A 123,244-nucleotide genomic window follows, 5' to 3' on the forward strand; every position below is an offset into this window, starting at 1 on the left:
CAGTGGCTCTCAACCCAGTGTCATGACCAAATGTTACCACATTTGAAAACTCTGTTATCATGGATCCTTAGACATTTTCATACTCTATATTACATCTAAATGGAAATACTACTTTATGGATCACATCCCTTCTCATCTGTGCTTTCATAAATCAAGCTCCCTCATATTCATAATCCTGACTCATATCCATCACCATTTAGGAGCAAGTGTATCTCTTTCTAGGGCTTCATAATTCCATCTGTCCCGCCTGAGATTTCCTGAAGTACAGATAAATTCCACTGACTAATACTTTTCCTTGGAAGAAAAAAAAAAAATAATATATATATCTCCCTGGATGCAATATGTGGAATATATACATTTAGAGCAGCATATGGAAAAGCAATATTAAAAAGTATGTCTTCTGTATTAAAAATATGCATGTGATTTAAGAACAAAACCAAAAAAAGCCACCAAGAAGGAAGAAAACATCACTATTAGACTACAATCTGCCAGCAGAAAATAAGAAATCCACAGTGAAAGTTTAGGATTCAGATATAGACCTAGTTGAGTAGAACAGTCTGCATCAACTTATTCCTCCAAGCGTTACATCCAAAGTACAAGGGGCCATCTGTACAAGAAAACATGTATGGGATATACTAAAACAAACCAACCCACTCCCTACATCCCCCTCCAGTTGGTCACTACAGTTCTTTTCCACACAATGAAGAATGCATTGGCAAGTAACACAGTATCCCTAGCTTGATGTCAGGCAGCTGATACACAAAGAACTCAGTAGGATGAGCAGAAACTTTTCTTTACTGATTACTGTGCACTCCTCCTGCCTGCACTACAAGCAAATCTAGCATTTAATTCTTAGTGTGGACAAACAGTCTTACAGCACAGTCCATTATTGGTTATTCTGTGATGTTTGCAGAGCTACCCTTATAACCTTCAGTTCCAATCATCCTTAGTTAATTTTTGTCCTCTGTAAATGAACTTAGCTTTGCTCTCCCATCCTAATTTGACAGGAGAAGATAAATACATCTGTTACATTGTTCAGGGTTTTTTTAAGTGTCTTTTCTAAAATTTTTTCCATTTACCGCATGAACAATGCATCTGATTGATTGTAGTTTGTGGAAATACTGAAGAGGACTTTCTCCCAAACAGTCTTACATAAAGTATGAGGTTTTTTAATCAATTTCCAATTTAAAAAAACCACACACTTCTCAGTCATATTTTTTTGCCTGGATTTTTCTAAACAGTACAATGAGAAAGCCTGATCAATAAACACTCTCTGACAAGAACTTGTAAAAGTTTTCCCAAGTTCATACTCACATCTCTCAAAGTACATAGTACTTCATAGGCAGTAGGGAAAAGATACACTAAGAAATAATGAAGTTAAAAAAACCCAACAAAAACAAAAAAAAACCCACACTAAACACCCCCCAAAAAAACCCTGACATGCCCCCAAAAACAAAAAATCCAACACCCATTTATATATTAGAAATCAATCTTGGGGACTACTGCAAAAATCTTTCAATATCTGAAATACAGTAACACCAGCTCCCAGGTAAATGTCCCAATTCTGTCTACTCTGTTTTGATGTCACAAAAAATTTCAAACTTCATATAAACTGCATGTGTCATTTACTCAGCTTCATACTATTTTTTAAGTAGCCAATTTCTTTCTGCTGTTGTGTTTTCTGTGGTAATCCAGTCAGTTAACATTCCAGGTAGCACTGTCTCCAAAGCTATATAAACCTTTACTAGCACAAAGAAATTGCAAAGTAGGAAAAGGTTTAAATTATTGCAGAAATAAACCTAGAATATAAATGGTGCTATAAAACCCTACTTGTTTCAGCACTTTTTTTTTTGTAATGATGCACTGTCACTATCATGTGGCAATCACAAGAAATCTATTCTTCAAAAACAAGATCTTAGCCACTGTTCAAGACCTAAAAATGTTTTTTTTTTTCCCCCAGATGGACTAATGATAATGTCTTTTCACAGATTAGCTGCAAAAGTTGGTTGTCTTGTTCTCTCTTCAGCAAAGTAAAATTCCAGAAATACCACAGTCAAGTTAATCTCAAAGAAAACAGATATAATGAATAAGGAATCAGGGGACTTGTCTAAACTATGACTTTGGTAAATGCTATATTCAGTTCTGCAACTGCTAAACCTTTTCCTGTGAGGTGTTATATAGCTACAGCTTCCACCAAAGTCAGGATTTCTTAGGACTAGGGCCCAGTCTAGACAAACATGCAGAAAAACTCATTGGTGGAACCATCATTTCTGTTAGCTGATAATAAAGTCAGTGTCTTTCCTGAGTCTAGGAAGGGGAACATCACGGGCCTAATTACAGGACAGTAATTCTGGTACCCGCCTCTGACAGTCCCAGCTTCAGCTGTGAGGGCATTTGCCTACAAAACACCCTTTACAGATGGTAGCTATGGGAGTTTACACCAATGAAGGATTGAGCTCTGTTGTGCTCTTAAGCCATTTTTGCCCTTCCCTTGGCAGAGACACTGCATGCCCACATCTTTAAACCAGAGTGCATTCTGGTAACCATTTCTCAAAAAAGGATAATAGAACTAAAAAAGGGCACTGGAGACAAAAAACAAGGATGATCAGAACTATAAAAGTAAAGGTCATAAGTTGCCAGCTTCCAGAAATGGGGAGCACAAATTTGGGAAAATATAACCCTACTTTTGCTCTGTTACTTCCACTCTTTCCCTCCAAATCCTTTGCTGGCCAATGTCACAGAAAGGACAGTGTCGTAGAAGGCTTTTGGCCTGCTGCAGAATAGTTGTTCTTATGATCGTAAATTTGAAGACAGGAGGGAGCACTCATTCCCACTTCAGGAAATTTCTGCTAGCCACACACATCCCAGATCAGTCCATTTAAATTCCCTGAGCAGTGAAATCATATTAGGGAATTTAGATCAAATATTTCTACAGTTGCATAGATGTACAAATAATATAATATACAGGATCTTTACTACTTCAAAATCAGCAAACTAAAGTCAGTGTTTTAAAACTGAAGCATCATACTAAGAACATAAGCCTTTAAAATAACTTCAGAGTTATATATTTTGATAAGCATTTTTAGACATGTCTGTGTCTATAACAAGTGAAGAACAAAAAATAAGACTCAGAGAGCCTTTTAACTTCTATAGAAACAGGACCAGTTTGTCATATTAGCACTGATGAAAAATCTCATTGAATGAGTGTGTAATAAATTACACCTAGAGAAAAACAGAATCAGTTTTTTTAGAGAGGAGTAACACCTACAGCAATAAGCAGAACTCCTCGGTACATCAGTGTTCTAATGCATCTGAAACACAAAACTAAAAATCCATTTTGTAAGCAAAAAGACATTTTTCTTATGTTTCAGAAAGCTTAACACAAAAAACACCCACCTCATTTTCAGTTCCAAGTTTTCACTGCTTTTAACAAAACAATATTTTTACTTGGTTCTCATTCCATCAAATCACTATAGTTATCATAAAGAAACTTAACTATATTTTTACCTGACTTAAAACACATTTATTGCTCAATATTTCAGGTCCAACATAGTAAAGTTATTTAAACTCAGTAAAGAATGCTTAAAAGTAATAGTGAGAATAATTGCTTAGAATACCTAAAAAATAAAAATTAAAAATACACAGCTTGCCATTCTTATTAATTCCTTCTCTTCATATTGTGATACTTTTTGAATGGTCTTTAAAAAAAAAAAAACTATCAGAAGTACCCAATTAGTGAAATAAAAATTTCATTTAATATTTTCAGAAATATTGTCTGTATAGGGTTTAATGAGAATCAATTCCATTCATACAAAATTAAAAAAGCAAGAACAAAAAACAACTTGTATACGTAACGTTTTTTTCCCCTATCCAACCTGCTTATGTACATGCTTGTTTACTTAAGTATGAAATTGCATCACTTTTTTCTTATAATTACAACATTAAGTACACTCTAAATGCCTGGTGCTACACAGGTACTTCGTACATCACATAGGCAGAAGCAGAAGTAGAAATACATTTCAGCTGAAAGATTCCTTCCCCAAAAAACAGTTTCTTTACAAAAAAACCCACTGTATAAATAGGTATTGAATGTACTTGTAATTCATCAATATTTTCTAAAACAAAATGCTAAGACAACATATTATACCAGAGCCTAATCACTGACAGATTGAAACAGTAAAAATTTCCTAGCAAAATTAAGAAAGCACAAAAGATGCTGAAAAAGAACATAGTTCTGCAAAAGCAAAAATCATTTTAGAAGTACTTTGGTCAAAGAAATCTCTCCAGAATAAGAGTGTTGAAACATCTTCTCAGTCAACCTGTGTAATGTACGTGATTGCAGCAGTAGCTCTTCTCCAAAGACAAAGCAGATGCCTCATTTTTAAATTCAGTTTCTTACTTGCAGTGCATCACAAGTTGTCTGGTTTTGCTCTCTCGCCTCTCAGAAATGTTATTTTAACTTCTCATCATAAAAAGATATCATTCCAATGTTTATACTATGAGCTACATTTATCTTTAAGAGCAAGATGTTGAGTTTAGTTCTAATGATGAAAAAAGACTTTAAAAAGGAAAACTCATCACAACACATTATGTACTATAAAGGCCACAATTTAAGGATTCTGTAATTCCAGTGATGATCATTTTAAAGTAGATTTATAGCAGAAAATAGCTAGATCCTTTGACTTCAGTTATAATTTTCCATTTCATAATTTAACACTCCTTTAGTTTATATTTGCACATTAAAAATATAGCATCTAAAAGTCCATCATTAAATACTTTTAATAAGTGCAATAAATAAGTTTTACAGTGTGCATAAATCTAAGAACAAAACACAGTTTAAATTGTTAATCTTACACTTTTTCTCATTAATTGCAATACATAAACATATGTTTTATACAAAGATATTTGCTACAAAATAAGTATAATAAATACAGTTTACCACATGTATTAATCTCAATAGTTACAAGCTGTTAATCTTATATATTAGGTAATAATTTGCAATAAATAATTGTTTATTATCTTGATGTTTGCTTGTCTTGGGTTTTAGCAATATGCAATAAAGAAATGCAATTTTGAATAATTTGATTGTAAGACTGCTGGGAAAATACTGTAAGTTATAATTAGCTGAGGGAGGATTTTGTTCACTAGATGAACTATAGAGATATAGTTCAATAACAAAAACATGCATTATTGCTACCATAAATAATTTAAAAAGTTAACTTCAGTTTCAAGCAATAAGAGTTTTTTAAAACTTAAATGCAAATAAAACTAGTAAAACATTTCACATTCTTTAGTTCTTTTATCAGTCTGTGTTCACTGAAAACAACAACAAAAAATAAGGAAGCATTGCAGCATGTTATAATTCTTTGCACATTAATACAATCCACATATACTTGTATACCTGTCTCCCACCACCAATATTTGCTTGTTCAAAAGTGTGTCATATTTATTTCAGTATCAAACCATCTTCTGTACAGCTCTGGTGTAATGCATGTTTTATCATATTTACTAATCTTAATAGAAAATAGAAATATTTTCTCACCTTGGTATTTGGCAACATGCAATAAAGAAATGCAATTTTGAATAATTCAATTGTAAGACTGCTGGGAAAATGGGGTAAATTCTAATTAGCTGAGAGAGGATTCCATTCACCTCAGGAGGAGACTTCTGCTTACCTTCAGTAACTTTAAAAGTTTGCTTTTAAGAAAGTAAGTGTTATCTCAAATTGAGAAAACAGATACAGTAAAAGCATTTCAAATTTATCACTTCTACAGAAACAAAAGGACAGCTACAAATAAGAAATTAAATATAGGTCCTGAAGTCCCAACGTGCTTGGGTTGTGCATTAAAAACAGGATTAGCTTCAGATAACATCTATCTATGTAGCATTCAACCAGTCAGCATATAGTATGCTTTTTTATGCAAGAGTATCATTTTGTACAGGTTTGGGGTTTGTTTTTTTCTCATATGTCCTAATACAGATAAATACAGAAGTGTGATCTGCCTATAAGAAATACACCAAAAAACAAGGTAAAGCTTTGTGTAAATTTTGCTGTCCACTGGCAAAACTCAGGACTGCAACACCCTTTAATCACCATCATACCAGAGCAGAATAGATTTGTACTTTCTGTACTCTAGATGCAGTATTCAAACAGTAGGTATTCCTGTCTCGCACACAGAGCAAAATCTTCTTTCTGGAGTGAAAAACTTACTACGAAATCAGAATTTGCAGAACACAATCTTAAAATAATTTTGGAATTTAATTCAACTCTGCTTTCAATGCAGTTTCACTCTATTACCCTATTTGTTTTCCCTGTAATCTGGCTCTGTTTCCAAACTGAAATAAAGAGAAACTACATTACAAATGCAAGCAGTACAGTAGAAAAATAAAATCTATCAGAATATCACAGTATTTCATTTATTACGAAAATTTATTACCAAAAGTTATTTACCAGATTTATTACCAAAGTTATCATACACATACCTACAGTACCTCTGAAAATTTTCTGATAAACATTGCTATATATAGCAGTATTTGTAAAGCAATGTCACTTACTGTTAAGAATAAAGTCTAGCATTTATGAATTTTACAAGGATATGTAAATTCCAAACACTATACTATAATACTTTTTGTCTCAGCTATTCACCTTGTACTACTATGTAAACAAATTACTTACATTTTGTTTAACCCTCATCTAAAAATTATCATTATAGTCAGGTTACAAACAAGGAAGCTCACAATACATGAACCACCAGAATTTTCTGACATACAGGAGATAATGAAAGATAAGCTTCTCATTCACTGGTCAGAATCTGGTGTGTGTGTATATATATATTTACTTTAATCTGTAAAGTTGAAACAAATAATTTACCTCTCTAAAAATTTTAAATGAATTAAATTATAGGGCATTCAACACTGTAATGCAATTTTATTAAACTGCCATTGTTAACATATTGTAAAACAGTGGTGAAAGGAGAATTTATTTGTAGGTAGATTTACATAAGTGTACTAACATGTACAAATTTTAAACTAACACAAATCTGAAAAATGGTGCTCAAAAATCAGAAAATATTCCAGGCTAAATCATTACAGAAGTTGAAACACAGGATGAAAACAACTATGTCACAGTGAAAAAAAAATCCACTCAAATTAAAACTCAACTCCCACTTGCCTTACTTACATGAATAATCCCATCGATTTTAATGGGACTATTTGAATAAGTAAAGCATGAAAAAGAACAAGATGAACATAGTGCCAAACCTATGACAGGAATGAATTCAGAAACCCTTTGCATGATACCCAGGAAAGATTTCCATCTAGAACTCAGGAACTAGAATAAGACTAGTTCCAGGTACTTAAGTGAATTTGTACCCAGCATGTAACAGAATTCAGAAATTAGAATCTTCATTTCACTAAGGATAAAAGGAAAATATCCTTAAAACAAAAGTGTTTTTTTTACATCAGATGAAACGCCTTAGTTAAACAAAGAGCTAAAGAAGTCTGCTATTCAAATGAGACACTGTACTACATAAACACATCGAGACAAGCATTATTAGAGGCTTCACAGCAGATGGAAAAGCTACTTTGTTGTAGCCTAAAGATGTAAAATGCAATACCAGTCCCTAAGTGGCACTGGTACAACTGTGGAAATCATACAGCCAGATGAAGCACATAAATTTCCCATATGAACAATTGTTTTCATTTTCCTCCCATGCCACTAGATATTATAAGTGGAAAGTAAAACACAAGTAAATATGTTCATTCCACTCTTGTGATCAGTGATAAATGAAAGGCTATTGAGCCTGACAAAGGTCAACCATGGCCTCATTGCAGTTTGCTGTTGCACCGGTGTGCTGCAGGTGCATGTGCCTATACTCCCACCAGCAGGCCACAAGTGGGATCGCGCCCTGGCTGCTTCCACCCACCACCAGGAGTAGTAGAACACAGAAAGGATTTTTCATGCTGCCGTGTGTAGAAAAAAATGCAATACAGTCAGTGAACAAAGATGAAAAACAGTCCATTTCTGTAGACAAACAACAGCAACGGAGCTGAAGAATACAATGACTTCTAAGGATCACCATCAGCTTAAAAAAAAAGCAAAGCAGCAAGAGCATTTCAGTGTTATTTGTAGAACGGAGGCAAGATTTCACAATACTTAAAATACATATATTTTAAGAAAACTGAAAATATTAATGACGGAAAATAAAAATAGATTAGTATATATGTAATTATCCTAAAAGTTCTCTTTCTTTCTCCTAGGTATTTACACTGCTACATATTTTCCTGAAGTTCTTAGTGTCTCAGCAATAGCTGCCAGCTACAAGTCCATGGCCAAATACTATTCTCTACAAATCTAAACATACAGCAGGACTCCAAGGTAAAATTCTTAGAACTAATAAATTTATTGACTAATTCTCTATCATCTTTGTCCAATATTACTATGTAAATAGAAAATCCTTGGTGTGTTCTGTTAGCCAAATTTTAGACATATTCTGAAATTCTTATTCATGTAACTAATTCCGAATCACTCAATAGTATTGTTAACTATAGTGGCAAAAGGAAGTGGCATTAAAAAAAAAAAACTCATAAAAGGCAGAATTGGGTCATTGTTCGGACAGTTAATTTCACGTTGTGAATCTAATACTATTCATTTTACAGTAACGTATTTGCTACTGTGAAACCCCACGAACTGGGGGGGGGGGGAGGGGGGCGGAAATCCCAAAGTTATCCATTGCCATTACAATTCTTTTGAAAAGGGGGCAAATGCTGCAACAAATTGAAAACTACATTGGGCGGAAAATAAAATATAAGCATGAATTTCAGAAATCTGAACATGTCTCTTAGAACTGCTAGATGTTTTTAATTTTATCCATCCCTCCATTACTTGTATGATAAAATACCTTAAAATTCTCATTCATTATACAGGTAAAAACTTACTAAATAGAAACAAACAGAACACCACACACAAAAGAAACCACCAACCCACACACAAACACACTTAAAAAACAGAAAGCGAGGGATGGAGATATTCCAGAAGCAGCTAAGACCTCAAAAACCATACAAGTCAGATAAAACTTTTGGAAGTGGCTGAGAATAGGCTACGATTAAGTCATAAATATCCTTTTAAATTTTCCAATCACTTATGCAATACGTAAAGTGGCTGCTCCTCTTTATTTACCAATCTCTACATCTGCCTTAAACTAGATTCTCTGTTACTTGGGCAGGGGTTTACATGGTCTTTATTTTCTAGCAAAAAGCACAGGAAAAAGAATAGAGAAACTAATGAAAGGAAATGCTGTTATCTACACATTCTCTATTTGTGGGAAGAAGGAGCAACCGAAGACATTAACTCAAATTTTACTCACTCACTATAAACCCCGTGGCAGCAATGGAAGAGAATGAGAAGAGTGAGTAGAGGCAATTCTGCAGCACAGCTGTATTTCATGGGGATGGCACAACTGCAAAGCTCCAGCTCCAGAGGACTAGCACTTGGAGCAGACCGCTCAAGTGTGCAGGACCTCTACCACAGAAATCCCAGAAAAAAAAAGTAATCAGACCTAGCAGAAGTATCACTATGTCCAACAAAACATACACCCTAGAAGTGATCAAAGGCAAAACAACAGTGAGGTAGCTCCAAGTAATTTAACAGGACATGGATGTCTAATTCTCATTTAGATTCTTAATAACAGCCCATTCGTCGTTCCTTGTGAACAACAGACCAATGCATACATTTTTAGTTCATGTGAATTACACAGACTTCTCAGGTTTGAATAATTGTTCCTGAGTCAACAATAGCAATTTCCCTGTGTCCCCAGAATAACACATTAAGACAATGCTACATATTTACAGGAACATAAATAGCAGTCAGAACACAGCCAGATACTACAATTACTGTGGTATTGTACATTTTCGTTGGTCTGGGTAGCTCATTGCATCATATCCAGGCACATCTCAAAATTCGGCAGAGACATAAAAAAATCCAGATCATATGTATTTCAAAGTTCTCAAACCTGCTTCAGTGACACTCTTTTTAAACTTCAAGCTCACAAAATACATTGGATATTTCTGGCAAGGTAGCCAACAAAAGATGCAAGCAATCTTATGCACTCAAAATTAAAATAGGAACAACTAGAAGAGGAAGGAATACACAGATCCTTGAAAAGTGAAAAAAAGCTCTTCAATTAAGGGTGATATTCCATTAAAAAAAAAGAGAATTACACCACTTTAAATATGTACCACAAGAACCCCACTTTCTATTGCAGCAGAGTGAGTACCTGTGTCCAAATTTCTACTCATCCTGGGTTTGATTAATTTAAACAAAGAAAATAGCTGCAGAAAGCTGTCAGAACTCTTCCTTAATCACTTCATCAAGAAAGGACAAAGCAGAGACAGAATCACACTGCAGTAGCTCCAAGAGTCCTATTCTTTAATACAGATGATCCATTGGAGGCCAAAACTGAACACTGGCCTTTCTACCGCCTTGCTTCCAGATGTGCTGACTTCAGATTATCTCCGTGGCAGACCAAAGATGAGCTAGAGAAGACAATTACTAGAAATCTTTGAAGGACCATATAGAAATGGGATTTTTCTGGCCATCCTTGCAGCTCAAAGCAGACAACAGTGTACATTTCCAGCAGCCTCGCCCTTGCTTTAAGGCCTCCCCTTTCCCCAGCCACTCCCACCAGTCAGGGTGAGTAGTTTTCACAGTATTTAGATGGGAAGTGCAACCCACCAGTGGTCCCCCACAGATATAGCCTGTTCAGGTGCTCAGCTACAGTGCGCAGACTAGGTGGAATTTTTTATGAGATTGGTTCATTTTTGTTCTGTTTACATACTAGCTAACCGCAAAAAATTAACCGGGCTTACATATAGCAATGGTTACAGTAGAGACCAGCTCTATATGTAAAAATCCCATGAGTTCAATTTTAGAAAAATAACTGTTTTAGCTGAGAAGTAACTCATATCGGGTCTCACGTTGCACATTAACATTGAATGAAATGGGTCCTTGGTCCCCAGTTTTCTTTTTGGAATGAACTTCATTATCTCCATTTTCTTCTCCTCCTCATGACCTGCCTCCTTTCCAGCCACCACCTTCCCTCTCCTCCCTCCTATTCACCACGTTGCTTCTTGCTGCTGCCTGATGCTGTCTCCTTGTCTTCTATCCTTTGTTCTTCTGACCCCTGCTGCTACCTCCCTCCTCCCCCAGCTGCCCAATTTGGCAGTGTCAGCACAGGGCCCAGTTTAATAAGCCTGAAAGAGCTTATTAATTTAGGCTTCATGCCATGCCTCAACGCGACTGGTGTATCCCTGGTACCTGGGAACCAAAACATACAGTGAAACTTCAAAACTCTAATGTGAAATTCAAGTATTTCAGAATTAAATACTGAATTGACTATTTCCAAGATGCGTATTCTGTAGGCAGGCAGAATTTGAGTACCAATCTCTGTCTGCATTTCTCTAACACATCTGAAGTTGCAGTAGTTCCCGTTCCCCCAAATCATAGGAATTACAATGCTTTATTATCATACTCATGTTCAAGATGTTTCATCTTCACATTGAGTGTGCCTACAAAAGATTTCTATATGTGTGAAAAGCATCACAATTTCACTGCACAGCATACCTTTCAGGGAAGCCTTGTGATGAAAAAAAATAATTTTTGAAAGAAAGATAATTTTTTTAATGTAGTCCGAACACATAAGAAAATATTTTTTCTAGACCATATTATAAAAGTGCAAACTATGAATAACTTGACACCAGATACTAAGCAGTATATTACATATCAGTTTGTACTGGAAAACCTGATACTGTTTGTATATTTTATATACTCCTTATTTTACCAACATCATGTGCTCTCCATTAACACTTCTTTATTAATTCTTAATATCATTTTTATAACAAAACACCCCACTACTGTCTCTGCAAAAAAGAAATACTAAATACAGTCGCTAATATGATACAACGGAAAACTGCTAAACTAAACTAAATCCAGTAAGATGGATCTCTAAGAAAATTTTATATAGATTTCCTGTAGTTTCCCTGCACTATTTTCAACCCTTCTCACAAGGGATACAGCAAAATGGCAATGAAAAGTGAATTTCCTGCTGTTACAGCTACTTTGGATGCTCATGCTTCGGTTCCTGTGGAGCCAGCTTGGATCAATTTCAAGAAAATAGCCTTTATCTACACTTTCACACAGAAAACACATTTCTATTTTGAGGAGATGCAGTATTTGTCTGTGGTCAGTATTTTAATCTGCAGCATAACAGTGTTGTAACTTGCATATAATTAAAGCATAGCATACTATCAGAGAAAGATTTACAAAGCAGTTGAAGAAAATTATTTTTGCATTTTCCAAATAAGGTAGACAAGTATCTAGTTCAGAATTCTTAATGCCATTTATGCATTGTGCATACACTATTAAATGCACCTAGTACAATTTTATCTGTTAAAGCAGAAACAGAAAATTAACTGAAAATTAGTATCATCACAATATCAGGCCTGAAGATGCTACCATTGTCATTTGTAGATCATCCATGTCTTTTGAACTGATCAGGAATGAGAGACTGTCTGTAGCAGTTAATCCTAATCCAGTTACCAGGTGCGACAGTACTCATTCATTAGGATTATACTGAAGTTTATGGCCCACCCTTGTCACCAGGAGGACAATGAAAAAATTGGCTTACTTCTTTTAGGATACAGACACTCAGGCAAATTAATGCACAAAGCAGCAGCACACAAATTTCCTTACTACTCTTTTATTGAAGAGTTAATAATAACTGATGGGCTGTATCTCACAGCAAAAGAGTGGAAAACACAGTATACATTGAAGACATAGTTAATCTCATCATAGCTTGTATTTAAATATCCTTAAAAAAAATAAAAATCACAGAAACTTCAAGGGCGCAAGACCAGATACTTGGTCAGTTTGAAAAAACACTAAGCAGGGTACCAATTGACTCAGCCAGCCAGCTTTCATTCTATTCAGACATAGTCAACACATGCATTACGTGGCTTTTACCATTTCAAATTTGTTGGTTAAACAGGGAAAAGCATTTTATAAACTGCACACTTTAAATAGACACATCTATTCCGTGATTAAACAAATAACAGCATCTCTGCAAGAAGAAACACTCTAAAAGAATCATCACATCAAAATTTGAGCTCAGACTTTCTTACATGTCTCCAGGACACTTAAGAATTGATCAGCGATAGCCTAGCTAGGCCCTTGTTTCAGTGCAAATGGAAATGTGAGTAGAATATGATGATGCACCAGAACAAATAGACTAATTCCTAAATTATAAGCCAGCATTTCTTTACCTGTTATACATGAATACACTCTACCAAAAGCATTGCTCCCATTTTGAATGCCAGCTCTCTGGAGCACCAAGAATGACTACATTGATGTAAGCATCATTCTCCAGCCTAGAGTACAGAGCAACAGTTGTAACATGGAAACACAGCAAAAGCAGCAAACTTCTTCAGCTTGCTTCATGCAATTTCACACAAATTTCCAGATATTTAAAGGGAAAAATGGTAGAAATTACTTTGATTAGTGTTAAAACTTAGACATGTCTCTCTATTAAGAGATCAAGTACAAAGTACAGTAGGTATACTTTCCTCTCTACACACTCCATAAATCCGCTTCCTCAATATACATTTCAAAAAAGCCCCAAATTGCTATTGCTATCATGATAAACATTGGAAAGTTCTGCTTGACCTTTTATTAACATTTTTCTATACCAATATGGTTCTTTTGCTACAAGCACCCTAAGGAATTATGAAAAATACTTTTTTCTGTAGTTTAGCCCATGTGCACTTAATAGGTTCACAAATATAATACCATTATAAAAAAGAAAAACTGCCAACACTGCTAAAAAAATTGTCATAACACTAAATTATTATATAAATATAAAAGGAGTATGTCTGTAAAATATTCACTCAATGAACATCCCAAGGTGATGATTTTGCTATGTTGTTTTTATTCCTGGGAGATCCATAACACATTTGGATATGCCACATGTCACCACATGAATCAGGCAGTTAATGCATGTGCTTTTTAGAAGCAGAGATGTCTTCCCAATAGAATGTGCTATAAAAAAAAATGTTGAGATTCTGCTGCTTTGTCTGATAGGCATAATTTAATGTCTTGCTTATAATGCTGCATCTTAAGGAAAAACGTGCACTGTCCTATGTAGTTATTTACAATATATTACTAAATCTATGCAAATATATTTCCCTGAGCTTGGTATTATATAACAAAGGTCAACAATGTTTGAAATATTTTGAAACACATTCCAAATATATTTTGTATATAGCACTAATGTCCAATGTACATACATATATCTTAATATATTTTCAGAAATTTCTATTCATTTTATTTGCTGTAGATTATTACAATAAATACGTAGGGGGTTTTGCTTTAAGACTATAGAAATTAGCCTATCAAGCTATGGCTTTTCATTAAGAATGCTAATTCTACATTTGTTAACAATGCCTCATTTACATTACCACATAATATGCCAGCACTATTTAACAAAATAAATTTTAATAGTCAATATCTTTCAATAATAATTTTTCTCAAATAATTATCTAAGAGAAAAAAGTTTTAAAGTTCTGCTTCCTATGTGATTTATTTCATAATTTCTACCATTCACATTTGTTTCTACTAACATTTAAACAGAAGATCCCCAAATACTATTTATCAATCCCGTTTTGGGATAAATATTTCTGTCTTCTGTGAAAACTCTAGACATCTCATTCCATTTAGATATCCTCTTGTCATTTCTACCCTTATGTCCATATTATTGCTAACAATTTTTTTTTTCCTGCAAATGAAATTGTGACAGTGATTAGCAGGTTGTAAAACCTTGTGCATCTCAAAGCAGAAGTAGCAGCTTTAAAGGGAGTACAATTTTTTTCCTTTTTTTTTTAATTTTTTTTTTCCCCCTTTTTTTTAATGCATGTCAGGGACAGTATGCATTTTCTCTGCAGAAATATGGATGCTTTTTTCAAATTCAGGACTTACAAATTAATATATAAAATGTTCCTATATACATAAAATACCACTGAAACGCTGAACAATTTGTATGTTGCCCTGTCAAGTAACTGACATATTTCCAAATTTTACACACGTATGATTGCAAAATAAAAGTTCGGAAAATTAAACATAGCCAAGTTGTACATATTAATAAATTTTTTTACATCTTTCCTAAGTGAAAGCTGTATCACGTCATTTTAGCAGAGCACTGAAAACAAATTTTAATATTCGTTAGTGGTGTTACAGATCCACATGTCTGAAAAAGATCCATAGATTTTCAAGGCTGAAAGGAATCACTACCTAGTCTGACTTACTCTTGCCATAACATTTCACCAAGCAATTCCCAGAGGGTTAATTGCTGGAAGCAGTGAATAAAAACACATTAAAATTAGTCTGTATAACTGCAGAACAGGAGCAGCAAACTTTTTCCTCATGTTTCCATTGCTAATAACTAATTTCTGACAGTCACTTCTCTGGGAGAGGCACGACGACATCCTATGAAGCATGTTGTTGAGTGCAAAGCATATTCTGGGTCAGCAGTACTAGCTGCCTTACATACTTACTCCTAACTTATAGACCACCACTGCTGTACCATTAAATACTAGATATAGCACTTTGCTCAATAAGTACCAAGCAAGATTTAGCTCATTAGAGCTACATTAAACTAGGGGACCCAGAAGCATTTTCAAGCTGTTTCTGTGGCTGTATACCATGGCCGTATCCCAATTCCACCCCTAAAACATAGGCCAGATAGGGGCCAGGATATTGGGGAATGTCATGGCATGACCTCGCACATCTATTTAGACTGTACACTTACCCTTCCTAGTGTATCTGCAGCTAGCAGGCAATACCATTCATGCCTACTGCCAGTCTAACTCCTGGCGCTAAAGCAGCAAGGATTCTCCATCACTTACCCACTGTTCTGGTTGCACACTTGGATTCTAAAGCTCAAGTCACAGGGCCAGACTGACGGGTAGTTTAACTTTGTACCCTGTTTCCAACAATGATTGTAAGCAGAAGGTATGAAGAAAACAGAGCCAGGAAAAGATACTTCCCCCTAATATTCTCCCTGCCTTCAGCTATTCTCAGGTCAGAATTTCCTGTATTTTTCATTTAAACTTCTACCCGAAGCCCTCTACTGCCACTTTGTATCTTTTCAAAGTATTGCTCAGCATCTTATAAAAGACTTTAGACATGTAATGTCATTGCTCTGTTGATGTTTTCATTCTCTCTGTAGTGTTGCTTATTATTAGAGTCATTGTTTTCATTTCTAACATGTTTCAGTCATCTCTGATTGGTTTTTACTCTATTAGTTCACATCAGTTCTTACTCATTTCATTTATTTTAATATTAACCACTTCAACATTAATCACTATTTGAGAAACAAGAATGGGTAATTCATTTCAAAAAAATTAATTGTATAGTTGAATTTTAATTCTAATTCCACCAAACTTTAAGAAATGTCATTCTGGAGTTCTATTCAGGGCTGTATTTTCCACAGAACAGTCATCTGTATGTATAGTAGTATAATCTGCAGGTAATTACTTAATTAAAACTACATACGAAACCACTGTGCCTGGCAACATAATGGAACTTAACCCAGTTTTCAGCACACATATTTCTCACATTGTTGGCAAGTCTTCCTACTTTCCCATTAACATGCCCATGAGTACTTCCCTGTGTCTCTTTCCTTGCTTAGCATGGTCAACATTGCCTGTTGTTCTGCTACATTTTCATTCATCTGAATCAGAAAAATAACACAATTATTTGGAATTGATAACATAGAGATGAAAATGTGTTTAGAACTAGGATGCTCCTGGTCAACCAAACACTGCAATGAACTTTTAAATATACCAAAATTGTACAAGACATTGATAAAGAAAGTTGATGTTCAATACCATGGTCCTACTAAGCAGTATCAATCAAGCATACTAACAGAAGAAAGCTCTCAAAAGCTAACACATACAGTACTTAAAAAAAAAAAAAAAAAAGCAAGACTACAGCAGCAACAAGATATGAATAATGCCTACAACTGGCAGAAATTTATTATGAAACTGTTTCTGGGAAAACACTTTGAATTGTGCCCATGGTGTTTGCCTAGAAGAATAAGATCTTTATTCAAGATTGGAGTTAGTTTCTTAGCATTATCCTTCTCTCATGAGTATATCAACATCACTGCAAAATTTCACAAGGCTCACTATCTCCACTTAACAAAGGCCAATATTCTTTTGATGTCAGAGACCTGCTAACAACACTCTGTATCTCTTAACATTGTTTACCCAATTGTAATAAATATTGGCAGTTCTTCTATTATACTTCACACATCTCCCCCCATGAATACACACACAAGACATGGGAGGAAACCTGGCAATGTTTGATGCATTAAGAAAACCTTCCAGAAGACACCTGTATCCCAAAAGGACTACCCCAAATAAAGATGCTACTCCTTGAGTTTCTCTTTGATGCATGTGATTTCAGAAGCAGTACAAAGGCAGCCATATCTTTGAGGTTTAGGACAACCACTTCCTTTCTCCTTTAATACCAAATACCCTACCTATTTTGACATTTTTACACTGCTTTCTATCTTAAAGAAAAGAAAAGGAGGTATAAAATTTGTGAAGATTCCAGAAATCCTTTCAAATAAAGATATTCAACAACCCTAATTATTAGACTTTTTTGTAGTAAAACAATGTAACCAGCATCACCACAAGCAATAGTTCGCCTTAAGATAAGAAAGTATCATTTTCAGAGTCTTTAAGAATAAATCTGCCAAATATGAACTTTTATGTTGTAACAAATTAGTGAACAGTTAATCACATACATTTGTTGGTGAAGGTATGGTGACCAGAATCTATTGGTATATTTAGTGAGTCACTTTGATATTATACTTCAATAGCAAACTAATTTAGGCAACTAATCTTGTTTATTTCCTAAATATTGTTAGTTTCTATCAGTCAGATGATTTTTCCAGATACTTACATAACAAGCATTAAAAAGATACATTTAGCAGCTACAATTGTTAACATAACAAAGGCTACAGAATCCAGAGGTTATTGCATTCTCCCAAAAGTACTTAAATAATAGCCTAAAATCTGAAGAATTACTTTAATACTTCAATAAAAATAACCCGATTCAAAACATTTTCAAGGAAACAGAGCTCCTTGCTCTAGGCTACCGAATAATGGCTGAAAGAAAGTATATAGCTTGTCACTTCTGATTAGAGAACTGTGCCTCTGTGCTTTGAATGAGAGGCATGTCTGGTAATAGGAAGTGCAGATATTAAATTTAATAAAATAACATGGAATACGATATATATGAAACTTGACCAAGTATAGCACAAAATGTAACATACATTACCCTGCTCAGTCAACTACTGTGGCCTAGCATCTAATGACAGACTTAATTTCTATTTTCCAAGGAGAGTACCACAAAAATATAATTTTCAGATTATACAAATATTTTATCAGACTATACAAAAAATGTAAGCAAAATTGCCTTACATATCTACATGAATACATAACAATAGCAGAAAATTGCTAGACTACAACATGCTCAGCCTTAAAAGTCCACAGAAAGACAATAGGTCTTGTAAATAATTAGTTACAAAGACCCTGATGCTAACACATCACTGCAACATATGACCCACAGCATATTTATTTCTTTCCAAGTTTAAGGATTCATTCATTTTGGGGGTTTATTTGATGAGGGTTTTTTACCAAATTCAGGATACAGCATTTACATATCATTTAGGAAGAAGGAAGTTCTTTATCTCTGTTTACGTCTTGATTCTGGCATTCCAATGCAAATCATAACAGCTTTGTCTTTCAATACATTAACCCTCAGCATGCATTTTCACAATTAAATAACAAGCTCCATATAGTACTTTCTATTCCCTAACACAGAACTATGCTACCTGTGATACGACACATAAGGGATTTTAAAACAATTCCAAGAGCTAATCCCAGTAAACCCAGAATTAAAGTTCTTGTTTTCATATTTCACTTTCAAAATATTTAGAACTTTGACAGATATGACATTATGTTTTCATTAAAACAGCTGATTTCAAAATGCTGCACTGTGCAAAAACACCATAAACAGTTTATGATGAACTGCCACACTCTTAATTAAAACAATAAATCCAGTGCACAATATTTGCGCAGCCTCTGGTTTGACCTTTGCCTCTTGCTATCCACTACCAAAGCTGCTGCCTCATTCTGCGCACCAGATGTAGAAGGTTTTAAACCATGATCTGAAAGGCAGTAAAGATAAAATAAGAGAAAATGTGCCATTACTCTTTGCAGTTATGATTAATTCAGTTCATATTTTACAATCTGGTTATGGAGTAAAACTGCAGACTTTACATCAAGTATTTGCCATTCAATATACCAAATGTATAAAAATGCCTGATACTTTAGGAAATGGCACAAAGCTAATTCACAACCACTATATGAAGGACAGAACCAGGAATAATAAAAAAAAAAAAAAGGACAGTAATTAGCTTCATTATTTTAGATGGATAACTATCTCAGGCACTTGATGGTCAGTCTTGGCAACAACTGCATGTTACAACAAAACAAAAAAATGCCTTCCCTTACCTCTCTACCAGTTGATTTTGGATAAAAATATCCTTTAAAACTATCAAGTCTGCTCCATGAACAGAAACCAAAGGTTATTAACTACTACGGCATGCTGTAATGACCACAGATTTGACGTGTTTTCCTGGAAACAAAGTGGAATGCAGAAACAACTGAAAGACCTAAGTACAGAAAATGAGCTAGGATCCTGGAGTACAAGCTGGTGTAGACACAAATCTTACAGAAAAGAAGATTAATTAGAAAGTCTTCATTCTGCAAATGCTTATACACTTATCAGTTCATTACTTTAATCCACTAGCTTCTTATTCAGTAAAGCCTGCAAGAGTAAACATCACGGTCTGCTTGGTAGATTCATTTGTGACTCTATTCATTGCATACTTAATATTTTCCCTTTCTGTCAAAAGGAATCAGTTTACCAAATGAAGCTAATATAGTTCATGATCACTTTTATGGGAAATTGGCATGAAAAAGATTTTTCCTTAGGATGAAAGAGGGAAAATGTGTCGCCAAACGAACAAATTCAGCATTCAAATGCAAGTCCACTTATGCCCTAAGAAGTTAAGACTTCCTTTCCTGTAAAAATTCACCACACAGAGCTCTAGGGAACGAGAACCTTATTTTGCTAGTTCTTTGATTTGCCCACAGTCAGAAACAAAAAATCTCTCCTCAAGGTTAACTTACAGAGACACGTCATTCTGCAGCTGACAAGACATTAGGTCTTTGAAGAGGTAGGGGGCGATTAGGGGTTTGGTGTTTGTTTGAATTTTTTTTACTCCCCAACTTCAGTTACAAATTAAGAAAAAAAAAAAAAACATAGGAACACACACACATAAAACTTTCCTCAGGTTTGGTTCCTTCCACAGTATTCATTATGCACTCAAAATCAAGGTGCATTGCTGTACAAAGCAATGTATCACTTTTCTACATTATTCACAGACAACACAGAAGTTCAAATTCAATGAATGAGTTCTGCAAGGACACAAAAGGGAAAAACACACGTTATCTAGTTTCCTGCTCACTGAGAAATTGGAAAGCATATTAAAAAAGGCAAGACATACATTAAAAGATCCACAGCACTAAGAACTCTTTTATTTTTGTTAATATTGGTAATTATTCCTTGGATTTCTTTGTAAAAAGAAACACGAATAAATTAGACAATAAACAATAAGAATTAAGCAAGCAGGGTAAAAACCCAAACACACCCAACACATAAGCAATTTTAACTCCTCAAAAATAGCTTCCAAATATTTCTTTAGAAGAAAAATAGGAAATATGCACTTATTGGAGACTTCACTATTTGTGTCTTTCTGTGACTCTCCCCACCTACATTTGGGGAGAAGACTATAAAACAAGTTCACAGTGAATGAGGTCTTTTAAATGAAAAATTGATTAAACTTATGAAAAGTATTTTAGAGCTTCACTTGTTTTACTTGCATTATCACAGGTCCCACAGAAGCAAGTCTAAAAAACTAGTGGAAAATTAATCACATGAATCATGCCAAGAATCTCTGAATTTTAAACCTAACTGTGGCAAATGATTCTTCCAGCGACATTTCCAGACTCTGGGATTTTCCTGCTTTCAATATTTCTCAAAAGATGGTGGGGGAAGCTACCATGCTTGTATAACCTTTGAAGATGTTAGCATTTCTGCAAAGCATTAAACTTTCTTACAGACTAAGTATGCAACAGGGAAAATTTTACAGACGTCCCTTTGTGATACACACAATGCCACACTTCTCTCAAAACTGGTAACCAAGGAGGGAAGTTTTTGTACACTTTCACACTTACCTGAATTCTACTACAAAAATATGAAGTCTTTTTCAAGTGCTGTAAATTCCTCTTCATTTTCTTGGGTTGCTTCATATGAATGTACACCATGTTTTAATCAGGCGTTGCTACCTAAAAATTCCAGATTCCTTCTAGCTCATTGCTTTACAAATACACATATTCTGAATACTGCAGATGCCAAATTTGGTGTGAAGAAGCTTGACTGCTAAAATGCATCCATCATGACATACCACTGTTTAAGTATAATAGAAGATGACCAAATCTGTTCAGAAAACACTACAGTTTTTTACATTGCCAATCATAAAAGTTTTGGTATTTCCTTGAATGCTCAGCTCTTTGCAACAAATTATTATGGATGGCCAAAAAAAGAAAAAAAAAAAAGCACCACAAAAATTCTTTCCTAAGCTTCTTGATTGTAAAAGAGATCTAAAAAAATACAGTGTGTCCTAACAAACCTTGAACTCACAAAGAAAGCAAAGAACAAATATTATCTGCATTATAAAAATCTCAAGGTTTATGCCAGTTTCATGATTACAGTAGGCATTATTCATGATACAAAAATGTTTGGAGTTTGCTTACTGATTAGTCTTCCATAGCTTTCATGGAAACTTTCAAAAATAAGCAAAGGTCTAATTCATCACCAAATAACTACTATTGTTGCAAGCAATCCTTTCTAAATCTCTCACACAAAATGCATTATTTTTACACCACATATACATATTCATAAACTCTACACACATACCTCTTCTGTGGAAAGGACTGGATGTTTTCCTGACCCAGGTAGGAAAACAGGAACACAGTGGATTCACTAGAATTGCTAAAACTGCTGAACTAAGTGAGAAACACCCTTGTTAATGATTTCCTTCAGGTGGTTTGTGACTGCAGCACCAGTTGCACTCACTTAGTCTAACTAGGTTCGGTAGCAAGTATTAGGATTGGGTGGGGAAGGGAGAAATTGTTGGGGAAGGGGGAGTGGATGTAAATGAAGATTTAGACTTTTGTCTTGGTATTAAAAAAAAAAAAAAAAAGTCAAAAACATGACAGAGTCTTTTTACTCCTCCAAATAAGAAGGTAAGAAAGATGCTGTGAGTGTGGTTTGGACCTAGGTTACTCCTAGGTTTCACCTGCAACCTTTCAACTAACCCTTATGACACAGCAGTATCCCATCAATCATCTTGGGGACACAAGTGAAACCCATGTCAGAGTGCCAAAACTCCTGCAATGATTTAGCCAATAAGGAACCTGGAGCCAGAATATTTCACAGTTGGTGAGACAACCTCCAAGCAACTAACTAATTCTTAATGCTTTCACAATACTTAAATTATTCCTACCAGTGTATCAACCATGACATTTCATGAACAGACATTAAAATTGCAGGAGAGCACTTTCAAGATGTAATTACATTCTAATGTAGCTTTTTCCAAAGCAGAACTCTTGACCCTGACTGGATCAAGTTTACCCGCCAAGTTAGAAATTTCCAATGTACACATATAAACAAGTGAAGACTTTTTTTTCTTTTTAATGTGGACATCAAAATGCAAAACTGAAACAAATGTGCCCTCCTGCTATAGATCTATTGCAAAGAAAGTGAACGTTAAAACTTCCAAAAAACAGGTGTAAGACTATTTCAACATTAGCCAATAACACTTTTCCTGTAATCTAGTTCTCAGAAACACCTAAAACATTTCAGATGAAACACGAAATTTTCAGGAACTTGCAAGTTTTAGCCCATAAAAATGGATGACATTTAACAAAGTTTCAAAACACTGAAAACCTTTTTTTTTTTAATTGGAAAGGTTGGGCAAACTTAAATTAAGGGTGATGCATAGGCTGCTATAACAATATTTGCATGCCTACAGCAGAAGAGCTCAACTTTTTAGAAGAAAACATTGTTCTACAGGGTACATCACATAAGGGATAAAATTTAAATAAGCTTTAAATAGGAATTTTGCCTAAAGATCTATTGCACTCCAGCTTCTGGTAGACGTTTTTCTGAAGAATATTTTTTTATTCTGCACAATGATTAATTTGCCCTCTTCTTCCTTCCTGGAGGAAGGAGTTGGTCAATTTTGATAAGATTTCTGGTGTAGGCACCATCACATGAAATGGCTTTGCATAGCCAATTAAAGTGGTGGAGCTCTGATTCAGAAAGAATACTGAATACATAAGAGAGATTAATACTGGCCCATCTACATACAGCATACAGATTAACAAAGGAAAGTAAAAAAGCAGGCAGCAAAATCCTCCCAAGCCCCCCTTTTCAACCATAAAACATCTGCATAGTTATCTCCTGCTGGATCACATTAACAGTGCATATATACGCAAAGAAAAGTTATGCCCAGAAGGACAAAAGAACCAAGCCCAGTCATCAGCAGCCTGGCTGTAGGACAAATCCAGAAGCAACATGATTACTCCAAACTTAAAGCCACAGCCACCTGAAGAGCTGAATGAAGTCAGACAAAGGGTATAAAGTAACATCAGTCCCTACAGGGAATTTCCATTAGGGCAACTGACAGTCAACCAGCTGGAAATTATAATTATAGATTCAGCATGATGCAGAACCACAAGACCACATTCTTGTAACACTTCTAATGATCCTTTAAAAGGAAGAATGAAATGAATGGAGAGAAAAATACAAATTCACCTTCTTCGTCAAAATTACTTATCTTGCTTTTCTCCGTAGTATTATCTTCCTGATAGCACATTACTCCAACACTTCAATGAAGAGAGATTAAATTTCATTCTACAGAGGAAACTACAAAAAACCCCAGACAAACTAAACCTGTAAATAATTCACATCCAACAACGGAACCAGTGAACTGCCCAAAATCTTTAAACTAAACTTTGGATTTGCAGAGCTGCCCATCTCTTCAGGATTTCAACTCACTTCAGTGGATCCTGCAGACGCTTAGAACCCTAAAAGAAACACATTCTTTTCTCCATGTTATATCATAATTAGAAATGTAGTTTGGACTCCATAGTACCTGACTTTGCCTCTAAATCAAGAGATCTTAAAAACAATCACTCATAGATTACTAAATTTAAAATAGTCGTAATACCAACTGGCTGAATAAAACAGTTCACAAATGTTATTTCAGTTCATACATTCAGAAAGACGACATCTGTCTTCAGCAGAGGCACATTCTGTGTTTGAAAAGTGCATACAATATACTATTAAAATTGCCAGAAAAAAAACTATAAACAACAAGAGGTCTATGTTTTCAAAGTTCTCCTGGAAATAAAAAGATTAGGCATTTTTCTTTAAAATAAAAATTAACTTCTGAAAAAAAGTATTAGCAATTATATAAAACTTGTGGACAGATATTAAACGTAGCATAACATTTCTGAATTATGTATTTCCAAAGTTATTCTATCAGCTGAACTTTCATACTTTCTTCTTCATCCTGACTTGAATAGCAAAGATTTAAAGAACTGGAGAAGAGTAGATTAAGAAAAATAAAATATATGCTTGAGTCACAATATTCTTTAACCTTCTATCAGAGACCCTGCAAGAAAACTGGGCATGTGAAGATCAGCATGTGAAAGATAGCATCCATTAAGGTTTATGCTGCAATGGCTTTAGGTTTCATGAATAACAAAAAATGAGCTCAGTCAAGAAAAGTGGTTTAATAAAATTGGGAAGAAATACAGCACCCACACAAGGCCTCAGAAGTCCACCTTCCTATGAATTCAGTTAATGTTGGTTTCCTATTACAAATGGTAAGAAATGACTATTTGTTTAATTTTAAAGCAGATAAGTAAGGAAAAATTAGTAAAAAGGTAGCTTGAGGAAGATCTACATTTTCTAGACTATTATAGTGAGTTAATAAGTCTTTTCTTACCAGGAAATGTATTTGAGGCATGGAATGGAGGAAATAGGAATTAACTAGTGTCTTCAATGAATTTTAGCTCAGTTAAATGCACAAATATCTGTGGAGGTAAGAAATTTGCATTGCAACAAAGGAATAGGAAGGAAGAAAACTGAATTTTTTTACAGCCTATGTAACCAAGTATTTCTTTTACATTCAGTAGATGAACCCCAACGTCTAATCTAAACAGCATAAATGTCCCCTTAAGAGCTGGAAAGTGTTTCCAGTGATAACAAGCTTACCTCCTTTAATAACAGTAATCCAAAATAGTAAGTCTCATATATAGGCAATGAGTAGTATATCCCTTTCTGTGTCCCTGCTCAATTGTCAGCTTTAGGAATACTCTTCAATCAACTAAGATAGATGCTGGGTACATCTGCATACCCATGAAAAATCTTCAGTGGTCCCAAACATCAAATCTACACCTGAACTCATAGAAGTTGGTTAGGTGACTAGTTGGTAGATGTAGGTGACTGATTTAAAAACCTACCTCTGAGGAGACTAGCTGAATGAGAATTAACCTTGTATTACATAGGGTAAGAATCACAAGTCCTTTTAAAAGAAAAGGATATGCCTTTCTGATAACATTATCCAATGATCATCTATCGCATTTATATAATTGTAAATCTTCCTTTTTAAGACTGAGGAAAAGGATTCCTGTTTACTAAGATGACTAAACAAATAATGAATTTATTACTTTTCCAGTGTTCTCATAACTTTTGTTTGAACATATACATTACACAGTGAAGCTATGGCAGTTATAAATAATCTTATAAAGAATCTTGCAGTAAGGTTGCAACTAAAATTCTCCCTGAATGAACAATCAGTATCTTTATGATGCTGACCTAGGAAATCTCAAATATCATGCTTAGAACTACAGAAGACCACTAATAAGTATATTAGCTTTGTAGGTAAAAGGAAACACTTTCTGTACCTCATGTGAAAGGGATTGGTCCCACTCAATATTTATACATGAAACAAGTCATCATAGAGAATCACAATGAAGTAAATAAATTTCACTCTGAATGCTGTTATTTTCTTCCTTAACAGCTCAGTATTTTCAATCTGATTTCAAATTTTTTTGCGTCAACGTGGAAAGTGGAAATGCACAGCTGTTAACCAAAATAACTATACAGAGACTGTCCAAAACAATCGGCTGAAGCAAGGAAACCTGAGGCACTCAAGCATTTCAGTTGTGAGCCTTAATTTGTACTGCATCACACATCAGCAGTGCTGAACATAAACAATTCAATTCAAGTCACACTGAACTTCTGAAAATTTGGAATTTTGAATTCTGTGGACAATATTCAAGAAAAAAATCCAAATTTCATGAGGAATTCTTCTTGAGTTATACCTGAAAAAATCTGTCTTTTTTTAGAATTTAAAACACCATGCCTAGATTAAATATACTGAACAATCAGTGCCACTACACATGGAAAAACACTGTTTAAAACAATCCCACAAAATGAGCTGTGTTTCATCCTTATAAGTATGCCTTCCTAAGTTCCACCATGGGGACAGTGGAAAAAAAGAATAGGGATACAACTCAATCTAATTTTTTACGTATTTCTCAGTGCAATTGTAGGACTAACATATTCTCCCTCTCAACTTTTTTTTTTTTTAATTGTGGTAGCACCACTGGGAGCAGGTGCCTTGAAGTGGGGGCACATACTGAGCCTGACCTCCCTATGAACAGCTCTGAATTCCCTGATCTTGTTATGAATATTTTTTCTTCAGATGCAAAGCTGCAAAATGCATGAAAACTAAAGTAATTCAATTAAGTATCTATTCTGAGCTGGAAAAGACCATTTTGTTAGAACCAGTGGAGCACTAGTTTAACCCTGGTGCTCAGAATTCCCAAGCAAGTCAGCACATTAAGCCAGCTCTTCAACTTAAGAACAATTACTGTCATTTATCAGCCTGAATAGCAATAATGCACAAATCGACAGCTTTCAAGAGGCAAAGAGCGAGCTAGGTGTAATGATATGCAAAGCCACAGCACTCTACATTTTGAACTGTCTTCAGCCCATCAATACATCTCCAAGTACCTACAATTTATCAATACAAATGTGGTACCCGATGAAAGCAGGACCAAAAAGATAAATATGAACAGGGTGGAATAAAAGGTTCAAGAATGTTTGAATTTTATAATGATGAAGTACAGATCACATTCTTACAGCATTTTACACGCAGTGACCTGATCTCATCACATTTTATTCAGCAAGAGGAAACTAGGATAAGAGATAATCTTTCTTTCAGGTAGTTGTAAGCAGCTGCTTTGCTTTTTTTGGTTTCTCCTTTCTTTTCTATTCTTTTTTTTCCCCTGCCATTTCTATTTCAGTCATGCATCTATGCAGTAGATACACACATATGGTTATTTTTATTGAAATATATAATTAACACATCACTATTTTTATCTCAAGAAAGCACAATATATACGGAAGGCATCATTTGAATCTCACTACCTTATAAACCCATTTTAGTAGTAATTGAAGGATTAAAGGAACACTTGAAATTATCTAATATCATATTTACCAAATGGCATTCTGCTGATGAAAGACTCAAGGATGCAGAACCGATTTCCTCTGTACCTGATCTAATTGTCTGGGGTTTTTTCCTTTGGATTTTTTAGCTTTTTTCACACAAACAGCTTCTTTGTGAATGGAACCTTTCAGCAACTAGAGCTATTGCAACGGTCAGGCATTCAGATTCTTTTTCTCATATAGGACCTATGCAGGCAGGTATGGACATTTGGATTAGCAGTTAACATATACAGAGAATAAAGACACTTCTATGTTTTACCATGAGGGGGAAAAAAAAACCCCGACAACAACAACAAAAAAACCCACACAAAAAAACCCAAACACACAACACAGGATTATAATTATTTCACCTGCAAGTCTGACAGTTCTACCCGAAACTGCTAGTTTTAGAATACCTTTTAATATTCTATTCCTTACTTTCCAATTACTACAGCATGTAAACTGTTACATGTAGTCCTATCTTGATTCAAGATTTCAAGGTGTTCACTTGAGTTAAACATCTACTTTGAAATGTATTTTGCACAGGGGATCTCACTATGCAAGCTGTCTTTCCTAGACTACTTCCATCTCCAAAAACTTAACTATGTTACAGAAAGTACTAACATGTCCAGATGGATAAAATGAGGTACGAGCAGAACTGAAAGAAGGCTTTTCCAAAGAGAAAACACAGTCTTGTAGTTAAAGAACAGAGATCAAGAGCTCTGGGGTTTATTCCTAGCTTTGCTACAAACTTCTCATATAATCCTGAACACATCACTAAAACATGTGCTTCCTCAGTTCCCCCAGAGATAGCTCTTTTTCTAAAGAGAGAGAATAGCTTCTTCAGGGGACAGATGACAGTTATTGATCAACGGAAAATAGAACATCATGATCCATGAACATCTGTGTGGTATTCCTCAGCAGAGGTCCGGAACAATATTGTCTTCAGCCTTCAGGAGACGGAATTTGCACAGAGATACAATTCATCATATGATATAGCTCAAAGTTGAGAGGATTTAACAGAAGCTTTCGCATTATTTAAAATACAATTTTAAAAAGAAATACAATTTCCTCCTGTTTTACTGTCTTTCTAGAATTCATTCATCTTCCTCTAACTATTGGGGGAGTGGAGGGAGATGTACATTCCAACGCTCTGAGATTATTTTTCACATCCCTTCTTATTCCCACTGACAACTTCTTTTACCAACTTTTACCATCTTACTAAGTGGGCTCGATACATGTTCCTAAACATGGGTGTCTCCTTCAGACACCCTGTGTTGCCAGCTGCTGAAAAGGGTGCAGAGATCGAGAGGATATCAACCGATTGAGAATGCCTTAGAGACCACCAAGGTATCTCAAATGTCAGAATATGTCAAAGTCTGGGGTGAATTGAGCCTAAGGCATCCTCATCCTGGAGGACTTTCTTATACTGCTGATTACACTTGTTTACCAGTTTAGTACACTCACCAGTTAGTAATATGAATATGCAGTCAAAAGAAGTAACTTACTATCAAGAAGCCCAGTGAACAGGTTACTAAAGAAATAATATGTAGGGGCATCTCATCTCAAGGGAAAAAATGGAAGAGAAACCCACCCTGACTAAGACAGCACAGTTTTGAGAATTTAAGAACTGCTGTTTTGTAACAAAATACTTCTGCATTTGAGCTAATATTCTGCTAGCTCAGCTCAGCTAGCAATGCATATGGAAGAATCCACCATAATGGAAACATAATAGCATAATTTTCCAGGAAGGTGAATGGCAAAATGTCTAAACAGAACACAGTGGATGCCTAGCTTGATTTATATCTGTCTCTTACTTGTTAGTGTGTTGGCAACACTCATGATTTTTCACAAGTCCTCTGTTACTTGGTATTCCTTCTCATCCAACCACTCCTGCAGTTGTATTATTGTATAAAATAATCTCATTTTCTCTTTTTAAATTATGTTTCTAACATTCAGTAATGATGAGAAAACACTGCTAGCTCAAACACAAAAGTTTCAGAATACTAAAAGAAACAAAAAGAACTTGTAATAAATTGTTTTTAAAAACTGTTTTAAACCAATGTCACTTTTTTATTTGAAATGCAGTGGTCATTGGTCTTGAATGTTCCTGTAGGTAATGGCTCTAAAGCTACAGTGATAGTAGAGAACTTTAATCTCTGTAACTTTTCTTTCTGCCACGTTTGTGTCAACCTCCCTACTGTTATCAAGCTCTATTGCTCCTGTCTAATAGCATCATAAATGCAAAGGTACTATAAAAATCCAAGACATAAAACATTACATTGATAAAAAAATAAATAAATTATTCAGAAGAAGAGGAGAAAACTCTCAAATGAATGTGTGACCTGAACAATCTAAATGACATGTTATTTTGTCAAATCCCTTTGTTCATTTCTTATGTCTACACTGACTGAGAGTTTGATCTTGCCTCCTCTGAATTCAAAACAAAACTTCGATCTTTTTCTTTGAAAAAGCACAGAAAGATCTGGAGTAAGAGAGTATCTTCTGTTCAGAAAACTTCAGCTTTACCTATTCCTGGGCTGAAGTAATAAGCAGAAATAAAATAGCAAGAAAAAATTCTAATAGTTACAGTTTCAAACATAATTAACTTTAAAACTACGGTGTACTGGCTGGGTTCTGCTTGGCTTTACAATAAAAGAGTATCACATTTTGGCTAATTATCTAATTAAACACTTGCACTCAGAGAGCCAAACATAGGCTCCTTAATAAAGATTTTCATAGACATGGAGACACAATTCATCACTGCACAGCCCACAGCTATGAGAAATCTGTTATAAAGCCACCAAATATAATTTGCCACAGATACTAGCATACCCATTATATCTATAGATACAGCAAAGTAATGGCAGATCAGCAGCCACTTTGAAAGCTCACTAAAATGATGAAAAAGGTGCAGGTTAGCATCCAATTTGTAATAAAAAAGGGAATGAGCTTTGAGAGCTATTTGAAGATTAGTGGGAATTAGGCATGTGCATACTTTAGAAGATGCCTACCCACACCTTTATACACAAATACATTATTGCCAATCTGGTTCCGACTGTGATTTAGTAGCCACCAACTTAATTAAAATGTGAATTATGGTGAACAATCTCTACCAATTTTTTAGTAAAATTAAATGAAACAGTAATATTAATGATTGGTTAATGATCACAATTCTTTAGATAAATGTATTAAGTACTTAGTACATGACAAGGATAGTAGAAAAGCTCTGGACATGACCAGGTCTGTGCTCTGCCCATTCACACTACAGGGTTGAGTGTACTTAGGGTCACACTAAGGTGTAGTACAGAGCCCTGAAAGGCATCTGGCTCTTTTTTCCCAGAGTTGGGGTTTCTTCTTTGTTTCAAGGTTTTTAAACATCAATAAAGCTACAGAATACTCAAGGGAACTGGAGGAAGAACACCTCTAAATACTAATTCCAGCTCGTCCACATTTTGGTTGCCTAGCAGACAGCACGGAGAAAACCTGAACATCGGCATGGCTTTTTTGAGTTCCTAAAGATGGTTTAAACCTGACAGCTAATTCCAGCATTAGCATACGGGGAACATAAGTCATATCTCAGGAGTATGGCAGAAAGGAGGAATTTTGGCAGCAGCAGTCCAGCCAGTCTCTTACTGAATAATGGCCACAAAGGACACAATCAGCTTGACACAGGTGGATCATTCTTGGAGTTACCTTAATTTATGCTAATACAAAATTGATGCCAGCCTATGGCAGAATTTGTCAAAAGGGGATTGCAGCATCAACTGTTTCAAAGTGCCATAAAGACTGATTTTATTTAATAAAAAAGAGCTCAGCTTACCATTGTCATTTATAATGGGCCTTCTAGAACAAAGCTCTTCATGGAAACGTGGGTATTCTTTTAAAAGGAAGTATTCCTAAATATGGGTATTTAACATAAACTTTCATATTGGCATGTGGATTTAAACTGGCAGGAAAGATGTTACAGCCATTTTATCCTTGTTTCTATTAACTGTATAACAAGCATGAAATATATACAGAAGATGGCATGGAAGAAAAAGCAAACAATAAAATGGGAGTCAAACACTCTCAAACTGAAGAAAACTTCTTGACTCTTGTTATTCTTCTCTTTGAAGTATCCATGCAGTAATTTAGAATAGAGTGAAGACTCACAGACTGAAAAGAATAGAGGGCAAATCAGGGCTATTTCAGGGATTCAGATCGAATGTTGATATATTTAAACACGCTATAACCCAAAGAGGAGGGTTTTCTTCAATGTCATCTTATTACACTGCAAGGGAGGAAAACAGACAGTTCAATCACAAAATCATAATGCTTAAGCAGCATGAAATCATAAAGCTAGCAACAAAACAGGTGAAGCATGCTACATTTATGATTCATATGCTTCCTTTCACCCTAGCACAGTATTGGTTTACTGATAGCCCTAAATGGCCAGTCCCTGCTGGTCTCTCCAGCACGAGAGGAGTGAGCAGTATTATCCTTTTGGGTGTACTTAGTGTACTGCACTCCATCATATAAAAATAATGCACATGAATAGTTAAACTGTTTATCCAACTGTACACATAGGTTACAAGCTACCAGAAATAGGGTTGTTGTTTAGACATGTACATAAAGCTCAATGCATACAAATAATCTTTACTGTCACATTCTAGATCCATTGAAATTGGTATACTGCTACAATATAATTTGGTAATTTTACTTTGCTACGGACATCCCAATTCTCTTAAAAACTGATGTGAACTAAAATAACAAATTATTTGCAAAAGCATATCTATAAAAGAAAGTCTAAATGTGGACTTTGATCATTTTGTTTTCTCTCATTTTTTTTAAAATCTTACATGATTTTGAGATCACCAGTGTTGATATTCTCAAGCATTTGGGGGCCAAGCATATCTTGAAAAAGGGGCCAATCCTTAGGATTTACTTGGGTAAAAATCCAGAGTAAAAACAATCCAGAGAAAACTCTCAACTTTATCTTGTGCCTCCACATGATGAAATAGGCACTCCCAGCTAAGATACTAAACTGAAACTAGAACATCATAAAATGAACTGGGATGTTTCCTTTCTGCACTCAACACAGAGATGAGGAGAGAAAGGAAAGGGAAAGGACAGCTTTGCTTACCTCAGGTAGGCTGAAAGCTTCTTCAGTCTCTGTAGCAACTCATTTGGTTGAGTAAGGAATTAACTTACAGAATTCAATCTATCTTTTATTATCACAGATCTGCCTGATACAAGTCAATTCCTAACAAAAGGATAATATTTTCTGGAGTGACTAAATAATCTAAGAGAAGTGAACTAGGCTTCTAAACGCCTTTTTAAAAATTTTAACCGTCCATCTCATATACTGACACGTGTTCATTACCAGGTAACCAGACCTGCTACACCGCTATCTGGTGTCAATCAGTAATCCATAGTATCAACAAAATTTCTAAATTGCTTTCAAGATAGCATCATTGTTCTCAAAAACTAATTTAAACCAATTCTTCCTATATAACATGAGTGCAATAAAGATTTCTTTTTCAAGAACAGAGTATTTCTTTGCTACTGGTATTTGCATTTCATTTTCTGAATGCTAATTCTGAGAACACCTTTTAGTATTTTCTAACTTTGTCCTCAAGTAGGCCTCAATCAAAAATTATTAAGTTTCTCTTTTCATCCAGATTTTCAGGAGTCGCTATTTCCTTAGAAAGATCATCACTCGTACTACTATCCTGTCTAGTTCCTATACCTATGTCAGCTTCCAACCAGGTAAATTTTAATAACCACATTAAAAGTTGTTACTTATTCAGAATTTTGAGACATTGATCCCGCACAGGACAACACCATTGACATAGCTGAAAGTCTACTTTATCAGCTTATAGCAAATCTTTCTAGAAAATATCAGGGGGTTGGGAGGTGGTTTTTATTAATTCCTTCTATTATTCTAGTTAGTATCTTTCCAATCACAATCTTGGCCTGAAGGTTTTTGACTGAAATTTCCTGCCCTGGATCAGTGAAATTTCCACAGGAATAGAGTTTCACATATAGTTTACTGATCAGTCTTGTTGGGAAGAAGTGATTGCAGCATATTTCATCAGAGAATTGACAATTTTGGACTAGGAGCTTGCTTACTAATGTTATATCTATTGCAAATTAATATCAAAGAGCACATCGCACAAGAAGCAGTGTTAAAAAGAGCAGATAACTAGCCATAGAGAATTTATGGTTACATGTTCTTCACATACAGGTGCACCAAGGAAATGAACATACTCCTACCAAACAACCTGGAGATTAGAAGATCAACATGAGAGCTTACATCAATAGCTCTGGTTATAAGCAAGCCACCAGTTAACAACATATTTACTAGCACTTCCTTAAATGACAGATGAGTAGTAAAAAGCTGGTTCATGAACTACAGATATCGCAAAAAGACAAACTGAAGAGACAAATGCAATAAAGATTACAAGTAGCTGACACTACTGGAGTTCTGCACATACTCACCACAGTGACTGAAAACTTCTGTTTTAAAAGGATTAACACAAAAAGCAATTTATCAACCATACCACTAAGTTTGATTTCCACAACACTGTAAGGAGATTACAGGTATTCTAAAATTAATCATAATTTTAATTTGTATGCACAAGCAAGTATTTTAGCAGTGTGAAATTATTTGACCACACCTGTAGCTGACATAACAGTATTCCCCATCTATCCACTGTTGAATTTGTGCCCTGTCTGGCATCTACAAAATAAAGAAACATAAAACATCAGGGTTACCCTTGCCTTCTGGATTAGCTGCAAAGGTGGAATCCTTTTTTTTTTTCTTTAAAGCATAGAAAGCAAACCATCACCCAGAATTCAAACAAATGTGTCAGTGAGCACTCAGGAATGTTTCACCAGAGATATGAAACCTGTCAATATGAGAAAAATGTTTTGCAATTACTCTGTGAAGTTAGTCTGATCACTTGTAAGTTCCAAACTTACAGAACATGTAAAGGGAAAATTATTACTTTTCATTTCCTCACAGTTTTAATTTAAACACGTCTGCAGAACATTTATGCATAATAAGACACAAATTCCTATAACAGAATACATTGTTCTCTCCATTTTTTCTTAAAAGAACAATACAATAAACTCTTATATACCTAACAAAAATGTATTTGCTCAAGTATCAGGTATTTGTTCATAAAGCTTTCACAGTTGCCTAACAAATGCAAGTTAAATTCACGAAAGATTAATAATTTAACTTCTGAAACTTTGTGTTACTTCCCATAAAAGACATTCATCCACATCTACAGTTCAAAAGGTTTAATCTTTTATTGCAGCATTACCAAGGATCACGATGGTAACTCCAGCGAAGTTAGGAAAACAGCACTGCTATTTATTATTATTATTTACAGTACATAGTAGCAAATTAATTGGGCAATAAAAGGTATTGCTATGATTTATCAGAGTATTAAAAACTCATTCATTGGATTTTTTTCCTACTGAACTACTGCATTCAGTATTACAGCAAGCTTTTTACCTTTTTAATTTAATTAGGTGACATGGTTTTGGAGAAAGTAAAATGGAATTCTTGTGAATGTTAGTGAGAAGAGAGCAGAAGTTATGTTATCATTAAGAAAAACAAAAATTGAGGGTAAATATTTTAAGATTATTTCCTTCTTCTTACATATATGCAGCTGCAGAAAATCCACCAAAAGATTGTTCAGGAAGTCCAACATCTGGGAAACTTAAAGAAAACCTGGGCAAAAGACAAGAAATATGAAGTGCAGCTTTAACAAAAGGAAAACAAGTGGTAATCAGATAGGTTTTTCTCATCACTGTTTTTTATAATTTATGAAAAAGTATTAAATTACAATGACATTGCATTTGAGTGTCAAAAATCAAGCCTATTTCTGCTTCTGGAAGAAAACCACTCTTTTGGATAATTTTTCAGACATAAGCCATCTCTATTAAAGTGGAAAAAAGTAACTAATTATCTGGCAAACCTTTAGGTAGTAACATGCTCATTATTATTGTACCAAAATTAACACACTCTTTTCCATTTCTTATCATTAATACTGTTTTTGAAACTACTACCTTTGTGCTAAAACTGCTAAAGCAGCCAATATGGTACAGAGATGTAAAGACCTGAATTACTGAGCTCAGCACTTTTGCCTGCATGTATGATGCTCAGAAATATATTATGTGTAAGAAAAAGAATGTACTATTGCATAACATTCTTAATTGCATCTCTCCCTGCAGGACTCTCTTGAAACACGGCATGTTGTATCTTTATAAAAAGTATTTTGTAGAAGGAATGTAGAAAAGCAGAGAGCTAGTAAACAGATAGCCATTGCACATATACCTACAATGCATTATGTATTTAATAACCTGGATTTTTCAGTTGACAGTGCAGATTTTCAGTAAACCTAAATGGACATTAACCATACATGCTTTTATGTAGCACAATCTTTACCTGCTCTTATAAAGAAGATAAGTTACTAGCCCGAATGATAGATACTGTTTCCATGCTCACAAATGCTGTAAATACTCCTCAGTTAAAGACATATTTAGCGTTCATTGCTTTCCAGATTTGAAGTTAGCTAACAGTTGGAGAAGAGGAAGGTTTTCTGAACTAGGCTTCCAGGGGAAGTGGGTGAATTTGTTCTCTGAAAGTGCTTCCTGGAGGAGAGGAACAACAGAACCTGGTATGTGGAGGCCGTCTTCCTGAATAGCTTCCCAAGACTGCTGTAGGGGCATCATTTCTCATTCTGATAATTCACCAAAGGTCTATGCTATTTAGAACATGCATGTGTAGAAAGAGGAAAAAAAAAATTTTTTTTAAATCTGACTTCTGCAAATAAAGTGGATCCTTGGGATCTGTGTGCAAAAACACAGAGACACAAACTCTTCTATCCCCTAGTATCTACCAGAAGAACTGTGAAGGTGTCCTTTAATTTCCATGACAGCAACTGGGAACAAGCTCTTGTTCAATGCTTACAGGAGGATTACCTCACAGTTTTCCTGTTATCACTTTCTTCATTACTCTTTAAACAGGCAGGGACAATCCAAACAGCACATCTGCAGTAGTCAAAATGGTGTGCTGTGAATCTATGAGTGCTGTGAAGCAGTTTCTTCAAATGTCATACTGTCAAACACCTTTTAAGTTGGTCTCCCTCTGAAAACTCTAGCTCGGGCAGAAGGGAAAGCAAAGGAGGTGGTGAAGAAGAGACTAGAATGGAGATGCTGATGGTATTGTTCCTCTCAAGGTTTCTACTGACATTGAGTGGAAGCCTTTCCACCACACTGCCTACTTATCCACTATCCTTAACACAAAGTATTATTACACTATATCAGATGGAGAGAGCTTGTAAAAGCATGTGATGTTATCTTGGTGAAAAAAAGTTCTCATTCTCACAGTGCTGATCTAGAAGAAAGTATGTAAGTCCTGTTAGGAATTTTACGGAATCTTAAAAAAAGTCACTTCATGCTCCTAGACAAAAACCATGCTCATTAATACCAGTGGCAGTCTTACACAAATAAAGAAATTAAGAGAAGATTAGAAAAAGCTAAATAGTACACTGTGTTGGGTGTCCGTGTCCAGGTTTTCTCGTGGGTGGCTGCAGGGCTGGACTCTGTGAGGAGAGGCCGGGGCTGCCCCGCCCTGCACAGGGCCGGTTCCAGCCGGTTCTGGGCAGTTCTGCAGCCGCCTCAGCGCAGGGCACGGCTGAGCCCGTCAAGTGAGGCAGGTGGCTGCAGGACTGGACTCTGTGAGGAGAGGCCGGGGCTGCCCCGCCCTGCACAGGGCCGGTTCCAGCCGGTTCTGGGCGGTTCTGCAGCCGCCCCAGTGCAGGGCACAGCTGAGCCCCTCAGCCAGGCGGGTGGCACCTCTGTGGAAACCTGTTTGAGAAAGTGCAAAACGCTGCCCGGCAGCGAGGGGAAAGGATTGTATGTATTAAAAAAAGGAAACTGATGAAATACTTTATAAAAAAACACAGCATTTTCAGGAGATGTATGCTGAATATACATTATGACACCTCCACTGTGCTATACTTTTACACGTATCTTTTCCTGAGATACATTTAGCAACCCTGAAATTTATTATCAATTAGCTTCCATTTGCACTAAATTTCTTCCAGTATCGCACAGTTAACTGCTGGTTACAAGCTCTGCTGATGCTACCTCTAATGCCAGGCCCACCATCTTCTCCAACATATTGAAAAGTGACTTTTTTTTTCCAGACAGCTTCCCTCCTTCTCTACCAATTTCACACTTCCATTTTTCCTTTCCTTAAGTAACCATAAAATTGACCAAGAATGTTCAGTAAACTTCTTGTCCCTCGGTAATGACACTCCTGACTGGCTACTGAAGAGTACCAGTCTTGTTCATACACACTCAATTTGCGTAGCAGTTGTGATATTGATCTAACAGTCCACAAAAACACAGCTTTCAATGGTTACAATTGAGCAAAACATGAGCATTCTGAAATTATTAATACTATCACAGGGAGATTAATTTCCTTTTGATGTTCTTCTATCAGGAACTCTACTTTGATTCATTGATGTCACAGAACAAATTAGTGCAGTACATAGCCAAACAGTATGATATTAAAATCGGACATTATTCTGCCGCTGATATCAAACAATAAAGCAGCAGATGGCTTTTTTTAGAAATGGCTTTCATGTCAGAGTAAAAGACTGCACAAACCAAAATTATTTCTTTTTCTGGAAGTTGTTCTTGTTTGGTTGCATATCTGCATCAAAATCTCCAGTGTATGAAAAGACATTATATGATAAAAGATCAAACATTCAATGGTATACAGAAGATAAGAGATTTCATAACCTTTTATGTTTTGGCTCTTTAGCTTCAAAGTGGCAACAAAACATGACTAAGAAGTTGAAGAAGCAAACACTGACCACCTTGTGTGTACTTTTGGACAAAATATTTGCCAAATATTCCAATTTCAATAACATTGTCTTTTTATATACAAAATTTACTTATAACACATGCTACACTTGCTCGGAAAAGAATTATCCCTTTGTAACTAATTAAAAGCAATGATATTTACGCTGCCATCAACACTGGGTTTGTAAAATCAAGCATTAGTGTTCCAATGTTCTCCATTTCTGCACCAAGCCTGAACTTGCTTCTCAGGTTAAAGACAAACGTTATGATTTTGTCATTTGTTTCAATGGCAGGTAAATGCAATTCAGTGTCTTCCTGTGATACTACCAATGTCTTAAGGACACATTCTACCTCTCTGTTCAGCACAGTTACTCTCTTCAGAAATTAATTCACAGTATTTGAATACCCAGGCTTAGGGACCAGTTAGCTGAAGAACAGACCAACCCATAGCTGACACGTTTCCTCCTACTGACTGCTGGTAAGCACATATACTCTAAGAAGGATTAAAAGACCATGTAACAAAACAATGTTGTCTATGCCTACTTCTAAATGAATGACTTAAACAAAACACAAAGCTCGAAGGTTTGTTTCATGTTACGTTTAACACCCAAAATGACAGGTAACTAAATGCAGGTTTTATGCAGCTGTTCTTGCCCACCAGCAGATGGGCAGAACATCAGATACAGCAGAATCTTTGCATTTCAGTTGCACAGACGAGGACAGTATATGTAACATACTTCCTGTACGTCAAGTGGTCAATTCTATAGCTATAGCTTCTTACAGTACAGTTCCCAGGGGTTTAGCAAAATGAACAAAATAGGGCCACTTTGATCTCAGCCTATGGGAATGGGAAACAAAGAGCAAGCGAACATACATACATATTTATTAAAAACAGAAGAGGCAAAATGTAGAAAACAAAGAAATACATAGAATCTCTAGAAAGGAATAATCTCCACTACTTCACAAAAAAACACCTCAACAGAGAACCATGAGATGCTGCTAAGTGGATTAGCTACAAAACAAATCCTATTGAACAGAACAGGCCTTCTAACAACTTGCAATTTGCATTTCTCTATGGAGGACTGGTCATCAGTTTTGCATTAATTGCAGCAACATGTTAATACTATCCCAGGCAGGCTCCACTGGCAACCAGAATCGCTTTTTTCATTATCAAATCTTATTAGTTGTTGTATGTATTTAATGCTAACATATCAGTCAAATTGAGTTTTCCTGTTATTCTCATTAAAACAGGATCTTTTGAAAGCTTGGACTGCTTATGAAAGAGGTTTGGGGGAGCTGGAGAGGGTTTGCAATAGTTTGTATTATCTGTCTTTGATAAAGTATCTGTACTTGGGGTTTGTCAGTCTTGTGAACTCTGTGCCATGATGTCACCTTTTAAGATTCCCACTTGTCAAAAGGTAGACACTTAAGTTCACTGAGAAGAGTGAAAATATTATGTTTTCATTACATTTCCATTACATTCATTACAAATTCATTAGAATTAACTTACAAAAACTAAATTAATAACACAAATCCCAGATATTTTTAGAGCGTGCTGATTTTCTCTTTTCTGCAAAATGTTTAACAAATTCATATCACTTGAATATATATTCATCTCCAATTTTAGCAAAATCCTTTGAAGAAATAAGTATCCAGACATGCAGACAGGATAAATTTTCAAGTTATTTTTCTGAGTTGCTGTGTCCCTTTCTCTTCCGCCTCACAAAACACTTCAAAAATTGTATTCACCATCATTTTTAACCTAAGTGATGTTTAGAATATACCATGTTGAATATAGTGTAAGCTTTTAATTAGGCTAAATGAACAATGAGATCTCCAGTTTTCAGAATAAAAAGATCATTTTCTTTTCTATCAAATTAAATGAATGACCAGTAAAATTGCAGGCACAGAAAATGCACGCTGTATTCACTGTAATAGTGAAATATTTGGCTTTGCCAGCAACAGACCAAGTACCCTATTTTACGTAGAAAAGGATGTGGTTTGCGAAGTTAGCTCAGAAATAAAGTCAGTGAAAAAGAGTGGAAGCTTTCAAAACACAGAGAAGTACAACTTAGTGCTGTTTTCCCATAAAGCTGCAGAATGCAAGTCCCTTTCAGCTGTTAAAAGATTGAAGAATGACTTGGAGCAGAACAATAATGTCAGAAGATCGGGGAAGTGCACACTAGACAGCCATAAGAACTTCATTTGACTTGTATTGGCAATTGATTTAAATGGAATTGCAACTACCCATCAAGGTCAAGAGTGCTTTCTTGACATTAGGGACCTCTGTGTCAACTGTAAATGTACAATGGTCATCTATTTTTTACAAACATGTTCAAATCATTATAAATCATGTTTTAGAATGATTGTTTTAATGTTCTAGGTAATGTAATTTTACCAAACAGTAGTATTGCTGACTGCACAGTTTGCAATATATTCCTTGCTATACAAATTACTCCACAAAATAATAAAATACCCGTTACCAGATACTACACAGGTTAACCAAAAGAGACCTATCACATCAGGTACCTTCCATTTCAGTATAGCAATGGTACTTTTAAGACAGCAATGTTGTGATTTCAGGACAAGGTCTCACTTAACATAATGCACAAACATTAGACAAATGTTAAACTAACACTTGAATAAATCCTAAAATACTGGTTCCAGGTCAAAATCTCTGGAATATTCTGCAACATCTGTAACAGATTCTTCTCCCACTGAAGTTGAAGACAACCTGTTTATTCAAATGTTGTATACTTACAAAGAGCCCCCACTGTGACAACTAATTTTTTTTTTATTTCTCCAATGAAATGTATGTTTATGGTGCTCTAAAGAAAAATAAAAAGCACACCTCTGCTTTTGAGATACTGATAATCTAGGTTCCTGGCCTACAGAAATGAGGCGTACCCTCTAAACCTCATTTCTCTGTATTTCTAAGAAATTACTCACATTAGTTTCCATGTTAACTATGTTCAACTCATACATATCGTTGCCTTTTATTTCTGAGGTAAATGTATTTTGATGATAAAGAACCATAAGGCTAAATTCAGAAAGAAAGAAGAAAGAGCCTCACAGTGAATTACATTCCTCACAGGAATACTGCTGTTACCTCAGTTATTCTGCTGCTTTGTCACTCACTGCACTCATACCTTTGGAAATTTTGTAAAATCATAGGAATTAGCTTAAGACACAGTGAAGTGTGACAAAGAGAAAACTACAGTACAGATCAGAAGTAGTAAAAGACCAGATCTATGTCTGAAGTAATAGTATTTGTATTGGCTTTAGTAACCACTGTCACAGCCCAAACAGCATTCATGCATTGTAATCTCTGTTTGGCTTGTGGTTTGTGATTCTCTATCTGCTTTTAAAATCTAATAACACATCATTCTGGAGCTATAATTCAACTTTTTTTATTTATACAGTTGTTTATATGCTTCTGTACTTGTGTATATTTAGTATTCATATTTCAGGAGGAGTTGAAAAAGTTGTCAAGGTACAACTGGTCAACAAACAAAGCAAGAGAAACATAGGTAAAGAATAAGAGTAAACAGGTCTAAATATCATATCTTAGTACAAACATAAAACCCTAAAGATTAAATAAACCCAAAACTTAAGTAATCAATATAACTTTATTTTTCATTAAATTACCACTGAATTATTTTAACTATTACATAAGCTATCTTTACTCAGTTATTGGGACTCCTTTGGCAGCAGTTACATAGTTTCCTTCAAATCAGTTTTTAACTGATGTATAAAACACATCACTAACATTATTTTTCTGCATTTGTCAGGGTAACTACTTTTGAATGTTGTTTCTTCAACATCATTAAGTTGTATAATATCTCTTTTGACTTCTAGTCCAAACTTGTCTTGCAAAACAGCAATACCTGAGTGGCAATGCAACGCACACAGCAAGATCATTGTGGAGTATTAGTACACACCAACTGGCTTCCCAGCCAGAAGTTTGTAAAAACAAGTGCTTTTAACCTTTTCTTCTAGTGCCTCCTATTTTGACTAATTACCTAACAGTAATTTAGTAACCTAATAGTAATTGACAACATAGAAATGCATAATAACCACATCCTGAAAACTGACATAAGCAGTATTATATCACCCGATACACTGGCTTTCATACAACTATTTCATTACCTGCAAGCTTCTTGGTAATGAATATGCTATTAAAAGGGGTTTTTTTTAGTTATCCTGTTTCTCATGTCGTAATTCCCCAATAAATTTCGCTGACTTCCAACATAAATAAGTTTCATTATTCCTCATTATTAAAAGAAACAAACACATTCTCCTTCACTGAAAGGGTGTCATGTAATTAGATGACCTTCCTACATAAAATCGTGAATGAAAAAGGACCTGACAACTTGCAGGAAAATATTTAATCAGACTTCAGGACATTAAATATAGTTAGTCAAGACACAAGGCATCGTTGTACTAACAAATGCTTTCAGAGACAGTCTTTTACAATACAAGAGATCAAAACAGACTTTAGTTTTACTACACCGTTAGACAAGTCCCAGCTTTCCAACAATTTATCACAGATTTCTTCATTTGGTTGCTTTAAACATGCTTTTAAAACATACTTGATAACTAGTAAAAATTGTATACAATGCAAATGACATTTCAGATAAGTTTTATTGACTTAATGCTCTAGTAATAAAATTATAACAATCAGTATTATTTTGATTTATTGCAAATTTTACTTTCACCTTTAATGGACTTGGTGTATGGCAGAATTGAATGTAATACTGCTGCCACCTCAAGGTCACTACAGAAAAGTGTGATTCGGTCTACTTGTATCTAATAAACAGTAGCAAGATTCAGTAAGTAAGAATGAATGGACTCCTTTGTTTTCATGCAGTTTGATGATCACTGTGTGCAGATTCCACATGCATATTTGCAATGAAAATAGTTTTCTGTCTTTGTGTACATGGAAGTGCATACACATGCATCTGCAGATGCCAAGGCATGTTCATAACCAAACCTCAAAGACCTAATTTTACACAAACTCACGAACAAGAATTTGAGTTAGTAAAAGGGAATTAAAAATTTGGTCCAGTATCTTTCCAGGATTTTTCTTTCTTTGTTTGTTGCTCTTTTAAACTTTCAGAGGAAAATCACAGTAGGTTGGAGAACTCCAGTTTGTCACACTTATGTTAGTATTTTAATATATATTTTGAGGGAACATGTGCACAATAAGTTCTGTAGCACAGATAGGGAAGTTGTGTAAATTTTCTTATTTAAGGTTTTGGAGGACAAATAAATATTTTAATGAAGAAAACTGAAACAATGTATTTATTGGGTACTTTGAAACATCTGCAGTGTTGTGTTTTTCTATGGATGCTCAGAAATTATATATGTTCGTACTCCTAAAAGTTCTACAGGACCATAACAGAAGCCTTACACCATCATACACCTGACAAATATGCAATCAGCTATATAAATTTTGCAAATTTTATCAAGGTTAGGTTAATGTGACTGCTACACTGAACTTACCTGAAAAATGTCACACACTAAAATCACAATCTACTGCTTAAGACCCATCTCAAGCACCTATGTCTTTAGATTAAAAAACCTTATCTAATCCCATTTGGCAAAAACCAGATTGCACTTCAAGTAAAAAAGTCTGCAGGAGGAGATCAATCGATGGAACATGAGGAAAGTTGCCAGGACTAGCCTGACCATTCACTGAAGGACAGATGACTGGTCGACAGATCCCTTCAATGATATGAGAAGAACTCAGAAGCAGTTCTTATTTTTTGATTTAAGTTATCCAGTTTCCATGCTGAGCAGGAAACCTTAACACCTTTATTCTGGGCTATATTGGCAGTAGATACTGAAAATAAGTCATGGATGTACCAGAGTTTCACATCTAACTGGATTTACAAATTTTTGGTAATATTTTATCCTTTGGGAGCTAGCATGTAGTACATACTCTAGGAGTTCATAGAATCATAGAATAGTTAGGGTTGGGACCTTTAAAGGTCATCTAGTCCAATCCCCCTGCAATGAGTTCTTTCTTGGACCAGAAATTAGTGCATTTTAGTCTACGATGACTGATTGAACAAGGAGGGAAAAGTAATGCCTTTTAACTACAACTGTAAAAAAAAAAAAGGTAATTAAATCAGTTACAGGAATATTAGCTATAATAGAACTCCAGGGAGTCCAATTCGTTTTAGGGGATCTGCTTTTACATGTGAAATATTAATTTATGTAATGTAGGATCTGATTCCGGGCTTACTGAAGCTTATCATTCACAAATGAATTCTCCTGAATGTGTAAAACACACACCAAAGACAGTCACTGGGGAATATATGAATGGCAAATGTAACAACTGGGATCAGTATGTACCTGGTACAATGCAACACTTCACATACAGCTAATTTCTCCTAAGAATGCAAAGGACACTTCTGTATTTTCAGTGCCTGTAACAAGAAAAAAAAAAACAGTAGTAGTTTGTTGTCATTGTTGTAGGAGTCTTCTGTGCATATGACTCCCCTTGCTAGAACTGCCAGTAATAAATCACATTCTATACTCCCTTAATTGGATTACATACCTAAGAAAGCACTGTTTGGAGTAAGAGCTGGCAAAAGTATCAGTATCTATGCAAAGTAAGAAAAAGGGAAAATAATAATGGACATTTAAGTATAGTACACCATGTGGCAAGTCTCTATGAACTGCCTTGATATTTTCTGTGTAGCTATATTATTTTTTGTCCATATTCTAAGTAGAGTTTCCCCATGGCCCATTCAGCAGTAAAAACCAATCTAAGCTTTTCCTATGATTTTCTCTAATTTAAAGCAGATCTGTCCTCAGTACATGTACACAGACCACACTGCTTTTATATTAATACAGACATGAGAAAACGGCATATTTTAAGGGCTAGGAGAAATCGTGGGTCTTTTGAAGACAATGGCGAAACACCTCTTAAGAATCACACCTAACTTAGCATTTCCCAAAAAAAGAAAAAGATGGCAGTAAGGTCCAGTTTTCACCTATCAGTGGACAATATCATTCCCACAAATGTAGAGAACTTTATGCTGGTAAAGAGACAGGCTAACTGGAAAACTAGATTCTGTTGACTCTCAGAGGCTTTCGCTGCCCTAGCTGACTGTAGAATTGAGTCCAAAGAATCAAGAAATTGTAGCTCATCCCCTAACAATTTCTCCTGCAGTGCCCTGATTTTAGAGGCTCCAATGTTCTTGATTCCACATATTACCTTGAAATATGAATTAAGTATGGCATGGTTTGGCTATTTTTTAATTTTTTTTTTCAAAGGCAGGACAACATTGGTGTTTGAAGCATTTCTTCAAGTTATAATACATCCTACTACCTTCAGTCACTATTGCAAACCCAATCCTTTTCAAACAGAATCATAAAATGACAGTTATAGTCCTATAGGCAAAAATACAGATTAAAAGAATTCTTATTTGTTTTTAAGAATTTTAAACATCTTTCTCTCCTGTTTCTTCCTTCCTCCAGTCCTATTCACACTCAAGTCCAGCTCAGATTTATCCTCTTCTGCTTTACACTCACTGCAGATCTTCCAAAGAGAGACAAATATGCTCACTGTGATACTTTAATCAAGTCTGTAAAAATCATCTACTAACATACTAATAGTAGTTAGGGATGTGATTTTTGGTGACATTTTTATGTAAGATTTAATATAGAATGCAGTTATAATTATGTTTTGCCAATATCACTGACAGAAATAAGCATTCACTTACTTCACAGATGAAACCTGTAGATACAGCAGTTGTGAAAAGAACTGCTGTGCCAGTATAAATTCTATATGGAAGAGTTCCTGTCGGTATAGTTGTATCAGAGAAACACCTTTATTTATTGTAAGAAAGCATTTCAGTACCTTGATTTGAGCCAAGGTGAAGCTCTCCATAATGTCTCACTACTTTCAGTTCCCCTGGTTATAGTTTCTTTCTCTCAGATACCAGAAAAGCTATGAAGGAAGTTAGCTTACCCTACCTTCTACTCTTAGTCTACCACCAGCAATCTCATGTCAAGGGATTTTTCACATTCTCTTAAATTGAGCCCTAACAGCTGACTGGCAGGTTCTATGAAAATACAGCTATAAGTTTTACATCTGAGAGTACCTAACATTTAGGGGTTAATTTTGCTTTTCTCAGTTCTAATTGGTTCTCTCTTTTTCTCCAGCTCTATAAATAATATGATTTAAAATTCTCTGCTCAAGTCAGTAACACTCTCCCAAAACCACAAACATGACTTCAAAATTTTAAGGAAATATCTAACGAAAAACATTACCCTTCCCTATTTCTTACACTCAAGAGTTCTTATTCAGGTCTCTTCTTCACAATACCAATGAAAAGTCATTATGTTAAAGATAGTACAATATATTCCACAGAATGGCATGAGGGGAATTTTGCAAAAAAAAAAATTATATTCTTTTATTCCTGAGAAAAAGTTGTAAATATAAGTGAAGAAGCCGATGAGAAAGAAATATAGAAATTTCTTCTGTAAAAAGCAATTCCAAATAAGTGACTTATGGACAAATAACTAAGATTCAAGAGAAAGAAAGTAAGTTTGCAAATAATAGGACAGATGCTGTTAAATCATCTCTAAATTGCAATTACGTATTTTACATATACACTTACTTGCACACATAAAATTGGATTTACGTATAGCTTAGAGGTAGCCCTAAATCATAGGTTTAAATCTGGAGTCAAGCCTGTATCTGCAGACCCATAAAGCTGGGGAAGCAGGGGATTGAATATAGGGATTTTTGGTCTCATTTCCTGTACAAAGTAAAGGACATGTGATTTTAGGAGACAGAATAAGTCATGTAAGAAAGCAGAATCAAAGAGATTTCCCTTTAATTCACAGAAAAGTATACCTAGAGTGAAAAAATCTCATCACTTGATAACAAGTCATAAAAAGCCGAAAAGTCTAAAGGAATGAGAGAGATTCACTGATTTGCAGTGTTAGCAGTACTAAAATAATTAAAAGACAGATCAAGGAAAAACAAAACAAAAAAATAAGAAGTTAAAAATGTCACGACTATTCTCTGAATATACGATATATATCAGATTTATAGCTTTTTAGCAAATACTAATAATTTAGCTTTAGTAAACATATTAGTAACCATCTTCTCAAAAAACAGGAGATACATATCTAAATTAAATTAATATAAATCAGCCCCTAGATGTCATTGTTGCAGCTGAAATATCACTTAATACAGAACTTCCCTAATTCTGTAGTAGAAAAGGCTGTGTAAAGCAAAATAAACCATCTAAGTAATATAAATTCTGCTCAGTTTTAATGCCTCAGTGCCAAAGCACAAAGACCTCTGAGGCTATAACAAAAAAGATAACTAACTCTAACTATATAAAAGAGTTGTATATGAGATCCGGGTTCTGACAGCAGGTAAACACAATGACCTCAAAGGACATTGCAGTCTAAACCTCATAGCATAAAATATCATATACCCCGTTTAACAAGGGAAGATTCTTCGTAACGCCTATCTATGTTTGCCTCAATACTAAAAACATTGACATTTCATATTGTTAACACATCTCTAATCCTATCTGGAACAGCTGTACATGTTCTCTCTACATATAGAAAAATTTAATTTTTTGTTTTAAAAATCTTACAAAGTTTTTGTTTTCTACAGTACCTCGTAGCAACAAGTTCCAGACGTTAATTACACATATATATGGAAAAAAAAAAGTATAAAACTTGTGTTACCTGTTTTGAAAGTGCAACCATTCAACTTCACTGAATATCTACTTAGTATAATAGTAGGAGATGCATTCTTGAAGTGTAACTTATTTTCTTTATACTATTTATTATCCTTATATGTCTGTCATGTTCTATTGTATTGTCTCTCTAAATGAAGCAACACAGTGTTCATTCTTCCTCATACAATTTTTCAATACTCCCAATAATTCTTAATCCATCTGCAATGTTTTCTCTCATAAAATAATAAAGTCCTATTTCATCAATGAATAACAGAGCATCATTTTTTCCTATACAGTGTTCTTACCACTCTTCTCTTACACTCTGTATTTTCATACGTTATACACCAGGTTTGCAAACGTCTGTATTTAAAGGGTCAAAACCTCCCCTGTGCAAGGTTCCATCTGACAGTAAGGACTCCCAAGATGCCGGGGTGATAAATCCAAGTAGGCAATACAGACACACCTGTGTAAATATATGCAAATTGTTCCACAATTTTCTGAGAAACTCCCAAAACTTTTTTTCATGTGATAACTGTATTTTATGCACTCTGCACTTTTTTTTTCCAGAAATAGAGCAGCTATGAGCAGATGATCCCTAGTATGCAGATACAGACAATAAGAAACACATTCTGTCATCCAAAAAGAATGAGAAAAATAAGTGCAGGCTCATGTGTTGCAGTTAGTCTATAAAGATGACAGAAAAATTCCTAATTGCCAACAGTGTTGTAACGCTACCACGAATTTCACTTTTTTACAGTGGATCTACCTCATGATAGATAAAGGCCGCCTCGAAGCTAAGAGGCCTTTAAGACCTAAAACTTAAGCAAAATATAAAAGAAAAAACCTAGTCTTTCACATGCCACACAAAGTGCTTACACAGTACTCTCACTCACCGTTTACCCAGGAAGAGGTGTACAAGCCAAGGCCTCCGTTCCAACCAGTGCTCCATGCAAGATTCACTTCTGTTGTACATAGAGCTATGAAGCAGTTCATTTAATCTCCATTCAGGAGATTTAGGGACCCCATTTATAATAATGCATTATAATAATGTGAAAATTGTAAAGCTTTTGGAATGGTTTTGGAACAGCCAGGCACAAAAGTGTAGAAAACTCATGGGCTAAATTGAATTTTTTATTGACAGCTATATAACTCATTGTTGTACAAGTCGTTAATGAAAGTAAGCCTAATCATTAATCTTGATGACTGAAGACAGTTTGAGACTGAGGTCACAAAGAATAAACAGACACCTTATAGGCAAGTTACTATATGTAGATCTCTCTTATATTAAAAGTGTACACAAAAAAGGGTGTATACTTTGCATGTATTTACTTCAAGACGGCATCTTTGCTGATGTAGCTCTAAATTTACTTGGTGTTTCTAGACTATATATTACTTTTTTAAATTAAGCTTATAATGTTTACTATAAAACTCATGCCACTGACATTCTGTACATATTTACAGTAATTACAAAGCAATTTTATATAAACTTTTACAAAAACATCAACATTCTGAACATATTATGTTCCGTACAAATATGTCATCTCTACCACTCAGGAATAGTTGCCTTATTCAAATTTCATGTGGTTTCATGTTGCCTTCAACTTGAAAGCAATGAAAATGAAAAATACAAAAAGAACTTTGTGAATTAAGAAGCCTTTCGAATTAATGTAAAAGTCTAAAATCTAAATCTGTTTTCGTTGTACAATCATACTCATACAGAGGATGAAATCTTTAACTTAGTCCAGCTTTAATTACAACAGAGAAGAGTAACAGAGTATATGGAGACCGTTACTCATTATCAACACAGTATTTTTAATCCAGATGTATCAGATCCTAGCGTGAGAGTTCTGTATCTACAAGAATGATTCAATTCAGATAACTGTCATCAGTTAAACTACGACAAATACAGAAGCGGAAACTAAGCTTTTAAAGGAACAGGGTCCAGAAAAATGATCACATTTCTATGAAAAGGCTCCATTTGATACAGCAGAAAAAGCTGGAACAAACTGCTATTATTATTACTATTACATTTGACATTGTGAATACTATGCAGCTTCAATTTTTTTTTTTTAATTAAATGTATTTCTGTAGGTCTTAAGAGGATAGGTCGTATCCTTGCATTTTCTCCACAACAATTTCTTTTAAAAAAAAGTCTTACCAAAATCTTACCAAGTCACAGACTGTAGGATAAGGTTTGAAGTGTCTTAGAACTTCACACAATTAAACAGAGCTTCATAATTCAAGGGATCAAAGTAAAATTAGAGATTAAATAATGCCTATTGAAAGGATGGCTAAATCTCTCTCTTGAATACCCGATTTGCCAATATTTCAAACGTATCTCCTACCTCTATGAAACAATATACAATCATTAACAAAACCCCCAGCTGTGGGAGGAAGTGAACTTTCAAAAAATTGCTACAATTTTACCAGGTCCCTCCTCAAATCCAACTGTAGACCCATCCACATCAATACACTTCAAGCCCCTTTCTGGAAATGAAAGTTAGATTTTACCTGCTATCACCTAGCCACTTCTGAAACTCGTTATACCCCTGACTTTTCAGTTTATATGACATTTCTCAAATTCACAGCATGTAACATGCAGCTTCTAAGGTTGCCCCTGACACACAGCGTATGCTTTCAACTCTGTATTCCTGCTAACTTAAATTGCTAAACCTTCTTGTCATTTCTCTGTGGTTTACTCTTGGAAACATTTGCATTGATTTGCCATCTTCGACACAAAATGTGGGGGTGGTTGTGTTTATAATTTCATTACAAACTACACGTGCTTATAATTTGAAAACTGCCCTGAAGGAAGATACCTTTTGGGAGTCTACACCATTTCTTGAAGTGCATTGTGCTGCCTGGCTTGGCACAGGATATTGGAATTCTGACAAACTTCGGACTCACAAAGCCAGGAGATCACCTAAGCACAGGAGTTGCAAGGAAAACACCCATTAATTTTGAGACTTTGAATAAAACCAGCAGCTCAGCTGCACTGGGCCACATGAGCGGCTGTGCATTGCTGCTGGGGCTCCACGCTGAGTAGAAGTTTAAGTAACATATCGATGGAGCCACCTACACCAATGCTGCCCTTGCAAGCGGCCGGTGGCAGCAGTCCGGGGAGAGGGCCAGAGGAGCACAACCGCACCGCGACCCGGCTCCATCTCGCCTTGTGGACGGAGCCAGCGTGGAGGCGAGGGGCCGGTGGCGGCGATGCAGGCCAGCGCTGCCGCAGCCCCTCCGGCCTGGCTGCCTGAGGCGACCGGCCCTGTAGCACCCACCAGGGCCGAGGCGGGGCGCGGCCTTGGCACGGCCCGCGCTCGTCTCCGCGGCAACGGCGGGGAGGCGGCGGCGGCGCGGCGGCAGCGTCCACCCGCCCGTCACCTGACCCGAGCCCGCCGGTCACGTGATACGGCCTCCATCGTCGCCATCTTGAAGCGGTGGCCGGGGGTGAGGAAAAAATTTTTCTTTTTCTTCATTAAAAGCCAGCTAAAAAGCAGGGCGGTCCCTCGGCGCCGCCGGGGCCAGCAGGCAGCGGCGCCGGCCGGCCGGCGGGTAGAGCGCAGGGCGCGGCGGCGGGCGGGCCCCGGGGCGGCGCGCCGCAGCCCATGTGCGGAGCCGCGGGCGGCTGCGGCTCCCGGCGGAGCCTTCCCCGGGCTGGGCCCAGGCCGCGGCCGCCCTCCTGCCCGCCTCACCGTATCGCGTCCCTGGCGGGCCAGCTCCCCGCGGTTCGGCCGCCGGAGCGGCGAGCGCTGCTCCTCGCCCGCCCTGTGGCGCCGGGCCCGCTGCTCGAGGGCCACGCCGGCGGCACCTGCGCGGAATAAAGCGGGGGCCGCCCGGGGAGTGGCGGCAGGTGCGGGGGTGGCCGGCGGGAGCGCGGAGGGCAGGGGAGGGGAGGGGAGGGGAGGGTCCCGCCGCAGGAGGGTCCCGCCGCAGGAGGGTCCCGCGAATCGCGGCCAGAGGTCCCCGAGCCGGGGCAGGGGCTCCGCTGCCTGGGAGCGAGAGTTGGCAGCGCAGCGCTCCCGCTGATGAGGTTTCCCTGCCCTCGGGAGCCGCGGGCTGATCAGACCGGCCTCCGCGAGGTGGATCGTTGTGCAAAGCGGTGGCTGGCTTTTCCTGGGCCTGGAGGCGTTTCACCTGCCTCTGCCGTGCTGCTCGAGTGGGTGTTTGACGCGGGAGGCACGGGCAGCTCCAGCGCGGGGGCGTTTTCCTCTGGTCTGGATCTTCCACTTCGGGCCCCTTTGCCATCCCCAGCCCCGTCCTCTGGTGCCCCTGTGGGCTGTGTAAAGGGCACGTGCTGGCGCAGCCATTTGTCAGAGTGAAGTTTTACGTCGTGGGAGATTGAACCAGCTTTGTTCTTAGCGAAAGCGGTGTACTTACTAAACACGATATTTGTGTACAATTCTTAATCATCCCTCTAAAAACCAAAGTCTGCAGCAGCAAGCATGAAACGTACTCTAAACAGAAGGGCATTAACGCATGTATAGTATACCATAGTTACACGTCTGATGACTTAACATCGGCTACAAGCGTCCGGTGCACCTGAAAGCACTCACTCGCTCTGTTTTGGGTTTTGACATAGCAATAGTATGTCGCAGCGTTTTTCTTCTATGCTCTGTCGAGGATCTGTCCTCTTAGTTTCTATGCAGCTTCCAGATGAAAGAGGTAGGGGAAATATTTGCCTATTGAGCATTACCTACAAAGTGTTAAAAGTACCCAGTACAATTTAAAGTAGCACCATGTACTTATGATTTGCCTTAACTCACTCTCAAATTGCAAATAAGTAGACATTATTCCTTTGAGCACTTCATGTAATGTTAAATCTGCTTTCAGGGAAAAAAAGCATACTTGTTTACTTTTCATAATGGTTTTTAAACATATTACAGACAGTATGAAACAAACAGCAAAGTATTTTTGTCTAACTAAATAGGATGCTTTTCAAATAATAATCTTGAACCTCTTTCAAGTTAGTAGATAATTGGAGATATTATATGAAAGGGATAAAATTTTTCTTAGCAACATAGACGAGAGTTAGTCATTCGGTATACTGCACCAAACAGATAATAGAAATTGAAGCAGAAAATGTACCTCAAGACATCTGCTAGTTTATATTAAAAAAGTCAAATACTTGGATGTTTCAGATTAGTAGTAAATCTGTGGATACATACATTGATTCCGGTAATAAGACGATACTAAACTTGAATTAAAGAAGCAGGCTATTTGGCATACTCTTACGTAAAATGATAGTTATTTGTTTTTAATATATTATTTTTTTTTATTTCTATCTCTTCCAATTGACCTACTGTTGCAGTGCAGTATTGATTATTTTTAATCTGCTTACATAGTTCCAGCTAAAGGCATAAGGCCTTAAGTTGCTTAGTTTTCTAGTTGTCATGGATCCAACTGCCCTATGGCTTCATTTATATTTTATTAATTTTTCGATTTTAATATACATTTTAGCCATTACCAAGTAAATATTCTTCAAACTAACACTGAAAAATAATAACATTGAAGAGAGTAGTCTTGTCTCTCTTAATGATTCAGAATTGACAAATATTGCTGCATTTTCAACTTGAGAAATATTTTACATGAGCATATTCACATATGAAGTGTGAATGATATTAGCATTGGTTTTATTGATAGTTCTGATGATAGCACGAACTGTAAGTTGAATGGCAAATAAAGGTAACTTGAGTAGTTCTGCCCAGAATTTTTCTGCAGTAGGAAAGGGGCACCACAGAACCCACTCTTACATGTCTGTTCATTATATTGCTGTATACTAAATCCATAAATAGAGAAAAGTGGATTTCATGGCTCTTTAGGACCCGTTTTGGAAGTTCTGGTTTGGCCTGTGTACTTTTCTCGCGAAAAAAAAAAATCCACATGAAAGAACTTGGGATACTTCTTTTATCAGTCATCCCTGAAAATGTATCTGGCATCTCTTTATATTCTAAATTTTATTTATAGTATATAAAAATATTTAGAGTATAAAATATATGTGTGTATATATATAATGGAACTTGAATAGGTTATTTTTAGACAGTCAGAAGTAAATTCCACTGTAAGACTTTTAATCCAGCTCCTCCACCCCTCACCCCACAGCTTCGCCCACATCACAAAGTATGTTTTCATGTAATTTATACGTATTGGCTTCTAGTTTAACCTCTAACAGTCCCACATTACTGCCTGTGGTTTATGGTTAGAAATGTTTAAAGGAAGTGTAAGTGGAAATAGTTATTGCCTTCAGCTTTCCCTCAAAACAGAAAAGAATTACTCTTTATAACTTTAGTACCAATTGATTTTCCCTATGATTAAGGAATTGTAGAAAAAGCTACAATTAGTAGGTTTTCTATAAAATGACATTTCTAATAAGAAGTATGATTTGACATTTGAATGGGCTTTAATATAGTCATAGTGAAATGACTAATGCAAATAAATACCAGAATTACTTTATTTTCCTAACATTTCAAGGAAAAAAAATGCTTATTTTTGTGAATTATGTTGTTGCAAATTGTCATTTGCTTTAGGAGACATCAGTGGATCAAACTAGGTTAGGAATACATTTTCATATCATATCATGGCTTTTAAACATAAATATGCCTGTTACTGTTGATTGGTATATTTAAGTGTCTAGCATTCAAATGTATAGTCCTTGTAAAGAAAAAGACAAGACCTATAACAACGCTGGTCAGCCTCTACTTGAAAAATATTTATCTTGCCCTTGTACAACTTGGAGGTAGGCTGTTACGGGCTCTCTTGGAACTCTTCTGTCCAGCTGTTTGTATAGCGTCTACAGCGTCTACACTATCCACTAAATGTCCTCAAAATCTTTGGCTATTTATGTAGCCATTCTGAAAGTTTTCATGAAGTTAGTGGCATTAGGCTTCCATTTTTAGTAGAGGGAGAAATCTAAATAGTACTGGGTTGTATTTTTATTACTGTGCATGTACAAATGTTGATTTTTTTATAAAACCCTTTCTTCTAGGTATTATGGAAGAAGGAAGCAGTGTTGCAGTATTGATGCCAAATATTGGGGAACAGGAAGCTGTGCTGATTTCGGAAACAGTCATTGGCCCAACGCTGCAGAACAGTGAAGATCAGGGAAAATGTAAAACTGATCCACTAATCCATGTTATCCAGAAACTAAGCAAAATAGTGGAAAGTGAGAAGTCACAAAGATGCCTTTTAATAGGGAAAAAACGTTCCCATCCTAATGCGTCTGCACAGTCCTTTGACGCAGACGATCTGTGTGAAATCCCGGCTAAAGCAATTGAGCTATCTGTTATTGCTACTAAAAAGACTGAAGAGTTACAAGCAGATTATTTTGTGACTGATTGTCTCCCACAAAGCAAAAAAAAGGTGACGTGCTACCAGTGTAGTCTATGTAAGTTTCTATCACCTTCTCTCTTAACACTACAAGAACATATAAAACAACATGGGCAGAAAAATGAAGTGATATTAATGTGCTCAGAATGTCATTTTGCTTCCAAAAGCCAAGAAGAACTTGAATCCCACTTCCAAAATTACCATGAGAATGATGGTAAAAATAGCATCCAGCCAAAAGTGCAGCAATGTGTAAATGTCGCAAGTTCATTTTTGCAAGGGCCAGTGGAAGGAAGTGTCAAATCAGGGACTGATCAGGCAGGAAATCTGGAATGTAAAGATGTAACTCAGTCTACTCATATGCCTGAAATGGGTAGGAGAAAATGGTATACTTACGAGCAGTATGGCATGTACCGGTGTTTAATTTGTCGGTACACCTGTGGTCAGCAAAGAATGTTGAAAACACATGCTTGGAAACATGCGGGTGAGGTTGATTGCTCCTATCCTATCTTTGAGGAAGAAAATGAAACTACCAACTTGTCAGAGATGGTTGTAACTCACACACCTCAGAGCGTGGATACAGTTGTTCTTTCTTTGGAAAACAATGAACTTGATATCCATAGTGAACCTTCCCTTCAACTTCAGATTTGCAATTCTGAGCAACTGTCATGTAAATCGCCAGTACGAACAAATGTAAAAGAGGAGGAGATGTTAAATCATTCTGTAGTGCATTCTCCTACTAGAGAGGTTTTAGAGGAGACTGTATCGGATACAGAACAGGATAATACGATAACTGATAGCCTACTTTCATCAGCACAGAAAATCATCAATTGTAGTCCAAATAAAAAGGGTCATGTTAATGTAATAGTAGAGCGTTTGCCAGGTGCTGAAGAAAGTGTCTTACAAAAGCCCTTCTTGATGAACACTGACATTGAAACAGAAAAAAAATTCATCTCGGAGGAGTCCCATGTTACCTGTGAAGAAACTGATGAAGTTTATCATTCAGATGAAATTCAAGAGGTAATAATAGGATGGAATAATAGTGAGAAGAAAGATAATGAGTTAAGCTCTAAAAACGTAACAACTGATGAAAATGTGCCTCCTGCACGAAGAAGGACAAATTCAGAGTCTTTACGACTGCACTCACTGGCTGCAGAAGCTCTTGTTACAATGCCTATCAGAGCTGCCGAATTAACAAGGTCTAGCTTCAGGACTCTGACTGGAGAAGATGCTGTGGATGCAGGTGCAGGACAGGGAGAAGCTGATGGCCCATGCATGCCTCATGCTAAAGTGGTATCCTCACATAAGGATCCTTCAGAGGAGTTTAGTGGCTTAAACCAAAGTGAATGTGCAATAGTTGAGATACAGAAAGAAAGGCCAGAGTTATCAGAAGCACCAATTAAAATGGGCATCAGTATGTCACTACTCACTGTCATTGAAAAACTGAAGGAGAGGACAGATCAGAATGCTTCTGATGATGACATTTTGAAAGAATTACAAGACAACGCACAATGCCAAAATGCAAATGATGCAAATATTCCTGGAAGTAACCTAGTAGAATATATACCTAATGTAGATCGACCCTACCGCTGTCGCCTCTGCCATTATAGCAGTGGTAATAAGGGCTACATAAAACAACACTTGAGAGTCCATCGTCAGAGGCAGCCGTACCAGTGTCCCATCTGCGAACACATTGCTGACAATAGTAAGGATTTGGAGAGCCACATGATCAACCACTGCAAAACAAGAATGTATCAATGCAAGCAATGTGAGGAATCCTTTCATTATAAGGTAAAGTTCTTTCCTGTGCCTGTCTCTAATAGCTAAATAACCTATTTTGCTATGTTTTTAATAACTGGTGATCCCTCTTTCTAACTTAATTCCGTCTGACATCCTGGCTTCATTGTCATTGCAATTGGCGATTATTGCCAGCAGCACTTTCTGAATATACAATTCAGCTATAATTATTTTGCTTTACTCACTGAAATAAACTTGCTTCCTCACGCAAGTTATTTTCCTGAGAACCATCTTATGGACATATTAATATCATGTTGTTTTTCTGCCCACGTGTAGCAACTACAGGAAGAAATGGAAGCCTCAGAGAACTTAAGAGTTGAAACTTCAAAAGAATGCTCAAACGTGCCTGCTAGTTGTGTGTGCAAAAGTAATCATGGCATTTGGGGGTAACATGAGACACTTTGAAGCAGAAATTCTTGTCTTTTTTCCTCTGTTGTTGTGTTGGTCTGGGTGTTCTGTAGAACTGAGATCTGAGAGATTACACACCAAAGCAGAATAATGCATTTCTGCCATTTTTATAATAGCTATTTTAAGCATTAGTGCTGGTGAGTGTGTTCCTATGTACTCAGCTCAGTACTCAGGAGTATAGAATAGATAGCATCAGTATCCAGACGTAGAACTGAAACTCTTGTAGGCAATGGTAGTGCAAATTTTCCTATGTTTACTGTTGTTTAGTACTGGTTTGAAAAAATGTACAGGTAGGGTAGCAAAAGGCTCTCTCTCCCCTCTCCTGCCCAAGCAAGCAGAAACAGAAATAACATATTCTTAAGACACTAGGCAATACGAAAATTGAGTCAATTTTCACACAAGCCATCCTCAAGCCTCTAATCTAATACTGCTTTTGGAGTATAATAATTTTGGAGGAAGAACCGTTTGCCACTTGTCTATGGGAATGGGGGAAGAAGGAAATTTATTTTCTAAATAAACACAAATCATATAATCCTCTCAGTCACTCTCATCAATCCTTTACGTTATTAATTAATGTTATTTATGGTATTTTGTTTCTTGTAAAATTACCTGAGGGATAATCTGTATATATGTTAATACACATTTTGTAACAATTATCATGAAAACTTGAGTAACGATGTCACGAATGATTGCAATATTTGAAGTGACCAGTGTATGTTTGTAGTGTATATTTAAACATGGGAAATTGTTTTTTCAGAGCCAACTGCGAAACCATGAAAGAGAACAACACAGTCTTCCAGATACCTTTTCAACAGCTACATCTAACAAACTAATAGTTTCCAACGAAGTAGATGAAAGAGAAGGTACCACTTATATTTACACTTGAAATTACAAAAGTCACTCATAACATTACTTCTGTTTGCTACATTTGTATAAGACTGGTTTTAAGATCTCGTTCATGCTGAAACGTTTCCATGCCTGCTCATAACCTTAAATGTATGTTCTTTTCAGTGTGCAAAACTTACCAGTCAGTTCTGAGATATCTTACTGACATTTATTGGTAGGTAAGACATTTGGAGCCCTTGTAATTGGACCTTGTATTTCTTCTTCTGAAAAACAACTGGTATGGAGTATTAGTCTGAACTCTTAAGAAAAAAATGGTTTTTTCCTTCCTTCAGCAGCTACAGTATTTTCTGAATCACCTACAGTAAAGAAAGCCTTTTTTTAAACTCACTGTAGTAATGTAGTTTGCTGTCAGCATATATGTACAATACTGTCTATTCCGTGTTTAGAAATTTCTGCTTAGTTGTGGTAATGCCCAAAATGAGTCGTTTGGTTTAGCCCTAGAGAGGCAAACTTAAGCATTCTAAAAATGCAACCTGTATCTGTAATAGTTGCCAGGGTAACAATAGGTATGTATTTTTTAAATGTTTAACTGTGTATCTGCTTATAATTTAGTAGTGTTTGTTTTAAAAACAACAGCAACAAAACCCAAATCCTTGATGCGTTAAGGTAGTGAAATAGGGGGAAAAAAAGCTAAAGGTTGAAGAAAATGTGGTCTTAAAATCCTTTGAGTATCCTGGAGGCTTGATATTTACTATTGCAACTTGAATGCATCTTCTTCTTCGGTGAGTTGAAGTTACTGGAAATATTTACAGCATTTTTATTCTGAAAGCAACAATGTAATTACTATTATTTTGCAATTCTAGAGCACTGTGGAAAAATACTAGTAATTATATCACCTCTCAACAACTGTGGGCTGAGGTATTTCGATTTTGTGCCCGTAGCTCTTCTCTGTCCTAACTATGGTCACTTGTTTGTTTAGGTAGCAAAATGTGCACCGTAATAGCACTTAGACTGCAGGTGAAATTTCTGGGTTCTGCTCTCACCGCTACAGCTGATCAGTGAGTGCAAAAGTAATCACTGAAACTGATGCAACTACTTGTGAAAAAATGTACTAACCAGCCCGAGCCAGGGTGGACGGCTTGAACCACTGACGATTTGTCCAAAGCAACATGGTACATGTCAGAATAGAATGCGACCCTTAACTCTCGACTTCTGGTCTCTTAGCTCATGCCGCCTCTTTTTCTGGCTTTCAGTATACAAGTTAGAAACTTAAAAGTTAACGACCTTATCAGCCTTAGGTAGAACGACCCTTCCCAACTCCTTTTTGCTCTCATCAATGCAGCAGGCATTTAAATTGAGGAGATTGATCTGTAGTGCTTATTACATCCCTAAAACCTAAGCCTGAGCGAGCCATCTGAAGTCAGGGGGAGACGGGAAGAAGGCCAGGGAGGGTCTGCTGGTAGTGGGAACATTCCCCATTAAGTACTGGGGTTTTTTCTTCAGAAGAAATAGCACAGATGTTTCAATGGAAGTGATAGGAAAGAAAACATTCTTAGTTTATCTGGTTATCTATAAGCACAGCTTGGACTATTCTGACAACGTTTGGTTTCTTTTAAACAAATAATTTTAAAGATTTCATGATACAGGAATAACGGCCTTGCAACACCTGAAATATGTCAGATTTTGGGGAATACTGTACCTTTTCAGTTGAAGTCCTGTTAAGGTGACTGAAAATGAAGATGCCTATCTGCTTTTGAAAATAGTGTGTTTTAATAAGGTGGTTTTAGAGCTTATATCCTGATCTTGTAACTTAACTTCCATGAAAGAGGAGCCCCTCTTCAAGAAAACTGCCTGCTTTCAATTTAATTACCTTAGAGATTTTTTTAAAAAATATTTTTTGCTCATTATTATCTTATAAAAGTGTTACAGCCATGCACTTTAATTGATTGTTTACACCACATGAAATTTAGTAATGTGGCTTGAATGAAAACAGTTCTCCTTTTAAACTTTTATTAACCCATACTGTGGAATGCTTAAATTATTTCAGAACCAATTTATAATCAAATTGCAACACCACTGCTGTACAGCAATCTCTTGTCAAACAGATGTCATCCCTATAAAGCGACACAGAACAAAGACGTTTATGGCATAGCATCTGTTTATGTGAAAGATGCCCGAGCTGGAACAGTTTCATTTCTTGTTTATGAAATAGTTAGTCCTAAAAGTCTCTTTATTCATCATGGTTGTACAATAAATTAAAAGGGAGCATTATGACACTGGATATGATCAGATTGTAAATGTCGAATAATGAAGGAATAGGGTAATAAGCAGCATTACAGGAGCACCTGTTACTGCTGCTAGAATAAAGATCTGTCATTTCCATGTTCACTTTTAAGAGACCTGATATTCTCCATCCAGAAAGCACAAAAGGCCCCAAACGCCCAAGAAAAAAGCCAATGGTGGGGGTGGGGGACGTGACTGCTATTTTGCAACAGCGAGACCTTATATGATATATTATAATTTATATGCATTTTGTTGAAGGAATAAATATAAAGTAGCGATTAGTATAAATAATTGCTCCTAAGTGTGTGCTACTGGGTGGTTAGCCACTTATAACTATGCAATAGATAATATGTTTGCATAACGCTTTAAAAATCTCATTAGACACTGTTTGTTTTAAGCTGCCTGCCCGATAAAATACCAAATTTGTAACAGAAAATACATTTGGAAGCAGTTTATTCTAAAGCTGCAGAATTTAAGATGGAAAACGCATTCAAGTAGAGCTTGCAATAGCTTAACCTTCACACAACCCCTGCTCTCCCATAGATCTGCAGCCCAGTAAGTGTCTCTGTATTCTTTTGAGGTCTTCTACATAAATGTGCCCTCATAAAAAAATAATTGTAGAAATATAAATTCCAAAGTCTGTAAGTATATAATTAAGATTGTTTTCATAATTGACATTAAAGAAAAAAACTAATAAATTTTACTATATGAGGATATTGTAGGAAAAATTCTGATATATTTTGCTTTAAGGTTGACTTGCAAAGAGTGCACGTTATATATTACCTCCATATTATTTTTTATAAAAATGCTAGAAAAGTGAGCACTGTGTCATGTTTTAAAGTAAAAATATAAAATAATTTTTATTTTATCTTGGTACACACAGAATTATTCAAATTTTATTTCAGACTGTCTTTCTTTTGGATTGCTATTTTATTTTCTATGACATGCTATATATTCTTGAGAATAACATTCCTGGGTTATCAGCCCCACCTAATTATTTTGCATCTGGAACCAAAAGTGCTACATTTTGGAGTGAAAGTTTAATTAGTAATTTTCCCTTACTGTTTAAGTTAGCTGTGTGACTGTATCCCTCAGAATAATATCTCTAAAACTTTTTTTGACATAAAAGAGTTTTACCATAAAGATGCTTAATTGTTGCTTCAATAATGGAAAGATTCAGTCTGGGTAATTGCAACCCAGCATCATCAAGAGGAAACTCCAGAACAAAATTATCTTTTCAAAACCCGTTCAGTATTTTGGACTCAGGAGACGGATCTTCTGTTTTCGAGATAAACTTTACAGTGCCTTCTGAGTTCAATCTGCTTGTCTCATTCCTCTCTTCTTTAGCTAAAAAGAATTGGAATTCAGGAGGTGATAAAGGAGGGGGTTTCGCTCAGTTTTTGCTACTCCAGACTGGACAGAAGTTCATCGTATTTAGACCTAAGCAGAGATGTGTCTAAAAAGTCTACTTTCCATCTTTTTGGGCAGTCACTTATTTCAAATGTCAAGCTTGTCTGTCTTCTCAAACTGCAAGTTGGAACGGTGGCAGACAGACCCTCCTCTTGGTGTGTCATGGACCTTCAGTGCTCTTGACCTTGACAAGCCTTTAACAGAATTCTTCAGGATTCAGAATAGAGGGATCCCATTTGGGAAATCAGAACTTACCTTTTTCAGGGAGGGGAGTTATTTTTGGGTTGGGGAAGAGCTGGGAGGCCTGGGAAGTAGATCACCTGCTGATATTATTGGAGTTCTTGAAGGCAATATCTACTAGAAAACATCCAGCTAATACAGCCATTTTATTCCACCTAGGATCTTCTGGTGTATCCTACTAGTAGTAAACCCTAATGATTTGTTTGTGCTGGCGATGTGCTTCATATGAGTATGAAGAGTTTCTGAAGTCTGTTCTTGCAAGATTTAAGCTTTACATTTAAGCCACACATTATTTATTGAATTGTATATTTATTTTGGTTTGTGGGTGTACTTTCGTAATGATCTTTACCCACCAGAGAAGTTCGCCAAGGATCTCTATCAGTTTCTTCAAAGCCCGTGTACATAAGTGAAAGTAATGGCTTGACTGTTCAGCCAGCTACCAAGAATTTGGTGTAAAGATAAAATGAACTCGAGCACCTTACTTGCACTTGGGGGGAAAAAAAAAGTAGAATTAATTGGACTAGTGAAGAGGTTAGATGATAAAACAAAACCCTTTGATTTTAGTTTGATGTTTCTTCTGGCAGTAGTGCTGATTTAAACAGCTCCAAGATTGGTGTTCCGTCCTGTTTCTGTTGTCCCTTCATTTGGGGAGTGCTTGAAGGCTGCATGATAGGCTGGAATAGGAAAATGACCTGCATAAAAAATACCATCCCTCTTCCCAAATGGTAATATTTTAACGCAAATCAGTTCCATTATTCAGTGACGGAGCAGGAATAGGGCTGCTTAAGTCTGCACACTTACATCTCAGAAATACTCAAAACTGTGCACTTGCGGGCACACATTTTCCTATGTTAAATTAGTTATTAGCCTTTGTCTCTGCAACCATTAATTTTTCAGGAGTCACTTTCATCCTAGAAAGAAAAAATTATTTTTGTTACAATTGCTTTTCAGTAATTTGGAGAAGTTCCAAATGATTTCTTAACACATCTGGTCAGTACCTAATTTTTTCATCATCTCAGATCCTTCTGAAAGTGTATGTGGATGATAAAAGAGGATTTAGATGCTTTGGGAGGCCTTTCACTTTTCTGTGTTTGCCAGTTTGAAACTTGTCCTTTCTCAGTGCCCATCTTTTCCTTTGATTTGATGCATTCTGCAAAGCGGTGAAACTGCTGGTTTCAGCAGTTCCCACATTTTATCACCTTTTGCTGTAACACAGGATTTTAACCCACCTGCAGGAAGAAGGGTAGTGTCTGCATAGAGAGGAAGACTGCATTTTTGTAAAATCGTAATAATTCCAGTGAATGGTAGGGCGAATGCAGAACAGCATGGTAAATAAACTTTACCTTTATCATCGCTATGTCCATTGCCAGTTTGCTCCAGATATTTTAAAAGAATTAAATATTTATAGAAATTTAAAAGTATTACTTTAAAATGTTAATTCATGTGTCATGGTTCAATTGTGCTGAAATTATCACCTGAAAACTCCTTACAATGCTGAATGCAACTCTCTAAAATAATGGATTTTGTTTCATATAGGATGCAAGTCTTCAGTTCAGAAACTGTACAGATGTGATGTATGTGACTACACAAGCACAACTTACGTTGGTGTACGAAATCACAGACGAATTCATAACTCTGATAAGCCATATAGGTAAGTGTCTCAATTATTGCTGCCTAATGCCATGTGCCTGGTTTACTTGTTTTAACTAAAAAGGTTACTTAATTGCTTATGCAATTTTGAAGGTACTGTTAAAGAATTTCAATTACATAATTTTACGGCAAATTTGAAGGAGCCACACTTGCTGGTTAACTCAAACTATGTAATTAAGATTTGCTAACTTTTCCAGGATGCATCTTTTGCTATAGCAATCTACTGCTTGTTTTCAGTTTGAAGCATTCAGATCTGGAAAGGGTGATAACTACATGGCAATATTGAACTTTGGCCAATAGTAATAATATATTTCTCAAAGCCCTTGCACGCTTAAGTTCATTTTGGATTTGCTGTATTGGAAAGTGTTCTCCATTGTCATATTGGTACTTTGCATGTTGGCTTCTACCGAGTGTGGCAAAATTCTGCCCTTCGTCTTGTTGCCAGTCCCCACATCTTTTTCACAGGTTTCAAACAATATTAACACGCTCACTTAGGATCAGATTTTATAACTTTCTACAGGGTGTTATATGGATTTATATAGAAACTTTGATAGCTAAAATCCATGTCATACTATAGCTCAGGTCCCCAGCAGAAAAATAAATCATGTATTTTTCTATTGGTTGCTGCATAAACTCCTGCAAATTCAATCTATGCTCATTCAGCGTGGATCTCTGTCCCTCTCTAGTGGTTAGAAAATAGATCCAAGTTAATAGAATTTTTGAGCTAGTATACTTCCATCTTTTTAATACAAATTCTGGAAACTCAACACCTTGAAATGCTGAGCTCAGCCAGGGACTTTCTGTTTTGGATAAACAAAACCAGAAGATGTGTTGTATTTTGATTTGTGCATTATAATGATATCCCATAACACTAGTAAAAATTTGCAAGATGTTTGCTCAGAGAGTAAATGTGGAATACAACAGAATCTTCCCTATTGCCATTATTTGTTAGTGGGGTTGGAACAGCAGATACTGTAGAGTGTCCTGTATATGGTAGTTTTCTGAATTGGTGTTAGCCAGCCTGTTCATTTAGAAACCCTTGAAAATTTTCCATTGGTGATATAGACAGCTGCATACTAAATTTAAGCCTACTGATCTGGCTTGCTTTTCTTATTCTTTTTTCATAAACCCCTTAGACAAATCTGCAGACCTGGTAGGATACTCAGCCACAGCTCAAAAACCGTAAAGATTTAGTATTTATGGTATTTCTCCCTCTGAAGCATGTATTCCTCAAGCCTTTCGTAGTATCAGATAGCAACCTACTATATTGCTGCCATTTTTATAGCTGTAAACATATTTTATTATTTGTTTGATAAAAATTGCTGGCAATTAAACTGTATAGCCTCCAATGATGCATTTTTGTAGATTTGATACCTTCTGGATTTTGATACTGCACAAATCACAGAATCATTAAGGTTGGAAAAGACCTTCGAGATCATCAAATCCAACCATTAACCCAACACCACCCAACACCACCCCTAAACCATGTCCTGAAGCGCCATGTCCACATGTTTTTTGAACACTTCCAGTGATGGTGACTCCACCACCTCCCTGGGAAACCTGTTCCAATGCCTGACCACTCTCTCAGTGAAGAAATTTTTCCTAATATCCAATCTAAACCTCCCCTGGCACAACTTGAGGCCATTTCTTCTTGTCCTGTCACTAATTACTTGGGAGAAGAGACCAACACTCTTGTCGCCACAACCCCCTTTCAGGTAGTTGTAGAGAGCGATAAGGTCTCCCCTCAGCCTCCTCTTCTCCAGACTGAACAACCCTAGTTCCCTCAGCCGCTCCTCGTAAGACTTGTGCTCCAGACCCCTCACCAGCTTCGTTGCCCTTCTCTGGACACGCTCCAGCACCTCAACATCCTTCTTGTAGTGAGGGGCCCAAAACTGAACACAGTATTCAAGCTGCGGCCTCACCAGTGCCGAGTACAGGGGCACGATCAGTTCCCTACTCCTGCTGGCCACACTATTGCTGATACAGGCCAGGACGCGGTTGGCCTTCTTGGCCACCTGGGCACACTGTCGGCTCATGTTCAGCTGGCTGTCAACCAGCACCCCCAGGTCCCTTTCCGCTGGGCAGCTCTCCAGCCACTCCTCCCCAAGCGTGTAGCGTTGCATGGGGTTGTTGTGGCCGAAGTGCAGGACCCTGCACTTGGCCTTATTAAACCTCATACAGTTGACCTCTGCCCATCGATCCAGCCTGTCCAGATCCCTCTGCAGAGCCCTCCTGCCCTCCAGCAGATCAACACTCCCACCCAACTTGGTGTCATCTGCAAACTTACTGAGGGAGCACTCGATCCCCTCATCCAGGTCATCGATAAAGATATTGAACAAGACCGGCCCCAGAACCGAGCCCTGGGGAACACCGCTTGTCCTTTCAAAAATAAAGTTAGCAATCTCAAGTATCCTGCCATCTCAAACTGTTTCACACTATAGACCAGACTTAGTAAATATTGGACATTTTACCATTCCAAAAAAAAGAAATAACCAAAGTCCTAAAAAATACTCAGAGTTTTAGCTGAGCTCAGTGGCTTTGGTTTCAATGTGTTATATACAAGGAGCTTGTGTGGTAGTATATTGATATTTATGAATAGCATAGTATTTTCTGTAATACTTTGGGTTCTAAATCTGTGGATCTAAATCTAGATCCAGACTGTTTTATGTATTGTTTTTATACAAAGATATTGTGACAGAAGTAAAGAAATACAAATTTAGACAGCATGATGTGAAACACTTGTCTTAGAGCACTTGAATCTGAATGTGTTGATCTTGTCCCTGACTTCTACTTCAGATATAATGCTCTGAAACTTAGATGATTTATTACCAAATAGATAGTTTGCCTTTTAAAATGTCATGGTAAGCACGGCTGTTGCATTAAGTAGAACAGGTCTTGTTGAGGAATAAGACTCACTTCTAAATACACTGCGTTCTCTATAGCTCTTACGGTCGCATTTTGCCTTTGCATAACATAGCCAAGCCACTTGCATCAGGGCTGCATCCATTCAAGTGTATCCACATCTCCCTTATATTTTGTGGTGCTTACCAACTTCAGTTGGACGTGCATAAGATAGATGTCAGGAAGGAACACAGTCCATATGCCTAGTGATTCTTGCACAAAAGTGGAGGCTTTTTTGGGCCACAAAAGATTCTCACAGTCCAAAAATTGAAAGTTAATGTCATCACTTGGACTTCTGTAATTATTGTTAGTCTTTAACTGTAGTCTTTCCAGATGCCTTTGCTTTCTCATAGATTTTTATTTCTGGAATAGTGTTAGCAGTTAATTGTCAGATTAGTTTACTTCTTGTTGTTTCTTTAGATGTCGAGTATGTGACTTCGCCACCACAAATATGAATAGCTTGAAATGCCATATGAGGCGCCACCCCCAGGAGCATCAGGCAGTGCAGCTAATGGAACAGTACAAGTATGTAACAGTTCTCATTTGGAAAAAAGCTGTGATAGTAGTGATTTTGTTATGTTAAGATATGAAGCAGAGTTCAGATTCTGTTCTTTTCCCTCGTAGATTCAGAATTTTTTCCAGTGACTTTTTTTTTCTTTTTTGAGAGAGAGAGGAAGAGATTTGCTGTGGCATTCCCAGGTGATGTTTATGCTAGCTAATTACACATGTCCATAACCTCCCTCCGGTACAGTATCCAGCTTTTTCTTTCCAGAATGGGGTTGCATATAAACTGCCTATTGCAAGTAGATTCTGGACTGTGTTAATTACCAAAGCATGCCTGGAATTGTTTGGGAGAATGCATGTGCCAAAACCATGCTAGGGGCACTTCTAACATTTGACGTTATAGATTGTTAAATTCCAGTACCCAGGAATGTTCTCTGGCTTTGTTTAATATCCCAGTCTAGGCACAGTCTTTGCATATACATGTTAGTTAGAATCCAGATTGGCATCACACTACCCTTGTTAAGAATTAGTATGAATAGTCATTATGTTTTAGTGATGAGTGTTCTTATAGTCTGTCCATAGATACGCGTGGGTTTTTTATATATATATATATATATATATATATATGAGAAAGTTGGTGCAAATATGTGCAATTTTTTACTACTAATTTGCAACAAGAAATAAAAACTGGGAAAGGAAAGAAAATCAGGAATATTCTGAACATTTCTTAGTGGAAGATTTTAAAGGCAATAGGAAGAATCCAAGTAAAGCACATTCACAGAAGGGTTTCTTCTTAAGAAAATCTGCTTCTACAATTTCAAAATCCTGCCACTGTATTCTTCCCAAAAATATTCTCAGTAGCATTAAGTTCTGTTTCCTCTGCTGTCATACTTCATACAGTATCACTGAGTGCTCTTAGTATTGCCAAAGATTACTAAAACTTCCACACTTTGGTCCCTGCATCCCCAAGGAAATAGTCTATGAAAAGCTGCAAGATAATTGTTTCCACAGTAGATGAGTTTAGGATACACTCAAAACAGTAAAGTTTAATAATTCAACATAAGTCAACCAGAAGGGCAAATCATGCTATAGAATTGAAAGGGTTCTACTACTACTAAACTCAATGTCAAATAATTTTGTTTCTCTGGGAACGTCTTGCATATACTGTAAATACACATTAAGTATATGATCATAAAGTGTAATGCATCAGGCTAAAAGCTGTTGAGTTTCTGTGTCTTTGATTTTTTGTATGCTAAAGCAGTCAAGAGCATTTGGCTTGTGATACTGTTCTCAGCAAAGTAAATCTGATTAGCAAATCACCTAAGTAAATTAATGTACTTCAAAAAATATAATTAAAAGAGATAAAAACAACCACTGAACTGTTGCTTCATTCACTGTGTTACCAGCCCACTGACCAAGCTGTGTTAGTGGCGTAGTAAAATCGTACATATAATAAGACTTGTGGAATGTATGTGCATATAGAATGGAATTAAGCTTATTTGTTGACTTTGTGTTTTGTAAATAAATTATTTTGGCCTAATTTTATTTATAAGTTAACTATAAAGTCTGCCTTTTATCTTGTTTGTAATGATGCCATTATTTTGTAACAGCCTTATTAGAAGTATTGAGATTCTCAACCTGAGAGTGAACTTGCCTATATTTAAAATCATCCATTTTTTTAATAAGGCTTCAAATTAGAAGGAAAAGAGAAAAATAGGATAGTACATTCCAAATCAAGTAATAGAGAAAAGTGGGCTAGAAGGACATGCCTGTTGTTCCCCAGCAGGACAGAATTATCTTGCTACATAAGCAAGGTAATGTACCATGCCTCCACCTAACTTGTGAGATTTTTGCTGTTCTCCACAATCTTCTGCTAAGCAGAAATACTTTCCTGTATATGATTATTTGCAAGGCACTTAAGGACTATATCCTACTGTCATTAAGAGAAGTGGTAAAACCTTACTGAACTGTAGTGTATAACACTGTTTTATGTAGGCGTTCTCGTGTTTCCAGGTTAGATTTCTGAAAAGGTCTTAAAAATTTACAAAAACTCACTAGTATAGTAGTCATTTTAACAGACTCATCATAGCAGAGCATATCAGGGTCACATCGCTTGAGCAGAAAACATCTTACTCTCATTGAGGAATGAGCTAGACTGAGATGCATTCCTAGCTATAACTTATTAGAACAAGGTCACCTTCGATTGATCCTGGTCTTTTCCATGTGATTTGCGAAACTGAAGACTGCCAGAGTAGCAGCTGGCTAAGCAAAGTAGCTTCCTCATCCAAAAGACAAGGAGCTACATCGTCTTTACCATGAGTACTGTTCTGCCCTGGAGTGATGTCATGCAGTATCACTCGTCTCCTTCATGCTGAGATTACTAATTTATCATCTTAGAAAACACTTGTAAAAAAACTCCTTTGTTGTATGTTCATGTATGAAAAAAGTTCTGTTGGATTTGATCAGTCTTGGGTTATTTGTGTCCATACATACACGCTACATCTCTATGTAAATAGGATTTATTCTTCAAGGTTTTGTTCTTTACTGTATAAGACAATGTCTTCTACGGAAATAGAAAATTTAGTCTTGTGGTACCCGAGCTGATGGAAAACTCCGTGGACAAAATTGTCACCTGTCTGAATCTCAGTTTGTGAATATATTCAGAATCTGACTGGACACTGTCCTTGACAACCTGCTGTGGCTCATCCTGCTTGAGCAGGTGGATTGGACCAGGTGATCTCAAGAGGTCCCTTCCAACTTCAAAAATTCTGTGATCCTTAAATAAACTAATATATGCTACCCCAGGAAAGACTTCATTAGTTAAATTAAAATTATCAGTGCTAATTACACAGCTCCTGCTTGGTTCAGAGCAATGGCAAAGATAGCTCACTACCTGCCTGCCAGATAGCACACTGATGTACTCTATGTTTCTGCAGTGATCAGCACTATTGCATTTTTGCAGTATTTAAACAGTTTTAACAGGCCAAGCAGATAAGATTTTAATTCAGTTGTTTAAGAAGTCAGAAAAAGAAATTATCAGACCCTAAATACAGTCTTACATTCCAGGACGAAACTTAGCAAATTTGACCTAGTTATGAAACTGAAAAGGGGGACCGAGAAGAGGGTTGGCACGATTCTCTCTGTTTACTTGTCCTTTTGGAAGAACTAATCCATTACTAAACTAATAAAATTTAACTTCTAAATGTTTCTCATTTTCCTTCTCCACCGTTTTTTCCTAGGTGTTCTCTCTGTGGATATGTATGTAGCCATCCTCCATCCCTGAAGTCCCACATGTGGAAACATGCAAGTGACCAAAATTATAACTATGAACAAGTGAACAAGGCTATTAATGATGCAATTTCGCAAAGCAGCAGGTACGTCTTGATTTACTTTCAAGCCCTACCATCTAGAATTTTCAAAGGATCCAACTCTGGTCTAAAATAAAGTTCCTGTCAAAAAGCAACAACTGTATGTTTTGATATTTGTTTTGGGGTTTATTATCATTTCAGGTTTCAAGGACAGCTTCCTGACAAAACCTTGTTAGAAGGCACAGATGAAAGTACAGCACCTATACTAGGAAGTTCAGACAACTTGGTGTCTTTTACAGAGTCTATTAACCAGACTACAAATGAAATTTCAGGTTCTGATGAAAATGAAAAACCTAACTTGATGAATACCTCATGCAGTTTAGAAAAGAACTCCACTCTACCCCATCTTGGCACAGAATACTGTGTTCTTCTCTTCTGCTGCTGCATTTGTGGTTTTGAGTCTACCAACAAAGAAAATCTGCTGGATCATATGAAAGAACATGAGGGTGAAATCATAAACATCATTCTAAATAAGGACCACAGCACAACTCAGAGCACAAACTAGGTGAAGCAGTGAGTTAAAGAGAGGGTATCCTAGCGTGAATATTTTCCTTCTTTGCTAATTTTTGCCTGAGACACTTGCTAAAGAGAAGAATTGCAAGCAAAACTTGATTTCCCATCCTGAGTCCTTGTTTCAGTAAGAGTACAATATTTTAAGCAGGGATCGATGAATCATTTAAGAGATAAATACAAAGAGTGGGGAATAGAATGATCCATTTTAACCTGTTATTTCTTTACATGGTGCCAAGAATGTAGGATTGTTGGGTTTTTTTTTCTTTTATTGTCAGGTACTAGTCAGTAATAACACATTACTACAGTACGTTAAAACCCAAAGGTATGAAAGCTTTGTATCAATTGAAAAGCTTTTTTCTTCCTCCCTCTTTGTTGTTTTCCAGTTATTTCAGCAAAGAACATTTTTACCCTCTTTTTTGAAACTGGCAACAGACCCGATAAAAATTTTACAATATGATTTCATAAACCCCACTGCGCGGATTCTGGAAGGCAGGGAGAGGGGAGGTGAGTGAGGGCATGTGTGCGCTTGTGTGCACACACAGGCACTTCGTTTTTCCCAGTCTATTTTTAAGGCCTTAGAAACTCCAGGTCGTCCTTCAACGACGACTGCTATCCTTTCTATCGATTTAGAGCAGCAGGAGCTGAAGATCCTAGAAGTGTTTTGCTAATAACTATTTGTCTGATTGGATCCTAACTAAAAAACTGCTATCTTTTGAATTGATAGTGTGTAAAAACATCCCTTCTAATAATGACCTGCTGTTTCTTAATGGTTTTCTTGACATATTCAGCAGGACTATTTAAAAAATTGCATATCATATATCACTTTTAATTTGTGGTGATTATTTTGCAGTATGTATGAGCAATGCTTTTTAATGAGAACAAGATATTAACAATAATTGCCACAAAGAGATGTAGATTAAACCTATGTAGATTCCTAAAGATGTAGGTGAGCACAAAGTGGGATTTTGAGAAATGCCTACATGCTTTGGAGTTCTTTGAAATCCCACTGGCTGTCTAAATTTCCCATTTGTCTGGAACAGCTGTAACTGTAGAAATAATTCACTGAAAGACACAGTAATCTTCCTGTAGAAAATAATATTTTTTTTTAAAAGGCAAACAATATTTTAAGCAGAAAATGTATCCAGTCACTTGTAGAATAAATTTTACTAGTGCATATAATACGGATTCATAAAGGGAATTAGGGATTACTTTGTTTTCCAAGAAACACATGGAAATCTCTCCCTTTTAAAGCCCTTAGCTTCTAAAATTAGAGTGCTGCTTTCTTTAATTCTTTTTTTTTTTTTTAAACAGTTACAGCAGTTTGCAATAGAAGACATTCATCTATGTATCAGTTTGCAATATTATTATACTGGCTAATTACCTGGCAGCTTTGTTGAGGTTATTTATAAAGTTGGCTACTTAAACTGTTTGAAATACGTGCTTCAATCAAGTGAAGTAGTAGCACTTCCAAAGAAGCCCTTTAGCAGCCAGGTTTAAACTTTCTAGTTCGGGCATGTATTTCTGTTTTTAATAAATGGCACATGCACAGAAGCATGCCTAGTTCCTGACATGGGGATGCAACTATCTGATTTTTAGTAGCTCATGACTTTAAAAATTACTTACTCTTAGAAAAAACAGTATTTTATGGTTATGTCATTTCATTATACATTTCTGCTAGCAGAAACAAGCCTCAACTGTAAATCTGAGAAGGTGGCATATGTAGTGTACAGTCCATTGCGCTATCGCTGACGAGAAGTGGCAAACGGGAAAAGAAAACAAGTCTTGTTACAACTTTATGAAGCAGCACAAAATCTAAAGGCCAGTGTAAAGGCAGTAAGATTCTAAGTACATTTTTTGTTTTCAAGTGATTTTCTCAATTTGACTTGTTCTTTCGGGTTTAATATCTATTATTTTGTTTATAAATTAGATAGCAGAAAGTACACGTTTTACTTTAAAAATTAGTCGGGATATAACGTCAAAGCATTTTTGTGTCAGATATTTGAGATCTTTTAAATACCTATGTGAAGTAAGTATACATTATTTTCAGTTAAAAGTTATTTTTCATATTCCTACAGATGGATTTTACATTTGAAACACATGATTTATTTACATTATCTCAAACTCAATTAGAGATAGTAAGCTTTTAATGGGATATTCATACTGTCTTATTGACAGCAATATTTTACCTTCAGTATAGAATTCATGTGAAAATAGTACATTATCTGGAATGTATCTCAACTTTCTCATTTAGAGATCCCATTTCTTGAAAAAATTAAAGGTACAACAAGATCCATAGTAACGCTAAACTACCGGTCAATATTCACAGAAACAATATTTTTGTGTTATTTTTGTGTAAAGCGATAATTTTTTTTAAGTTGCTCAGCTAGTGAAAGAAAAAAAGTTGAAAAATTTGCATTCATAAGCTAAGAAGGAGATGGCAGTGAACCAAGACTTATAAAGCAAGTAACTTTGAATCAAAATTAACAATTTTGGTGTACGTGCAAGCCACACTTGCAGCATTAAGTATAATGCACCGGGGCTCATTGTAATGGGATTACTAAGCAGGGTGCATCTATTCACAGTTGTTCCTTGCCATCCTGTTCCTTTTTTCTTTTTGACCATGTGTTCCTATAAAATACTAAATATTTTAATTTTAAAATCTAAATTTAAATTAAAAAAAAAACTAAGTAGAAAGTTAGTTGCCTCTCAATCCTAACAAATGCCAACAAATAAATTCTTTTCCATATTCACAGAGATCTTTTTTTTTAACTGTCTCCATGCTGCTTGCCATTAGTTACCCACTCACAATTCCCATGGACTTTATCAGAAGTTCTGCGTGTGAAGTAATTATAGTCTTAGTTTTTCTGAAAGCAAATTATTCCTCAGGTTATCTGCTTTAGAAAGTGTATGGGTGGCTTGGTTGCATGTTATGTAAGGGGTTTTAAGCACATTTCAAAGTAACCAACACTGCGGTCTTCCCCTTTCTTTGAGCTTTTAAAATATTTTCGGATCTCCTGTCACAGCGCTATCAGATGATGAGCTATTCACTTGCTGTTTGCTGAAGTTAGATTTTATTCTGTGATATGAACTGTAACTTGCAGCTTTGTTTTAAATGCCTATACTTCTACTAAAGAGAAAACTTCATTCATGCTAGATTATACTGATAAATAGGTGCATATTTCATCTTTCCGATTTATGCTTGGCCTGGAAAAATAGAGTGGGATTCAGTCAGAGTTACTGTATTTTCCCCTTTCAGAAGCACTTATTTAATCATTTAAAAAAATGTACAGTTGGTGCTCAAAGTAACATTTGTTAAGATATATTTAATAGAAATTTACATTTGCATTTGATATTCATGGACATGGGTACATGTATTTTTTTAAGAAAAGGTATTGTAACACTATGGCACTGCTTTTATAGCCAAAGTATAAAAAATTTAGAAAACTGACATGTAAAGACTGCAGTTAATTCTGATACTGTATCTTACTAAATAGGATGACTTTCATTTTATAAAATTATCCAGCACATTAAGCTGCATGCCTTAAGCTCTCTCTAGGATTGTGTTCCTGATAGATGACTGTTTGGAACTATGAAGCAAAGTCTGTAGTACTACTTTAACTACCTTCTGAAATACTGTACAATGTTAGAATAATTTATTTTGCTTTACAGGAGTTTGTCACGTATTGACTTAATATTGTATTTTGGTAATAAACTTTTTTTGTTAAACACTTTAGTCACTTTTATTTGACCTGTATGAAATATGAATATGGAAAATCCAAACACTGAACCAGTGTTTAGAGAGATGGGAATCTGTTTAAATCAAAAAGTATTTGAAATTTACTGCCATTTCTCACTCTCGTGTCAAGTTGTTACGGTTTTAATACTGTTAATACAAGTTTTATAAAAGTAAGTGTAATGATGAAATAGACTATTAAGTCAAAACATGTGTAAGCCTGCATGCAGTTATGATGGGACAATGCTGAAGGACAGAACTGCACTTTCAAAATTCATAATGAAGCTTGTGGGAATTTTTTCCCTAATGTAAATGGAGTGAAAGGCTTATGCAGCTTTTTTCAGGTAAGTGATTGACTCTTGCTTATCCATCACATAAGCTAAAACATATCTTGCAACCCAATTTTAAATATACAGCATATTTCTTGGCCTTGCTGAAGCTTTTCTTCCCATCTTTTTCAGGGGAAAAAAAAAGTCTGCGTCAGTTGCTGTTGCTGGCCAAGGAGAGAAAAGAGAAAATACCACCAGAGTACCCATTGCTGGTGTTATGGTTTACATTTACATAAACAGGCTATTTTATTTCATTTTGTTGTTACTATTATGGCCCTGGGCCAAATACACTGAAATAAAAAAAGCTGGAGCTACAAATGAGTTTAGATGCAATGCTGCAGAATGCTGTGTCGTGCAGCTTTTTCACATTTTCTCTAATGCAAAACCTGGGAAGAAAGCTTCTGTAGTAGAAGGTGGCATCCAGATATTATGCTATTCCCTGGACTAAAATAACTTACTCACTTGAGTGTAATAAAACAGAAGAGCCTCATCAGAAGTTATTTCCCCCCCCCCCCCCGTAAATAACCCGGTCATGTGTGGTCCAACTGGCATCCCAAGACAACTTATCTGCTGCAAAGCACATGTCTTACCAGACACCTTCCCTCCTCACTAGTGCTGGCCAGCCCAGAGCTGCCGGCAGAGAGGGCACCGTGCCTGCTTAGTGAGCGTTGCAGCTTCCGCAGAACTGGGCCTGGACACAGAGCTTGTCGGGACAGAGCTGCACTGACCTCATGTTTGATGATGGTAATGCTCCTGGGAATTAGAGGAAAATGGGTTAGAGCCCTGCCACACATCAGTGGGATTTGAATCACTCTGTCCTATATCTTTGGCAAGTATTTATGGTCAAACTTACTGCAGAAAAGTTAAAGTACCATGCTACTGTTCTTTTTTTGCAGTCCCTTCTAGGCATATTTGGAAAAGAGCTGTCACACTGAGCCACTCAAAGTGAAACACCATTAACACAGTTGCCTTAATATTAGCTAGGTAAAAACCCCTCAGAATTGGTAAAACTAAGATGCTTTTGCCCAAAAGCAAAACTTCAGGCAGCTGACAAACCTTAAAAGTTGAAAAAAAAGATAACCTAGAAATGTGACATGCTTGCAGCACATCACATGGCTGCCCAACAGGAACTAAAAAGAGTGCAGGTTTAGACTCAAGAGTTTACTTAAGCAGAACTTGAGTCCTCCTCTGTTTCTGGTTCACAGTAGCTCTTTCTACAGTATTGAACGTGACAATCCAAGAGAAAACACAAATGTAAATAATATAAAGAAACTGAATTTAAAGTTTCGTTCAACCATTTCCTGTACGCTATGGTTTGTAGATGTTAGTCAAACATTTGTTGGGATTTTGGGTAACTTGGTACTAACATTAAGACTTTTCTACCATACGATCTAGTTGGAACACAATGGGCAACAAGAATATTGATAAATAATATCGTTTTGCTGCTTTGGCAAGTATAAAGCTAGCGTTAAGGTATTGTAATACTAATACAGTATTACTAATCACTTGCTACAGTTTGATGTATTTTAATTTACATTTTATAATACAATTTTTAGAGATTAATATCAATCTATAAGTTCTTTAGTTTTTCTGTATACTCACAACTTAAAACAAATCTCATTATGAACAAACGTGTTGCCTAACTAATACATTGTTTCAGTAAGAATATGTTGAATAGTAACTCTCAGGTGTAGCTCCCTCATGACGAAGGATTTTTTTCTTTTAACACTTACATTGCTCTAATCCCTGTCACAAACAAGCAGTAAAGAATGCTGTAGTGTGATACCTTCCAGCTATTACTGTATTTCAGGTGTTATCCCTAGAATATTAGGCAAAACAGCATCAGATCCATCTGTTTCGAGTACTTCCAGTCGGAAGATCAGAGCAGAGGGTTTGTCTCCCACTCCATTTTTTTTCTAGTGTTTTTCTACCCAAACACTTAGTGCAACAGGAAATACGACTTGTTAAAATATTATATGGAATTGGGGGAAAAAAGTACTTTTTCTTTTCCCTACTGTCTAATCTTCTGCTATTGGAAACTTGAACAACAGGCGTTAATATTTCAAGACGATGGCTGTAGCTGATGAGTTACTCTAAAATGACTTAAAGGTAACATTTACTCTTAGGTACATTAACCACTATGTAAGGCTGCTTAATGCTTTTCTGTTAGACAAACTGTTCTCAGTTCACAGTGCCAATTGCACTAGTAGTTCAGGAATGTCAGTGCAATTTGTACTGCTGGTAATCTGCAATCGTTTCCACCAAATGGAAAACTTCTTCAACTGACTGTAGTAATTTGTTTATCACATACAAATATATTGCATATACACACAGTAGAAATAAGATGACTGTTAACTCCCCCTTTTCCCAGTACTACTGCCTGTCGGCAACCATGCTACACAGCCTGCCATTTAGTTCAAGACAACATCTATGCAAGTTTTGATCCTACAGACAACAGGCCTTTAGTCATCCCAAATTTATTGAATGTGCACAATTACCAGATTTCTAAAGCTCTTAAATGATTATGTTTTCTAAACCGTTTCCGCAACTTTCTGTTCTGTGTAGATTTTACTTTGCATTGGCCTCTTTACAGATAGTGGATGAACAGAACTTCTGTTGTAGGAAACATCTTCCACAGCATTCCCTTTCTCAGAAATTTAAGTACATTATCTGACCCCCTTTACACAAAAATGTACACACCCTCAAGGTATTTTTTCCTTTATTTGCCCTGTAAAATTGCTTGTACGATCTGTATACAATATGTTCATTTTAACAAACACCTGACATGTATGATGTGGCAATGATGCTATTAGTGATAAAAATAAAGTAAATCTAATGCCCATTGTAAAGCCCACAATTCTTCAGTTTCCATATTCTTAAGCATCCCCCACAAATATATCACCTGCCTTATTCCTAAAAAAAAAAAAAAAAAAGTATGTGTAGTCTGATTGTTGTAAATGGACTTACAGTAGAATTTTTTAACTATTAGGAGAGATTAATCAGAGGAAGTAAGAGAAAATCATTGTTTGTTCTAACAAATACTTAAAAAACATACTAAATGTGCAAAGACAGTGAAAAATTTCCTGATTTCTAATTTCAATGATGATTACTAGTTACACAGTTCGCTTGGCACCTCTGAGCATGTTCTCTATGACTTTCATGCATCTTGCTCAAAATACTGACTTTACCAATGAACCAAGGTTGTGGAATGAAAAGAAAAAAAAGTAAGTATTGATGGACTGTAAAATGGTGATGGAAAATCAACTGAATATTGTCCTGAAGAGGTGAACTCTTATCCCTTCCCGTTCCACTGAATTTGTATGGATTATCAGGAAATGGGCTTTCTGTGATAGGATCTGGGAGCTGCCATGTTGGTAAAGTCTTTATGGGGATTTTTTTTTCTGTGATAACTATCTTTAAAGACACTGCAAATAGAAGTTACAATAAAGAATTATTGTAAGGGTAGGCTGTACCTGTTAAGTAGAAAAAAGTTTGGTGTTGCCGTTGTCTTTCTGCTACACAGAGATAAAGGCCATTCCCCCCCCCCCCCCCCCCCCCCCCTCCCCCGTTGCATGTTTATGCTGCAGTTAATCGAGAAATACAATGGAGCTTATAATGAACTGAATACAAATACGACTCTGCTGTTTCGGATGCTCATTTCAATTAAAAAATCACTTCACATGTGTTTGAAAGTACACCTGTTTGAAAAAACAAAACAAAAAAAAAAACCCACTAAAGATGAATTTCCTGTCACTATTTAGCAGAGAATCTTCCCCGCCCGCCCCCGCCCAGCGGGACGGGCCGCCGCCGCCGGCAGGCTGCAGGAGGCGCGGGGAACGGCCAGTCTCCCCGGCCGGGCTGACCGCACCGTCACGGCCCGGCGCGAGGGCGGCCCGGGGAAGGCGCTGGCCCCGGCCCGCTGCAAGCCCGCCCTTTGACATCTGAACGACGTAGAACCCTTTCGGGGTGGGGACACACGACTGCGAGACTGTGGCGATCTCGCCTATCTCCGCTTTCGCAAACCACCTCGTCCCCGCCGTACTTCTTTCCGCGGAGCCCGGAGGCAGCTGCGGGAGCCGGACGCGCTCCCGGGCCCCTGCCGAGGAGCGGGCCGCCCCGCCCGCAGCCCGCCCACGCCCCCAGGGCCGCAGCTCCTCCCCGCGCGGGCCTCTCCTGTCCGGCGGCGGCTGCCTGCCCGCCTGCCTACCGGCGCGCCCCTGCCCGCGTCCGAGTCCCGCGCCCCGGCTGCCGCAGCCTCACCGCCCCGCCTGACAGGGGCGAGCAAAGGCCGCCCCGCCCGCCTCCGCCCCGCCGCGGTGGCGCCCGGACGGTTCCGCGCAGGCAGCACCGGTAAGAGAAGCCGCCGCCCCGCTGCAGCGACCCGCGGCCCTCGGAGCGCCGGCAGGTATCGGACCCGCAGGGGTATGCGGAGGGGAAGGGGAGGAGACGGGCGGACGCCGAGGCGCCGCCGAGCAGGCCGCGCCGGGCCGCGTAGGCCGCAGCGAGCCGCGCCGGTGGCGGCGGGAAGGCGGCGCCGTGTGGAGCTGCACGCGCCCCGCGGGGCCCGCCCCGGCCGACGAGGGAGCTGTGGCTCCAGGCCCGGCCCTCCCGCCTCCCGTTCCCGCCTTTGCCCAGCCCTCGCAGCCGCTTCCCTCTGCCCATCGGGCCGCGGCGGCCCAGGCGCGCTCGCCTTCGGCCGCCCTCTCGCCTGTCCGCCGCGCTGCCCCGCCGCCACCGACGGCCGCGCCCCGGGCCCCCCCCCATCGCGCCCGCCGGGCCCGGCCTGCTGCCGCAGAGCCTGCCCCCGCCCCAGGCCTCGCTCGCCTCACCTCAGGCGGCTGTGGGGACGGAGGCGGGACGGTCCCTTCCCGGCGCCTTGTGGAGGCTTTCCCCGCCTGTGCCGGCAAAACCGATCCCTTCGGCATAAGGCGCTGCGGAGCGCTGGCTGAGACTGGCAGTGCGAAGAAAGAGCGTGGTGATGATGAGCGTGTTGCCCGTATTAATTAATTGTTAGGTTTCCTATAAACCAGTTATTTAAAAACAACTTAGATAAATGGTCACATAGTTCCCTCTGTGTTTTCCCAGGCATGCGGGAAAGACGTGAAGCTAATCCGCTGCAAAAGCATTAAAACAAGAAAGTTGTGCGGTTGAGATGTGTTTCTTAGAGCATTAGCATTACCATTACCAGTCAGTTACACCGGTGGTAACACAAATACCGGTGTTTGCACTCTGGGAGCGGTAGCAGATTTTTGCATTCAGGATGGGACATCATGGATTTTCAAATGCAGAGTGGCAGGTTGAAGCAGTTTTATGTATGGACCATCCTCATAGAGCAGAGAGCACCTGGGAATTGACAGGAATGACTAGCTGCTGCTCTCTTTGTCTCTTTTGTAATGTTCTCAAATTTTATGGTGCTTTAATAGTATAAAACATCAAAGATTTTTTTAACACTGTCTCTCTAGTTTTTTATAGCGCATGTTCTCTGGCATCATTTTTGCATTTTATGGCCCCCTTTTTCAGGATTTCCTGAAAGCCAAGATTTAAACAACTGCTTTTCTGTTTTAGGTGCCCAACTAAAATGCCCTAAAAGGACTAATTTTTCTTTGAAGGGCTTACACTTTTTCAAAGAAGTGGAGCCTGGTGTGCATTTTGAGTCAAGGGCCAAAAGCGAGGGCAGTCAAAATAATGAATTGTTCTGAAAACCGGTTCAACAGTATGTAAAATTGTGAACTTAAAGACTTTACAAATTTAAGATAATGTTTTCTGTACTTTCATTTGCACTCAGAGTTGTACAAATTTAAAAAAATCTTGTGTTTTCACAAGATACACTTCAACTACAAGATGGTTCTGTATGTCAAAGTTTCTCATGGCAGTAAACTATGGTTTGGTTTTCAGATATTTCATACAGTATTAAGTGAATGTTTGGATAGGAACATGCGTTGCTTGTATGTGTCCATTTAGGAGTCAGACTGAAGAATAATGCATAAAAGTGACTGACATCATGACAACCATAAGACAGAGAAGGGTTGAAAAAGGCACAGAAGCAGCTGAAGATCAGCCTTCAGAGGAGAAGAATGTGAAGCCTGATGGGAAAATTCTGTCTGGTGCGTAATGAAAAGGATTGTAACATTACGGCTTTTTAGTGGTGGTTAGATTTTTGGTATCCATCCTAAGCACAGTTTAGAACTAGGTATGTACCAAATACATTTTCATACTTGAATATTTATCACCAAAAATAATTGGATGAGACAGAGGACATGCAGATTACTGCATGTCAACCTCATCTGTATTTTAAAACCCTAATTTATGGTGAGAACTTTTTTTTTAAATTTTAGTATCAGTGACATGCTATCAGATTTCATATGCCTTAAACAAATCCCAGTTGAAATCATTGGTAACATAAAAGGATTTGAAGACCTCTGAGTTGTATTAAATATAAGCAGATTGCATATGGAATGCAAATTTAACTGCAAACCCTTGGTTTTTTACTATAGGACAGGCTAGCTAGGTAAATTTAAGAGAGACATTAAATGTCTTAATTTGAGGATCTGTTTAAGTAATGAAATACTGACAGCGTTTTTGTTTGGAATTATAACTTTAGAGTTGGCAAAGTTTTGTGTTTTGTTTTTGGTTTTTTTTTTTAACTAACTTATTTTGAGGGATGTTTTGATCTAAATTCCAAACATTTCTATATATGCAGTTTGGGTAGATGAAAAGAAAGTTACATTGTTGTTTCCACACAAGGACACTTAGGCTAAATACAAAATGGGGAGATGGTCATAGTCCTCATCCAGCCCAGCTCTCAATTTGGTTGAATTGCATATTTGGTACCCATTATGTAGATGTCACACACAGTGAGAAATAGCCATTTCAAAGATACAATTCCAGATCACTAAGATCCATACTAAGCCTTATATCACCATTTTAAAAAAAAAACAACAACAACAACAAAAAACAAAACAAAAAAACCCAACAACTAAAAAAACCAGGAACGTAAGCGTACAGTAAATTGATTATGTTGCCTAGAAATGCAACCTTTCTTTCCCATCATTCCATCTATAATCTTATTCTGTTGTCAACAGGAGGTGGTCTGCAATTCAAAGCATGACAACATTATCAAAGGCTGCTTTGGCTGCTGTCCAGTCTCTTTGTGGGTATTTAGTGAGACTTTTAAACCTTCAGTGTTGTTTTTTACAAAACCAAGAAAACCCCCCAAAAACAGTCAGCTGTTTCAAGACTTTAGAGGAAGATTTTAGTTTCTTACTTTGTGATCTAACAGTCATCCTGTATTGCCTTAGTTAAAAAAGATGCCCTGGAGAATATTCCAATTTAGATTTACAAATTAGATATGGTATTTATCTAGATTTTTATATGATCGTGGTTTTCTTAAACTATAACTATATTTTACCAATTAAGGCACACCTTATTTCACTTTGCATGTAAATAAAATACTCTGGGTTATATAAAAAAAAAATAGATTTTTCTATATGAGAAAATAGAAAACACAACTCCATAAAGACCTCTTAAAACCAATTGTCCTGTTACCTACAGAATGTGAACGGTACTGGCACAGGCAACGTATAAATGAGTTTCCAAAATTCCTGTAAGTTGAATTACGTGTTTCACAATTACAGAGTGAAATATTTTTCTTCCAAGATCGTACAGGTGGAAAGCTATGGAACATTCTCTCAGTAACTGTTGGCGGAATTGTTGCTATCTCTCTTGGACTTCTTACTTCCGTTTATGTTGCTACACTGCATGAAAATGACCTCTGGTTTTCCAATATTAAGGTAACAGTCGTTTTCAGTTTCATCAGTGCTTTCATAGAGCATTAATATGAGTGTTAGTTGAAATGTCATTTATTTGTGTTTTTGTCTTGTAACTTGCTACAAAACAGAATATTTCATGTTTTAAAATTTAACCTTAAAAAAAAGCTGTGCTTCCCTTCCTACCACTTTTTAAATACTTGATAATTTCTGTAAATACCTTTCCCCATTTTTTTCTCTAAAAGCATTGCTACACAGCTCCTGCCTAAGTTGTAGTTATGGTTCTTCCAACCATTGATCATTATCTAGAATAGAATTTCAACAATCTATTATATGTTGCTTTATAATCATCTTTCTTTTATCCGAAACAATTCAAAATCAAACAAGTAACAGTTAAAATAAACAATATGCAAGATCCTGGCATATAGTTCTTTAATTGTATTTATACTGTGATCCTGTAATACAGTTTAGGCACAGTCTCTAACTATTCGATACTAATTTTATATAATGTTACCCTAAATGTCCAAACCTCAAAACGTATTTCAGACATTCACCAATGTGAAACCAACATTTACACTGTAGGAGATTTTTCATTCCCAAGATCCAGGACTGACTAGTTTTTTCCTGGAATCACTGCATGGGAAAATAATGCAGCTGTACACATACCTAAATTTAACCAGAGAAAAGAAACGGGAGTAATTTTTCTTTTAGATGCCTAAAATTCACTCTGTTAGGCCTATATATTATGTTACTCAAAGAGTATGGATATTTAATTGGAATACTTGCATTGCAACATGTCTTTCCTATACTACACACTTTTTCTGTCCCAGAAACATTTACATACCCGTAATAAAAACAGTTGGCACTTACTGAAACAATTGCTGTTGTGTTATACTTGTAATACTGTTTGGTAATGACTGTCATCTTTCTTTGAATATATAGATAGATTGTATATATACTGAATGTACACCTTAGGTTTGCCTTTTCCTTCTGAAAGCAAGTATTGATTAATTCTACAGGTGGTGTATATTTTGAAGTACAAAAAGGCATGGACTTGTGGCAATGTATGAACATAACGCATACAGCATTTTTTTTGTTGAACTGATACAGAGGGACACAAAGTTCACTGGGAGAAGCAGGTCTGTGGTTGCAATTAAGTTGCCACTTAATGGATGGAATGCTAATTTTATTTGATAATTATTGTTTTCATTTTAAGTACACTAGAATGGCATTAGATATCAAAACTGAAATAAAACCCCTAGATCTTTCTAGTCTGGATTCTGTTGTCTCTCTATCTCTCATTTCACCTAAGGAGTGGATATGATAACTAGTAACATTGGAACATGATGAACAGTACGTTCATCGACCAGCAGGTTAAAGGAGAAAGAGAGGCAGATATTCTCTGATCTCACATTATATCTTCTTCAGTAAAATATTAACTCCACCAGATAATGCATGTGGCTACAGTGCTAATTTTAAGCTGATAACAACACGAAAACCTTTAATGACATTTCAGATATTATCTAGAGATAAAATAACCAGTTGTAACACAGCCAAAAGTGATCAGGCTTCATACATACTCCTGCTTTTTGGAGCTGTGTGTTCACTGAGCGTATACTGTTTGTGTTTTGCATGTACACACTCTCAACTTAGATTATTTCTAAGGATATCATCCCAAATAGAAGGCTATAGCTCTTAACTTGATTGATCAGACAAATACAATTTATTTTGTAAACACTTAACGTCCAAAGCAAGATTCAAAAGTACTTTTAAAGATTTGTTCTCCAGTTATTTATTACAGCTTGAAACCAAACAGGTAGCATCCCCTGCAGTTTATTTGCAAATACAAAGAAGGTTGAGGTTGAGTCAAGTCTTATCAAATTTTCTGCAACTGTCTGCCAAGTCACACTCTGACTGTCCTTTCACTTTGATTAACACAAAGCTTTCTAAGGTTTTGCTGTTAATTTAGTCAAAGATTGTTTTCAAGCCAGTATCCATATCAGAGCATTTTGTGGCCATGAAACTAGCAAGATTAGAAATCTAAGCTATATATTTTGATATACTTTCTCTTAACTAAGCAGAGAAGAAATACGTTAGAATATATGTGGATGAGATAATGTTTAAACAAAACACTGTTTTATGAGTAGTATGGGAGGAGAAGACTGCATATGAAGAGCCTGTGAAATTTCCTGCAAAGCCGAGACAGGAAGGCTCATCCTAACAGCTGTAAAACAGTGTATAGACATCTCTGTGCATATATGTGTGAGTGGACATTGTACTATCTCTAGGTGTATGTACATGTTTTCCAGCATTTCTGAATTGGCTAATCTTAAAATTACAGCATGTACCATATACTAATCAGAGACAACAATAAAATACACAATGGAACAATTGGAGATCCTCAAGAATTATGTTGAAAATAAATGGAAATTTTGCTTTTTTTCCTCTAACATTTTGTAGTTTGGCCGAAGCATATATTTTTGCATATACTAGCTGAATTTTCTAAAAATTTTGAATGAGGTAAGTTTTATTTCAAGGTGTAACCCAGCCCTAATTCTCAGAAGGGAGACTGTGGTGTAATCCTTGGCACACAGTTATTGTGTGCCTCACTTAATGTAAGTCCAGAACTTATTTTGTTTTATTTTGTTTTTATTAAACATTACATGTAGAAGAAATGGAAGGAATACTAATAAACGTTCAGTGTTTCATTAACCCCCATGCCTATGAAACACAGTTGTGCACCACCACTGCTCTGAAACATAGAAAAGAAAATAAATTCTAAATCAGTTATGTTTCTATACATTTTCAATTAGTAACTTCAGTTACTCTGAATTGTCTGTAAACAGTGCAAATTTGGGGATTTTATGTTACTGAACTGTGATGTAAAAATTATGTAACATATCACCCCCCTGAACTTTTTTCCTTTCTTCCAATTAGCTACAATTAGTCAAATTATAAGAATTAATACACAGAGTATGTATGGCTACTAAATTAATATAGTGAGACATAATCTGGGCTTCCCAGTTCAAGAGAGACAGGGAACTTTTGGAGAGTCCAGTGGAGGGCTACAAGGATGATTAAGGGACGGGAACATCTCTTGTATGAGGAAAGGCTGATAGACTGGGGGCTGTTTAGCCTGGAGAAGAGAAGGCTGAGAGGGGACCTTATAAATGTCTATAAATATCTGAGGGGTGGCCGTCAGGAGGATGGAGCCAGTCTCTTTTCAGTAGTGCCCAGTGACAAGACAAGGGGCAATGAGCACAAACTGCAGCACAGGAAGTTCCACCTCAACAGGAGGAAAAACTTCTTTACTGTTGAGGGTGACAGTGCGCTGGAACAGCCTGCCCAGAGAGGTTGTGGAGTCTCCTTCTCTGGAGACCTTCAAATCCTGACTGGATGTGTTCCTGTGCAACCTGCTGTAGGTGATCCTGCCTTGGCAGGGGGGCTGGACCAGATGATCTTCAGAGGTGCCTTCCAACCCCTGCCATTCTGTGATTCTGTGATGGGAGGCTTGTTTTGTCGTTTTTTACTTTTATGTGAAGCTACTCCTCTCTTTGTGCATCAGTAGAAGGAGGTCTGCAGTGTTTATCTGACACTTTTGCACTAAACTAGGCAGAGGTTTTTACACATACCATTTAGGTACAAAAGGTGGAATTTTTGTTCTGAAGACCCCATTGATACATGAACATCATGATTGCTTCGTTTCAAAATTGTGCAGTTTGCCAAATGTATTCAGCCCTAAAAATGGAAAGTAAAAAGTAACTGAAGTCACAACTTGCACGTTCACTTGTAGTGATTGCTTTTCTGTAATTTCAATTGCAATGCATAGAAAGGTCAGTTTTGGGTGTCTTCCAGCAATGGTTCACCCAGCTAGAAAAACTGTTCTGTGGTTGTTATACTGTTTTGTTCTGTTTTGAATATGGCTTTCAACAGTGCGTTGGTTTCAGCTGCTGCAGTATGCGTGAATCTTGTTCTTATTTGCTAATAAATATGCCTGCTGTTATAAGTTTGCCATGGTCATTGGAGAAGGATGTGCTATTGTTTCCTTATCAGAAAAACTGCAAATGCAGACCTCAGAGTGGATTATGCTATGAAAGAGGTACATGATTGGTGTTGTTTTGGTTTGGTTTTTTTTTAATCCCAAGACCTCCTGAAAGAACTATTGAAAGAAAATGAGGATGCAGAATACCATGTCACATAGTCAGAAGCTGTGTTTGTGTACACTTCCAGCAGGGGTCACAGAAGGTTATAACCACTTAACTTGACCAAACAGTTTTGAAGAAAAAAGTTTGAATCTTCTCTCACATGCATTAATACAACAAAGATTTGTGTTTGTGATGGTGAAAGCCAAAACAGATTTCTTAGCCAAAAATCCTTTCTCAGTTTTCTGAAAACTTTCTGGCACTACACATATAAAACAGCTTGTCTATTTTCAGTAATTTTGAACAGCAGTTTAGTGACTCCTCCTCAAGTACAGTATCTTTTGGGAACAGGATCTACTATGAAAATAATACAGTGGGGGGGGTGGCGAGGGGAGAATTGCATCACCTCTTCTGTTAGCTGTTATATGGCTCGTTCAAATGCAAGTGCTGAAGAAACCTTGAACAGGAATGAGCCAAGGCCACATAGCAAATTAACACTGTAAAACAAACAGGTAAACTTCAGAGCTTTCATTTGTTCTTCATCCCTCCTCAGTAAGCATTTAAACTACTATTATTGAATTTTCCTCTAACAAAATTGCTGCTTGCAAGAAGTCAGGAATAAAAATATCAACTCTTAAATATTTCAGACATGCAGGATAAAAATCCTGGGATTTGTCTTCTGAAGTGCTTTTATTTTCCCTTTTTACATTTTGTATAAGAGAAGGATGGAAAAAAGGCAGGGAAATGGGTAGCCAGCTAATTAGTACTCTACAAAGTGAATGCGTAAGCCATAAAGAGAAGGAGGGCAGTCCAATACTTTGGTGGTACTCTCCAAAGAAGTAAGTGGTGTGTGGTTGTGGGTACTAGATCAAAAGTCCGTTCTGAGTAGGAACCATGCTGTTCTAACAGATGGGCATGAGGTTAGCCAGCCAAGAGACAATGTACAAGGATTAAGTAAGTTTGCTGAAGGCATGATTTGCAACTGGGAACATTGATAGCAGCTGTCTGTATTGAGTGCCCACTTGTATGGTTGAGACAATTTTCAAATCTTTCTGATCTTAAATTGAACAACTGAAAAATATTTTCAATTACACAAATTGTGCTTTAGCTTTGTCAAAAAAGAAAAGTAACTGGAGCTTTGCTTATTCTCTTTATTTATAGAAAAACTCAACTCAGGCTTTGGCTGCTTGCTCAGTATTCTGAATGACTTAGTTAAGGAGTTAGTTAAGGAAACCTAAGCTCTAGAATTTTGCACTGCCCTTGAGAGGAAAAGTATTTTGTTTTGAATGCTTAATATTATTAGGATATTAGGCTACAATTGCGTATATTGAAATCATATGCAACTCTTATATGTATCTTGGAGGGTAGTGTTATTTTTTTTATCCTTGGAACAGTGGTAACTTCTTTGTTAAACACTCACAAATTGAATATACAGAAAGATAAACATGTGCTCCTATAATGCCTACCCATAAGTCTGCATGTTTTTATTGACATGAATACTAGGAAAAGTATAAATTGCTGTAGAACTGGAAAAGTATTGTGAGTGAATAAAACAGATGTTATCTTAGCATGAAACAGATGTAAAACTCACTAGTGCTTGTCTCATAAAGTACAGCGTTTGGTTGAATACAGCTGGTGTGAGGATTACAAATTAATCATGTTTGAATGCATTTTTGCTAATTAGATCCCCTTCTGTGACTACTTTCTCCCCCTTAATAAATTCCAAATGTTAACATTCCTTCTTTTTTCTCTTTTTTTTTAATGAGCACTTGGAATCAACCACTTTTTGGTATTAGAAAACTTTTCAGTAGTGATGAATTTCAAACTAGCGCTCGTTCAAAAATCCAACATTCTCATTTTGCTAAGTGTGTCGCTTTTAGTATTTAGCTGGAGACTTTAATTGTGAACTTACACTGAATCAGATGCAGTTCTATCTGTTGATTTTTCTCAGACCAGAACTAATAATGGTTTAGTTTGTCAGCAGTTGACTTCAATAAAACACATGTTTTGAGAAAAGATTCTATACTGCGCAGTAGAGGAGGGAAGAACATGATTTTTTTATCTAGCTTTATGTTAGCTCTGAAATAGTATTGATTCTCTTCCAGCAAAAGAGATGGGACTGTATAAGCAAGATTAAAGTCTGGGGATTCTATGTGAGGTTGCATTAACCAGCATGGCGTTCATAAAAGTCTCAGAAAACAGGAACATTCTGTTATTTCAGTAATGTTCTTTTGTAAAGAAAGATGAATTAATAAGATTATCTTCAGAAATCTCTCTTAAATTTCTTAATGACTTGCTTACACCACATAAAGGAATCTCATCGGATTTTCAAATCTGGATATAAACCTTTTCTAACTTGCTGCTTATGAGAGAGATTTTCTGGGATGCTTCTATAGAAACTACTAAAAATACCACTAATAATAAAGCAATTTTGTATAAGATGCCTATTATTTCACTTCAGAGTGGTTGTTCATGCAGTCTTATTTTGTTTAAATGTGGTTGCCCAGAGCTCTGAATTGGTTAAACTTCATTAGGTCTTCACAACTAATGAGTTAACAAAAGGAGGTGAATTCCAAAGCAAAGATCCTGTACTGAGAGCAGTTTTCTCTAGGAGAGCTTTCATATCTCACTAGACTCTACCTACTGCAACGTCAGCCAAGAAAGAGGCATATTTACAGTTTAAATAATTTGAACATTTAAAAAATAAAAATAATTTTACCTACACCTAAAAACAAGTAAAGAATCACTTTTCTTTTAACCCAGAAGTTAAATATGAGAGTGATGAACAGCTGGCTTCCTGCAAGAAACAGCATTTAACAAGTGGGCAGCAGCATACCCTGCCAGCTGAAATATCAGAGTGGCATTATGGTGCGGTCCCAAGTATAGCACGCCGAATTAATTGGGCCTTAAGGTGGCAAAGCCATGGAACACTGTGGGATAGCTACATCTGGAAGAAAAGGTTAAATGCATGGAGCAAGCATATGCAGTTTTAAAGTCCAGTTGTTGGCCACTGCTCCTATCTAAACATTGAATATTACCAAAAATAGTAAGAGATCCAAAATGTTTCCGAGCAACATATCAGAATCAGAAAAGGCATATACATTTTCTCAGTTAACAGAGGCATTGACACCTCAGCCATTGGCCGCTGTCCCTAATTTGTCGATGTATTTTACCTTTACTTAAACTAAGTTGCTTAGAATGCATGAATCCAAAGACTCAGGCCACTGTCAGTTTCCCTGGTGCAGCAAGAATTTGAGTTGAAGGCAACTTCGTATGGTTGTGAAAAGCAAATGGAAAGTGAATTTACTATTGAACTTTCCCTTGCAGGAAGTCGAAAGAGAAATTTCATTCAGAACAGAATGTGGACTTTATTATTCCTACTACAAACAGATGATTCAGGCTGCTTCCATCCAGCAAGGTATTGTAAACTGTAACGTAAGTTTTACTTCGTGTTGGCAGCTGACTATTTTTAATACTTTTTCAAATATAGTTGAGAACAAGGAATACCATAACTGTGAAAAATAGTGTAACAATTGTACTGGAGACAGATTTATTCTGTTCATACGCCAAGGAGCCACTAAGTTACGGACATCATAAATTTCACAATGATACACTGGTTTCTGTGACACACCTTCACGTTCTGATGGAGGCAGTCACTTTGAGGGACAGCTCTCGTATCTTACAGTTTCATCCTTGCTGGTTTATTCAGTATATTACTTTCATTTTTATTCTCTTGTTTAATTTGAATTATTAGCTATTTTTGGGAAGGGCAATTTTTTGCTCTGTGCCTGGACAGTAAGTGACACAATGAGCAGCTTCCAAGGAAATGATATACGATGATGGAGTTTTCTGTGGCAGTCTCGTGTTTTCCAGATACTTAACTGTTGCTCCCTAGCAATTTTGCTTATACTACACTTTTGTCAATAGTAACATCACCTGCATTCAAAGTAGTGACAAGAATGTTTCTCAAGATCCAATATGTGCCACAGATTCTATGCTAGGAATGTAAGGGTAAAAATAAATGTTCTATACATTACTAAATGCATAGTACTTGAATTAGCACTCTGAGTCACATTCGAAGCAGGGAAACTGAAGACCTCAGAAGGTCATGTTGATTCAGAGGTGATGTGGTCTGAATCCTTGACTCAAAGTTTGCAGTTTTTGATGACAGATCCTAAAATACCTTTGAAAAAGTTATTCACTGTTCAAATGAAGATGGAGGGGGAAAATGACAATCTCCTATTTCAATTTCTCTTTATCGTTAAGGTTTACATGGTTTAGTATATGACAATAAAACTGAATCTGTGAGGACAATTAACATACTTGAAAGAATGAATGTTTACCAGGAGGTGTTTCTCAGCATTCTGTATAGGATTCTTCCAATTCAGGTAGGCATTTATTTATGGCTTTAGATTGTAAGTGCATTATGAAGATTGCGCAGTGAATCATAGCTCCCCTTTTTAGTTCTTTTCTAATTAGAAATATTCCCGATACCTTTTTAATTTGTAAAAGCAAAACCTAATTCATATTAAGTATAACCCCCCCCATGAGCGTTTTATGTCAACAACAGTATTCTTGTGTTTTACAGCAATACCTAGAGCCCGTTTATTTTTATATCTACACTTTGTTTGGACTTCAGGCAGTTTATGTCATTGCTCTGTATGTAACAAGCTGGCTTCTTAGTGGAACATGGCTTTCAGGGTTGTTGGCAGCTTGCTGGTATATTACAAACAGGTAAGTGAGATTAAACATTTGATTTTTCTAAAATTGTGCCTCATGTCAAAGGTAAGGCATTAAACCTTCAAATGCATGATTAATTGGACAAAAAATAAAATTATAAGGCCTCTCCAGATTAGCCAGAAAATGGAAAAAATGTTTACATAAGACAAAATAATCAGAAATGAGCTGACATTGCAGACTAGGATTTTAAAGTTTCAAGAAGTTGGAGTAGAAAAATTTGCCTTAAGTTGGTCTCTGAAAGTGGGCTACATCTTTCAGATGTGTCTGAATCTCCAGACGATGTATCCTGTCTTCTCCAGCCTAGGATCCCTTAGGTGTTAAAGACACCTACATATATGCCCTTCAGGTCTCTCCCCACTGCCCCACACCCAACTTCCAGGGATTCCTTCAACAACCCAAGATCATCAGAAGCTCAGCTTCTCTGTTCCCTTATTCCTGTAGGCATCTCTTGCACTAAGACTCAGAGGAAAAAAGATGGCAATTGAGCTGTTGTAGTGCTTTATCACTTGAATTCTCAATTTGGAGAGAAAGAAGTGGCTTTAGGCCAGCAGTAAGCTGCTGGCATGAAGCTAAGACTGGTGACGCAGGCTGTTATCTGTAACTTAATCAAAAAAAGTATAGTGTCAGTTCTATCAAAACTGTTTGATATGTTCATCAGCAGTTGTAAATAAATTTATCTGCAAGCATGTCAATTACAGAATAGTTACAGGTATATAGTGGTAAAACGTTTCTTTCTCCAAAGAAGAAAGTAATTAAACAATACCTGCAATGTGCAGTAGTTCACATGTTTATTTCGTGAGGTCATCTTTTCCGTTTACAGGATATTTGGAGCAGATTTGGTTTGTCTTTCTAATAATTCATGAAAATGGAATCTTGTTGTCCTTTATGCAAACAGAATAAGTACACACAGTTGATTCAGATAAAGACTTTCTGTCCAGATGAAGTACACCTGAGGCTACTGAGTAGCTCCATTTTAGATGTTTTTTTCATCCAGCTAAGCATGTCTCAGATGTGTTGCTTACTTGCCTTTTTAGCAAACATTTTCTTTACACAAGAAAAAAGGGAATTATTTTTTGTTTATTAATTCAGGTTTTATAAATAACTGCCCTTTGGGGAACTATTACTAGCTTCCATCACATACTTTTTATATTAGAACATTCAAAAAATGACCAGAAGTTCCTAACCAGTTTAGCAGTATTCAGATCCAATGCACTGGGATCACAGTGAAGAAACTGATACCTATTTATTCTTATATGTGCTTTTTGCAAACAAAAAAATGAAGTAAAATTATCTGTGTCATGAAAACTCCACATGCTGGATTTTGGGAATGTTCTTGTTTGGAGGTTTGTTTGTTCATTATTAAATTACCCAAGCTGTGCTTCATAAGTAAGATTTAGTGCATAGTTTTAAGGTTTTTAACAGTAAGTGAAGCTAGAGTACAACATTCGAGGTACAGAAACAACAGATGACTTGCAGAACCTTCATAATCATGTTTTTTCAGAGCCAGGCATGTTGAAGGAACCGGACTGTAAAGCCTCCATTTTTAACAATAAATAGTTAAAGTGTCTGTCATTGCAACCTGTCTGTCACCAAGTTGGTATTTTATTTGTTTTAAGTTCATGAAACTGCATTTGTTTTGTACAGAATAGATACTACAAGAGTAGAATTCACCATTCCTTTAAGAGAGAACTGGGCACTACCATTCTTTGCTGTTCAGATAGCAGCCATCACATACCTACTCAGGCCTCATTTACAGCCTGTTCAAGAAGTGAGTATTTCTAACAAGTATGATGCAGTAAAATTAGTATCAGAAGACTATCTATAAAACCTAGGACAAAATCCTTAGTAAGCGTGTATACCAGTGGATATATGCACATGTACACACACACAAATCACTTATAACATTAAAAACATTAATCAGATGAGCCTTCTGTTAATTTGGATGTAGTTGAAATACAAAGGAATACATATGCTCAGCACTAGAAAAAAAAAAAGGTAAGCTCTAAAGAGTACTAGGACAGCAGTACTGTGTATTTAAGAAAACATAAGAGACTAATGCAAAGGGAGCAGGAGAAAAGCTTGTAAAGCACAAAGATTAAAGATTTTCTTTTGATTTAATTTGTTTTACAAATCTAGGACATTGTCCTGATCTGCAAGAATAAAAGCAAATTGGTGATACAGTTTCTTTGACAAACAGTTCTTAAGTTATTACTCCTCAATTTGTTCAGATAACTCTATTTATAGCATAGTAAAGCATATATTGCATGTTAATCTGTGGGCTGAAACTATCTGAGATCTCATCATTTTCTTGCAAGTGGTATTAGAATGGTAAAATACAGGCATAAGTACAAGAACCTGTAATTCCTGAAAAATGTTTATTATCCTTCAAGCAGTTATTGCAGTTAGACAACTCATATTAAAATGGATTTAAAATAAAACCAAATTAAGGTGGGTTTTGGTTGTTTTTGTTGGGGGGTGGGTTTTTCTGGGAGTTTGTTTTGTTTTTTAATGAAGGAAACTATGAAGTTGAATAAAACTTCTTCCCTCCTTCCAGAGATTGACACTTATGGCTGTGTTCATAGCAACATTTCTCTTTAGCCTGACTTGGCAATTTAATCAGTTTATGATGCTGATACAAGCATTGGCATTATTCATACTGGACTGCTTTGACATACTTCCCACAGCAAAGGTAAGATTATGTTTGGAAATAACCAAGCTTTTTTCTTTTCTATCATAAAGCTAACAGTTTTGGAGGTATTTTACTAACTAGTAGCCTGGATGCCCAAAGTAATACAGAGTATACACTGTGCTGTTTTGTGCTTTTAAGTGATCACAGTGTATATACTGCAAGTGTAAAAATGAATAATCACAAAAACACCATTTCTGATTTTCTTCAGCTGTGTGGGTTTTGGTTTTTTGTTTAGTTTATGTAATTCACTTCTATTGTTTAGGTTGTGTCTAGTTTTCTTTAGACACAGCTATGTTTTGACACTATTAATGAATTGCTTTTAAACACTATCGTAACAGTTGATGTAATACCGCAGCTTAAGCAGGTCCTCTGGAAGTGGCCAGGAAAAAAAAAAAAGTAGCACAAGAAATCTTTGCCTAAGCTGAAGCCACAACAATGTATGAATTTTGCCTCAATTTTTTTGCATTATTATGCATCCTTGCTTGAAAGTTAGGTGTAGGCTACAAAGAGGAGGAAGAAGATGGACCAGAGGGCTGAAGAGAAGCAGTTAGCTTTAGTACATTGAAATTCACCACAAAATAACATTGTTGCTGCTATGTTGCTGAACTGAATGAGCCAAAAAGTAAAACAAGCGTTACTAACAAGACACGGGGTCATTTACAGTCAATCTTAGGGAACAGAAATACACTATAGGTGATGAAAACATTGTCTTTGAATTTAATGTGAAATTCTGCTAAGATTATTTTAGCCCTTGTAAAAGCTTACACTACCTTTAAGGAAGGTTACTGTAGGATGAAGAGTAATTCATGTTAATTTCATTTTAAATTTGAAGCAGACTTGAATATTAGTGATTATATTAATTTAACTGAAAATCAGTATGGTGGCTGCATATCAAAATAAATGTGGCTTATTTAAGAGTTTCTAAACTCTTCATTTTATCTGCAAATGTAAGCTGAAGTTAGCAAGTAATATGAACGTTAATATTTATTAACAAAATATTAATAAATAATCAACTGCCTTAAAAGTTGGCAAATTACCAGCTTCATCCTGAATTATACTGAAATGGACTTACTGCACCACTCTTATTCCATATTAATTTTCCAAAAAGTACTACTTAAAAAGTCATCTGGTTTTAGTTTTGTTTGCATTCAGCTGAACATTTGTAATAGTGTAGCATAGCTTGAAAAGGACTATACTAAACTATTACGAAAAAGTTAGAGAAATCAGCTGCTGTTTAGTTACTGAACTGCACTGAGCCATAACTTTTTAGTCATAAAGACATTAGAGAGGCTACAGAAACACTTCTTTGACTAAAGAAAATGGAAAACACCTTCCAAATATTAAGTAATTAATATTTTCCTCACTCTGCAATTGTTTAACTTATCTGCTTTATTACAGCATCAAGCTTCCCTAGGTATAAAATAGGTATAAAATATTAACCTAACTAGTTCGGGACATAAATATAGAAGGGATGTAGTAATGGCTGTAAGTGTCATGATTTACTGTAAGACGATACATTTTTTGTAAAAATAATTGATATTGAAATAAATTACAAAACATACTCAAAGAAAAGCAGCTATGACTGTAAAGTTTTTTAGGCATAAAAATCTCGTTATTGTTACAGGTTATGTCGCTGTATATCATTCAGATTTCTGGATTACTGCTAGTCTGTGTCCTACAGTTCTTTAATTCTATGATTCTTGGATCATTACTTATAAGTTTTAATGCTTCTGTTTTGATAGCAAGAACAATCCAGGTAGGTACTGAAATATTTTTGTAGTACTAAATAGTGTGATATATAAAGATAAATGAGTAATTTATATGCATTATAATCTTAAATTACTAATACTAATTAGAGGAATTACTATAGCGTAGAGCAACAAAAACACTGCATGATCAAATAATGAATTCAATTACACTAACTGCAGCATAACCAAGCACATCAGACACCATAATTCTGTGATTGCTATTAACATTTACGATTGTGCCAGCTGCCATTTTGTATCCTGCAAAAAAATTGCATAAACGGACTTTATATCTGTTTCAGCAGGACTTGTATTTCTGGATCTACCTCCAACAAAACATTCTGTGAGAACTAGTTACATGTCACATTCAGTTTAGTGAAACCTATTGTTTCTTTCAAAGATTGTGATTTTTTTCCTGTATTTATAGTTCTCTTTTCTGATACTGGCATTGATGATAGCCTCTAACCAGAATATATGAACTTACAGGGCCATTCCTGCTGTCTCTCACGTGTGACCTTTTAAAATCAGGACTGTGTTTTTTATAGTTAGACAATGTCTGTGCCCATTCCAAGTTGCCTGCGAGCAGCCAAAGAACCATTCTCAGATCTGGAGGTTTGAACTGGAAAATTGCTCAAAATCCTATCAACTGACAGCTAGAGCCAGGAGACGGCTTTGCCATATTTAGGTGTAAGGCCTCCTGAATAGGTATTTCAAAAAACACACAGTACGATTGAAATGAGGGGAGTCTTGGGAGACAGCCACAGTTGCACGGGTTGCCAGCAGTTGTATAAATACAATGGGGCCACCTCTGAAGGAAGGCTGTTTGGCTAGTTACAAAACTCTGCCAGATCAACATGCTGGGGAGTTTTTATGATACCGTCCCTTCAGTTTTGTGGAAGAAATGTGTCTTTATTCTGGATACTTGGTTATGCGTACGTTTTTGCTTACTTGAACCTAATATAGATTTGATAGTAATCAGGCCTAGCAGATAAGCTATTTCAAATTATCTGTGTTGCTTTTGCTCCAAATACATACAAATAGACTGAAATACTACTACTTTCTTTCAAATACGTGGAAAAATGTACTGAATTACTAATATTTTCTCCTTCCTAGAAAAACCTAAAAAAGGGTGGCTTGCTTAATAGACTGGGGAAACTTATTCTCCATGTACTATTAGTCTTGTGTTTGACTCTCCTAATAAATAAATTAATCAAGGTAAGCAAGTAATTTTTAATACAGAAACTTACTAAATTGTATTACATTAAAAGCTGTTTGTTAATCATCTACAGTAATAGTAAATAAAAACTGGAATGAGATTTCACTGCATTTCAGAAACTGTGTTTTAGAAATGAAAGATTGTTTTGCTAATCTTTTCAGTTTGTATATTTTAAAACATACCCTTAAAACTTCATAAATTAACACCAAATAATCAAATATGTATTATAACTTGAGGCTCACTTGTAATTTTATAACAAGTGTAGATTTATACTGCATTCTGGTACTGCTAAGCATTTGCACAGTTTTTCATTGAATTTACTTTTCAGTGAATGCAGTTAAAAAGGAATACTTATTATAAAAATGTTGGAGACCATACCATACTTTTATTTGCTTCTTGCACACAGAGATATCTGCAGACGTTAGTGACAGTAACGCTTTTTCTGCTTTTGAGTTTTAGCCTCTTCAAGAGATCTATATCAACAGACTAAATTTAATACACGTGAAAATTAAAAGTATCACAGTAAGATATGATAAGTCATTGAAATAAAAAATACAGCTAAAACCAACTTGTCCTGGATAATCTTTAGGTGTAAACAAGAAACTAACCCTCACAGATATTCTAAAAAGCAAGTAACTTGCCTTTTGGACCACAGCACCGTAACTACAAACTGAATGCTTATGTGATTGCAGAGGACCCTATCTCAGTAAGCCTGTGTTGCTTCACAGTTTCATTTAAATGATGAAAAAACTGTTTACTGTGTGAAGCTTTAATTTTTTGATACTTAAAATACAATTTCCTTTCTTTTTCCCCCCTTCATAGAAAATTCTTAATCTTGAGTCAGATGAACATATATTCAAATTCCTGAAAGCAAAATTTGGATTTGGGGCAACAAGGTATGGTTTAGCTGCAATTTTACTTTTTTTATGACTTCTTTAAGTGAAGCCTGCAGGTTGTTGCTCATTTAAAATCTTGCTGATGATAAATAATGGATTTTTACCTCATGTTTATGTCATACATTCTCCTTCATAATAATCTGCACAACTGTGGCTTTGTAATTGCTTGGAAAAAAAAGGAAACTTTGGTCCTTTTTGACATCAAGTTATGAAATCCATGATGACAAGGATTATTCTTTTTTCTTTAGAGATTTTGATGCTAACCTGTACCTTTGTGAAGAAGCTTTTGGTTTACTACCATTAAACACTTTTTCAAGACTCTCGGATACTTTGCTTTTTTATGCCTACGTATTTGTTCTCTTCTTTATGACAGTAGAAGCTGCAATTGTTGCCTTTCAGAACCTCAGGTAAAATATGTTTTAAAAATATTCACGTTTATCAATTTTCTCCTCTTCAATGGCCTAAGGAACTAACAGTTGAGTACAGCATCTTCCTGTATTACTTTCCACAGGTACTAAGACGACAGTAAGACACGTAACAGAGAGGTCAAGCAAAATAAGTAACTTCCTATTAAAGTTAAAACTGTAAAGGACATCATAATACTAAACAAAGAAACATTCTCCCCTAAACTCCTTCAAGCTCTTTTGTTTGCTGTTGAAGTTTTGCAGTATGTTTAGGGTTGTGTGGTTGGTTTGGGTTTTTTTGTGGGGAGGAGAAGCAGGGGAAGGGCGTCTTTGTAGAAAACAATGTTGTTAGTTTCTTTAGTTCATCCCATTTTCCCTGTGCAAAGCACTCCCAATCAAAAGATTTCCCTGGTGGTATCCTCAGACTGCCAAGAAATGAGCTGGGATAGTCTGTGCTGAATTTCCTGTGATCTGTGTGAAGAAGCAGGAGTGGTAAACTGCACCTGTGCATCACTGCTGCCAGTTCCCATAGCTAATCTGTAGGATTTGGAGGAATTTATAGAACACTAGAAGAAAATTAGTACTGAACTGTTACTTAAAAAAAAAAAATAAAGTAAAAGTTTCATTATAGACCTCTCAGTTTTACATTTACAACTTGGGCAAAAGTTAGAAGGGGTGATATAAAACTTGATTAAGCAAAAATTCAAGGAATGTCACATAACTAAGGCCACTCATCGTAGACTTTATGGAAAACAGGATAAAAAGGGGAGAAAGAGAGAGGGAGAGGATCTAAGACATTCTGATTCTGAAACTATGTTATGATAATTGTGAAGTCGTAGTCATCTGTAAGGCATTTTGGTACTGTTCAATCAGCTTCTTAAAAAACCTACTGCATCAATCCAGTTTAAAAACAAACAAAAGACTGCAGCTCTTATTCTCTGTAATTGTAAATGTAATCCCAAACGTTGCCTTAATTTCTGACACTGCTCAGTCATCTCAATTATCCCCCACCCAGAAAAACAGGGGGAAAACCCCACATATTTAAGCAGCTTTTTTTTTGATCAGCCCTCCACATCATTCACAAAACTAGCCACATCAAGCAATAACCATTTTTTTCAGCATGTCTTTTCTGTAAACTTACTTCCAATCTATGGCTTTAGTAGCATCCAGATATAATAGCACAGCCCCACAAAACACAGTTAAGTTCTTCACTCTCATCAAAAGCCCTGTGAACCCTGTAGGAGTAGCTGCTTCAAGCAATAAACCAAGCATGCCTTCCTGTAAACAATTCTATCTCATTCTGAAACAGCTTGTTTAAACCGATTGCATTTCCAGAAAACGAGACATGAAAATAAATTCCTGATGCTGCATCAAGTTGGTGCTATCAGGCTTAATTATATCACAGATATACTAGAAGATTGTGGACTGATAGCAGTAGTATGGCTCTTTACTGTCAGGAGGATTAAATGCTTTTTAAGTACAGACAACTATATGAAAGTGTTACAGAACTTAATTTAACACTTTTTATTTCTTCTGTTTAATTAGTGGTTCAGATCAAGTCCAGTTCATGGGAAAAATGGAAGAATACACAATAACACTGAATCCTGATGCTGCTTACAACTTAATTCACACAGTCCTTTTTGGATGTCTGGCATTAAGCACAATGAGGTATATTTTTAAAGTTCTACTAAAGGCTTTTTTAGACAATAAGACTGTAAAATATGCTGACCACAAACCGAGAGGGTTATGAACCTTATTTCCTTCCCTGGCATGCTGCTGCTTGTAGACTGAGGCATTTCCCAAAATTCTGCCAAAAAAGAATGTTTGGAAGTTTGCAAGCAGAGATGTTCTTAAGAGCACACAGCAAAGTGCAAAGGCAGTCTTCTGCTCAGTTATTTGAGAGTCCTGAAGGTCCAAGAAAACTGTCTTCATAATTTCTCTAACATAACTGCTCTCATCAACACAGCTTAGCAGAGCTCCAGATGATCAGCAAAAACTTGTCTGTATTCTTCCAGAATGAAGTACCTCTGGACATCGCACATGTGTGTATTTGCATCTTTTGGCCTCTGCAGTACGGAAGTATGGAAACTTATCCTGAAGTGTATTCATCTCTACACATCACAGAGGGTTAGCACTATACTTACAGCATTTAATGAAATTTGGTTTTGCTCCTTATCTAAACCAAATCAAAACTCAGACTTATAAGACATCTGAAATTAATATTGTCTGTAGTCCTCTTAAACTGTATATCTTTAAACTACATTTGTATAAATTTAGTAAGTAAAATGTATTTTCTAGTGGTTTATATATTAAACAATTCCATTTGAATACACTAGATGGCAATATAGATGTGGCTATCTATAATTTTACTAAAAAAATCATAGCCACCATGTTAAGAAATCGTCAGCAGTCTGAGAAGACCTGAGAAGACGGTCTATTATACTGAATGATAGAGTGTCTTCCGCCTTGTAGAAGATAGATTTAAGTATATAGATATAAATCCATCCTTTGTGGTGGGTCTGTAATAAGGATTTTACTTGAAAAAAAAATAAGAATATGGTCTTAAAATTCAAACGCCGTAAATTCCACCACATGATAAATATACCAGATATCAATATGTTAAAAATTAAGTCTATCCAAAGAAAGGTATCATCAGAATAACCAATTTTTTTTTTTCAATTTCTCTTAGACATATGTGATTAAGTATTCTATACCAATAATTACATTGCTATACATTTCATACAAGGTAAGAATTTTTTTTTCTCAATCTTTTGGCATTTTTTAGTTGCATGGAATTTTCCTTTTCTCATAAAGGGATGTTCTTTTATAAATAATTGCATACAAGATTTGTATCTGAATTTTAAAAATTGGGATAGACGGTGTGACGTGCAAGTACCTTTATGCATACAAAATTGTATGTAAAGGATCACTTGGGCTCATTTGATCCAAACTACTTGTTCATAGATAACAAATGTTTCTCTGATCGTATGTGTAAGTTACCAGGTGTGATTTACACGCATAATTTTATGGAAATGTAAGTTGTCTGTTTTGGTTTTAACTAAGTGGCAGATAAGATGCAGATTGTTAAATTCTGTAATGATTAATTGTAGGAGCAGAAATAATCATAACATTTTATACTGCTGTGCCTCATCTCATATGTTTTGAAGTACAGAATTGTTAAACTAGTCAAGTACTTATGTTATCTTCAGTCTGTCCCAGAAACAAGTTATTACTGTGGTCAAACATTTAAATGTAAATACATAAACGTATTTTAAATAATAACATGAACAAGATTATTTGTCTGTTACTCTGTCATAGCAGGGAGATGTAGATTAATTTAATGGGCATACCATTCTTTTAATCTCCATTATAAAGACAAAAAATTTAAGATGCTACTTTGATGGAGAAGGTATTTCTGGAATACCTAGTGTGCGCTGAGAATACTTCTGTTAAATTATTACCTTCAGAGAAACTCAAGGTGAACTTCATTATTAAAGTTAAAGATAGTAGTAAAACTACTTAAGAAAGCTGCTAATAGAGTTCACTCTGGAAGTCTGTTTCCCCTCCTTAAAACAGTGAAATGAAAAGTGAAAAATACTGTAACAGTTTATTTAGTAATGTTACACTGATGTATTCCACTTAAATTTTCTTATTATTCTGCCAGAGGGCTTTTTAGGACTTTTTTTCCATTGGTATACTGGTTAAGGAAGTCATTTACCATTTTCATCATCTCTGAAAATGATAGAAATAATGCCATTTCTTTTGACATTGGTGATGCCACGAGCATGATATTCTAGTAGATAGTCCAGTGTGACAGATCAACTAGGAATAATTTTCCTCCCACTCTTCATGAGCAGATGTGAAATTCCTAAATCCTGTCAGATTCAATTCTGAAGTCAGAAGTCATTGATTTTCATAGGCTTTAGATCAGTCATTAGTTGTGCTCAGTCTGCCTGAAAAGCCTCGGTTTTGTGTTTCTTCTAAACATAAGAAATAATTTTTACTGACATTAAAAATACCATTTTTCAAAGTGCTCAGTGGGAGTAAGAAATACATCACCTCTCAGTATGTTTTTTGTCCTTAATCAATTCTTGCAGTTCAGCTACCAGAGGAGTGGATGTCTTCGTGTGTGTGTCTTTTCTGCAAAGCTGTAAGAGTTAGTGAGTCTTCAGGAAAGAAGCCTACCTGACCGACAGATAAAACCTGTCGCCAGATTCCCTGGGAATGGTCAGAATAAAAATTCTTACAGAGATCCAGAAAGTATCCATTGCTTCTGTGAGAATGTGTTTATATATTCTTTCTCTTAAACCTTTACAAACAAACCAACAGTGCAAGTAGATTTTGATAACAGAGACTTACTTCTCTTTCTCCTTCCCAGATAATTTATTTTTCACTTAGCACTGTGACTACTCAGACTGGATGAGCAGCTTGCATATTCACCACAAAGTTAACTGGTCATCATGGCTAGTTTTCTTGAACTAGTAGTAGGACAATTTTGTATTTCATTACCTGTTACAGTTGCATTTGTCAGAAGAACTATTCTTTAGTGCCACCCCTCAAAATAGGAGTTTTATTGGATTATTAGCCTAATCCTGAGTAAGCTAGTGAAAGCCTCCTTTGAGGCATGTGATTACTAGAGTCCCAAATACATCACTTGACCAATAATTTATTGAGATACAGAAGCAGCTACAAAGCTGTCTTTCAGATTTTGCCTCAGTATGTTTTGAGACCTGGAAGACATCTATATTTTTATTTACACAAGTTTTCTTCATTAGTATAGCACAAACATCTTTTAGATAAAGTGAAAATGCTGAAGTATTTCCATGCATACTTTAGCTGTGCTGCAGATAACCTGTATTTAATGCAGTACTAAATATTATTTATGTTTCATTTCCTACTCTTTATAGATAGATTTCAGCTGTATCTGTGTCCATTGCATTCACCATCTCGACAGAACGATACCCATCGATTTGTGTTTGTATGTTAGTCGTTCCTATATACATTGCTGGTACTTAAAGTTAGTTCCTGAGCTTCAACTAGTCTGTAGTTCCTGGTTTTGCCAAAAAATCTTGATTTTTCTTTGCTAGTAAACTATCCATTCATACAGTTTCTCAAACTGCATTTTAATCTTCATCACAGCCAAGTCCTTTTGCTCCAGACAGACACATTTATTGCAGCACACAGCACAACATACACCAACGATCTGGGCAGTCTTTGGCTGTACTGAAGAGCTCAGAAGAGTATTGTACTGTATGTACTTATCCTTTAAACCTAAAGTCTGTACATTCTGTAGAAGAAATGACAAAAGAAAATGCCATGTTTCTTTCTATTCATAATATCTCATCCTGTTTCTCTAAGGAGATTCTTAATTTTCATTCTTAGGCCAACAGTAACTATAAATAATGTAGTAGTACTCACTTTTCACTTAGGCCCAGAGGCCAAAGAATTAATGCTCATAGTTTTGGAATTCAAAATAAATGTTCTTGTGTTTGAGAAGTACTGAACTCCCATAATCATCAGTGGATTGTTCAGCATGTCCAAGTTTGTGGCTAGCACAATTGACTAACTCTGGACTTTCTAGCTAGAATGAAAAAGATAGCTTGTGTTTGGGGAAAAGCTGCAAGCTTTTAAAAATCTCTGGATACTTACCACAGACACTGAGTTAAAAATTGTCAAGTGTATATCCTCAATATATATATTTAGGGATACTAACTATTAGTAAGTCAAAATACAGTCAAAAAGGAAAGCACACCAGACATTCAATAAGAAACTTAAGTATTGTTATACTGGATGAAATCCATGATCATGAGCCGGAACGATAACAAATGTGAAAGAGAAAGCTGAAATCTTTCTACAATATAAAGAGTTGGGATAATGTTTTCATTAATAAAAGACTTAATTTTACTCCTGAAACTTAAAAATTGCCTTACATCCTCCAAGGAGCTAGGGGAACAAACAGCAACTTTAGTACCTAAATCTTCTAATAATTCAATTTCTTTCCATAGTCATGTCATCAAGTTCAGGGTTTATTATTTTGTTTATTTTTGTAGATTCTAGGTCTTAGTGATATTTTTCAATGAGTAATTACAGACCTTAGGAAAAATATTCCCCATTGTCAGTTTAAAGTATGCCACCTTTCTATTTTCTTGGCTTTCTTTTTGGTTTTGATGCGAGTCAGCAATAAGATTTCATATTACCTTTTCTTGATACAAGTATTTTTTAAGCCTTTTGGAAGTTACAGGTCCTTAAGATCTTTCCAGTCCAGAACGAAATCCCTCTGTTACTAATTTAAGCCACTTGACAACAGGCTTCTTTTCTGAAGACTTTGACCCCAGAGACAGCCATGTTACAAGTCGGAAACCTCTTTTACGTAACACTAATTATTCTGAACAGTTTGTTGCATCCCTGATACAAAGAATAGATGGAGTGTATCCTTTCCTTGTGTCACAGTACACTTTTTCTCAATCTGACATATACTTGATTTACAAGATGAAGTTTTTATATCAATGTTATTGGTCTATATTTTTGTATGCTTTACTTTTTATTTACTTTGTCATTGTTATTCTGCTGTATTTGGAACTTCTGAAGTTCCTCAGTTTTCTCATGGCTTGACTAATTTAATGTAGCGTGACCTGAAAATTTTGCTACCTGAGAATTCTCTTTTTAAATTCAGTAATAGCAAGCGCCACTCCCAAAATTTTCTTCCCGTGAAAACTGCTTTTACTCACTCCAAAGTTGCAGTAGTATGGCATTGTGCCTTGAAAGACCTATATAGCTTAGTTGATGCAATATGATAGTCCCTGCATTCAGCAGATAGCACAGTGTCATTAGATTCTCAGTAGATGCAGGGTAGTTTGCAGCATGATCTAGAGGCAAAGCAGAGCCTATTTCCTTCTGTCTGCAGCCTGAAGGACTCCAAGCTCTCAAAATGTTTAGCTATCCGGGGGAGTTTAGCAATGAAGAGAGGAAATTTTGATTCATTATGAGAGTCTACAGTCTCATTTCACAACTGCTTAATTTATTTACTAATCTCTCGAGAGATCTTCTAAAGAGCAGAAATATGTCTGGTTTAATATTGCTGTACTTTCCAAAACTGTAAGGTTGTGATACTGCCATAACTATCTTTTAGATGTTTCTCAATCTACTAACCAGTATTACTTCACCAAATGTATCAAGTAAACAATTAAACTAGTAAGTATCTTCATTGGCCCACTTATATCTCCTGCTCCCCAGTCCTCCTACATAATTACAGTTTTAGTGAAAGAATGCATGTTTTTGTTAAGGAGCTCAGCAGTATCACATTCACATTCCTTCTGAACTCTTGGATGAGTATTATCTAAATTGGATGATTTATGGCTTTTTAAATTATCAGGCGGGTTTTCTTACACTTTTTCCTGTGACATTTCACTTTGCAAGCCAGCAATCCTTATTATCTAAAGAAAGCAGGTTTGGAATATGTTTCACCGTAACATTCTCTGTAGTAAAGACTGATGCAAAGCAATCAGTTAGTCATTAGCATTGTCATTATCTCTCTTAATTGCTCCCTTTTGTCCTTGAATATTCACTAGCTTAAACAAGAAGAAACCCTTAAACAAATCTTTGTTCTGTTAGCTTTTTTGGGGGAAGGTTAAGCGTTTCAGAATCAATTCCAATCTTTATTTCTCTCTTCCAGATTTGATTTATGTACTCTGTATCTTCAGTAAATTTTTAAATGTCCCCCCCCCCAACAGTCTATTGGATGTTGCCATTCAGTCACACTTTTCTCTTTTCCTTCAGTGGTTCTCTTTTAATTAAAACTTTTGAAATACTATTAATGGCATCCACAGCACATCTAATTATTTTAACTTGTGATACAGATTTCCTACCTTTTTTTTATTTAGTTGTAAGTTGCCTTTCCAAACTTAATATTAATTCCTGGTGCCTTTCCTTCTCCTGTCATCGTGGGCATTATTTAATGGCTTGGCGGTTACATATTGAACTGTTACATGATGCCTCTTTATCTTGTTCCTTTTTTTTAAAGCTTGGTCTGTGAAGAAGTAACTTAAAACATTAACATTCATCCTATAGTCCAGGCAACTGAAATAGTTCACTTGTAAAGTAGATACAATGCACGACAGTCATATTTGGTGGCAACTTTTGGTTTCCCATTGATTTTAAGATACAAACTGATCTTAGCTAATAGAGTTCTGGAAACCTCCAGTGAGATGTGTACCTGAGAAAAGCTGTTCTTCTCAGGCTCACCACAATGGGTAATTCTGTTCCTTCTGGTCATCTGGCAGGAGCTGCAGATCTCAAACTCTGAAATTTTGTATTCATACTGCAGCGACGGCCACCTATCCTTCATAAAAAGGGTAGATAACGCTTATGTCTTGCGATTTATCTATAGGCTGGACCAGATCAGTTACCAGCTGAGAGGAAATTATACGTTTCAACATCCAGAACTTGTTTTGTTCATTCTGTCCTCAGTTTGTTTTATTTGCTTTCATTATAGTTCTGGCCAGGAATAATGGAAGAACTGTCAGAGCTGAGAGAATTCTATGACCCAGACACTGTGGAGCTGATGAACTGGATTAAGTAAGAGGATTTTTTCTCTATTTAAGTTAAATGCTATTTGTGTAGATCTAATGTTCTTAGTTACAGCGTTCTCCTTATTTTGTCACAGCCCATCAGTGAACTCTGGTGACCCATGGAGATAGTTAAGGATAGCATATTAACTGTGTGGAGAACAGCTGTATGCAGAGTCACCCAGACTGCTCTGGTTCAGTATCATGCTGCCTTATTGCCTGTGTGTCAGGGAACCAGTTGACTCTATGTGCTCCCATAAGCTCACATAGTTTTCCCAGCTGAAGGAGGTTAATTTGGAGGTGTCAAGCTTCTTCCATCATATTATAGCTGCCTCTTTACATTAATAGATCTTCTCAGCAAAATGGTTTTATTCCCCTCCCCCCCAACCTGGTGTCCTTCTCTTCAAATTTATAATTTTATAAAGTTTGGATGTACAGTTGTAGGGCTGGAAAATCTGTACTCTACAGTCTGTTTCCTGAACTTTAAAATAATCTAAGTTGTTTATATTTATTAGAGCTAATCCCCATATGTGTTTTAAAGGATAAACAAAATATTTGTAATTGAACTTGAACTTGCCACAGCTAAGCATAGGTGCAAAGTCTCTTTCAAGAGTATGAGTTAGTCATTTCAACCCCACTTCATCATTTCTGCTTTCACACAGAGCATAGGAAGGTATTTTTTAGGTGGAAATAGTTTGGAATACTGCATGTAGAAGCTCCTGATAAAAAGGGCTGGGTAAGATGTTCTCTGGAGGACTGTGAACGTAAGGGATATGTTCTCTATTAACATAAAGTAACCACTGCAAACTTTCAGGTTAAGTTCTCAACAGAGATATTCCTGGTACTTGCTTTTATTTGGAAATCTGACAAAGATTTAAAAAAAAAATAATCAGTTTCAGGGTCTGGAGGAAAACATTATGAATGTAAATCTGAATTTACAACATTTAGCACTGAACTATCTGAAGTGTTTCCTTGGAGCCCTGTATAGTGTTTTCATATGCAGTGAGCTTCAGTGAAACCAGTCACCCAGCCTATTCTACCCGTAGCAATGTATTTACACTCCATAATGTTGTATTTCTTTAATCCATAAACTAGAAAGAATAATTTAGAAGTAAAATATATTACAAGCCTTCACTGACTTATTTTGAAAGCAGGTCATGTTTTTTTTCTATCATTTAGAATCTTTGCAGCCATATTGACACGTTTTTGTGACAAATGTTTACCAGCCAGTTCCATTTAGCACTACTGTTTTATTAAAAGATGGTAAATGTCTGATAGTTCAGGTCTCCTGTGTACAATATATGGAGTTATGTATAGATTTATACATAAAATAGGCATGTGGAGTTATCCCCAGCCATGAACTGGATTTGGCTGGATCCGATAAGAATAATTTGTCATATATTCTTAGTGCTGAGAATGCTAAACTGGTGCTTGTCCTCCTTTCATTTTAAATCATGACAGACAATTATAGAGGGAAATTTTCTACTTAGAGTTTATTGTGTTTAGAGATATTATTCATGTAAAGAAGAGTTAATTATCTATGCTTTAAATACAAGTCAACAAAATTTATGGTAAGTTTCTTGAAGTGGGACAGATTTTCTTAAGTTTTGATGTGTAAGAAAAATATTTTACTATACTAACACTTGATAGTTCTGCTATAGTTAATGATCTGTCAAGATTGGTGTCAGGAACTAATCAGTCATTATTAAAACTCAGTATGAGACGCTCTAATTTGTCATGTATAGCAGTGAATTAGGAATAACTCATCTGTCTTGCAATCTCTTCACAACAAGAAGACCCTTCTATCTGCTTAGATCTAAATGCATATTAACTTGTCCAAATACACGATCTGAATCATAGTCAACTATTAGTCTGTCCACTGTGAAGTGTCTGCAGATTATTTTTTACTCTTCCCCTTACTAAAATTACCATAGAATTTTCAGGAAGATATATTGGTTTATATCTTTACAATAAAGTTACTGGATAGTATTGGACTGCATCTATCACAGAGTGCAATTTTTTTACATAATGGTCTTGCATATCCCAGTCTTTTGCTTTTTCCTACTCACCACCTCATTTTCTTAGTTTTTTGGTTTGTGTTTTTAAAAAAAGTCAGGAAGGTCCTGCCAGTGATGCAGGGATAGGTCACAGCTGTGTTCCCAGATGGGAGGTACATTAAAATTCTTAGTTTTGGTCTTTCTCCCTAAGACAACAGGAACAACATGCTCATTTGTGAGATGGGGAAGAATATCAGTAGAATGAGCAAATCAATAGCGTGAACTTCCCTACTCTGTTTACTTCTGGTAAGTGTTTAAGAAGCAATGTCTTCTGCCTTTAAAGGGGAAACCTGTCTAGAATTGTGGAATATTTCATAAGCAGTTACTAAAAATCATAGAAAAGCTTCTCAGAAATCTCAGATAACAGCCAAAACAGTGGAAAAGTTAACTTGAGACTGAGATTTGGCAGCATAGTTGTATGTCAACTGTATTTGAATCAGGTGTGGGGGACAAGCAGGCAAATTTTTATATTAGTGCAAACCGCACACATTTCCAAAAAGGTCCTAAGGTTACAAAATGGAATACCCATATTTCAATGGTGGTTCTTTCCTCTAATAATTTATATTAATGGCTATATTTTAATTTTAAGCCAGCTATAAATTTTAATTCTTCGCTTTTACTTACGTGCCTGATTTTCAAGGGTGATCACACTGAAATAAACACATGTTCCAGACTTTAAAGGCAATATTACACTTTTTTTTAATTATTGTTCTTAAATTCTTGGGCTTTTCCTTTGTCATTGACTGATTTGTCAGTAAAATTCAGGCATGAACTTGATAGTACCTGAAAACTACGTTTATACCAACTCTGTAGGTGCACTCCTTTATGTGAACAAAATATGCATGCATAAAATTGAGGCTGGCACTAACAAAAATGCATCTTGTTGCTCTTTCTTTGTGGCTGTTGTTTTCCATTTTTGCAATTTTCAGTCTTTCCAAACCAGAGGGAAAAAAAAAAAACACATGACAGTTTGACTGAATATGCTTTACTGCCTATCATTTGCAGATAAACTTGTAATATTTTAATATAGCATTCTGCAAATAAAAACTTTCTTTTAAAGAAAAAAAAAATCTAACATGGCATATTTGAGAACCCTTTTCCAGAATCTCCTTTTCTCAAGCCCCTTTGCTTTGTAGATTTGTATCACACCCAGGTACTAGTAAAGAAATAATCTGAGATTTGTCAGATTTTATGGCTCTGAAAGCTGACTACAGAGTTCAGCTCTGGAGAACTTTTTATTTCTAATGATGTAACCTATAATTGCAACAGTGGCCATTTCCGTAGGGCTTCCTCAAAACCAACTCACAATAATTCTTTAGCAGCTTAATAAGAGAAAGAATCACTACCACTATTAGAGTGTCTGCAAGTTAGGCATGGACCTGTAGTTCCTGTAAAACCCTTTTATTTTTAATGAGTTATTCTTTAGTATTTACATAATTCTCTAAATTCTTAAGTGTAGGTAAAGAAAAGCTTCATACGATGTATTATACTGCTTAGCATACCCATTAGTTCAGCTGTAATTAACTTGTTGAAAGCTTAGAGCTTCAAAAATAAATGAGATTATTTGTTCAAAATGCCATCAGGTCTACTTGGAATGGCATTTAAATTATATAATGTAAATCAGTTTGACCTGTAAGTCCTTGTCATTATTTAGTGACATTTCGTACAGAATAAATTGTTTGCAGGCTGGGCAGTGTGGTATGGAGCTTGGCAGAAAGCTATAAAAACAAATTATCCTTTCATTTTATACATCATTTGTTCAGACATTTGTAAAAATGGCTTTGTTTTTCTATAATAGAGAAGTGTCACTCAGTGGTTTGAAGCACGTTAGCTGCCTTGGATACAGACCACAGCAGTCAGTGTCTGACTCAGGTAGGAGTACTGGAGAAAGGCGCTTGCACAAAATACAGAAATCATCCCATACCTGAGAAATCAGTTAATTGTCCTGTCTCCCTCTAGTGGGTCTTTCAGGAGATAAACGCTCAGTAAGGGCCACCAGCTGAAGTTCAGTGTCACCTCCCAGCTTCCAGGTGTCCATCCACAGCAGTGAAATCCAGTGCCAGGTCTGTGTTCTTGGCATTGCCAGTGAAGCATGGGGAAAGAGTGCCTCCAGCAGCTCAAGCTGGCCCCAGTAAAATATGGAGTGTGTTAGGTTTTAAGGCATGTAATTTTCTAGGACTTCAAACATACAAATCTGAGTCTTAGAGAAACATCTGCCTTCACCTGGAGTACCTGATTTTGAACTCCATCCAGGACCAAGGCACATAAACCAGTTTTTTTGAAAAATCAAGCAAGGGTCACTGGATTGCTTTTAAGGTACAGGAGGAAGTGCTGGCAAAACTCTCAATACCTGATAAATAAAGAATGCACTCGGCTATATTTCACCCATTCTGGGCAAGTGTGAATGCTTTCAGAAAGGGGAGGAATTGAACCCTGCATCTTCTACATTTTTACAAGCATTTTTACCAGTAAGTTATGGAAAAAGGGTGCTATTGCCATTTCGTCTAGCTTTCGTTTGTAAGAAAGGTTGTTTCTTGGGAATTTTTTTGTTTGCTTATCGTTTTGCCTTCAGTACTTGTTGTGGGTTGGTTTTTGTTTTGTTTTTTTAAAGAAAGTTTCATTTTGCAAGTTTGCATTATATTGGGCTCTTTAGGAATCATAGGTGCCAGCTTGCCTTGATAAGGCCAAGGCCAAGTCCAGAGATAAATACTGCAGAGCATTATAAAATTTGAGCTAATCTTGAAAAGACACGGAAACAGACTTTTTACACTAGAAGTTTCCCAGCCCAAGCATAAACACAGAAACATGTTGAAGGTTCTTTGAGAATCATCATTTTCATTTAGGTATCTAAGCTCTACCAAGTCCCTCTGTGAATCCAGTCCACGTTCTTTTCAGCTCAGTGTAGGGAATTGTGCTTTCCTGCAGAGTCAGAGATGAGTCCTAGCTGACAGCCTGTCAGGACATTTGCATAGTATTAAATTCTAAGATTAATTCATTTCTTTAATGAAACATTTGCTTCATGACACTTGTGGCTTTGAATATTTTAAATAAAAAACAATTTTTAAAACAGATTAAATATTTTCAGACTTTAAAGTGAAACTGGTTTTGTAAACTGCTGAAAAACTAGTCTATCAGTAAAGTTAAACTGGCCTCCTAAAAATACTACCTCTGTCCTTCCTAGATGAGATTAATGTACCAGTGCGAGAATTTTTAGGAAGGGTTTGTAATTATTCCTTTGCTAAGCGTAATCTCTTGAAAGGCGATAATAAATTTAGTACTTGTCTCTCAACATTTTCAAGCTGATCATGGAGCCTGAAGATGACTGAATTCATAGCTGCAGCTTCAAAAGGTTCCCTAAAGTGCACCCCAAAGTGCGACAGTTACTTGACTGCTGTAGTTGCCATATGTGCATGTATGCTGATGTTAGGCAGCTGTTCACATTCCTTTCTAATTTCATTTTACTTGATTTAATATATGCTTCTTTCTGTTGTTTTAGTCTTCATAGACCTTTTCATGGTTATATGCCTCCTAAGTGCTAGAAAACACTTAAGCACACTATCACCATTTTTAATTAGTCTCTGTTGCCTGGCATTTTTACTTTATCTTTTTGTTATGCCCTTCTGTTGTGTCTTTACATATATTTTAGATGGTAAACTTGTTAGGGGGGAAAGCAAGCAAAAAAGCATTTTTTCATTATGGGTATTTAAACAATTCAGAGATACCAGGACTGTTACTTAGATAACAATTCTAGACATTGGCTTTGAATTTCAGATGAGATCACAGTACCAATAATTGACAGCATTTCTGTCTGGCATCTTCTGCATCCCCCACCACGCTTCTTGCAACTGAGGTGACTTTTTTCATAATCTCTCTCCCTCAGTTGTCAGAATAGGAGGATTAATGTCTCGCATAACGAAGTTTTCATTCCAAGTGAACGGTGAATGCCAGGACAGTAACAAGAAGTTTTAGCATTCAGATTAAATAATCCTTTTTATATAGAATACCTTATGTATCAGACACAAATCTAAGTCACAGTAGGTTTCTGGAAATATTAAAATAATTAGGATATAGAAATGCAGAAATATTCAGAGGCTATATGAACCCAAGAAATATATGAAATGTGGAAGTAGTTTGAAATTTTCAGAATCATGTTTTCCCTAAATTTCCTCATAGTGCTTAGTAAATTTTTTATTTGCAGTTAGAGTGTTGTGATTTATCCACTTCATATTTGAAGAAAACACAGTTGCTTGTGCTCCCTGAATAGAGGAGAGGCAGAAAAATATTTTTTCAGTCTTTTTTTTCCTTCTGATCTGTAACAAGCAATGCAAAAATGCCCCTACAGAGACTTCCTCAGACTTATCAACATTTGTTTAGGTCAAACACTCCAAACACAGCAGTGTTTGCTGGGAGCATGCAGCTATTAGCAGGAGTCAAACTGTGCACTGGGCGGACCTTAACTAATCATCCCCATTATGAGGATAAGAATCTGAGAGAGAGAACAAAACAGGTAAGAGTGTTCTGATTGTTTAAGCTAATTCTTATCCATATCAGCAGCTCCATTCGAGAAAACACATGCAATCTCTAACGGCACATTGCAAATGACATCATTTAGTCACTGAACTTTGGTCATTGAACTAACTTATCTTCAGATACAGTACCATTTAACTTCTTCTGTGAAATTCATCGTAGTTTGGGCATCTGCTAACTCACTTCTGGCAGCTGGTGTATGTCTGAGTAACTGTACCCGGGTACTCGAGCTAGTTCAGAGTGAACTGGTTTGGGTACTTGTTGGCATAAGTCCCGCTGCCCAGCTGGGCAGTTAAACCCACATGGAGCATTTCCTGATTTGCCCGATACTCCCTTCAGTTCCCAGACTAGCACATAACATTTTATGTAGAGACCACCTTGAGAAACTCCACACAAAGCTGGGGAGTTTGTTTGAAACCGTCCTTTCCTGTGATCTAGACATTCTGAAAGTTCTACAGGCATCTACCAAGGCCCTTCTGCAGGCAGAAGCACCATCCAGTGCTTCTGTAGTCAGCAGCAGTACTATTGTGCATCGTAGTAGCCATAACATAGAAACTTTTAAGTGGCTACTGAGTATTTTTTTGAAATCACTTAATTCAAATCACATGGATTATCAACCTCAATTCTTTCTCTGGTTCAAGATAAAGGAATCATGAAAGAGCAAAGAAGGAAATAGTGGTAATGTGTCTTACAGCTTAGTTTTCTTCCTCTATAGATTTATCAGATCTATGCCAAGAGATCTCCTGAAGATGTTTACAGAATACTGCGATCCTTTGGCACAGACTATATGATCCTAGAAGACAGCATTTGTTATGAAAGAAGACACAGTAGAGGCTGTCGGTTACGTGACTTACTTGATATAGCTAATGGCCATGTAAGTATTATATACAAGATTTATAAGGAAAATGCATTTTACTTAACTTCTTTTTGAAATACAGTTACAATTTGAAGTAGCTTGGGTTATTTCTCCTTCTTCATGAATGTGGGAAGTAAAAATCTAATGGAGTCGTTAGACATTCTCAAAAATGGCTAAATTGAACACTGCTTGCATTTAATGGTATTTGGTAATAAAAAAAGGAGGAACTCAGCCTGGGCAAAATAAGTAATCACTTCCTGATGAGCTTCAGGTTAGCAGTACACAAGTAGTGTTCCTGTTCAGAGTGTAAATCACTTCATAGCTTCAATTCCCTCAGGACCAGTGGACGGTTGCATTACTCCATTGTGTCAGGGGAGTTTTCAAGCATTTCTGGGGCTAACATAGAACCACAGCAGACCACATAACCCAAAGCAGATACATACCACTGACAAATCAGCTTTACCTCTCTATGATATAGAGAGGTTTTAATGTTATTTTCTTCCTCCCGCTTGTTCCGTACAGTCACTCAACAAATCTGGTCAGCCTGACCCGCTGAATGTATTGTTGGGGTTGTTTTTAGCTTCTTATTGCCTGTAACTGTGAGTTGGCTAAAGGTATTTTACAAATCTGTTCCATTTCATTACAGATCATGGATGGTTTGGGAGAGAATGAACCTGATTTGAAACCTTCGTTGTATCCTCGCTTCTGTGAGGAAATTAAAAAAAACCTGCCTTCTTATACCATACACTTCACTAGAGTGTTTCAAAACAAAACATTCCATGTTTACAAACTTGCTAAGCATAAATAATGTTTCCAATAACAGCTTCAAGTTCAGTATTTTAATGCTAGGACCCACATTAGAAAATGCAGAAGTTTACAAACGTTACATTTATAAGACATTTTACATTGATGATTTCTTGTTTAATTACTGTGATTCTTATTTTTTTAGACCGTGTAGTTTTGATAACATTCTTCATGTTGCCAAAATTTTCATAGATTCATAGATCAATGCTAGCAGGCACCATTTTGATTATAAAGTCTGACCTTCTGAATACCTAGGACATAATTGCTTTCCAGTTTTAATTGCCTGAAAGACAGACAAAATGAGCAGCCTGCATGAGCACTGCAGAATAGCTAGCCTGTGACGGTCTGCTCAGCAGTTTGGGTTTTTACTATAAAATGATAGAAATTAAAGCAGGCCACACTACTCCTATTCCGAGTATGCTTTATTTTTGTGAATCCTTAAAATGGTCACAAAAATTAGGTTTTGTCTTACAATCTGATCCTCTCCAACAAATCTTTGCGCTCTTTCAGTGCCTCTTTTTTTAATTCTTTGGGAATGTATGTGGATGTAAGTTTCCAAGCTTGTAAGTGTGGTTGCAGAATCAGTGCAGAATCGGCAAACCAGTTTGAAGAGTAAAATTTTAACCACTGTCCCACATTTTTAATGATACAGAAACACTGTTCCATGACATTAAGCATTTAATGATTGAGTGTTACGTATTTCTAACAAGAATAAAAGTTGGAGCATGCTTGATACATGTTGCATGTTTGTATCCTCGTAAAATGCTCAGAACAAACAAAAAAACAAATTTCTCAGCTTGGACTCTCACAACACTATTTTCTGTATTTGCTTCCTGAACTACAGGGGATCCTTTTTCTCTCCAAATCCTCTCCTGAATTCGAGGAGTAGGATATCAAAATTGGACACTGACAACCTTACAAAAGAAAAATTCATCTCTGAAATCAGCAGGAAACTCAGGGTTTTAAAATATGTTCAGGTATTAGAGCTTTCTTTTATGTTATTTTAGGCACAAAGCTATGTCTTTTAGCACAAAAATCATTATGTCCTTACTCTTTATCCTAAAAAATAGACTACAGTTATTTTAAATTGACTTGGAAGATCAAGTGAAGACGGGCCTCAGTCCTGAGAATTTTGCGATTTGTTTGTACCCTTTGTCTTTTTACCGGCTAGAACTTTGTGAATTGTGTTGACTTTCTAAATGATGTGTAGATAACACATGACTTTTGCTGTGTTTTAACGCTGCTTTGGCTTTGTATTGAAATTTGAGATTAAGTCTGATTGAAAGTCTAACAGTACTCTCCAACTTTAATTAGACATCCACTGGGATCATTTGTTTCTTATGAAAAGCAGAACTGTAATAATGAAGTGCCGCTAGGCCAATGTTGAATTAACATTTGAACACCTATAAGACTGTTTGTGGCCTGCGCAAATAACTCCGTTACAATAATTACCACTGCAATTAATTTCTAATGATGGGAAACTTAAAGTGCGGCCGATAGCAAACTCCACATTTAATTTAATCAAGATGTGTAATGAGATTAGCTTTCACAACTGAGCTGTGTTCCAATTCCAAATGATTTAAATGTTTTCCCTTTCCAGTTGTACTAAAGTAAATTACTGAGGAGATGGAGATGTCACATGCTCAAACAATTTTATATTCAGTAAATACTCATTAAACAATGTTCAACATCTTTCTGCACTTTCGTGCTAACACAAGAGGAAAGTGTGCTTTAATCAGACTGTATTTAAATCAAACATTGACAGTAGCTAGGTTGTTAAACAGAGCAGCTGAAACTCCTGAGTAATTTCTAGCCTGTATCCCTTAATGAGGTTGGGGACTACTGCAGTTTAACATAATACAATAATAAAACATTTTAATCAGTATTAAAACTTTAATTAGGCCTGTAATGATGCATGCCTGTTCTGCTGAAAGCATGGGTCAGTGAATTCCTCAGTGAGTGCCTTACAGTAATGGAAAACAAGCACACGTAAGGTAAAGTATGTCTAGGCTGTATGGTCTTATTTAAAATGTGGTTGTATCTTTCTTTAAAGGTGCAGTTAACTTTCCTCCGGGTGAGGCGAGAGGTTCCGAGGTGCAGTCGTACCCTGTCGCTTTCAGACCTTACTTGTAGGTAACAGCCGAGACTAAGAAGTCCTGCCTGTAGCAGTAGTTATTTTTAAACGGACTTTTTTCAAAAACACAGCCTCTAATGTTGCCAAAGGAGAAATTTAACCTTTTTCTAGAAACTACCAAGTGCAAATTTTTTTGGGTTTTGTGGGGTTTTTTTAAAACCAAAAGCAGACCCCAAGCTGCTGTAGGTCTTGGGAAAGCATAAAAACCAAGGGCTGTCATGATCCAGAGCCACCACAGCAACAACGCTTTTTCTTGCAACACAAACACCCCCAGGGTAGCACCCCAGAAAAGTGAGGTATTAGACACTCCAGTATCCTGGAGTTTGCTTAACTCCTGCAGTTCAGAGTCCTTAAAGCCGAGGCAGCTTGTGACACCTTCAAACAATCCCAACAGCTCCTGTATCAGAAGGATTTCTCACTAAAGGGTACAGCGCTCAGAAGACCAACCTCCGTAAAACAGTAAAGTAGAGAATGCCAAGGCGCAAACCCACTTACCGGCCGGGAGCAGGGCGGCGGCGCTGGGCGGGCGGGAGCCGCCCCTGCTCGGCCCCGGTTTAAAGGCCGGCCCGCCAGCGCAGAGCATGCTGGGAAGGCGGGGCCGCGCGGGCGGGCCGAGGCGCGGGGCCCGGTGGCGGGAGGCCTGCGCCTCTTCCCGGAGCTTGGGCGCGAGGCTCCGACGCGTCTCGGAGGTAGGTGGCGGTTTAGTTGCCTGATAATTGTTTTCTCTACTTCCCACGTCTTGCTGTGACCTACATCCGCTGCATTAAAAATGTGCAGTTTTAAAAAAAAAAACACTTTACCTATTCCTGAACTACAGCATCCTGATGCACCTCATTTCCAAGTGGCTGCTGTGGCGTCACTGTTTCGTCATGTTAAGGGTGAGCCACGCCAGGGACAGCCCTCGTGGCAAGGCGCTTACCGAACGCTTGCAAAGTACCTAGCGATGGGAATGGCGCATCGTCAGCGGCGTTGTGGTGTGAACGACTTTCTAGATCACGGAGACAAAACGTTAGCAAGTAGCCGGAATGTTTTTAGGGGAGATAAGCCTTTGAGATCCATAAGTATATTTTCTTTTCTTGTTTCAGTGTTCTGCCGGTGAGTTCTAACATAGTTATTTTATAATATGTTGCTGTAAAGAGATGTAATGACTATTGTATACTAAATAAATTGCGTAATTTGAAAGTCACTTTTTGGTTGGGTGTATGTTGGGATGGATTGAGAAAGGTGCAGTCAGGGAATCAGCTTTGTTTCAGTCCATATGGAGGAAAGCAAAGGATTTTTCAGCAGGGACTTTTGACTTTTCTCAAGCTTGTTACCATTGCATGTATCACTGACTTCTTGAATCATCTTTGTGTTTTAACAGCTTGCTGGACTTCCTTTCTCTGTTACAAGTGAAAGGTGTATCAGTCAGCCATGATTTTTACCAGTCATCCCCCAATACACTTTAACTTCAGCAAGGTCAGTAGACTGAGGCGGTTAGTTACTCCATTTCAGTAAATGTAATTTCCTTTGACCAATAGCGAGCCGCTTGTTTCCACATCGTACCTCCAGCTTTAGTATTCTTACTTGATGAAAAGGAACAGGCATTCCGTGGGAGAAAGAGATTACAGGTATGAGGTGCTTTATTTGAATTGGGGGCTTCTAAATGCCGAGGCGTTCCGGCGGCAGGGAGGAGCGGGAGGTGCGGAGCTATGCGCGCAACTGTCCAGCCTGTCGTCTTCTCGCTTGTGGTGCCCGGGTGCAGTCACACCTTCGCATGTGTAGTACTATGAAAGTGAGGTTTTGGGGAGTTCTGTCACCAGTATGAATTGGGTACAGACCGGACTTCTGTAAGATTCACGTAATTAAAGGGATATTATCATACCATGGTATGCTTGCATAGAGGGGATTCAGGGTTCCAGAGAACCAGGCTTCTCAAAACCTCCTCGTTCATCAACACTTAGCAATAGCATGGTGCAATTCCAGGAATTCCAATGCAAATCCCCAGGAAATGCCCATGTTTTTTATCATTTCTATAATTAAGAAAATGCTCAACTTTCTTTTTCCTAATCCTGCTCCTTCTACAGCTCTGGTTTTCCTTCTAAACCTGCTGGTACTAGCTAGTAGGTCAGACCTAAGGACAATCAGCTTTGGCATGGCTTGGCTGTATGTTATATACTTGGGATGTTATTTTAAAAAGGGGAAAACACAAAGATTAATGTAGTTGACAGGCAGACAGCTTAAATACTAATATCCACATGATTATTTACATTTCAGACCTTTACAAATATTTTATACGAAATAATATGTTCTTACTACATGTTTAAAGTCGGTAAAGAACATGGAAGAAGATTAATAGAAGTACCGGATTACTGAAAATCCCACTACCTAGGAAAAAAATCACCCAGTGATTTTTTTTAATTCAATTTTTTTTTTCTTCCCCCCCTCACCCATTGCAAAGCTTTCTGTTTTCAAGACAGCTGTCCCTGTTCTTGAGCGACATCAGTGCTATGCTGCGGTAAGCTTTTTTGTAGAGGTACTGAAATGTTTGTACACGTCTGTGTAGATGTGGAACAAGTGAAGATATTATTTCAGAAATTGCACAGTAATTAAAAGAGCAGCATGCAAATTAAAACAGGTAAATTAAGTGAACTAATCAGTAATCCCTAGAAAGAGGAAAAATAGGTTTTAATAGGGGATGGCAGCTGCAAGTCAGTATGTCCTATTCTGAGATTGTCTCTACACAAGTTTAAAACAAGCAGTTCTAAAATGTTTTCTGACCTTTTGTTTTATACTGTGTATTCTGTAAAACATATGTCTAACTGCAATTACACAAGTAGCTCTGAGGTCATGGTGAGTATTATTAATGTTTATTTACAAATTAGTGCCATAGCTGTAATAAGGATCACAGTCCTCATCCTACACATCAGCTGCTTCTCACCACCTAAAATCCCAGAATAGGGAATAAGCCTATGGGTTACACAACTTGAGTTGAATGTCAAGTTAAGGATTTCCTCCTCCTTACACTAACTACTGCTGCAAAAACCACGACCATGCTACATGCAAAAAGCACTTGGCTATCTGAGAAAAGTACAGGGCTGTGGCCCCAGCCAGCTGCAGCACTCGGGAAAACTCTGCAACGGTAACATGTCTTTTGAGCGCGTAACTAGAGCCCGGGTCCACGCAGCAATTAGAAGCAACTCTTGCTTCCCTCAGCTTTTCCGCCAGAACAGCGTTGAGTCGTGTCTGTGGAAGTCTCTGATCAAAGCTGAGAGAGAAGTCATTCAATAGAATCCAAGCTTTAGTCAACCTTGAGCATACGCAAGGAAGAGACATCATATACAGAAGGCTTATTTATTATTTATACAGTACCTTAGATATGCATGACACTTCACAGGCAAAGACAGTCCTTGCCCCAAGGAGCTTACAAGCTAAATTAAATTAAAACCAGCCAAAATGACAACATATCCATAGTTATGGAAAAAACACAAAGTATGCAGACAAAATTACTGCTGCTTGGGGAAGGAATAGATGTTTGTGCATTATATATTTACTTCATTTTCCATATCCTGTTTGTGACTGCTGTGATCATGAAATACAGAAGCTGACATAGCTGACTTGTGAACATCACAAGGTATTTTAGCCTATGTCTCCTCACTGGTAAATGTATCAGTAAAATTACAAAATGATAGACTTAACTACCATCTGTGAATCAAAGCTATTAGGCATGGGTAAAAATGGCATTTAGCTTTTCCAGATGAAAATGGCACATTATCTGCTGTCTGTAACCCTTTAGTTGATTGTGATTTTCCAAAGTGTGTCACACACACATGCAAGAACAAGATGCTGTGTGAATATGTCTCATTTGGGAAATGTGCAAATTCATCTAGCCTGCAGACTGCACTGACCTATTTGTTTATGGGTGTTTTATTTTTTTTTATATATATATATAAGCCAGACCACCTGAAACAAGCTACAGAAGCAACTGTAAGTAAAGCAGTTGAAATGTCTTTTAAAATACATTGGTTTATGCTTTATTTTAACAAAACAAATTATCTTAGAATCTATGATATATTCATATTATCAGCTTGTAGTATCATACCATTTACATATTTTATAAAGAAACAGCACAAAATAAGGTTGATTGTTCTTGCTGCTCTTCACTCCATTTACATATAGAAATGGTGACAATTAAAAAAAAAAACTGATTGTATGGAGCCTTCTCTCTTCCAAATACTGTCACGTTTAAAAAAAAAAATCCAGACTACTAGCCAGACATTAAATGGTCTGAAAAAGGGACTGACAATTTAGAGCATAATATTCTACCCGCTGTAACCGCTGTTTTTCCCTGTGTTTCTTTGTCCCCAGTTATTCCTGATTTTCTACAGAAATACATCTGAGGGAGGCTTGTATTATTATGTGCTGTCATTCATGGCTTTTGGAAAATTACCATCTTTGAATTATTAGACTTTTTGGCAGGGTTTGTTTATCACAAAATTTATTTTTAGAAGTCCCAGTGCTAAGTGAAGTTCTTTTTTGGATACAGGGAAGACCTTCAGCCTTCTGCCATTCCAAAAGACACTATTTCAACGACATGCAGGAGATGTTGGGTTTTTCCTTCACTGAAAATGCATCTGTGTCTCCTTTCAGCTCTTCCTGGCAAGGCATCACTTGGCTACACTTGTAGTTGGTCAGTGCTTCTATTAAAACGGTCCATCTCCAGCCTCTCAAACCTAATTCTTGCCATGCTTCAATGAAATGAGGCGTAGCAAAACATGAAGGGCGGGATGTAGATGCAAATAACACAGTTCTGGCTGGTCCTTAGTTTAGGCTCAGTTTAGTAGCCCATTAGGAATGAGAGATTATGGTGAACTGTGGTGTTTGCTACTGAAATTCCTAACTAGTGACCTTTAAGGCTAGTGTCTTAGAAAACCTGGCCTTTTCAGTAAGAAAAGTATTTAGTTCCAAGCAGCTGACTTGACGTATTGTGCCTAAATTCAGTTTCTGCATTTATGCGA

The 123,244-nt window shown here is 36.6% G+C and overlaps 2 protein-coding genes across 2 annotated transcripts; both read left to right on the forward strand.

Moving 5' to 3' along the window:
• Positions 1 to 55,392: 55,392 nt before the first annotated feature.
• Positions 55,393 to 71,637, forward strand: ZNF507 (zinc finger protein 507; the record flags this gene model as incomplete). The annotated part of the gene is made up of 5 exons (XM_082005503.1): positions 55,393 to 57,516; positions 58,688 to 58,793; positions 64,246 to 64,360; positions 71,004 to 71,138; positions 71,274 to 71,637. The coding sequence occupies 5 exons, from the start codon at positions 55,393 to 55,395 to the stop codon at positions 71,635 to 71,637; spliced, it is 2,844 nt and encodes a 947-aa protein (XP_081861629.1).
• Positions 71,638 to 80,015: 8,378 nt separating this feature from the next.
• Positions 80,016 to 116,117, forward strand: DPY19L3 (dpy-19 like C-mannosyltransferase 3; the record flags this gene model as incomplete). The annotated part of the gene is made up of 19 exons (XM_082005470.1): positions 80,016 to 80,112; positions 81,669 to 81,811; positions 83,364 to 83,497; positions 90,943 to 91,033; positions 91,882 to 92,003; positions 92,204 to 92,349; positions 94,000 to 94,123; positions 94,910 to 95,044; positions 96,669 to 96,800; positions 97,903 to 98,004; positions 98,828 to 98,901; positions 99,150 to 99,308; positions 100,851 to 100,973; positions 101,321 to 101,432; positions 101,995 to 102,051; positions 107,797 to 107,879; positions 114,301 to 114,433; positions 115,169 to 115,327; positions 115,956 to 116,117. The coding sequence occupies exons 2-19, from the start codon at positions 81,709 to 81,711 to the stop codon at positions 116,115 to 116,117; spliced, it is 2,151 nt and encodes a 716-aa protein (XP_081861596.1). The 5' UTR covers positions 80,016 to 80,112; positions 81,669 to 81,708.
• Positions 116,118 to 123,244: the final 7,127 nt, after the last annotated feature.

The sequence above is a fragment of the Phaethon aethereus genome (assembly GCF_964289735.1).
Source record: "Phaethon aethereus genome assembly, chromosome: 13".
Taxonomy (NCBI): Eukaryota; Metazoa; Chordata; class Aves; order Phaethontiformes; family Phaethontidae; genus Phaethon; species Phaethon aethereus.